The sequence below is a fragment of the Aulonocara stuartgranti genome (assembly GCF_965226115.1).
Source record: "Aulonocara stuartgranti genome assembly, chromosome: 23".
NCBI lineage: Eukaryota > Metazoa > Chordata > Actinopteri > Cichliformes > Cichlidae > Aulonocara > Aulonocara stuartgranti.
This window is the reverse complement of record NC_138958.1, coordinates 30,679,480-30,804,395: the sequence shown is the minus strand read 5'-3', so window position 1 is coordinate 30,804,395 and position 124,916 is coordinate 30,679,480. Positions and strand designations below refer to the sequence as shown.

Below are 124,916 nucleotides of genomic sequence, written 5' to 3'. Positions count from 1 at the left end.
GTCCACATTTAAAAATAAATCTTACACTTTTTGTAGCTTTAAAACAGCTGCAAACTGCTTTTTTTGCCAATGTTGGTGTCGATTATATAATCTTTATCAGATAAGCACTGTGGTTAAAGCCACAAATTAGAATTTCAAAGCCTAAACTCAAGCGCTTTCCTTTTAGTGTTATTTATATACATGTGTCATTTACAAGCATGAATGTAATGTTGCTGCAGGCTGGGTATCATCAGTGTCAAAGCATGTGACTAAGAACAACATTTTCTTAATATCCGTGAGATTGCGTTTGCATCGTGGATTCTGCATGACTGAAAAACTTTGTTCTTCTTTTTCAATGCTAATTCTCTGTACTCTTCTGTACTGTGCATGATTTAAATTCTAACACCATTTAACTGGTGAGAAATTGCCCTTTTTTATTGTCTGTGAACGTCAATTTAGAAATGGTTCCTGTTCCAGACTTAAGGTAACGTAAATATGGGAGACTCAAGAGAATTTCTTGGTTCATTTTTTTATAAGCGTCTGTAGCTGGTTTCAGTCTGAAGTGAAAGGTGTCACTTCCTGCATTCAAGGTGTAAGAAAGTACGTCACATCTTTGGATGAGCCAAAGTTAAAAAATAGGGGGGCGAGGTTTCATTGACTGCACCAAGCATGTGATTCTGCACATGCTGTGAGTAATCCAGACAACGGAAAGTGAAAAATATGACATAAAAATCACATGCTCTCAATCCCCACCTTCCAAAGTCCAAACTGTTTATGATTCTCAATTTAGGATTATAACTTGAGAGTATATTTCAGGTTAATTAGCAAGAACCAGCATGTAGCATGCATCGGAAACAAAAACATGTAAGTCAAACTAATAATGGCTTGAAAAGGCTGCTCTGTGGTGCGGTGGTTGGCACTGCTGTCCCACAGAAAGGATGCTATCTGGTCAACTGGGGCATTTCAATGTAGAGTTTAAGTGTGCTCAGTGTGCCTGTGTGGGTTTTCTCTGGAGTATAGCGACGATGTGTTGCACTGCATGAGGCAAATGGTGTTCACACCAGATACTGACCGGTTCTGGGTCCCCAGACCCCCAATAGCACAAAAAACTGCACATTCCAGGGTGGCCTTTTGTTGTGGGCAGTCTGAGGTACACCTGTGCACTACTCATGATGTCAGATCAGCATCCTGATGTGGCACACCTGTGAGGTGGGATGGATTATCTCAATATAGCAGATGTGCCCACTACCACACATTTGGACTGATTTGTGACCACTGTTTGGGAGGGATGGTTATATTGTGTATCTGGAATGAATTTTAGGTCTCTACGTCCATCCCATGGGGAATGGGAGCAGTAACAAAGGTGTTGCGTTTATATTTTTGTTGAGTGTAGTATCTGAAACTAGGCCCAAACATTTAGCCAAGGTTTCTGCTTTTTAAAATAGCCATCTTTCATAAGCTGCACTAACTATCACACATAGCATTCTGTGATAATGGCTTTACTATTAGCCTGCAAATTATACTAGTAACAATTTTTGTTTCCTACAAAGTTTGGTTTGTGCAGACTAGTGATGGGTCGTTCGCGAACGAAATGGCTCTTAGAGCCGACTCTTTGAAGTGAACAACGCCAGCCGGCTGTGAGGTTTTTTTTTCTTTCTCTCACCCTCTCTCTCGCCCTTTTTTCCGCTAAACTCCACACATGCGGCCTGTACTTTGCGCAGGCCAGAGGGGGGAAGGGGCGTTAGTTACACTCGCAGTAGCACAGGAACAGAGCCAGAGAGAAAGAGAGCGAGGGACAACAACGTCACATTAGAAAAGTATAGTAATCATCCACTATTTTCAGTTGCAAATGATAAAGGATTCAGAAATCATGCAGGCCCATATGACAGAGAATGTGCATCTTCTTTTTGTTTTAATATTTAAATTTATATTTAATTGTGTTGTGGTTTGCAGTGTTTTGTGTTGTTTCACATTATTTGTTTAAAAGGAAAAAGCTGAAAATTTAAATAGTTAAAAGTTTAAAATGTAAATAGTTGTTTTTTGTATTATAAGATTTATTTATTACATTTTATGTGGAGTGAATAAATAAATTATATTTATGGTGGCCCTTAGAGACAAAGCACGTACAAACTCCAAAACACGTACAAACTCCAAAACACGTACAAACTCCAAAACGCGTAAAAACTCAGACGCACTTACAAACCTCGAAGCATGTACAAACTCCAAAACACATAAAAACTCACAAGCACGTACAAACTCCAAAACACGTAAAAACTCAGAAGCACGTACAAAAGACAACAGAAGTGCTCCAGGATGCTAGGGCGCAGTGTTGAGCTTTTGTTACCTAGTGGCTACACAAGCCAGGAAGTATCAACAACCGGATTTGGTGTGTGGTAGTAACGGGTAAATGAACTTTTTTTAAAAATTATTTGAATAAATATGAGTGCTTGTCTATAAATACACAAACAATACACACATGCTTTCAATTGTGTAATTTAAGTGATCTGGGTAGCTCTGTTTTGGAAGTTCAGCTAACGCTAGAAATGTGTTTTGGAGTTTGTATATGCTTTAGAGTTTGTACGTGCTTTGTCTCTAGGGGCCATATATAAACATATAAATAAAACCACTTTTTTTACATTAGTAATTCCTTTTCTGCATAATTTTATATTATTGTTAATGATAAATTAATTAAAGCAACAAAACAGCCTGAAGATCCGGTTCGGAGCCGAAAGAACCGGCTCTTTTTAGTGAGCCGAGCCGGATCTCTAAAAAGAGCTGGAAATCCCATCACTAGTGCAGACCTAGGGAAGAAGCATATCTTCCCTTTGATTTCACCTGCACAAGTGCCAAGGTAGGTCTCCCCTGCATAATTGGTTTTCCCTGCATCGGGAGCACGCGCTGGGCTCTTCAAATCACGGGCAAACAGTATCCCACATTCTTGATTTTTAGTTCACAAACACTTCTCATAATGACTAACTACTCCTGACATTTTGGAGATGTTAGCTCTTTATACAGTAAAGTTACAGTGGGATGCAAATTTGTCCCCCGGTTCAAATCATGGACAAACAGTATCCTACAGCTGTTTATGTTTTTAAACCCATTTTGCACAGAGAGGCATTCTTGGAAAAATGTATTGACAGCAATGTTGAATATTATTACACGGGGAAAAAATAACTACACGTAAAATAATTACACCGTGACACCTCTGTCTTTCTAAATGGAGGGACAGTAACTGCGTGTGTGTATGTAAGCGTGTAAAACTTGAAGATAGTCAGATTAACAGTATTTTGTCTCTATCTGCCATTCTGCAATTCATCTCATGTAAACAGTTTTTAAAAAATGTCAATTTTCGTTGATTCAAAACGCTGTTTACATGTGGATGAAACAGCTGCGTTTTCAAAAATACCCGTGTAGGTGCGGACGTAGCGTAAAAGAGTTAGTATTTTATTTTATTACTACCTGTAATTTATTGCAGATTACTTGTATTTGCTTAATTGTTTACTAAATGTTTGAGGTGTGAAATAAACCGCAATGGAGCAAAATAGGGGTGTGTGTGGTTGGAGGATGTGTTTGTGCCCGTGCGGGGGGGGGGCGAACATTTTTCTTGTAAAACAAAGGGGGGCCTAGCAAAAAAAGTTTGGGAACCACTGGGTTGGTGCAACATGGTAGTAACATTCCTTATTCTGATGCTTGATATTCTATGCTCAAAAACACTGGACCTGAGCATTGCTGTATTGTTACAAAAGAATGTTCTAAATATATTTCATCAACTTTTTAAAATGTTTCACAGTTATTATTACACCATTACCCCAACTGTGATAGAAAATTATGGGTGCAATCTGTAAAATACATCGTATTACTGTTTTATTACATTGCTGCAATGTTGCACAAGTGTCTCATTGCGGTTTGGTTAGTTTGTCACAATAGAGCGATGCTGCGACAATATCACCATCTGGTTATAATGGAAACTTTCCAAACTATGAGCTAATGCATTGCAGCCATTGTGCAACGTGTTGTAGTGTGGTTTATTTTAGACACATCAAAGTATTTTGTTATGTTGTTATTTAACAAGTAACTTTTGAAGTAAAATTTAGTTTTCTTAGTGCAATAACAGCTGTGGGATAATGAGTGGAAGGCTAACTTTATGAGTTACATCTTCCTTTTCTTTTTCTGTAAAACCATTGGAGCCGTTGTCTTCACATATGCTCATGTGGTGTGTGGTTCAATTCTACTTCCTGCTCCCAAATGCAAAGACACTCAAATAACAAAGAAGAAAAGCTTCTTTAATCATCAACGACAGAGAGCAGCGATGCAAACACACTAATTCAATCATAAATACAGTCAAAGGTCCTGTTTGCACAGGATGTGTGCAAAACTGTTACCTGTACAGGAAGCAAAACTATTACCTTTCCAATGTGTCATACACCACACACACGCACGTACACACATGCACACTTACGCACACACACACATGCACCCGCAGTCTTTGCAGACTAAACAATAGTGGTTTCTCAAGTAGGAAATTTCACTTCTACAGTTTGATTTGATTTACAGGAATTCAAAAAATGCTAAACTGGGTACACGGTAACACACACCAGTGAGACGCCAGTAGATTTAAATAAGAAATTGTAGCAAGGCTTAGCTCACACATCAGTAAAATATGCTGATTATAATAAATTGAGCTTTACAGACTGATTTTAGAGCATTTCAGACATGAGGATCGTCATCATACATCGTTGTCATAGATATGAGTGTAGAGCTCCTGACTTGGTTTTGTTGTCTTCCTCGGTTTTCCTGGATAACACAGATGAAAGGAAGTCAGTTCATCTTCTCAGGATCATGATAGTGAATGTGCATAGCATGACATAAGTATTAACTTTATGTGCAATTTTAATTAATTAATTAATTAATTAATTGGGGGGGTTTTTGTTTTGGTTTTTTTTTACTATTTTTCGGTTTAAACTTTATCCTTTCAGCAACACAACCAGTTCCTCTATGTACAAACCCAAACATCTCACCTTTGCAACCTTGCTTCGATGTAACACATATTAATATTACTACGGTGACAAATACCACACTCCCAACAACACGGTATATGACTGGCCAGAAAGTGTCAGCAGAAGTTGTATTCACTGCAAGAAATCAGAGGACGATTGATGTAGCATCAAAGAAGCAGTGATATAAAAATTAGTGTGGGAAACATAATGTTCGCAAAACAAGGCAAACAAAACGGTAAACGGAAGTCTCTTACCTGGGCCCTATTTCAGGAAGCCGGTTTAGTGCAAACTCTGAGTAAGTATACCTTGAGTTAACGAAAACTCTGGGTTTTCGGTTTCACAAAGCGAGTTTAGATTAATTCTGAGTGAGTTATGACGACACACTCCGTGAAGCTAACCTGCCCCCTAGCAGGTTTACTTCAACTAACCCTGACGTTCTCCGCCTCTTTGTCGGAAACCTGACTGTAGGAAGTGTCAGACATGGCGTGTCCCTTCCTTGAAGAGCCAGTAGATGTTGAAGCCCAAATTCTCCGCAGAGCTCTCCGCCGGGAGAGAGTGATCAGAGCGCGTTTGGACATTTTATCATTTCCTGATGATTTCCTGTGTGAACGTTACCGTTTTTCAGCACAATCTACAATTTATTTGAATAACATCCTCAGGCCTAATATTGCTCATGTGACACATCGTGGACATCCTCTCAGTTCTGTACATATTATTTGTATTGCACTTCGTTTTTTTGCAAACGGGAGCTTTCTGTATAATATTGGTGACGCTGAGCACGTTTCCAAGGCTACCGTCTGTCGGGCAGTCAGGAATGTTACAGTTGCACTGAAACGTCTCCTGTACTCGTTTGTGGTGTTCCCCGGTCATAGACCCACAAGATTTATCAAAGAGGGATGCCACAAAATTGCAGGTAGCAGGATGAACAAAACTTAATTCATGATGTGGTGATACTTGAACTACTACTTAAATTTTACATTTATTTTCACGGTTCCCAGGCGTGATTGGCTGTATAGATGGCACTCACATTCCAATCATTGCTCCTTCAGTAAATGAAGGAGACTATGTGAACAGGAAGTCTTTCCACAGCATTAATGTACAGGTACATAGTTCCCTGTAGCATTTCAAACTAACAAATTATTTCATTATTAGTAATGGATGCTAATTTATGTTCTCTGCACTGTGAAGATCATATGTGATGCTGCCAACATTATCACAAATGTGGAAGCCAAGTGGCCAGGCTCTGTGAGTGGTGGTGGTGGAGGACCCCCACCTGTTTTTCGGGCCTCCGCTTTTTTTCTAGTGGCCATAATGGGTCACATTTGAGCATACAGAGTAAGCAAATATGTACTTGTAATGCTCAGATAATTTCAATAAGTGCTTACAGAGGGGAAATTAATGTAGCCTCTAACTGCAATTGATTTACATCGGACAAACAGACCAAGCACTATGGCTCATAATACAATTACACCATACCTGTTTGGACTATATTTTTATATTTAATTTTTACTTGCTGCCAGGAACGTTTGGGGCCTGTTGGGTTGCACCTGCGCTCACATCACATCACAAAATAAAATGTATGAAATAAAAAATAAAATATAATAAAATAACGTGTTAAATGGGTGGAAATCCCTAGATCAATGTTTAAATTAACACTCACGCATTGACTCTGTCGGCTATGTTTTGCCATGCATGCTCCCTTTCTTTTGCAGCTGAGGCTGTGTTACTTTTTTTCTATATACTGCCATCAGAATTTCAGCCTCAAGCGCTGTAAAATACATTGACCGCGCCTTCTTTCCCTCCGTCTCCATGGTGACTCGCTTAATCTGTGCTCCACTAATCAGGGCTTTATGTATCCTCGTGCGTGCGCTTAATTTGGGGTTAAAGCAACTCCGCGTTGATTGAACTAATTGTTATCAGCCTTTCTGAAACCGAATATTCCGAGTTGGACAGTTCGGGGTTACTCAACCCTGAGTATCGTTTTTCACTCTGAGTTTTCTAAACCGGCTTCCTGAAATAGGGCCCTGGTGCCAAAGTTGTCCACAAAGCTGTGGTGAGCTTCACATTATCTGAAAAAGATTTGAGCTGTTTGTTTTTCAGAAATCATATCATAAATCAGATTATCTGAGAATTAATGAGGGATGTTGGATGAATTATTCTGTAGCAGGAAAAAATAAAATCATGTAGTCATCATTTATTCTTGATATGTATAAAGGATCACTCACCGTGGACATTGACAGTGATTGCATGACTCATACTCCCTCCACCATGACACTGATACTGACCAGAGTCACTTCTGAGAATGTTTTGGAAGATCAAATAGAAGATCCTTGCTGACTTGTTTAAAGGTTTCCACTCTGTTTTAATGTGATTGTCACTGCTGACATTGACGGGGACATCTGTTTTCTCAAGTTTATACCAGGTTACTGTTGGTAGTGAATCACTGCAAAAAATAACTGTGCAATTAATCCTAAGTTGATGTCCAAGTGAGGCATTATGAACTGTGTTGTGACGTACTCTAATTTCTGTAGAACAGTCAGAGTCATCACCTGCAGAAACAAGAACAACAAAATATAGATTAGGAAAGACTGAGCATATATTTACCTAAATTAAGTTTTTCTAAATATCTGAATTAGATCACAGAAAAAGCTTTATAGGTTTCCATGCTGCACCTGTGTCACTAAACAGTACAATCAGGTTAGAAAGTCAGTCTGTGGTGTATTTGTGGTTTGAGCACGTTGCTGCTCTGAATTGACTGAAACAAATTCTTTAAAAAAAAAAAAAAAAGAAACAAACAGATTTAAGCCTTTTAAACTTTGGAATATTAGAGTCTGACTGTTTTTAGGATTTGGAACTAAATGTTCACAAAGTGGTTAAATATAAGTTTCCTTTAATGAGTCCAGTCCTTCAGTACAGATTTGTTAAAAGAATCATCATCATTTTCAAAAAAGTTTTTTTTTTTAAATTCAGATTTATATTGATTCAAGATTGGCACAGTATTGTGGTATTGTTGTTGCTACTATTAACATATCTGGAAAAAGTCTAAAAATCATTCACATGTTGAGCTAAAATCTACATCATAGCATCAAAGACCATTTCACAGCGTTTTGTCCTTCGTGTTGAGGCTTTTGGTAGACAGAGGGTGTGAGCGCTGCACGGTCAAGCCTTTTGGTGCACCTTAAGAATACTATAAAAAAAATACTAGTCGCGTGCACTGAATTAACATTTAAGGTAAACAGTAAAGGATATTTACAATTTTGTAGCTGTTTTCTGCATTTTGCACCTGTAACAGTGCAAATATTAAACTCAGTAGGGTTCAGACTGAAATAGAGCCATTTAAAGTTAGTAAGAATCACTTACTCTGAGCATCCGGAGTGATAATGAGGACTGGGAAGATCAGCAAATAGAGGATGGTCCAGCACAAGTAATGTTTCATGGCAGACATTTAAGGAACCAGCTGTGTACTTGTGTAAAACCTGTATGTGCTCTGTATGTGACAGTACATTGTATGTGGTTGACTTCACTTCCTGTTTCTGATTACAGGGGTCTTCGGATGCGTAATAGTGTTACACCCAGTATGTACCTACCACAGCACCAACACACCTTGGTGTATTTTTCAGGTTTTTTTTTTTTTTTACTTTAGTGCTTTACACAAACACAGTATGAGAATAATTCATTATCATGATCTAGAAAAATCAGTATTATTTAATTGCACAAAATGACTAATATTACATCCTAAACTTCCAAATGAATCACTAAAACTACAGGAGCTCATCAGTCAACATGTTAGGTATGGCTGTGTGCAGGCAGGAATAGGACCCAAGGTGCAGACTCTGGAGACAGACGTGAACTCAAAAAGGCTTTAATTAAAGACTCAAAATATAACATGACTGAAAAACTCAAAAACAAACTTAAACTAGAAAAATGACAAAACACACAGCTTGGTAAACGGTAGATCGCGACACGGACACAGAGAAACACAGGGCTTAAATACACAGAGGGAGCAATCAGGGAATGAATAACAGGAGGGAAACACAGCTGGGGCAAATCAGAACTGACGAGACAAAAGGAAGCATAAACTGAACACACTGAGATAAGACAGAGACCTTCAAAGTAAAACAGGAAACACATAACACAGACTGAACAAAGACACAGCCTCACATGTAGGCACTACAGAGGGAACAGAGACGTGGGACCAGGGCAGACACAAACACTGACTGGACACGGGGATATAGGAACTAAGGATACGCATAGACGCGAACTAGACAAGGGGATGCAGGTGATAGGGGAGACAGAGCAACTAAAGAAGACAGAGACATAAACCATAAGACAGAACTCAAATAAACCAAAAACTAGAAAATATAAATAATATCATAAACTCAAAAACCCTGGGTCAACGATCCAGGCATCCTAACAGTACCCCCCCCTTAAGGGCTGGCTTCCAGACAGCCCAAACCAGAACACCAAAAACAAAAAAACAACCCAACCAGGGTGGGCGGTGGGGGAACCAGGACGGAGGGCACGAAACAAATGAAACACATTGAGCCAGAAACAAAAAAAAGTGCAAACACTGGAGCCCGGAAAGCAACAGAACAAAAAACAGGCTCATGACAGGCGCAGGCAGCCAGGAAAAACTGTTCACAAAAAGTTCAGGGGGCCGGCCCGGAGGCTGACGGCCCAAGAGCCCAGAAAACAGTTCAGGAGGCCGGCCAGGCGGAAGGCACCGACGGCGACCGAGCAGGTCAGGAGGCCGGCCGGGCGGGAGGCACTGGTGGCGGAGCAGTACAGGGGGCCGTCCATAACGGCAATGACGTCCAGTCATCGGCCGGACAGGACGTGCAGGACGAGCAGGACGCGCAGACCCGGAGGCCGGACCAGGCGGAGCTGCAGACTCGGAGGCCGGACCAGGCGGAGCTGCAGACTCGGAGGCCGGACCAGGCGGAGCTGCAGACTCGGAGGCCGGACCAGGCGGTGGAGCCGGTGGTGGCTGAACGGCCTCGCCAGAACCATCAGCAGGCACTGGGACGTGCTGGCTGGGTCCTCCCGGACCCCCAGCTGACGAGGCAAGAGGCTGAACGGGCCCCTCGGACCCTCCAGCGGAGACAGGTGGCTGAACGGGCCCCTCGGATCCTCCAGCAGGAAGAGACGGCTGAAGCGATTCCTCGGACCCTCCAGCGGAGACAGGTGGCTGAACGGGCCCCTCGGACCCTCCAGCGGAGACAGGTGGCTGAACGGGCCCCTCGGACCCTCCAGCGGAGACAGGTGGCTGAACGGGCCCCTCGGACCCTCCAGCGGAAACAGGAGGCTGAACGGGCCCCTCGGATCCTCCAGCAGGAAGAGACGGCTGAAGCGATTCCTCGGACCCTCCAGCGGAGACAGGTGGCTGAAGCGATTCCTCGGACCCTCCAGCGGAGACAGGAGGCTGAGCAAACAACTGAGGCAGAAACTGAGCAGGTGACTGAGCTGATAGGTGAGCTAATGTCTGAGCTATGGAGAGAAGTCTAATATGTATCGACTGTTGTAAAGATGGTAGTAATGGCAGGTGAGGTGGTGGATGAGCACTAAGCTGAGCAATGGCTTCAGAGCCTACGGAAAACTGCTGGACGGGCTCACCCGAGCCTCCAGCGAGGACAAAAACCGGTGCAGTGACCTGCTGGGCAGTAGCCGCTCCCACCCGCAGAATAGACATGGGCGCAGAGACTAGCGGAGCCTCAGCTGGCCTGGAAACTGGAGCAGGCACAAACTGGGCCCTAGCCCCCCTCACCTGAGGAACTGATACAGGTGCAGGAGATGGCTGGACCGCAGTTGCCCTGGGCGAAGGAGCACCGGAAGGCAAAGGAGCAGGCTCACTGAAAACTGGCTCATGTGGAGTTTGGAAAGTATAGTCCGTTTGACTCACCACCGGAGGTTGCTCAAACGTGTCCATATGACGGCGACGTGAGCGCCGTTTCCTTCGGGCAGAGGTAGCTGGTGGCGTGAGCAACTGAGCCTCTGGTGCACAGAATGGTGACGCTGAGGCCGGAGCGTGAGTGCCTGAAGCCACCCGGAGGACTCCCAACTGAAACGGCCGCATCTTGCGTGCTAGCGGAGCAACAAGTGGAGACTTCTGGCAGCTCCGGGGACCGCCGAGAGCCAGCCGAGTGCCATGGAAAATGCACCCGACGTCAGGGGTGAGCCATGGCTTCCAGCGGAGTTCCTCCTCCAGCTGGGCAAAGGCTGCTCGGCGTCGCTCCTGGAGGTCAAAGTCTGCTGGGTCCATAGTATGGTCGCAATCTTCTGTTAGGTATGGCTGTGTGCAGGCAGGAATAGGACCCAAGGTGCAGACTCTGGAGACAGACGTGAACTCAAAAAGGCTTTAATTAAAGACTCAAAATATAACATGACTAAAAAACTCAAAACAAACTTAAACTAGAAAAATGACAAAACACACAGCTTGGTAAACGGTAGATCGCGACACGGACACAGAGAAACACAGGGCTTAAATACACAGAGGGAGCAATCAGGGAATGAATAACAGGAGGGAAACACAGCTGGGGCAAATCAGAACTGACGAGACAAAAGGAAGCGTAAACTGAACACACTGAGATAAGACAGAGACCTTCAAAGTAAAACAGGAAACACATAACACAGACTGAACAAAGACACAGCCTCACATGTAGGCACTACAGAGGGAACAGAGACGTGGGACCAGGGCAGACACAAACACTGACTGGACACGGGGATATAGGAACTAAGGATACGCATAGACGCGAACTAGACAAGGGGATGCAGGTGATAGGGGAGACAGAGCAACTAAAGAAGACAGAGACATAAACCATAAGACAGAACTCAAATAAACCAAAAACTAGAAAATATAAATAATATCATAAACTCAAAAACCCTGGGTCAACGATCCAGGCATCCTAACACAACAATGTAGTTCTTTCTTCTTTCTTTTGTCCCTAGCCGGCGGTTGACAGGAGAGGTTGTCCACAAAGCCAATACATTGCTGTGTGTACCGTAGGGTTTCCATCTTGGTCAACAATGCATTTCCAGGCCAGGTGATCTCTGGCCTTGACCTTTGCAACTACATTAATGTAGTTGGAAAGTGAGTGGATAGCTGATATGGTACAGACAGTGTGTAAGACATTAAACGATAACTGTTATCAGAGGTGTGGTTTCACAACAGTACGGATGTCATGGATGTGCACTGACACCACTGAGACTAATTTTAGTAGCAGGTTAATAAACATTTGATAAACCAGTGAGCATTAATGGCAGGATGATTGTGTGCATAGCATTGGCTGAAAATAACAGCACCCACATTCTTGGTAATGAACTAACATGCCAACAGAACAATTGTGCAGCTGTTTAACATCATTTTGTAGCAACACTGGAGCTCTGCAGCACACAGGAATAAGGCCGATACAAAATTTTGGAAATAACAACAATTTGCAAAAGAAAAAACACAAGCATTTTAGCAAATCAACAATTCAACAGAATGTCTTCTATTAGCGTGGATAATATTTTTTAACCTCCTGCAAAACCTATTTATTAATGCATTTTAGAAGTCCTTCATGCAGGTGGCGCATCTATGTAAATACATCTGTCAACTGAACTAGGGCGTAGAGCACAGGTGTCAAAGTCAGGTCCTCGGGGGCCGGTGTCCTGAAACTTTTCCATGGGTCCCTGCTGCCACACACCTGAATAAAATTAGTAGTTCATTAGCAAGTTTTTAAAGAACTTGAGTGTATGTTGAGGTGCCAATTCAGCCACTTGTTTCATGTTACAGCAGCTCATGACTAAATGAACATAGGCTATGAAATGTTAGCTATGTCCACACTAGCCTGGATAGATTTGAAAACGGCGTTTTCATCTGAAAATGCTCCGCGTCCACATTCAGTCGTTTTCACAGAGTTGTGCGTCCACATTGAAAGGGCCCAAAACGCTTACGTTCAAGTCCTACACATGAGCAAAAGCGAGTGAGAATTAAAGAATTTGAAGAAAAGCTATCTGGAGCATGTACAAACTGATATTAATCTTTTTGTAGGGCTGTCAGAATTGAGAGCAATCAAAACAACTGCTGTACAATGCCCTCTTTGTTTAATTGGTCACATGACTGCATCACATGACTAAAATGTGTCAACATTTTAGAAAGTCTGCCTTTTTGATTGTCCACACTGCGACGGGACAGCTCCGTTTTGAAATCTATGTGTTTTTGAAAGCATTTTCAAAACGCTGTGTTTTTCCTTGGGGAAAACGCCATCGCAGTGTGGACGGGAGGCCAAACCGAAGAGAGAAAACAAAGCGTTTTCAGAGGAAAACGCATTAGACGTAGCCGTTATCCAGTGACCGTAAAAGTACTAAAGAAATTTTGTCTGCTATTGCCAGTGTACTTGGTGCAAATATTGTGGCAAGGAGAATGTCTGCAATGTCTGCAGATGCATTATAACAGCTGGAATTGGACATGCATAGGTGCAAATCATTTTTAATTCAGTGTGCGGAGTCAGCTGGCTGTTGTCAATCAGATGGTGTTTGGTGACTTTTTTACTTCAACTGAAAACTACAGGCAGAGCAGCAGATATTTACAATTACTGAAAGACTACTTTGCAAAACAAAGAAAAAATGCCTGTTGAAAAGCTTGTGTCTGTGACAACTGCTGTGGCAGGTTGTTACTCAGGAGTTTAGTTTCTAAACTGTCATTGCATCACTTACCAACAGGCTATACCCATATGGAAAAGATATATATAAATCTTATAAAGTTTGTATCTGTCTTGGGTGAAACTTGTATGAAAAGCATATAAGTATGAAAACAGATATAAAATCCCTTGAAAAATTATATAATGAAACTTGTATGTTTTGGATACTTACTAAAACAATATATGAAAGTAAAGTACTTTCATGAGTGATTTACTCATGAAAGTACTTTACTTTCATGAGTAAATCATGTAAGCCTTATATGATTTACTCATGAAAGTGGCCACTTTAATGAGTAATCACATATAAGTTTTTACTATTTCTTTTCCATATGGGTATGCCCAAAAGTTATGGAATTTGACCATGTCGTGCTGCCTGTTGTTAATAATGTTAATGTCATCAGCTCCATTCGGGCAAAGGCAAAGCAACACCGAAGCTTCAGGTTGTTACTGGAGGAACGCTCTGCCGAGTATGGGGATGTCCTCCTCTATACTGAAGTCAGATGGTTAAGTCGAGGTAAGATACCAAAGTGCTTTCTTTCGTTCATCTGGAAAATGAGGGAGGAGGATACCACACTATAATCTGATGAAGGGTTGCTTCTTGATCTTGCTTCCCTGACAGTTGTAACCTACAGTTACAAGTAGGGCTGCTCAATTAATCGAATTTTAATCACGATTACGATCTGGGCTTTCAACGATCATTAAAAATGACTGAGCCGATTATTAGCCCCTCCCTCATTTATCCGCGACACCTTAAAGGCCGGTCCGTGAAAATATTGTCGGGCGCAAAAAAGGTTGGAGACCGCTGATTAAGAGGACCCGAGGGAAGCCCGGAAAGCTAAACAGAAGTTATTTGGAGAGGAGAGTGACTGCCGCTGGTTGAAAAGAGAGGTAAAAAAAAACTTCAGTGGTGTTGCACACTATTTTATATTATTTTTTAAAGTCATTGTTAACCCTTTAAAGCCGGTCAGAGCAGCACGCTCCGTGTTGTGTAACTATTTTTAAATCCCTGTAGAACCGGAACTGTGTAAGCTAGCGCAATAATTTGTTTTGCATATGAAACCGGAGGAGTTGTACTTACATCTGATGCCATCAGCTTGTCTTCGGTCACAGTTTCCTTCCACATAAAGCTTTGCAAAAACTGCATAAAAAGCTCTTGCAGGAACAAAAACACAATATTCCAGAAACACGCTTTGCCATTCCTATCAGCTGTTCGTAACACTTCCCACAGTGAAACAGACGTCAGCGGGAACTGTCGCATGTCCGCCATTTCCTGGCCGAAACCGGAAGTGACGTCATTTTCGCGGAAATTGTAGTTTTTTACTTGTAGGCCTTAAAAGCCTATACTGGTCATGTTTGACCTTTCTGAATAGTTGCTGGGATGCTTAGAACTCAAATTGCACTGCTGAAAATAGTTTATTTTGATGCACCTGCTGTTTTCTTTGCAAATTTGCATCATAGGATTGTTTTTTCGTTTTTCCTGCAGTATATAAAAATTGGTGTATCTCCAAAATAAAACTATGAAGACACTCAAAATAAATTTCCTGTTGTTGTAAACTTTTTTTTGCAACTTTTTTGTATTTAAAGTTTTGAGGGATAAACCTCTTAAATTTCTCCAAGTAGAAATACATGTAAAAAACAAAAACGATTTTCAATTTTTTTGTAGTTTATTGCACTTTTTTGCAATTAATGTAGTTACTATGGACTTAATGCATACATATTATTAAAATATGGGCTATAACAGTTGCATAGCAAATTGAAATGCTCCCACAAACGGCACTACAACATGTAAAAAAAATAATATAAGCTCTGGCGGACTTGGTTCTATAGTAGGTCTTAAAGGGTTAAATAAATATCGTCAAATAATCGCGATCTCAATTTCAGTGAAAATAATCGTGATTATCATTTTTGCCATAATCGAGCAGCCCTAGTTACAAGGCAGAGATTAAAAAAAAAACTCTTGAGAAGTGAAACAGGGATATGAATGAATAAGTAATATCTTTGTATCTGCACTGTTTTAATTTAGTGTGAGATACATGTCTTTGCAGTGTATACAGACATACAACATGCACTTGGTGCAGTGTCCCTGTGTCTACCCAGCTGACTCAGTGAGGCTACATGTTTTTTTGTTTTGATTTTGTTCCTGCTCTCACTCTTCCTCCCTATTCCTCTGTCTCCTGACTGCCTGGGCACAGCTCATCTCAGGCTCCCGCCATTGGCCTACGCACCTGGCTGTAATCACACACCTGAGGCTCATTACCTGGCAGTCTACGGTCTCATCACTGGACCGTTACTGACTCTCATTAGCAACAGGGCTACTAGCACTAGGTTAAAAGTAGTCAAAAAAGGCCAATTATATTTTGGACCTCAGAGGGGTAACCCAACAAATCATGAAAAACTAGGTTTAACCTTTTGTTCACGACAGTGTAAATTTAAGCATGTAACAATTAGATTTTTTTCTAACAAAAAACAGTTCAACTTAAATTAGACTTGTGTTTGTAAATGAACCACCCCGTGGTTTGTAGCTTTCTGGATTTTATAGTTACTGGGCTACATATTTATTTATTATACAGGCTATACAGTAGATTAAATCAGCATTCAAATGTGTTATTTAACTAAAGTGTTTAATTATGTGGGCTACAGAAATAATTAAGTTATAGACTATATTTATATGAAACGTGTATATTTACTGGATTATAGTCATTTGAACCATATGTAACACCTGCATATGTGTTTTTAAAAAGGCTTTGATTTTGCCACCCCATTTGATTTCCATGCCATTCTCATGCCACCCTAAGAAAATTTCTTTAGATTCGCCCCTGGTTAGTGAAACCCAGCTTAGTGAGTTCCCTGGTGTTCTTAGCGGTAATTCTCTCATTTCCCTGGACCTGCTCCTGTGTTTCCTGAATGACTGCGCTTGTGTCTTTGGAGTGAAGCCAGTTTGCGTGAGGAGATTCGGAGTGCGGAAATGGAGCGACTGAGCGAGGAAGTGGAGCGTGTGGAGTGAATGGAGTGAGGATCAAAGAGCAAGTGTGGAGAGTGTGTTTCTTCCCTCCATCTGCTGGGGATCCCTGGAGCCCTGTCTGTCCCCTCACGTTGTATATAGTTCACATGGTGCTTTGTGTAGATAAAGACTGTTTTCTGCTTTGATTCCAAGTCTTCGTAGGAGTCCATTCAGTCAGCCCTGACACTTGCAAGTGAACTAAATATTTTTTTGATGTGTTAATGCAAAATGTAAGTTGTGGACAACATCATTTTGTAAATATTCAGGACAAACAAGCTTTTTGGGTTGTTTGAGTTGAAATTAGGTATGAAATATTAGAAAGCATGAGTAGCTCTCGGGGGGGTTGGGGATCCCTGCCTTAGAGTATCTGTTGGTAAAGCTAAAAGCTAACCATTAAAACCAGCACACATGTTAACCCTTAATAAGATTTAAAAGAAACTTATCCAGCTGTTTCAAGGTGTTTAATATGAGGAGTGAATCAGATGCACACTTAATGTAACGGCTGCTGTTATTGTGTATATATATATTTATATTCCTTCATACATTCTTATATATTTCTATACTGTGTATTGTGTATTTTGTTGTACAGTTATTTTATTGTCAACTTTAATTTATATTTTTTATCTTATTCTTTCCCAGTTAAATTTACCCTTCATTCTAATTTGTGTTGTACAGTTATTTCATTTTTAACTTTTGTTTTCATATTTTACTTTATTCCTTCCGAGTTAAATTTACCCTTTTTAATTTTCATATTTATTTCCTATCTTATTCATAGCCTTTTCTTTTTTTCTTTAGGTCACGAGCAGTTGTCTAAGCATTTCACTGCATATCGTACTGTGTATGACTGTGTATGTGACAAATCAAATTTGAATTTGAATTTGAATGCAAGCCATTTATTGTGGACTGAAAGCAGGTTGTACAAAACTTAAAACAAGTACAAAATAATAAAAATGGACAATGAACCAAAAACTAGAAAACATACTAAGGCTAACAATAGTAGGATAGAACAGACACTGACAAAGGACAAGGAGAGAGAGCAACTTTATGTGCAAAGAAGGGCAATTAGGGGAAGTGGACAGATGGGGGGAGATGGGGAGGATGAGACAGTTGAACAAAGTCAAAAGCAAAACTGAACACAACACATGCAAGACTAGCAAAATAAAACAGGAAGTAGGTAATTAAAGGAACATCTAACAATATGATGGAGAATAAACAAGATATGGACAAACATGGGGACGAAAAAAACTAAAATAAGGAACAGAAGACAGAAACTTCAAGAAAAAAAGCCTTAGGCTATATAACAAAATCAACAAGAAATAACTAATAGAGATTTTAAAAAAAATTGTTTAATTATATGACTAGAAGTCAGACAGAAAAAATAAAAATGACAGAAATTGAAAGTAGAAAAACTGAAAAGGCTGGATCGAAAACTCCAGGATTCTGACAAGCTAATGAAATAAACTGGGAAATTAGCCACAGAGACCAAAACCATTTTCTTGTACCATCCTGTAACCATGTTTATTTCTGCTGTAAACTTTGAGACCGCCTCAAGTGGACATTTAAAGAATTGCAGGCTTTGGCACTTGGACATCATTTTTCAGCCCTGGAGATGACTGCTTATGGTTTACAGGTTGTATTTTACACTTCAAGTAAATCTTTGCATCACCTGCTAATTGTACAGCTTGTGGTTGGGAGCAGCAAACACAACATAGCTGCTCTCCTCCTCGAGCAGGCATATTGCCCTCCTTGGTCAATATGCCTGTTCATCATATCTTGATAATGTCAGCTCATTGAGTTACGATGATGGTGTCCTTGTTACATCTCCAAGATCGCAGAGCAGAGGGTCTTCCTCTTTCCTCTTTCCAAGTGCTTGAAGATGACTTTTGAAAAGAATTGATCCACCATGGGGATCTCCATCTGCTTTAAACATTCAGAAATGTTTGTGGGTGAACATTATTGATGGAAAAATGTGATAAGCTTGAAATATTTTATATCTTACCTGATTTTCAACTTTTTGTGTTGGATTACGCTACTTTAGAGAATATTGAGGTCTTTCTTTGGCTTCCCTGCAGGATGGACAGTTTACATGTTCAGTACGTCTGGTGATGTTTTATTTTGAAGAGGAGAGAGAACAGCTCACCTTTACAGCCTCGCATTGATATGACAGATATGATTATGACTATGATGACGAATGTGGTGATCCCAGCAGCAGAGTACACGTACGGCAACAAGGTTTCTGTATTGTCAGGAACAGAAGTCGTGCTGACTGCAAGAAAAACAGGTTTCAGTCAGTTTGGATTTAATAAAGCTACAACAACACAAATTATATAAAACCTTTCTTACCTCTGACATTATTCTGTGTAACAGTGGTAATTTCACCATGATCTGTAAAAACAAAACAGGGAAGCTGTCTGAGATCTGAACAACAGAAAAATATCATGAGATTCAGAAAAAGTCCACTGTTCAGGGGAAAAGTAATTTGCATGAACTCCAGCAGTTCAGCAAACTGTGAGTGAACCCGTCCTAACACAAAGGGAAACCTAAAGCCACGTGTATTAATTTCATGTCTCCCTTTTACTGTCAGATATTCCACTGCTCTTAAATACTGAGCTCACACTTTCTCCTGTAAAAAGAAAACCTTTAAGAGATGATTTTGCTTTTCACCCAGAAGCAGTTTAAAAAATAGCTGTCAGATGTTTGCTGTGAGAATATCAATGTAGTTCGGTCCACCACTGGCGCCCTCTGTTTTTCACCAGTGAGAGCAGTTTCACCCTGAGCACATGTGACAGATGTAAATGAGAGTCTGTGGAGATTATTCTGCCATTGTGGGGGGTCACACACACTGCTGAGCACTATTTTGAGTTGCTACAGTAACAGTTTTCCAAAATGGACTAGCCTGAAGTCATAATTTTTGTCTGACTTTGAATTCGGTCTTTGTAGTGCATGCTGCACTGGTGTCCGCCAAGCAGTAAATTCACGTAAGTAAGTCATCTGTGGTGTGATGGCTGCAGTTACAGCCACACATATTGGGTAATATCCACCAAACATCACAGTGCTACAATCAGTGATGGGAATAATGGTGTTAAAAGTATTGGCATTACTAACACCATTACTTTTTTCAGTAACAAGTAATCTAACTAATTATTATTTCTATCGTTACAAGGCCATTATCATTACTAGCAGAAAATGCAGTCTGGATTTTTTTCAACACACGGATGGGTGAAGCTATCTTTGTCTTACCAGGAGCTAGAGGGGCGAAACAATTGTACAAGTGCTACTGCCTGGCTGAGGAAGAATAAAGTAGTCTGTAAACTGTAAACCAATCACATGACCAATTTAAGATGACATAGCAAGAAGATGCCATGTCAACCCAAGACAACCCCGAGTCTCTATTTTTATGTTAAAAGTGGAAACTTCAAACTATGTACCAGTTTTTAAATGTTCGGTAACAGTAAAAATATTAAACTCAGCCATGAATAGAGAAACAACAGCCTGTTCAGACTGCAATGGAGACATTTAAAGACAATAAGGATCACTTACTCTGAGCATCCAGAGTGAGGATGAGGATTGTGAAGATCAGCAAATAGAGAATGGTCCTGCATGAGTAATGTTTCATAGCAGACACTTACAGTGGGGCAAAAAAGTATTTAGTCAGCCACCGATTGTGCAAGTTCCCCCACCTAAAATGATGACAGAGGTCAGTAATTTGCACCAGAGGTACACTTCAACTGTGAGAGACAGAATGTGAAAAAAAAAAATCCATGAATCCACATGGTAGGATTTGTAAAGAATTTATTCGTAAATCAGGGTGGAAAATAAGTATTTGGTCAATAACAAAAATACAACTCAATACTTTGTAACATAACCTTTGTTGGCAATAACAGAGGTCAAACGTTTACTATAGGTCTTTACCAGGTTTGCACACACAGTAGCTGGTATTTTGGCCCATTCCTCCATGCAGATCTTCTCGAGAGCAGTGATGTTTTGGGGCTGTCGCCGAGCAACACGGACTTTCAACTCCCGCCACAGATTTTCTATGGGGTTGAGGTCTGGAGACTGGCTAGGCCACTCCAGGACTTTCAAATGCTTCTTATGGAGCCACTCCTTTGTTGCCCGGGCGGTGTGTTTTGGATCATTGTCATGTTGGAAGACCCAGCCTCGTTTCATCTTCAAAGTTCTCACTGATGGAAGGAGGTTTTGGCTCAAAATCTCACGATACATGGCCCCATTCATTCTGTCCTTAACACGGATCAGTCGTCCTGTCCCCTTGGCAGAAAAACAGCCCCATAGCATGATGTTTCCACCCCCATGCTTCACAGTAGGTATGGTGTTCTTGGGATGCAACTCAGTATTCTTCTTCCTCCAAACACGACGAGTTGAGTTTATACCAAAAAGTTCTACTTTGGTTTCATCTGACCACATGACATTCTCCCAATCCTCTGCTGTATCATCCATGTGCTCTCTGGCAAACTTCAGACGGGCCTGGACATGCACTGGCTTCAGCAGCAGAACACGTCTGGCACTGCGGGATTTGATTTCGAGTTTCGAGGGCATTGATTAGAGGGGTTGACTCAATTTGTTTTAACATGTTTCAATTTATTGTATCTATTTATTTTATTGTATCTCATTTTAATTTTCTTTACGTATGCTATTAACATGTACAGCACTTTGTGAAACTCTGGTTTTATGTTAAAGTGCTTTAGAAATAAAGTTGGTATGGTATGGTATGATTCCCTGCCATTGTAGTGTGTTACTGATGGTGACCTTTGTTACTTTGGTCCCAGCTCTCTGCAGGTTATTCACCAGGTCCCCCCGTGTGGTTCTGGGATCTTTGCTCACCGTTCTCATGATCATTTTGACCCCACGGGATGAGATCTTGCGTGGAGCCCCAGATCGAGGGAGATTATCAGTGGTCTTGTATGTCTTCCATTTTCTGATGATTGCTCCCACAGTTGATTTTTTCACACCAAGCTGCTTGCCTATTGTAGATTCACTCTTCCCAGTCTGGTGCAGGTCTACAATACTTTTCCTGGTGTCCTTCGAAAGCTCTTTGGTCTTGGCCATGGCGGAGTTTGGAGTCTGACTGTTTGAGGCTGTGGACAGGTGTCTTTTATACAGATGATGAGTTCAAACAGGTGCCATTCATACAGGTAACGAGTGGGGGACAGAAAAGCTTCTTACAGAAGACGTTACAGGTCTGTGAGAGCCAGAGATTTTCCTTGTTTGAGGTGACCAAATACTTATTTTCCACCCTAATTTACGAATAAATTCTTTACAAATCCTACCATGTGGATTCATGGATATTTTTTTCACATTCTGTCTCTCACAGTTGAAGTGTACCTCTGGTGCAAATTACTGACCTCTGTCATCATTTTAAGTGGGGGAACTTGCACAATCGGTGGCTGACTAAATACTTTTTTGCCCCACTGTAGTAAACCAGCTGCCTACATGTGTAAAGCCTGTATGTGCTCTGTAGAGACAGTGCATGGTATCTGGCTGACTTCATCACTTCCTGTTTCTGATTTCAGGCGTCTTTGTTAATAGTGTTAGAGTTTGTGTTTTGGAGGCTGATACACTCAGTATATATCTACCACTTGAAACTTTGGGCATTGATGAGATTAAAACAAAAGTTGTTGTTTTTTTTTTTTCATTGCTTTAGAAGAAACACAGAATGAGAATAATTTGTTATAATATTTTAAACCTAACAGATATGGAGAATATTTAATGTTTTTTTAATCGCAAAAACAATTAATTTTACATTTTGCATTTCCAAATGAACCACAAAAATTTCAAGAGCTCATTAGTCATTCATGTAATCGGAAAGTGAGTGGATAGCTTGTTGCTGTACGTGATATGTACACATAGAGCAACAAGCCTTCTGTGTTGTCAGGAGCAGAAGTTGTGCTGACTGAAAGAAAAACAGTTTTCAGTCAGTTTGGATTTAATACAGCTACAACAACACACACTTAACGTAAAACCTTTCTTACCTCTGACATTATTCTGTGTAACAGTAATTTCAGCATGATTTGTAAAAACAAAACAGAGTCGCTGTCTGAGGTCCGAACAGCACAAAAAATATCATGAGACTGAAAAAGACCACTGTGCAGTGTGAGTGAAGGTTTCTTAGAGAAGAATCCACACTCACCGTAGACATTGACAGTGATGGCATGACCCATACTCCCTCCACCTTGACACTGATACTGACCAGAGTCATGTCTGAGAATGTTTTGGAAGATCAAATAGAAGATCATTGTTGAGCCTTTAAAATGTTTCCATGCTGTTATAATGTGACTGTCACCGCTGACATCGACGGGGACAATAGCTTCCTCAACTTTATACCAGGTGACTGTTGGTGGTGAATCATTGCAAAAAAATACTGGGCAATTAATCCAAAGTTGTTGTCCAGCTGATGCATTATAAACGGTGTTGCGACGTACTCTAATTTCTGTAGAACAGTCAGAGTCACCTGCAGAAGAGAAATTATACCAAACACATGAAGAAGAACAATTAGAAATTAAGAAACGTTTGATGTTAATTTTAATTTAATTAAGAACATAAAACAATATATTACACAAGAGACTGATCAAAGGTGTTTAGACAATACATTTATATAAAGACTGTTTAATTGGACAAAACAAATAAATATATAAACAGAAATAAAAATTGTGCACATTCCTATAACCTTTCTAGAAAGATATTAAAAGTATAATGAATACTCACTGTACAAAAGAAAGAAAAAGTATAATTTGCAACAATAAGATCAAAAGAGAAGTAAACATGAGGTATGACAGACATCAAAAATGGAAAAAAAGAAATCTAGAATAAAAAGTGTCACTGGGTGACATTTATTTGATGATGTCATGACAGGCTGTGTGGCAGGCAGGCAGCAGGAGTGGTGGACCGAAAATGCAGGACTCTTGGAGACGGGACTTAAATTCAAAACCCAGCTTTTTTGCTGGAAAAAACTCTCAATCAATTAAACTCACCAAAACAAAAACAAAATCCAAAACTCTACGGACTGAATTGGAACAGAGAACCTAAACAGGAGCCAATCACACAGCAGCTAGAGGGTAGCAACATTGATGACATGACAAAGAGTAAAGGAAAACACAGGGCTTATATACCCAGGGGAGTAATCAGGGAATGGGAAACAGGAGGGAGACACAGCTGGGAGGAATTAGGGCAAACGAGACAAAGAGAAGTAAAAGTGAATTCACTGACATAAGTCATGGACTTTCAATGTAAAACAAGAAACAAGTAACAATGATGCAGACTGAACTAAATCTAGAATAATGATAGTGAACACAGCACAACTAAAGAATCAGAACATAAATCCTAGTACAGAAAAAAACACCAAAATATAAGAAAAAGAAAATGTTGGGTCAAAATGACCCAGAACTGTGACAGGAAAAGTAATTTGCATGAACTCCAGCAGTTCAGCAAACTGTGAGTGAACCCATCCTAACACAAAGGGAAACCTAAAGCCATGTGTATTAATTTAATGTCACTGCTCTTAAAAACTGAGCTCACACTCTCACTACAAGATCCACCAGCAGGTGTCACGGAGCCGTTTATCATATGACAGAAAAACTGGAAGTTTAAACTTCTGTGACAGCACGTATCATTACTGTCCTCTAGAAAACCTTTAAGAAATCATTTGCTTTTCATTTTGTACCAAATAATTTTATGTTGAGAAGAATAAGATAAACCCTGAGGATTCACAGTAGTTTAAAAAAGAGCTGTGAGATTTTTCCTGTGAGAATATCAGTATAGGCAGGTCCACCACTGATGTCCTGTGTTTTTCACAGATGGTTTGGTGGAGGGTCAGTGGTGGAAGGAACGATGACTAAATCTGGGAGTTAAATTCTTGCACCCACTATCAGATTCTACACTGGTGCAGTGGGTCCTGGGTTCCTCCTAGTCAACAACAGTACCCGGCCTTATGTGGCGAGAGTTTGCACATGAGAGGATGAAAGAATTTGCACCACTGACTGGCCTCCACACCAACCTGACATAAATCCAACAGAACACCTGTGTAACATTATGTTTCAGTCCATCTTACACCACCAGGTTGCACCTAAGACTGTCCAGGGACTCAGTGATGGCCTGGTCCAGATCTGGGTGCAGATCCCCAGGACACCATTCCTTCCTCAGGAGCATGCCCCGATGGTGTCTGGCATACATTCAAACATGTGGGGGGTGGGGGTCACACAAACCGCTAAGCACTATTTTGAGTTGCTACAGTAACAGTTTGCCAAAATGGACTAGCCTGAAGTCATAATTTTTGTCTGACTTTGAATTCAGCCTTTGTAGGTCGATAATTTTCATCTCCAGTACAAAATGTGGCATCCTTGTTATTCCTAACACACTACCCAGTCCATAGTTTTCCCCATTGAGATTTGTTGCATTTTCAAAGTTTTCCTTTAATTTGTTTTTAGCTGTATAGTTTAGAAATGACTATGCACTCCAATCTTAACTAGTGCACAGAAAATGTTTCACAGGTTTGTGTCCACCACACAGTAAATTCAGGGAAGCAAGTCATCTGTGGCGCATCTGTGGTTTGACACTTTGCTGCTCTGGGGTCTGAGTTGGAACCAATTCTTTCTTTTAAAACAAGTTTCATGTTCAAATTTCTGAACGTTAAAGGCTGGGTATTTTTATGATTCGCTCAAAATGTACAAAAAGAGGCTAAATATGAGGTGAAACAGCTGCATTGTGACGTTTAATGAGTTTCTGTTATGTCAGAAAAGTTGAGGAAAAAATATTCAGATTTTATATTGATTCAAGATTGGTACAGTAAGTGGATGGTATTGTTTTAGTAATTAAAAATGTATTTTATCAAAAGCGGGTGTGAATGTGAATGCAAATTGTTGCCTGTGTCTGTGTTAGCCCTGCGGCAGTCTGGCAACCTGTCCAGGGTGCACCCTGCCTCTCGCCCCAGGTCGGCAGGGTTCCAGCCCCCGCAACCCTGAAAAGGGATAAGCAGAAGCGAATAGATGGATGGATGAATATTAAAACATCCAGAAAACCTCTAAAGATCGTCCACATGTGTGAACTCAACTAAAATCTCCAGCATAGCATCAAAGACCATTTTACAGTGTCTTGTTTTGTCCTTCATGTTGAGGCTTTCTTTGAAGGCGGAAGGTTTGAAGGCTGCGCGGTCAAGCCTTTCAACGTGTCCTTTTCAATTACTATAAAAACTACTAGATGCCTGCTTTGGGTTTTTGTGTATAGCAAAAGATAAAGGATATTTTAAACCTTTTACAGCTGATTTCCACAATTTTCGATCTGTAACAGTAAAATTTTTAAACTCAGCCGTGAACAGAGAAGCAGACGTGTTCAGACTGAAATGGAGCTATTTAAAATGAATAAGAATCACTTACTCTCAGCATCCGGAGTGAGGATGAGGACTGTGAAGATCAGCAAATAAAGGATGGTCCTGCACAAGTAATGTTTCATGGCAGACATTTAAGTAACCAGCTGTCTACGTGGTTAAAACCTGTTTGTGCTCTGTATGTGACAGTACATTGTATGTGGTTGACTTCACTTCCTGCTTCTGATTACAGGGGTCTTTAGATGCATACTGGTGTTAAAGTTTGTGCTTTTGAGGCTGGTGCACCCAGTATATACCTAACACTGGCAACATTGGAGCAGCACACAGGAAAAACACACTGAGATAAAACCTTTAGTAAGAAAGTCCATTTGCAAGAGAAAAACACAAATCAAGAGACTGTCTTTTTCTGTCAGAGTGTTATTATTTTTGCTAATTTCTGGCTAACTCTATACTTATGCATTTTAAAAGTCCTTCATGCAGGTGGTGCATCTATATAAATACTTCTTTCACGTCTCAGTCTTTTGCATTTGTTGGCAACAATCACCTTACATCTTCATCTCTAGCTACACTGGCCATTGTGATCTCACCCACAGGTTTGAGGTCTGTTGTTTTGAATTCTTGACTTTTTGAAAGGTGCCGTTTTGTTGTTTGTTTGTTTATTTATGTATTTTTAACAGAGTGTGACCATATTCAGTTCACAGGATTAGGCAGACTAGCTCATTTAGTTAGGCTAGCTTGATTAGTAAAATGCTTATCCCTGTGACACTAGATAGCATGGTACCTTTAGCTAACTTAAAAAAACATTCTTAAAATAAAAGGAACTTTCTGGAAAATCTGGACAGCATACTTCTTAGAGCAGGAGCCTCCAACATGTTGTTCCTTTTCAAATACATTTCAAAACTTGTGTAGTCAAATTTGATTGGTCAATCATCAAACCAACTTATATGTACGAGGAATCAAATTCATAGTTTTTCTATCAAATGATTATTTGACAATTAGGTGTCAAACAGTTGCAATGCTGTCAAACTTGATGAGTCAGTTTTGATGGGCAGTACGAAGAAGGTCAATGCCGCGACAGAGGCCTTGTTGAAAGTGGCAAATCACTCAATGAAGCACTAGAAGCCCTTCACTGATGGCAGGATTGTAAAGGAAACTATGACTGCATGGCTGAAACGTTATTAGGTGACTGGCAAGGAGTATGTCTGCACTGTCTGCAGATGCATTAAAACTGCCGGAATTGGACGTGCAGAGGCGCAAATCATTTTAAATTCAGTGTGCTGAGTCTGTCGACTCCAGTGATACAGCCCAGCTGGCTGTTTTCATTCAGATGATGTTTGGTGACTTTTTTACTTCCACTGAAAACTACAAGTAGAGGAGCAGATATTTACAACCACTGAAGGACTACTTTGTAGGAAAAAAAAGATCCCTGTTGAAAACCTGGTGTCTGTGAAAACTGATGGAGCACCTGCTGTGACTCAGGATTTAATTGGACCCGGACTTTCTTAAGTTTCTAAACTATCATTGCATCACTTACCAACAGGCTCTATGCCCATAAATGATGGAATTTGACCATGTCATGCTGCCTGTTGTTAATAATGTTAATGTCATCAGCTCCATTCGAGCAAAGGCAAAGCAACACCAAAGCTTCAAGTTGTTCCTGGAGGAACGCTCTGCCAAGTATAGGGATCTCCTCCTCCACACAGAATTAGACGGTTAAGTCGGGTTAGATACTGAAATGCTTTCTTTCATTGATCGGTGAAACCGAGGCTTTTATGGAAGTGAGGAAGGAGGATACCACACTATTATCTGATATTACCTGAGTTGCTGCTTGATCTTGGTTTCCTGACAGATGTGACTGAGAGAGAAAATTAACCGCCTGAACCTACAGATACAAGGCAAAGATAAAAACATATTTAGTGTGAATGCTTTTGAGAAATGAAACAAGCACATGTAACGAAATCATAATTGAATAAATAATATCTGTGTATTTGTAATTGCATTGTTTTGTTTTGACAGCATTGTTTTAATTTAGTAGTGCGAGATACATTTCTTTGTAGTGTATACAGACATAAAACATGCACTTGCAAGTGAACTAAATATTTTTGTGATGTTAATGCAACTTTTAAGTTGTGGATACCAACATTTTTGTAAATGTTCAGGAAAAACAAGCTTATTCGGTTGGTTTGTGTTGAAATGAAACATTTGAAAGGATGAGTAGCTCTCAGAGGGGAAAAAGGTTGGAGACCCCTACCTTAGAGTGTCTGCTGCTGAAGCTGAAAGCTAAACATTAAAAAACAGCACACACGTTAACCCTTAATAAGATTTAAAAGAAACTTATCCAAAAGCTGTTTCAAGGAGTTTAATGTTAGGAGTGAAGAGGCAGACTGAATGGAACTGAAAGCAAGTCATTTATTGTGAGCTGTACAAAACTTAAAACAAGTACAAAATAATAAAAATGAAAACAATAAACTTAATGAAACCAGAACCTAGAAAACATACTAAGGCTAGCAATACCAGGATAGAACAGACACTGACAAAGGACAAGAGAAGACAGCAGCTTTATATACAAAGAAGGGCAATTAGGGGAAGTGGAGACAGTTGAACAGAGTCAAAAGCAAAACTGAACACAACACATGCAAGACCAGCAAATTAAAGGAACATCTAACACTGTAAAGGAGAATAAACAAGATACGGGCAAACATGGGGACGAACAAAACCTGAAATATGCAAGAGAATACAAACAAGCTAAAACCATGGACAGAAGACAGAAACTACAAGTAAAAAGACCTGAGGCTACTGATTTAAAAAAAACTACAACAAAGAATAACTAATACATCTGCACAGCAGTGCTGATTTTCTAACACTGGAAAATAACTCAAAATGTTAGAAATATTCCAGTGTTAGAAAATCAGCACTGATCAGTGTTAGCCATTGTTAATCTTCAAAACTGACTAGGTTACTTTTAAACATATAACACTGTCAAAAGTGTTAATTTAACACTCAACAGTGTTTAACACTCAGAGGTGTGGGCCCATATAGACACTCTCCAGTGTTAATTTAACACTGGAGATTTTGCTGTGTGTGAAGGTTCTCAGTCATCCAGGTCATCGTAGTCAAAGGAGCTTGCAAAGAAAAGCGTCTGGACTTCTTTAAGTTACTTGAAGACGTTTCACCTCTCATCCGAGAAGCTTCTTCAGAACTAACCCTAACCCTAACCCTTCTTCAGAACTGACTGTGCACCCCATTTACCAAAATTACTAAAGTAATCTTAACTAGTGTTCAAATTTTTAAATATTAGAGGCTGGGTGTCTTTATGATTGGATCACAATGTTCAAAAAAAGAAGCTAAATATGAGGTGAAACAGCTACACTGTGACATTTCGTGAGATTCTGTAATGACAGAAAAGTTATAGAAAAAAATTATATTGATTCAAGATTAGCATAGTAAGTGGATGGTATTGTTTTAGTAATACTAACATATCCAGAAAACCTCTAAAGATCGTCCACATGTATGAACTCAACGAAAATCTCCAGCATAGCATCAAAGACCATTTCACTGCGTCTTGTTTTGTCCTTCATGTTGAGGCTTTCTTTGAAGGCGGAAGGTTTGAAGGCTGCGCGGTCAAGCCTTTCAGCATAACCTGTAAATTACTATGAAAAAATATTAGTTGCCTGCTTTGGATTATTGTGTATAGCAAAAGGTAAAGGATATTTTAAACCTTTTACAGCTGATTTCCACAATGTTTGAACTGTAACAGCAAAAATATTTAAACTCAGCCGTGAACAGAGAAACAAAGACGTGTTCAGACTGAAATAGAGCATTTAAAATGAATAAGAATCACTTAATCTCAGCATCTGAAGTGAGGATGAGGACTGTGAAGATCAGCGAATAAAGGATGGTCCTGCACGAGTATGTTAGGAGGTGGTGGGTAGGTGTACTGTTGTTGTTTGGGTTTTGTTTTCCTTTTGGTTATAGGTAGGCGAGGCGGGGCTTGATGGCATTCCAACACACCTGCGACGCATCGGACGTCATCAGTGAGCGCTTTTAGGGAGCAGAGTCACGGACGTCTGGTGTCGGAGTATTATCGCTGTCACAAGTGGTAACGAGTTAGCACAGGCTGCATCTGTTGATTTTACGCTGTGGAGCTGTATGTTTTAAAGGATCCACGTTTCGCCTACTTTTCTTTGTCTTAGCCTGTTCCATCGCCTGCCCGCCTACCTAGGATTTTGTGTTGGCTATTCTGGATCCGCGACGGAGTGCTACGTACCATCAGTCGGCGATCACCGCAGCGGCTGTGGTTTGGGGTGGTCAAGTAAGCTCTCCAACTCTCTCCGTCCACTTGTGTTTAACGTTCGGCTATCAACGGTATGCCATAAACCCTGTTTTGTTCCCTGTTGTCAGGTAGCTCCGGTGCGTCTGCTACCTACCTGTATGCTTCGGCTCCATCTCATCGCCTCGGTGTCTTCCTGCTGGCACATTTTTATTTATCACTGTATATAGCCCTTTCCCTTGTAAATATTCCCCCTTACTCGTGTATATAAAAACTTGCATCACAAACTATTCTGCGTCCGTGTGTGTTTCTGCCACGTAATCCATCTGTGTAATCCAGCTAACCTAACAGAATACTCCGACCATTTTTGATGGATTCGGCAGAACACACAGGTCCCGCGTCCGGCGATTTACTCCAGAAACACGAGGAGTCTTTGTCTAGTTTGTCTCGGCAGTTGGCGGCGTCCGAGCAATGGGCAGGCCGAGTTAATGAGACCCTGTCGGCCATTCAAGAGACTTTGGCTCGGCTAGTTCCTCCTACTGCTCCTGTTGTTCCTGCTCCCCCGCCCGTACCGTCTGCCTCACTGAGTGTGGGCTCTGTTCGTGACCCCGCTCCCCCGGCTCTGGTGCCTTTTACGGGAGAGTTGGGCCGTTGCGGGGGTTTTTTGATTCAGGTTTCTCTGCTTTTTCAGCGTTATCCCCAAGCGTTTTCCAATGATGCTGTTAAGATTTCTCATGTTATCGGTGCCCTGCGTGATCGTGCTTTGGACTGGGCCGAGGCTTATCTCGCTTTGCATCCCGTGGAGACTGTCACGTATGAGCAGTTTGTTCAGGATTTTAAGGCGGTTTTTCACCACCCCCTGCGCTCGGACGAGGCCGCGCGGCAACTGCACGGGCTCCGCCAAGGGGGCCGGTCGGTGGCGGAGTTTTCTATTGATTTCCGGGTTAAAGCCGCGGAGACGGGGTGGGGTGAGGACGCGTTGCGCGGGGCTTTCGTCATTGGATTGGACGATCGCATGAAGGATGAGCTCGCCACTCGTGACGAACCGGAGAGTTTCGAGGCTCTAGTTAATCTGGCTATTCCGGCGTCTGCCGCTGAGGAGCCTATGCAGTTGGGTCGTACACGGCTGACGCTGGAGGAGCGTCGGAGGCGGTTTGAGGGACGGTTGTGTTTGTATTGTGGCCAGTCGGGCCATTTTGTGTCCACCTGCCCGTTGCGGTCAAAAGGCGGTGCCCACCAGTAACTGTGGGGGTACTGGTGGGTGGCACTTCCTCTCTTTCCCAAATTCCCCGCATGCAACTTCCTGCTGTCGTTAATGCCGCGTCTGGCGCTTTCTCTACTAACGCGCTTTTGGATTCTGGCGCTGAGCAGAATTTTATTGACGGCGGTCTCACGAGGCGCCTCGGGATTAAGACTATACCCTTGCGGGTTCCCGTCTCTGTTGTGGCTCTCACCGGTCAGTTGCTGCCCTCCGTCACTCATGAGACTGAACTGGTTTCGTTGATTCTTTCTGGTAATCATCGTGAGGTTCTTCGTTTTTTTGTTTTTTCCTCCCCGGAGTCTCCCATCGTTTTAGGTTATCCGTGGTTCGAGCGTCATAATCCTCATATCAATTGGTCCTCCCGTCGCATTGAGAGTTGGAGTAGCCACTGCTTGTCTCACTGTTTACAGTCTGCTCTTCCGCCTTCGCCTTTCTGCTCGTCTAAGCTGGCGCCCGAGGAGGTGGATCTTTCGTCTGTACCCGAACAATATCATGATCTGGGGGCGGTTTTCAGTAAACGCTGTGCGCTCTCGCTTCCCCCCCATCGCCCTTATGATTGTGGCATTGAACTGTTACCTGGAGCTCCTTTGCCCACCAGCCGGCTGTATAACCTCTCTGGTCCAGAGAAGGCAGCCATGGAGAGGTATATTACGGAGTCACTGGAGGCGGGCCTGATTCGTCCATCGTCTTCGCCGTTGGCGGCGGGTTTTTTCTTTGTGGATAAGAAGGATGGATCTCTCCGACCCTGCATTGATTTTCGGGGTCTTAATGACATTACTGTGAAGAACTAATATCCTCTTCCCCTGATCTCTTCTGCTTTTGAACCTTTACAGGACGCGGTCATTTTTACGAAGCTGGACCTTCGCAATGCGTACCATCTGGTGCGCATGCGCCAGGGAGATGAGTGGAAGTCGGCCTTTAACACTCACCGTGGTCATTACGAATACTTGGTAATGCCTTTTGGTCTGACGAATGCGCCGGCAGTGTTTCAGGCGTTGATTAATGATGTGCTTCGGGACTTTTTGAATCGGTGTGTGTTCGTTTATTTGGATGACATCCTTGTTTTTTTTCGCGGTCGTTTGAGGACCATGTTCAGCAGGTGCGCAGCGTTTTGCAGCGCCTCCTGGAAAACAAACTTTTTGTGAAAGCGGAGAAGTGTGAGTTTCATGCTCATTCTGTGTCGTTCCTGGGCTACGTCTTTGCTAAGGGGCGGGTGGGGCCGGATCCTGGCAAAATCAGGGCGATTGCTGATTGGCCGACTCCTTCCTCGCGCAAACACCTGCAGAGGTTTTTGGGGTTTGCTAATTTTTATCGCAGATTTATTAAGAACTTCAGTCAGATCACCCTTCCGCTCACCCGGCTTACGTCCTCGGCTCGAGTTTTCTGTTGGTCTCCTGAGGCCGAGCAGGCGTTTGCTCGGTTGAAGGAGTTGTTTTGTTCCGCGCCCGTTCTCGCCCACCCGGATGGTGCCAGACAGTTTGTGGTGGAGGTGGATGCTTCTGATGTGGGTGCGGGGGCGGTGTTGTCGCAGCGCTCGTCCGATGATGGCCGTCTCCATCCGTGCGCATTTTTTTCGCGGCGGTTTTCTCCGGCTGAGCGGAACTATGACGTGGGTAATCGTGAGCTGCTGGTGGTTAAGCTGGCTTTGGAGGAGTGGCGTCACTGGTTGGAGGGGGCGGAACAGCCGTTTGTGGTTTGGACGGACCATAGGAATCTCTCTTATATTCGGAGGGCGAAGCGGCTTAACTCCAGGCAGGCCAGGTGGCAGCTGGTTTTTTTTTTTTTTTTTTTTTTTTTTTTTTTTAGCCGGTTCCATTTTACGATCTCGTTTCGCCCAGGTTCTCGCAATGTTAAGCCGGACGCTTTGTCCCGTCAGTTTTCCCCCGCATCTGAGTCTACGGGGGTGGTTCCGATCATCCCCTCGTCTTGCGTGGTGGGGGCCGTGACATGGGAGATCGAGAGCTTGGTGCCCCAGGCACAGCGGCAGGATCCGGACCCGGGTTCGGGCCCGCAGGGTAAACTGTTTGTTCCGGCGGCCGTGCGCGCGTGTCTTGCACTGGGCGCACGCGTCTCGTTTTGCTTGTCATCCTGGCGTGCGTCGTACGGTTTCCCTGCTACGGCGCTCCTTTTGGTGGCCCGCTTTGGCGAGGGATGCCCGCGAGTATGTGCTGGCCTGTGACACTTGTGCGCGCAATAAGAGCCGTCACCTGGCCCCTCCCGGGTTGCTGCATCCCCTGCCTGTCCCTGGTCGACCTTGGTCGCATATTGCAGTTGACTTTGTTACCGGGTTGCCGCGTTCCGCTGGTCACTCGGTGATCCTCACCATTGTGGACAGGTTCTCCAAGGCGGCGCATTTTGTCCCTCTGTCTAAACTTCCTTCCGCCCTGGAGACTGCTCGCGTGCTCGTGGATCATGTTTTTCGGTTACATGGACTTCCTTTGGACATTGTGTCGGACCGGGGGCCTCAGTTTGTTTCTCGGGTGTGGAAGGCTTTTTGTACCGCGTTAGGAGTGGGGGTGAGCCTTTCCTCGGGCTATCACCCACAGTCTAATGGACAGACTGAAAGGGCCAATCAGCAGCTGGAGTCCGCCTTGCGCTGTGTGGCCTCCTCTGACCCCGCTTCCTGGAGTGGTCATCTTGCTTGGCTTGAGTATGCTTATAACTCGCTCACCTCGGCAGCTACGGGGTTTTCTCTGTTTGAGGTCTGTCTGGGATATCAGCCGCCGTTGTTTCCTTTTCAGGAGGCGGAGATTGCGGTTCCGGCCGTGCGGGATCATCTACGTCGCAGTCGGAGGATTTGGCGCCGGACCAAGGCGGCGCTGCTCCGGACCGTGTCTCAGACTCGCCGGGCTGCTGATCGGAGGAGAACGCCTGCGCCTCAATACACCGTGGGCCAACAGGTTTGGCTGTCCTCTGCGAATGTTCCTTTGAAGTGCGTGGCCAGGAAGCTTGCCCCTCGCTTCCTGGGTCCTTTCACCATCCAACGCATCATCAATCCTGTTTCTGTGAGGCTGCAATTACCGGCTTCTATGAGGATTCATCCTACGTTCCATGTTTCTCAACTGCAGCCAGTCTCTCACAGCCCGCTGTGCCCACCCGTGGAACCTCCTCCGCCCGCCCGGGTGGTGGACGGGGGTCCTGTCTATTCAGTCCGGCGGCTGCTGGATGTGCGCCGTCGTGGCCGAGGTTTCCAGTTTCTGGTGGACTGGGAAGGGTATGGCCCGGAGGAGCGCTCCTGGGTCTCGAGGGCCTTCATTGTGGACCCAGCGCTCCAACTCTCATCGTCCACTTGTGTTTAACGTTCGGCTATCAACGGTATGCCATAAACCCTGTTTTGTTCCCTGTTGTCAGGTAGCTCCGGTGCGTCTGCTACCTACCTGTATGCTTCGGCTCCATCTCATCGCCTCGGTGTTTTCCTGCTGGCACATTTTTATTTATCACTGTATATAGCCCTTTCCCTTGTAAATATTCCCCCTTACTCGTGTATATAAAAACTTGCATCACAAACTATTCTGCGTCCGTGTGTGTTTCTGCCACGTAATCCATCTGTGTAATTCAGCTAACCTAACAGAGTAATGTTTCATGGCAGACATTTAAGGAACCAGCTGTGAACTTGTGTAAAAACTGTATGTGCTCTGCATGTGACAGTGCATGATATGTGGTTGACTTTACTTCCTGCTTCTGATTAGGAGTGTCTTCGGATGCATACCAGAGTTACCAGAGTACCAGAGTTTATGGTTTGAAGGCAGAAACACTCAGTCTATATATACCACTTGAAACTTTGGGTATTAATCAGATTAAAACAAAAGCGTAGATTTTTTAAATTCATTTCTTTACAGGAAAAACAGGATGAGAATGAATCATTATAATCTTTTTTTTTTAAATCTAACAGATATGGAGAAAATATTATAGTTTTTACTTGCACAAAATGATTAATATTACATTTCTATTCCCAAAAGAATCACAATAAGTACAATAGCTCATTAGTCATTCATGTAGTCAGAAAGTCAGTGGATAGCTGATATGATACAGACAGATAACCATTACTGTTATCATAGGTAAGTTTCTCAAGAGTTAATTCAAGTCATGGATGTGCAACAGAAGAACATCACAGTGAGTGCATGACAAAAAACAAACAAACATTCAAATCAATACACACAATCATAAAAATCTCCAAAAATTTGTTTTGTACTACGACTTAACCTGACTACAGCTTCTGTGACACCTCTGTCTTAGAGGACAGTTTACTCATGTGTCATGCACACAAATACAGTGACAATAATCCTCAGAACAATGATCATCTCTCTCTCCCTGAGTTTGCTATACCTGTATGGCTCTTAACCCACATCCCTGCAGAAGTTGTACATCTTTACAGATCTGGTCACAAATCTACATTTTTAGTATTTTAAAATGATGCATTAATATCCCAGCGCAGATATATTTTCAACAATTTTTACTGTAACACAAAAACAGTGGGAACCTAATTTTAGTAGCATGTTAATAAATATTTGGTAAACTAATGAGGAATAATGGCAGGATGATCGTGTATATAGAATTGAACTAAAATTCACTACAATGTGCACATTCCTGCTAATGAACTGACATGCTAACAGGAACAGTGCTGTTGTTTTACATCATTCTGACACAGCACTGGAGCTGCAGCACACAGGAGCAGTGTTGGTCAAGTTACTTGAAAAATGTAATCAGTAACTAATTACGGATTACTTCCCCAAAAAAGTAATCCCATTACTTTACTGATTACTTATTTTCAAAAGTAATTAATTACTTAGTTACTTAGTTACTTTTAAAAAACACGATTTACAACCTGAATAGGTGATAAAGTATGGAAAGCAATAGATCTTTCAGTCCAATTATACTTTTTCTGCATAATCCATCATACAAAATGTAATCAAATGGAAAAGTCTCTTTTTAAAAACTTGGTTTATTAGTTTTAACCTTTTAACTTTATGCATCAAGCAAAATTTTAATTATATGCAACATTCTCTGACTGGAAGAAATTTGTTTAACATTTAAACCTATTTTCTACACATTCCAGCACATAAAATAAAATATATTTTTGTTTACACTCACTCCTTCAAATAGATGCAAGTAAAACACGGCAGAAAATAAATAAAATCAAAGACTTGCGGTCCTGTTGCTATATTTTCACCTGTATAGCAGGAGTGGCGTAGGCGGAGGTTTGCCCTGGTGCAGGTGTGCCGCAGGCGGTCAGTTGAAGAATCCGTGAGTTTCTCTGTGAGTTTCCCATTATGTCGTAGCGCACTCGGTGCTTGCTTAGAAGTTTGGGGGGGGGGGTGTTTCGCTGTAAAAAGAAGTTTTGTTCCCACACACAACGGACACTAATATTTTTGTCACTTTTTATGGAATCAAACTCAAAATAAGGTCAGTACTTCCACGCTTTAAACGCTGCACGCTCATACTCTCTCCTGCACTCAATATATTATCCATTGTTGATCTGCACACAGCTGTTTTCACGAATGTTGCACTCGCTTACGTCACTGTCATGAGACATTCTTGCAAAAAAATCACGGTTTTAGTAACGCAGTAACGCAGCGTTCCTACGGGAAAGTAACGGTGATCTAATTACCGTTTTTGCAATTGTAATCCCTTACGTAAAGTAAGGGATTACTATTGCAAAAAAGTACCTGAAAAAAGTAATCGATTACAGTAACGCGTTACAAGTAACAAGTAACGCGTTACTGCCCATCTCTGCACAGGAGTAACCTACAGAAATAAGTAATGCTGACTGATATTACCAGCTAGTTTGGTATTATTTTCAAGCCTTTACTTTTTGACATGCTGCTATGTTATTCCTGGTGTAAACTTGGACATTTTAACTACAAGGATTGACTTTTGTAGTCAACCTCAAGTGGACATTTGAGGAACTGCAGTTTTTGGCACCTCTGTCATTTTTCAGCCCTGGAGATGACTGCTTATGATGCCACATGACACAAAATGCTTCTATTAAGCACCATTTGAGGCAACAGCTTTGGTGTTAGAATCCCTAACAGCTTTAAATCTAAACACAATGTGATGTGTGTGCTCAGACCATACTCTTTGCAGTTTGCTTGGCACAGGTTGTATTTTATGGTTGATTGACGTTGTAGGTGTAATTTGCTAGGTACACTGGGTGGTATTGTCTGTGCTGAGACATTGTGCCCATATATATCAAACATGCTCTAACACAGCTCTTGTTAGTGTACCCATTGTAAGTGACATGACATCTGGTGAAGAATCTCAGCATAACTCTGCTAAATCCCAAACTGAGCAGAGGCATAATCAGCGAGAGTAAAAACACTTATGAAAGCTTGTAGGCTTTTAAATATTGACCAAAATGTGAGGGTGCTGATTCTGCTATTTAAATTATTAACAAGTCTTCAGGATCTCAGGTAAACAAGGTGTGATGGTATAACTCAAAGATCAAAGAGCAGTTTTTACAGAAGTGATGAGTTGTGTTTTTGGTATCCACACTCTTTACTTCGAGTCTCTGCATTCCCTTCTAACTGTCCTTCAGGTCTCCTCTGGTGGAGTTACACCAGCTTCAGATATTCATCAGTTGTCCTCTAGTGTGATTTAGTCAAGCAGTTCTTAGTCTTTATGCCAAACGGATGGCTGCGTACTCTGAGGTCTCTTCCACCTCCATCCGTGGCCGATTAACCCGCTGAGGCAGCTCGTGGTTAAGAGCAGCATACACAACAGAGCCGCTCTCCTCCTCCACGGTGTTCCTCTGTCTCTCTCTGCCCACATGACTCGGCCCATAAGCCTGCTCATTATCTCTTGATAATCTAAACTCACTGGGCTGCCTTGGTGGAGTTTTCCTCTTGGTAGATCTCCGAGATGGTGCAGCATAGGGGCTTCCTCTCTGTGAGGGCTCCAAGCTGGGTTGAGGAAGAGGTCGCTCCACCATGGGGATCTGCATGTACTGGAAACATCCAAAAATGTTCGAGTTAAAATTATTGATGGAAAAAATGTGATAAGCTTGAAATATTTTATATCTTACCTGATTTTCAGCTTGACTGTCTTTCTTTGGCTTCCCTGCAGGATGGACAGTTTACATGTTTAGTATTCAGTACATCTGGTGATGTTTTATTTTGAAAAGGCGAGAGAACAGCTCACCTTTACAGCCTCGCATTGATATGACAGATATGATTATGACTATGATGACGAATGTGGCGATCCCAGCAGCAGAGTACACGTACGGCAACAAGGTTTCTGTATTGTCAGGAGCAGTCGTGCTGACTGCAAGAAAAACAGGTTTCAGTCAGTTTGGATTCAATAAAGCTACAACAACACACATTATATAAAACCTTTCTTACCTGTGAGATTATTCTGTGTAATAGTGGTAATTTCAGCATGATCTGTAAAAAAAAAAAACAACAGAGAAGCTGTCTGAGGTCTGAACAACACAAAAATATCATGAGATTCAGAAAAAGTCCACTGTTCAGTGTGAGTGAAGGTTTCTTAGAGAATTATAATTGGTGAAAAATCCACACTCACCATAGACATTGACAGTGATGGCATGACCCATACTCCCTCCACCTTGACACTGATACTGACCAGAGTCATGTCTGAGAATGTTCTGGAAGATCAAATAGAAGATCCATACTGATTTCTTTAAAGGTTTCAAATCTGTTTTAATGTGACTGTCTCCGCTGACATTGACGGGGACAATAGCTTCCTCAACTTTATACCAGGTGACTGTTGTTGGTGAATCATTGCAAAAAAATACTGGGCAATTAATCCAAAGTTGTTGTCCAGCTGATGCATTATAAACTGTGTTGCGACGTACTCTAATTTCTGTAGAACAGTCAGAGTCACCTGCAGAAGAGAAATTATACCAAACACATAAAGAAGAACAATTAGAAATTAAGAAATGTTTGATGTTAATTTTAATTTAATTGAGAACATAAAGCAATATATTACACAAGAGACTGATCAAAGGTGTTTAGACAATACATTTATATAAAGACTGTTTAATTGAAGACTAATAAATATATAAACATATCCATCATATTGCAACAATAAGATCAAAGAAGTAAACATGAGGTATGACAAACAGTAGGAATGAAAAAAAAAAGATTAAAAAGAAAAATCACTCAGTGACATTTATTTGATAATGAGTGGAAAAGTAATTTGCATGAACTCCAGCAGTTCAGCAAACTGTGAGTGAACCCGTCCTAACACAAAGGGAAACCTAAAGCCACGTGTATTAATTTAATGTATACCTTTTACTGTCAGATATTCCACTGCTCTTAAATACTGAGCTCAAAGTCTCACTACAAGATCCACCAGCATGTGTCCCGGAGCTGTTTATCATATGACAGAAAAACTGGAAGTTTAAACTTCTGTGTTTTCAGGACAGCACCTATCATAACTGTCCTGTAGAAAACCTTTAAGAGATGATTTTGCTTTTCAAGTTTTACCAAAGAATATTATGTTAAGAGGGAGAATTTGAACCCAGAAGCTTCAGAGCAGTTTAAGAATGCCTGTGAATTTTTTTGAATTAATTATTAGACATTTTTACCGAGACAAGAATTTGATAATAATAGTTATGCTTTAAGTGAAGTCCATATAAACCTGTAATTGCAATTTATAAAAACATTACTTTTAGCTGCTGCTGTCCCACAGTGTTTCTGTCGTTTAACATTCACCATAAAAAAATCTTTTAGCAGGCGTGTGTTTAGGCAGAGTCCAGCATTATGGCAGACAAATATTTAGGTCCCACCTTCATGATTACTATTAATATTAGCACTGACAACTGTATCACCTTTAGACCACATTTAAAGACACCTTGTAGTAGACCAGAGTGACTATAGCAAGTAATCTGTAGAAAAAGGTGTTTTAATAAGCATTACTGTGAGGGGATATTTAGATTGTCAATTTTTTTAAATATGTGATTAAGACCATTGATACTTTTTAAACATTTTTTGAAACAGAAATTTTACAGGGATGTGAGGCTTCATTGGGCCCAGACGAGTATTGCATCATCGCAACAGGTGACCATGTCTGTGTTATCATTGTTTCTCCTCTTGTGTATTTACTACAGTATGTTTGTGATCATTGTCATGAGGGAAAATCCCTCTCTGAGCAATATTCTTGTGAACAGGAGTCTCTTAGTATTTTTATAAGAAATACTGCCACGTAAACAAATGTATTTAATTATCTACACCACACCCTTTATTCTTACGAAGCCTGATATCTGCCCATTCTGACGCCTCACACTGTGCGGTGTCTGTAGCGGGCCTGACCAGATCCACGTAAAACACAACAGATTTAATCTGAGCCACAGAAATATTTTGATTTCATTTAACTAAAGATTTTGAAGCCATTCATCAGCATTCTTTTTATCAGCGTTGGGCGAAGCTATTTTGTGTTTTATGAGCAGTTTATTTGTCACTTCATGTCTCGCCCACTCCAGTCTTTTTGTTGTGTGTCTTTCTGTTTGTCTAGACCATTGTTGACCTTTGGTTTTGGACAACATTGCTCTTCCTACTCCATTAAAACCACTGCTGTACATCTTGTGTCCTCTCTAGGAAGTTGCACAGTTTCATTTCTTACTTGTGTGGTCAATTCCTTTTGACACAGACCCACAAACACAGCCTCTCCCAGTCCACACAGTCTTTTTAACCTTATTCATAACTAAAAATTACAGCAGCTCTATTATGTCTGATTCACTGATGTTATACTTTTTGCTTCCTAATTTTCAACTGTGTTTCTTTTTAATGACGGCACACACAAGATTAAATACCTGACACTTCACTTTTAATATTTTAGTTATATTAAAGGAGTGCGCTCATTTGCGTATGTCACTATACTGGCTGTGAATAAAGTCACGTGCATCTTACGTTTCCCATGAGAAATTAAAAATAGGAAATTACACGGAGCTAGTATCTCCCCTGATCCAAACCATCACACACATAAAAAAGCACAAGGAACATAAAGTAGGCGATTAATTGAGCTCTGAGAATTTCTTTTTAATATATATGATCTTTTCCTCCTGTGCAAATTATTTCCATCAAGCTCCCACACGTAAGAAACCCTGCTGCTCTGGGAGAACAGAAGCAAAAGTTTTAGCATCTGAAACAGAAAGCTCTGCAGATGTTTAAAGGCAGGCTGTGCCATTTATGGCAGAATCTGCCTTCGATATCTGATACCACTGATAGTTTGAGTTTGAGATTTTGAGATCTAACTGAATTCTGCCTCTGATCTTTTTTTAAAGCTGCACGACTGGCAGCCACTTTTCACTCAAAAGTTACATCATATGTGGATGTGGCACTTTCCGGGTCACAACCTTTAAAAATATCAGGCCAACAGCTTTTATCAGATCATTTCCAGTACGATCGCAAACACTTTACTTCTCAGCCTGACTGCCTGAGAAGAGAAGAAAGCAAATATTCCACAAATACTGAGACGGCACAACACGATCTGTACAAAAACATCAACTTACTCTGAGCATTTAAGGTGAGGAGCAGCCCAACCAAGATGGACACATGGAGGATGGTCCAGCATCGATTAGCCCTCATGATGCTGAGAAAAGCTCCCGTCATTGTCCAGTAACAGCCAGCCCAAGGCAGTAATGTTCCTCCAAGCGCATTATTATGTGATAAACCCAAAAGAGAAACACTGATATGAAACTTGCTCCTTCCTCTTTCTGCTCACTCCTTTCCCCTTATCTCTGTCTCTCTCCCACCCTCTGTGTGATTGAAGCTGGGGTGTGTACACCAGTGGGTGGTCTTGCTTCTGCAAATCTTGCAAGTCAAATTCAGTGAAATATCTCAAAAACAGGGGGTTCCCACATGAGCCCTCTCTCGCGCACACTTTTCATTTCAGAGTCTTGTTTCGCTCTGTGAACCTGTGCACCTTCATCATCACTTCTGGGTAGAGTGTGTGGTTTACCTTCTTTAAGCTGACTTCCTTTCCCCTCTCCTTTCCTTTTAAGTTGCCGTCTGCCTCTCCTGCAAACTTGTGCGACCTTGTGCAGAGCACTGTGGTTTGAGCGGAGGGTGTACATTGCTCTGAAGAGGAGATGGGGACTTTGTGGCCTGTTAGGCTTTAATGCCCACTCTGTTGACATGTGTGTGTGGTTGCTGTTTTGGTAAGACCATCAACCCGTGGACCCCTTATCTGTCAGTCAATCACCTTCAGTTGGGTTTTAATGGAGTCCTCTGGGAGGTTTCTGAAGATATAAATCACCCCAAAGATGTCAGGGTTGCTTTTTTATCTTTTGAATAGAAATATACTGTGGTTGGGAGCTTCACCTATACTTAAAAGTACACTGAGCTTTTTTTCTTTTGCCCATATCTCTCAGCTTTGGCCACCAGCATGTGGAAAAGTAGCTATCCACTTAAAAAAAATAATCTGGCTGTTTTATAAGTAAAAGTATAATTCTAATAGCCTACTTTGTAATGCTGCGTCCCAACTGGAAATAAATTTGCTTAATTTTTTCCAATTCTATATCTGGAAACTAGTCCTCATTTTGGTGGGGAATAACGTAAAACTACTTAATCAAAGGGGAATTTTCATGCTATTCGAGAAAATTAAAAAAATGGCACAGCGCTGTTCACCCGAGGAGGGAACTAATTTCTGAAACAACAGCGCTGTCAGCCGGCGGTACGGCTAAGTACAGGATGAAAACCATACGCAAGCGCCCACTCTTTACGTAATGACGTAACGAGGACGTTTCCGACGACCCGAAAATGGCGGAGTACCTGGCATCCATTTTCGGTACAGAGAAAGACAAGTAAGTTTTGAACAGTTTTCAGTCAGTTTTAAATATTATTCGTTCTTAAATTCGTATAAGATATCGCTTTTATGTAAAGTGTGCTTGCAGTGGTTCTATTTTGCCGGCGGTGGGGCTTATTTTGTACCCACAGCTCAGCTGCATGTCCCAGTCAAGCTAACCTTAGCAGGAGGAAGCTAACGTTAAGCTAACGCTTTGAATGAAACTCATGCCCTGGCTAACTTGCAGCCTTTGCGTGCTGTTAGTTTGCGCCAAAACATTCAGTTGTTTTAAATGTTTCCAGTTTGTGCGTGCACAACTGGAGTGTATGTTAAAGAAATTTTCAAAAAGAAGAAGAAACCGCTAACGCGTGGCCCGCTCAGTTAAGAAGCTGATTAGCAGAGTACCTGTCTGGCTTGTATTGTTCCGCCCCACCGGTGGAGTGCAGCAGAAAGCATCTTCCACTATGTGCCTGCTGAAGTCTTAAAAGTAGCTTTAAGTTAGCTATACGTTTATGTACTGATGTGATGATTTCCACAAGTAGGATCTTTGGTTTCGTACGGGTGAAACACAACAGTGGTTGAGATACCCAAGCAGAGCCAGAAACGTACATCCATTTGTACTGTGCGTATTAAGAGGCTAGAATCAATGTAATTTAATTCCCGGACAAACTTTGATCAAGTATCGCGTTAATGAAAGATCAGTAAGTAGGCCAGCCGTAGCTGTAATGTTCACACGGTCTACTATGCGACTGATGTCTTTCAGTACTAGTAGTGAGCCCCGCAGTGCTTCATTGCTTCAGTCTTATATGAAAAAGACGTGACTTGGTGGTAATGATGGTGAAAAAAAGTTGTTCCTATACACCAAACAAATGAGTAACATGTATTTATTGTTCTTCTTACACATTCATTGTATAAGACAAAGTAATCCGTTACAGGTACTATTAGTGTTGCTGTTTGATGATCTCTTATTTACAGGAATGCGTGACTTGTCCCAAATAATTAAAAAACAACAACTGAAAATTGTTTAGAAAACTGTATTTACAAACAACAATGTACACATATTGTAGATGCTGGTTTTGACATAAGCTGCTACACATAATATATATATAATTTCAACAGATTTATGGGTCATAAAGTATAATTCCCAAATTCATTATAGTTGTTGATAACCCTGGTAACCTAAGCAGTTTATATAGTAAGTTTAGTCCATATTGCATCATTATATTAAGATTATCATTTGTATACAATCAACCAATTTCACAGAGAGCTATGAGTTGATTAAAATGCTTTTAATAGTTAAAAGAAATGCAAAATATATGTTTTGGAAGTTTTTTGGTACCTTTTTTTTCTTCCCACATCTTTTCGAGTATGTATTAAATGTAAAACGCATAACACCTCTGCACCTGGTGTCTGCACTACTCTGACATTTCACATGTCCTAAATGAAGCAGACACAGACTTTCGTTTCCTGACTGGGTTTTGCCCTGACTTCCTCTGGGAGTGGATGAAGTTCCAACTTCTTGTATAACTATGACTCCCAAGGACCTGACGGTCATGGCCCTGATACTTTTGGATTTCATTCTGTAATGCACCCCTCCCTCCCATTTTAGACAGGCTATGTAAATCTGGTCTTTCTGTTTTGCAAGGAAGCGTCTGTGTTTTGTGGACTTAGCCAGACGTCAGGCCTGGTCTGGCAGCGACAGCACCTGCAGGACTAGAGCATCTACAACAAGTTATCGGGTTGTGAAGCGTAGTTAGTCTCATTTTCTAACTTTGTTGGCTTTATGGTCTTTAAAACCAGCCTCAGATGTTAACAAACCTTCAACCAAACCTTTGTATTTATCACAGTCATTTCATTCGTTATCTTACCAGTCGGAGTGTGCAGCATTGTGCTGTTTCTGTGCAGTGTTATGGGTGTGGTTGTGTTACTGTAGTGCAGCTACTGTTATTGTATGTTGCATCTGTAATAAAACAGTTATTGTCTATTGCTTATAAAGGTTATATCTCTACGCTCCGTATTAGGTTTTGTCTATAAACGGTTTAAGACCCATCACTGATGGTTCAGAACAAACAGGGTAGTTGCATTCTGCTTTTTCATTAGTTCTGTTAATATGTCAACATTCGTACACCTTAGCAACACCCAAGGTCAGATTCTAAATATGTGTGATAATGATTTTTCTTCTTTTTTCAGGGTCAATTGTTCCTTCTACTTTAAAATTGGAGCTTGCAGACATGGAGACCGCTGTTCGAGATTGCACAACAAACCAACCTTCAGCCAGGTGGGTATCCCAGCAAAGTACCTTTTTAAATTGATGACTTTATTGCATGAGGTCGACCACGAACCCTCAGCCCTGCAGTACACTGATAACCCAGTGTACCTCCTGACCCACTTAGGCTATGTTCACACTGCAGGCGAAAGCGCATCAAATCTGACTTTTTTGACCCTATGCGACCCATATCCGATCATGGTGTGACAGTGTTAACAGCACAAATCCGATATTTTCAAATCCGATCTGGGTCACTTTTGTATGTAGTACTGAATCCGATACATATCTGATGTTTTAGAAAGCGACTGCTGTTTGAATGGTCATGTCGCATTAAATCCGTCTTTTACGTCACTGACACAAGACAGACACCAATTATCAGTGCCCGAGAAGACATCGTGAACGCTTCCTGGCCATCCAGTGAAACTGCTGGGAAGACAACGTTGGAGAAACGTGAACATTTTATTTGTACTGTATAATCTGCAGATTCTGACAGACAACTATACTTTGAAGCACTGCTCCTCTCTAAAACAGCAATAAGGATAATTATCAGGCCATATGTAAATAACAAAATAACTTTATAACTTAAAGCAAAACTGGGAAACGTAAAGTCTGAAACAAGTGTTTATATTAAGGGCCATCAGTCGAACAACACTGTTTGGTCTGGGTCTAAACAGAGCGTGTTGTGTGTGACGTCTTCTTTTGCGCATGTAGGCCGCTTTGAGTGTTCACACTAGAGCGCGTTTGCTGTCACATTTTATTTGTAGTGTGAATAGCAGACAAAAAAAACGGATTTGATCAAAAAATCGGAATTGAACATTAAGACCTGCAGTTTGCCCTCTTGACTTAATGAGTTGCATGCCGTGGCCCTGAAGGATTTAGACACAAGAGCATAAAATTGCTCATATGCACTCAAAGTCTTTGTGGTTTTAAAGTTATGTTAGGTTTGCATGGTGTGTGTAAAAAGTGAGGGTTTTTCTTGGCTCAAAATGAGCCTTTAGAAGTGGCTACGCTCATAAGCACAATTGGTCTGCATGCATAAAGCAATGAGTCTGTTACCCTAAAAAGTGTCTGTGAATTTTCCTGTTAAATGTATCCCATGCGTGAGTATATTTGATCTCTTTTACAAGAGAACTTGTCCTGGTTCTAGTGATTTTCATTCTGTGGGTGGGTGTAAATGTGAGAAAAGTGTTCTGGTCATTGTCCTGTTCATGTTATTCCAAACTCATGTGCTTTGTTTGTCTTTGCCTTAATGTGTCACTGACTTCTTGTTGATCATTTTCAGTGTGGGGTTTTTTTTTTCATTTGTTTTTTTTTTTTGTGTGTGTGGTATTCAGTAACCTGTGTTTTGAAATTGGGAAAAAGTTGGTGCTTTATGTTATGTGAAGTATGTGAAGTTGCGTGAGGTAGGTTAACTGAGGTTACTGTGAGTGTGGGCTAAAATGTAGAGAGTGGGGAAGACATGGCAAACTTGCCGCAAACACACGGCCAGCCTACATTCCAGTGTAGTTTTACATTGACCCTAATATGTCACACTTATCACATTTCTTTTTCTTTTAAATGTGCTAAAGCATGATATTACTGACAGGCTCAAACTGAAGTCTTTGTTACCAGAAAAGGTTGAAAACCTGACACTCCTGGCTCACCAGATGCACTTTTTCTTGTTTTCTCCACAGACCATCTTGATTCAGAACATCTACCGCAATCCTCAGAACAGTGCGCAGACAGCCGACGCTTCTCGCTGTAAGTGAAACTTTCATCAGCAACGTTTTCTTGCTCTGTTTCCTAAAAGCACTGGTCCAATATAAAAGCACATCCAAGGGACTGCTTCAGCCTTCTTCACTGGAGAACTTGTTCGGACCCCATTATCTCCCACGAACCCCAACACAGTTGATGTGTAATATCTAACCCTGTGGTTCCCAAACTAGGAAGGCACAGTTATGAGAGTAATGGTCCAGCAGTGCTGAATAAAATGACACATGGGTCTCTGAAGCAAAGCGTGGACAGTACAACTGCCAAAAAGACCACAAAATATACTGAGGCATATCTCAGTCTCTGCTTCACCACAGTGTGTAATGAAAATGGACCACTGTGTCGTATAATGCTATGCCTCTTTTCCACTAGCACCTGCTGAACTTGGTTTCAGCTGTTTTACATTAAAACTGAGGACCACCTTAACATAGACATAGACATCGACATCGTTTTAGTAACGCGGCTCGAAACTCCCATGACGTTGTTTGCACGTGACACAAAGCAAACCTCGAGCTCCCTACGGATTCTGTCATCAGCCATCTCAAACACAACAACGTCTGCCACTTAAAAAAAAAGAAAAAAAAGTACCTCCTAACAGGCACTACCACCTAATGGAAAACCATAAAAATATAGTCGAGTAAATTATTCCACATTAAAAAATAAATAAACATGGTTATACTCAAAATAATGTGCAGTATATTAAAATGGGTTTCAACAGGGAGAATAACAAAAGTCTGCACTTTGTTGTTCAGTCAAAACAAGTTCAAACTTTTTAAATTACGTAGGCAGTTTTTAAATTGCTGCCTTGGTGGAGGTTTGTGCTTCCTGAGTACTTGTTGCTTCTTATTTGTTATTTTTCTTTAGGTTCACATGCTTAAATTGTATTTCTGTATTGATCACTAAAAAGCTGTTTGGAGTTTGTGAGAAAAAAGTGTGTATAAGATTGCATGTGAGGGGTGGCCTTGAAAAATGTTTTTATCTACTGATGGAGGCCCTGCAGAAAAAGTTTGGGAACCACTCGCCTAATACAAACAAACAAAAAAGCATGAACACCTGCTTCTGATGCCTCTGCTTTCACGTAACTCAGAATGCAGTAAGCAACCGTCTGACCAGTGACACTAAAGCAAACAGTGCTTACAAACTGTGCTGATTATGGAAGAAATGAGATCAGTAAATATGTCGAGCCCAGTCTGGCAGAGCTGAAGCAGACCCTCTCATGCAGGTAGGTTGGTAATGGAGTCATAGGCTGCCTGTGGATTGAGAATTAGCTTGTCTATTTGTCTTTGGGCTCTGTGTTCAAACTACACATCCAGCTAGCTTTGACAGGCCTGTATTTGGTTTAATGTTGATAGACTGTCTTTTAATACACAGCTACTCTGTACTTGATAAATTAAAAAAACAAATAGAAATTTGTAGTACTTGAAGTGGAGCTATTATGCTTTTTCTTATAGTCTGTTATATATGTACTTTTAAATGTTGTCCAAAGTTTCAGATAATGTGAACGTGTGAGCATATGGACAAGTAGTGCCTGTGTGCCTTCAGACTACTCTGAATGCTCAGATTCGGAGAGTTTTTTTATACTCTTGGTTCTGTATGATGTCATAGAGAGATGGGTATAGAAACGCCTCCCACCTGCTGCTCTCGTTATGAGAGGAAGCTGATCAGAACAGTTTGCTTAAAGAGAGGGCAACAGGAGCCAAATCAGATAGATGTAGAAAGATGGTGAAATGGGCTTTTGTGCCAAGGCATGAATCACGCAGAACTACCCTAGTAGGAACCAAAAATTAAAAATTTGGAGCTTCAAGTGAGCATAATGGGTACTTGTGGTTAGAGCTGGGCGATAGAACGATAACGATATGTATCGCGATATAACTTTTACTCGATAGAGAAATTAAGCTATCGCGATAGACCTCGCCGCTCTTGTCCTCTTAAAAAAATAAAAATAAAAAAAAAAGGTCAGCCAATCTAAATTAAGTAGCGCAGAGCCGAACCAATCACAGCCGCAGCGTCACGTCGCGTGACTTGTTACGTACAGCACAAGTGCCAAGCCGCACGTGTGTTTGTTTGGGAAGCAGCCAGCGGGTAATGGAGCCAGCGCGTAATGGAGGAAGTGGAGAGTGTGCCGACTAGAAAAATCAACCGAGCGTGACCGAAGAGAAAACAGATGATGGTTCCAACGCCAGAGAGATTGTCGAACGGAAGAGCCATAGAAGTTCCGTAGTGTGAAGGTACTTCGGCTATTTCAAGTCTGACAAAAAACAGAGTAGCGTGCACTGTAAATTGTGCCGAAAGCAAGTCTGGAAATACAATAAACTGGTGCATGCATCACACTGTGCGCCACGTTATTGTTTCGGTGAAATGAATTTCTACAATACTGTTAATTCTACTCTCTGCAGTGTTTAAATGCTTACATATACACACAGTTACTGTCCGTCCACACATACGACTCGGTTCTGCTTCTATGCCCCAGCTTTGTTTACTTTTTCCCACCGAGGCTTCTAGACTTCTGATTGGCCAACATTTCTGCACGGTTAGGAATCTAGCGCCACCTGCTGCTTTGGCATGTTCATAGCAGCGTTTTCCTTCATTTCTGCCTTTATGTGTGGACGGGATTATTTTTTAAAACGAAAACGGAAAATCTCCGTTTTCAAAAATACCCGTGTACGTGTGGACGTAGCCTCAGTCTCTGACTGGAAGCGCTAATTCGTCATTCGGCTTTTGTCAGACTAAAGTAACTGTTAAAACTGTTTGAAAAGCTAAGCTATACAACAAGGAGAGATTGACAATTTCCTTTTAGTTCTCAGTTTATTTGATATTGACAAAAGTTAGTCAGTTTTGTCTGTTCTTCTGTAAAACAAACTAAGATTTATTTTTAGAATTAATATTTTGTTTCTAAGTGGAATTGACAATTTAGTAGTCTGTTTCGTTTGTTCTGTTTTGAAACTTAAACGCTTTAGCGGCTGCCTTTTGTGTAGTTTGCAATATTTGCCTTTATTTATCTGAAAAAGTCTCATGTTCCTTAAGTACATCTACCCTGTTGAACTTATTATGGGAAATAAATATTTAAATAAAAACAAGCTGCTGATTATTTCACATTTTACTTGTGAGCAACAGCACATTTAAATCTTACAAATATAGTTATTTGGCTTATATCGTGATAGATATCGTTATCGCCTGAAATGAAAAAAACATATCGTGATATGAAAAAATCTCATATCGCCCAGCTCTACTTGTGGTGGATTTAGAAGTAGAATGGGAGGCAGAGCCTTCAGCTTCCAGTTTGGAATCGTGTGACAGACAGTATCTCTACTTTCCTTTTTGATAAGTCATTTGGTTAGGGCTGGATCAGGTGACCCTGAATCCTTCCTGAGTTATACTGCAATAGGTCTAGGCTGCTGGGGGATTCCCATGATGCATTGAGTATTTCTTCTTCTTCTTTTTTCACTCCCTATGTGTTTATACACCTCTGCATTTAATTATTAGTTATTATTAATCTCTGGCTCTCTTCCACAGCGTGTCTTTGTCCCGTCTTCACTCGCTCATCCCCAACCGGTTGCAGCAGATTGCCGCCCCTCCCTGAGCCTGGTTCTGCCGGAGGTTTCTTCCTGTTAAAAGGGAGTTTTTCCTTCCCACTGTCGCCAAAGTGCTTGCTCATAGGGGGTCGTATGATTGTTGGGGTTATTTTCTGTTTTTTTTATTGTAGGGTCATCACCTTACAATATAAAGCACTTTGAAGCAATCTGTTGTAATGATTGGGGGCTATATAAATAAAATGTAATTTTAATAATAGATCCACTTCAAAGAAAAATCCAAGTGAGGCTATAAATGTTTTAAAGAACAAGTTCAGATTATCCATTATTTTGAGGTGAATCTTTAATGAATGAATGAATCTTTAAGCAGAGTTTTCATCTAATGAATCAACTCAGAAACACTTTAAGAGACTAAACAGGTGTGATTGATGATCTGTTACCTCCAAAATTAAACTTTGAGTCAAGCAGTGTTCTTTTAGACCTTTATTAATATTACAGCCTTTTCATGATGAGCTAAAATATTCAAAAGCTACATTATACAGCGTGATTGTGCAGTCTTGCCTTCTTGTACCACAGATCTGCTATATTAAGGGGAAAAACAGCGGAGTGGTCTATTTTTTATTTTTTTGAGATTGTGCAAACGGGTGTAACCATCACATGATCAGCAGGAGCAATTTCACAACAGAAATTATCTAATAACATTGTTTTCCTCCCCAGCTCTGTATTCGGTTGGATTTATATCACAGCAGTTTACGTTTTGTATTTCAGACCATTTCCCTCTTGAACATTTACCTTCATAACCTTGAAAACTGCCCAGTCTGCTGATGCTTACACTGTAAGTTCTCCCTTCATCCGCAGGACCCTCCAGCACTGACTGCACTTAATTCATTATACCACACCTCCCCACATCAAATTTGGTCAAGTATAGAATTGTGTCCTCTGTACACACACACACACACAGAGTTTTTGGGCCTCATGCTGTTTTGCATGTTTTCCAGGCCTAAACTCCAATTAGCCCAGTCAGTGTCATGCACTGATGTGCAAAGAGCAGCTTTTCTTTCACTTCCTTCATTTTCAAGATGTGATTAAACCAAAAAGCTATAATTAAAGTACTGTTTCTGGGTTTTCTACACTTAATGTTTTCATACTGAGTGCACAGTGATTGCTTCTGCATTACTGAAGCTGGCTTCTACTAGTGATGCCCCCGACTTAGTCAGGGGTTTGTCATTAAAATGCATATTTAATGTTAGGATCCCTGTGTACTCAGTGAACAGTTCTGTAAAGGTGGCAAAACACTGCAAGAAAAGTCATTTTAAAGTAAATCCACCAACCTGGAGAAGACTAAAGGGTTTTCTTGTTAAAGACAGTTTGTGTAGCATCTCCTTCAGAATCTTTACTTTATATTATTAACAGGGTTTAGCAAGATTTGATGTTGCTTAACATGGTCTGAGTTTTTAACCACCAGTGTCTGTCTAGCTTTGACATGACTGTCCCTTTTTGGGCGTTTTTTAGGTGCCGTCAGCGATGTGGAAATGCAGGAGCACTACGATGAGTTCTTTGAGGTGAGTGAACTTTTGTTTCTCCTTTGTGTCCCACGTGTGGCACTGTTGGACGTCATGAATGTGTTATCTGCATATTTCAGCCAAAAAGAGCAACTGGGGCAAGGTGTTATTGACAGTGTATTCATGAAGCAAGGATCTTTTATTGGTTTAGAGGGGCTGGTATTTGGCTAACTAATAACCCAATAAAAACTGATTGTGAGTTTATCATGTTCATAGGTTTTGAATATGAGATTTAAAAACAGTTTTTATAATATGTGTTGTAGAGATGATTGTTTGTAAAGGTTAATAATCCTTCTTAGTTGTTATATAACTTATTACTCACTGATTAAAAGCCACTCAGCATGACTCCACAATAATAGCATTACTTACTACTACATATTATTTACTACACAGTTTTTACATTACCGCCGCTTTGTACTTTGGTTAGTTTGTGTGGTAGGTTTTCCTGGTTATAAGAGGTGCAATATAAGAATAGAACTGGTTTGACAGGTTTCGATTGTGCCCCCCCCCCCCCCCCCCCCCCCCAAATATCCAACACAGGAGGTGTTCACAGAGATGGAGGAGAAGTATGGAGAAGTGGAGGAGATGAACGTCTGTGATAACTTAGGCGACCACCTCGTCGGCAATGTCTATGTTAAGGTCTGTTTTAGGATCTTGGTTTATTTAAACGGGGTTGAATTGTTATGATGAGCTTAAACCAGTAATTTCCTAAGTATGTGTGTGTCTTTTGGGTGTAGTTTCGTCACGAGGAGGATGCAGAGAAAGCCGTTATGGACCTTAACAACCGCTGGTTCAATGGCCAGCCCATCCACGCAGAACTCTCCCCAGTCACTGACTTCAGGGAAGCCTGCTGCCGTCAGTATGAAATGGGGTGAGTATTGTGAGAAAACGTGTTAGTGTTTAATGAAAGCATTTTACTGTATTTAATTAACCAGCTGACTAATAGACTATAGCAGCGGTCTCCAACCTTTTTAGCGCCTTTTTATGCCCGACAATATTTTCACGGACTGGCCTTTACAACAAAATAAAATTAGTACCGGTACCGAAAGAAAGAAAATGTATTCATAACACATGTGAAAAGACCCAGGAAAACCAAGTAAACGATAACAAAATAACGCTCAAAACCGATAAAAACCCTGAACATTTCACACCTGAGCCTCAACTCTCGCGGCCCGGTACCAAACGACTCACGGACCGGTACCGGTCCGAGGCCCCGGGGTTGGGGACCGCTGGACTATAGGAAGGGGAAAAAAAGTTTTTTATCTAGAGCCAAACCACAACAACAGTTGCCCCAAGATGCTTCATATTGTAAGATAAAAACCCTATGATAATACAAGAAAACCTCTACAATTGGACAACCTCTATGAGTAAGCATTTGGTGAACGTGGGAGGGAAAACTCCCTTTTAACAGGAAGAAACCTCTGGCAGAACTGGAGGGGCGGGGCTGTAGTGAGTAAAAAAAGGAGTAGAGGTTAAACTTTCTTAAAACAAATACTGCATGTGCATTTAAGAGAATTTTGTCACTTTGTACTATGTGTAACATCGTATGCTCACAGTGTCACATTAGTTTGCTGTTAATGCTGGCACTATCGGCCTCTTTAATGCTTGAAAGGTTATATACAGGGGTGCACATAAGTGGTCTGCAGGTGCGCTGTCAAAATAAAAAACGCGCACTAGATAAGAAGTTGTCCACTAGAGTGGGATTTTCACGGCATATTCTGCACCACATCGCTGTGCGTTCATCATTTGTTTGAAGCCAGCTCACCTCCTGCAACCACTTTTCCAAGAATACGCACTCCTTTTGCGCTTTGGACTCCTGACATTTCTTTGGAGGTGGAGGAACACCAAAGTAATTGCTTAAAGGAGCCTGCTTCTTTGACTTCTTTAAGAGTTCTAAACAAATCTGTCCTCCTCCAGAAAATCTTATGTACGCAAACGCGTGTTGCAACTTCTTAGCTGGTGTGCGTCTTGTTTTATTTTGAAGGCGCATATACAAATACAGGCCAGGCCATTTACTTAGACAGTCTACAAGATAATGTAGACAGTGTCATCCTGCCGCTGATGGATAGATGACAGAGCCTCACTGTTCACCCTGGAGCCAATGCTTGTCTACCAATCAAGGATGCTAGCCTCAGGATGCAGCACTCGAAGCAACTGTAATGGGCCTGTCTCCCTGAGTGTAAAACAATCACATTTAACTAAAAGGACAGCATCAGCTGACACGATGATGGCACAGAGCAAAGGAGAAGCGTGCACATGTAGTTACACTCTGTCCTTGGTCAGTGATAGGGTCTTTGCGATCTTTTCCTTTACAAGTCCCTCTGTGATTTTTTTTTTTTTTTTCCATTGGATCAACGGGGTTGTTTGCTCTCCCTCAACTCTGGAGGCAGATAAAGATTAGGTGTTCTGCTTGGTGGGTTGGCAGGGCTCCTCAGAATGTGCGACTATGAGCCAACTTTTCCTCGTGGCACAGATCTACAAAATGCAAGGCCAGCAACGTTAACCCTTCACATCCTGTTTTCCTGTGTTACATACTGCCAAGCTAAGTCACATTGTTTCACACTCTAAACCGGTGACTGTTATTCATGCATTTATTACATCACATCTGGCTTTATCGTTCACTTGTTTATGCAGAAACTCTAGAATGGCGTACTCTCACATCACACAGTTGCTGATCCAGCTCCCTGATGAATCCAGGGTCCATTTTAAGATTCTGGGTTTGACTTCTAGAGCTTTTCATAGGCAAACATCAGCTTACATGAGCAAACTTTTAGATCCCTGAGTTCATGTGATCAGAGCCTGCTGGCTGAGTGTCTTGGGAACTCATCTTCTTTACGAAAACTAAAGGAGACAGTTTTGGGCTTCTGGAACACTCTCCTTCTGAGAGATCTGTGACTGGAACTTGATAATTTATATTCTGGTGTTTTGTTTGAAGCACTTTGTGATGTTTATGTAGAAAGGTGCAATAGAAATCAAACTTCACACACTTGCTTACTTACAGAGAGTGCACCCGAGGTGGCTTCTGCAACTTCATGCATCTGAAACCAATATCAAGGGAACTGAGGAGGGAGCTGTACGGCCGCCGCAGGAAAAGGTCCTGTAAAGCCCGAGAGCAAGACAACTGCTTTTGTGTATGGCTTTTAAATTTGAAAATAAATATCTTTTGCTCTCTTCTTTACCAGACACCGCTCACGCTCGCGCTCCCGGGAACGACGTTCCCGCTCCAGGGATCGACGGCGGGACCGCGAGAGGCGGAGGTCGAGGGATCGAGAACGCTCCGGAAGATTCTGAAAGTAGACGAGATGGACCCACCAAAATTCTCCCCCTAAAGCCCAACAGTGATGACAGTTATTTTGTTTTTTGTTTTTTTGTGAATTGTTGGAAGTGTTCTTTCTCTTATTCCCTTTTTTTTAAGACAAGCTTGTGCCGCTTTCTCAATAAAAAACAGATTTGTAACTGCATCTGCACCGCTTTTCTTCAAGACTCAATCCTATTCTAGGAAGGATTTTATTATGATTTATTATTACTCTGCTATATTTTTATACCAAAGCTGCTAACCAGAGACTAATTTTAAAGCTCCTTCGTAGTCTGTCAGACTGTAAACTTTCCTTCACACAGTCACTAACAGCGGACAACTGTTGCTGCATTTTTTTTCTGGTAAATGGCTGATGCAATGCTAACTAATCAGGCTGTTCTTTTACTAGTTCCCTTTTTTGACACTTCGCTTAAATTTGATGTGATAAATATTCTGGTAGTTTAAGAAGGGGAAAAAAAACCCTCTAAATTAAGTAAGAAAAAATTACCTCCAGATAGATCTCAAATCTAAACTTATTTTGTCATAGTATTGATTGAGCAATTAAGATGGTGGGTTAAGATCCACTTAAGATGGTTTAAGTTTAATGTGCATAGTCTGGAGTTATAAAGATACAAATACTACAATAAAGTACAAATACATCAAACTTCTATGCAAATACAGTACATGTGTTGTACTTTTAAATGCTGCTTGGGAGTTGAAAAGTATTTTATTTGTATTTTTTTAAGAGAATTTATAAGTCTAGTTACGTTGTCAAAAAAATAGATTATTAAACCCTTGCTTACTTGAATTCAAATGTTAGCGAAAAAAAGACGTTCATGAGAAGCTTTCAAGTTGTTACACGCGGTGTCTACGTGCGCGGGGGTGTGTTTGGTCAGTAAAAAGTAAACAGGTGCCACGGACTACTTTACCTCAGCGTTTTTTTCCCCCTCAACCCCTTTTAAAGAAATCTCCGTACAGCCCACAAACAGACGCCCCCACCGCAGCCAATAAGAGCGTCTCCCTAAAAATTCTGCGCTCCATATAGTTTAGTCCACGTGCGTCGGCACGTTAAAGGCTTGCTTTGTCGGAAGTTGATCCCTAGGCTGTGCAGTCGTCTGCTCGTCGTACCGGAGTACAGTTTTCTCGCAGATTTCAAGATAAATCTCCAGGTGAGTGAAAATAAAGCCGCCTGACACAGAGAATGGAAACGAGGAGAAGCCGACGTATTTAAACACACTTTTTTTTCGAATTAAATTAATTTATATTTTCCCATGGGCTGATAGAAAGCTGCCTCCAGCTCCTCAGTTCTGATGCAACATTGTAGCTGCGCAGTTCAGGCTTTTGTTGGACCTTTTCCAGCCGATGTGTTATAATTCAGGTGTTCGCATACACACTGCGGTGTCCTATATTTATTATATTAAATTATGTAAGCATTACTGGGGGGTTTTGTTTTTATTTTTTTTACAATTAATCGCTTTTTTGCTTTCCCCCCCTTTTGGTTACCTTTTGTAGTTTGTCTCCTTTGTATCCCGCCACATCATCTATTATTTTCAAATGACGCAGCGTTTATTTCTATCATGCTGTTTCCGTGCTCTGGTTCGTTTTGAGCAATGCAGCCAAGTGAGATTTTTCCCCTTTTTTTGTCTTAAATCTTTTTTTCCCAGAAAATTGTGACAACCTTTTTCCTTTTTTTCTTTTTTTTTTACTTCGATAGCCTTCAGTGTTATCGTTAAATTGTTTTATTAAAAGAGGCTAAAACAACTATTTTCCTGCGACCTACACTGTCCTATTAAAGGTTATGCATGTGGGTGAACCTTTATACGGCCTTTCTATGGCCATCATTACTGCTATTCGCATTGGCACATCATTTGTGATGGCTCAGTGGATATCTATAGTGTGCTGTTGTATTGCCAACAAGCAGATACTTCGGTTGTGTTTGTTGCTGCCAGAGCAATTAAATGCTGCAAACCATAAAGGGATGCTGCAAGTCATAGTCACCACTGGACTCCCAAGAGTGGTGAACATACCATTGGTGCTTTCCTTTTTCTTTTCTTTTTTTCCTTTTTAAAGCAGATAAACGTATGAGGGGGGATTTTTCATTAGAGTGGACCGATGTTGCCAAACTCTGATTTTTTGTGTTATGTTTCTTTAGCCTGGGACCTTTAATTAGGGATTGGACTCTTGGCTGAAGTATGGTGTATTAAACCAAACTTAAGTTTAAGCTGGGCAAATCCTCTTTCAAGTCTTTCTTGCCCTGCAAGCCTGGCTCAGACTTGTTTTGTGTGTGTGTGTCCTCCACCAGGAGGATCATATTTCCCTGTTAAACCCTGTAAGGCCGACACATACCACACACATTTGCCAGCATCGATGTTGCAAGTGTTACTGTAATTAGCAGTGTGCCTAGCAGTGGTTGTAAGGAAAAGGTAGGGTAGGTGGTTTGTGCTTCTGTTTAAATTTTGATAGCAGATCAAATGCATGTATCATCGTAACGGCAACATTCCACAAAAGCGCGTGAAAGCCAGCTCCACTCCGTGTAGAGCAGGGAGCTGCAGGCTTAAGAAAATGTGTTTAGTCCACTCCTGTGGACATTGTCTGAACTCATTCTGCAGTCAAAGACAGGGGCCCTGTTGTAACAGCTGGCCCTGTCGGTGTGTGCTCTGTGTGTTAGTGAAGCCTCATGTGCTACCATTGCAGCTGGGGGATGGGAGGGAAACAACAGGATGTAGTAAGAGGAAAAAGTTGGGCTTGTAAATCTGTGGCAGTCTTAGCAACTGGTACTTATCTTACTTTATTCTGTTCTGTAGTTTTGTTGTTTAACTCATTGACTGATTGATTTAAAGTCTTAAAAAGTTATCACAGTGACAGAAAGTAGTAAGATTAAAATGTACTGAAAGTTTGAGAAGCTCTTGTTGTACTGCTCTCGTGTTTGGAGTCATATAACCATCACATGAAATGGCAAATTATCATGTTGCAGAGGCTGTGACTGTGACTGAGGTTTGTCTTGTATTTACAAGTGAAATTTTAAAATTGTAACTTGTTTTCCAGCTAATCTTTCTTTTGTTCCTGCCAGTTTAGCCAAACTGCCACTCAGTGGTTTAGCTCTCTTCCTGGAAAGTTATTGCTGAAGTTCATGTCAGGTATTTCACCTCGTGCTTAATTACCCAGCTTATTTGTCAAATTAATGATCAAAGACTGGATTTAAAGCTTCCCTTTGATCTCATCAGACTCTTAAACACCCGACTCAGATTTAAGGTAATGCTTAACATTTGGTTAGCCATTAGTAGCATTTATAACCAGTTATAACTGATTACAAAATCTTTTTATGGTTTAGATTAACTACATTTACAAACAATGAGAAAAGCAGTAATTTTCTTTTCTGTAGATCCTCAAAACGGATGCGTGCCTGTCGGTGTTGTGTGTCTAAATCTTGATATGTGGGAACAGCAATCAGTCTTATGATTTATAAAAACAATACTGCTTACCAACCCCCTAAAAAGAAGCTTTTGTTTTTTCCTGTGGAGAAGAAATGATGAAATATTAACTGAAGTTTTATCAGCCCCACCCCCCCTTGCTTACTCCCACTTTTGCTTTCTCACGTAGCTTTGATAAGGGCAGAATTTGGCCACTCGTCATGACTAGGCTAAACTAGACTAGACTGAAAAGCGGTGGTAGATGGAGATGAGCTGTGGATTTGTTTTAGCAGTGCAGATGTCACTCAGCATTAATAAAAGAAAGGAGTGGTTCAGTGTTTGCTTTGCACTGTGTTTGCTGATTGGTGAAGTTGAATGTAAGCTTTAACAGATTGTCCTTTAGCTCACATTTGTCATCTCTTGGAATTTTTTTCAGGTTATCTTATTTACAATAAAAATAGCCCTTTTATATTGTACGGTAAAGATGCTACAATAATAGAGAGAAACCCTAACAGTCAGACACACCCCGTGATCACGTAATTTGTGACAGTGGTGAAGAAAAACTCCTTCCTTAACAGGAAGAAAGCTCTGGCAGAATTTAAAATTAGAGAGGGTCCTTCCCAAAGCTGGTTCCACAGCTGTGGATAATCAGTCCAGCACTTGTGACTGAAGTATCTCAACTTTAAGTTGGGTTGCCATAAAATCGTGCATCAAACTTGTCCAAATATCCAACAAGAAACCCATCCAAATTTTAGCATTACCATGCATTCATGCGGTTCTTGGATGGTCGGATTTCCTTCATTTGGAAATTGTTCCACTTACAAACATGACACATTGGATTTTATTGCTCAGAGGGTTTAAACTGCACTTTAATAGTTATTTCTGTAAGATACACCTCAGTTGTCGAAACTATTGGTGATAACTTTTCTAAAAAGTAATCGAGGTCACACAAAGAAAGTGATTGAAGGATTGAGCCCATCTCCTTGGTATAAACTCACAGGGTTGAATATTTTGAGCCCAAATGAGCAGTAGAAACTGGAGCTATTTAGTTAATAATAGAGAAATGCATCATGCCTTTGATGCAGGTTGCAGAGAAGGAGACTACTGCTTGTGTCAGTCAAAAACAACATTATGAAAGTATTTAATTTCCTGGCTGTCAGCCAAGTCACTGATGATGCAGGAAAACTTATCAGAACATGCTGTAAGAACAGTGTGTTACATAATTGGATAACTTTACAGTTGGTTTTTTTTTTGTTTTTTTTCCCCTTAAGTTAAGCAATGCCATCAGTTCCCTCATCCAAAGAGACCACAGTCAACAGCCCTGTGTGCCCACACGCTGGCAAGCTGCACGGCTTCAGCAACGGAGAGAACCTGAAGACGGAGGAGGAGTCGCAGGAGGCAGCCAGAAACATTCAGATCAAAACAAAGAACTCTTCTCCCGAAAGGAAATGGATCCGGCCCGACCTTCCCAGCCGCTGCACGTGGAGCCTAGAAGCCTCAAAATCCGACTCCCCCCACACTCAAGTTTCAAGGTCAGCGTGCCAGTCAGATATCCACTGCTTCTTGCATCTCAGCACTGTTGTATTGATCTGCTGTTACAAATAAAAAAACTGTCGTAAAGGCGTTACACTATTTGTTTAAAGCTCTGAAAAAGAGGCTGTTATTTTTGTTGTTGTTTAGACTTCTCAGACCAGTGAAGTGAGTGGAAATGGGTGCTATTATCTCACACTAGTGATAGCAATAAAAGACAGTCTTAGCCTGATAAAGAAGTGATTACCGTCCAGTCTATCTGCACAGCCAGACGTGGTGCTTCTGTTTATCATCTCGCTGAGGTTTCTTCTTCTTTTTTTCCCCTTCTCCTCTCAGGACTGTTGCACCAGCCATTCTCCCCAACATCCTGAACAAAATCGGTGACACTCCCATGGTACGCATCAACAACATCCCCAAAGCCTTTGGACTCAAATGTGAAATATGTGAGTCACACCACATTCAAGCCGAGACACATTCAGAAGTTGGTTACGTCTGCCTGGTTACTGTGCAAACTTGTGAGCGCTGGTTGGGGTGTGAGCGTTTCTTCAGATCACAATTGTATCTTAATTGTTTCATTTGGCTCCTGTGATTTTTAATATGTTATTGTGACACTTTTTTTGGTGTAGTGGCCAAGTGCGAGTTCTTCAATGCGGGCGGCAGTGTCAAGGACAGAATCAGTCTGCGGATGGTGGAGGACGCTGAGAGAGCCGGGATCCTCAAGCCAGGAGACACCATCATAGAGCCCACCTCTGGAAACACTGGTAATCCCCTGCATGCGCCTGTGCTGGTGTGAAAAAATACACGAAAGCCTGTGCTGATAATGCCACTCAAATCTGCTTCTTTCTTTTGTTCCTTAAGGTATCGGACTCGCTCTGGCTGCTGCAGTGAAAGGCTACCGTTGCATCATTGTCATGCCAGAGAAGATGAGCATGGAGAAGGTGAATTTCCTGTCATATAGAAACCACAACTCACAGAAACATGGCAGGTTTTTTTTTCTGTCAGAGTAAAACATGTCTAGACTGCTACAGCTAAATTGAAGGGTATGATTTCCTGATAGAAAAGTGCGGTTTCTGTTCAGAGGGGCTTTTCCTGAAAATGTTGCGACTAAGTATGCAAATCGCAGCCTGTTATAGAGGCAGAGGTCACGCTTTAGCATTGCTGTTGCATCATATGATGCAATCTTTAAAAGCTGTGCAAAAATATAAATCTAGTGTACATTTGTACAAAATGTTCAAAGTTTTTGTTTGAGGTCTATATTATATCTTATCTTGTTTTTTTTTTTGTTTTTTTTTTTTTTTTAAATAATCATATATCTTATGTTTTGTTTCTAAAGGGATTTTAATAATATTTTCTGATTATTTGTTCCTGTTTTTTGTTCAATTTTTTGAACATTACAACAAGCTCAGTATTCCTTTTTAATTTCTTTTTTTAATGAATTTATTTTATTAATTTATTCTTTTTTTTCAAGCTGTTTTTCCACAGTAGCTTTCATTAAATTACATTAAAATAAAAACATTAGTACCCTTTTAAAAAGACTACTGTTCTTCAAGCTTACTGCATATCTATTAATTCTAATGAATCTTGAATGTTTTAAAGAACAAATTCCTGTCGGTGTTTCTCACTGCAGTCAGGCCATCGTGTACAAGTGTTAATATTTGTCAGATGTTCTCGACAGGTGGATGTCTTGAGAGCACTCGGAGCAGAGATCGTACGTACGCCCACCAGCGCCCGTTTTGATTCGCCAGAGTCTCACGTGGGCGTGGCCTGGCGCCTTAAGAACGAGATCCCCAACTCGCACATCCTGGACCAGTACCGCAACCCGAGCAATCCCCTGGCTCACTACGACACCACAGCCGAGGAGATCCTGGAGCAGTGTGAAGGTACGAGCATCCTGAGCTGTAAAATTTACAGAAACTTCTTCAACGGCATTATTGCTTTTTCCTTAAAACTCACTTTAGAAGTTCACTGGAAATCAAGTCAACAAGGTTCTGTGTTTCTGCTGACAGGTAAGGTGGACATGCTGGTGGCTGGTGCAGGCACAGGAGGGACGATCACAGGCATCGCCCGCAAGCTGAAGGAAAGATGCCCAAATATCAAAGTAAGCTCTTTCTTGAGATTATGTTTCTCCTCTTTTTTCAGATAAATATCTGCTGAGCTACTTGTGGCTTATGAATGGTGTGTTTTGTGCGCAGATTGTTGGTGTTGATCCTGAAGGTTCAATCCTGGCTGAGCCAGAGGAGCTTAACAAGACCGATAAGACCCAGTACGAGGTGGAGGGCATCGGGTACGACTTCATCCCCACCGTCCTCGACAGATCGGTTGGTTCAAGCGGCGTCTATAATCCCATCTCCTTTTCATGAATGCTCCTAAGTGAGCATGGTAATGTCGTATGTTTAATATTACTTTTTTTTTTCTTCCCCCGTCAACATTTCCAGGTGGTCGATACGTGGTACAAGTCCAACGATGAGGAGTCCTTCAACATGTCTCGTTTGCTGATCAGAGAGGAAGGCCTGCTGTGCGGTAAGTCTTTGTGGTTCCTGATTTAGGTAGGCTCTTCTACCCTGGGACTTATTAGTTTTTTATTTTTTTAGTGGCCAACACACAGCACTTATTTCAGGGCCTGTTCTGAGGTAGTGACTTGTGATTGGCCTTGAAAAACAATATGGAGCTTTATGCTGATTGGTTCGATTCATTCATTTTTTGATTTATCCTACCACTGATGGTCACAAGAGACTTTGCTTCAACCAGGACAGGCAGGAGGTGGAACTAAAATGTTTTTCATAGTTTCACTCTGGTTAGTTTCTAAAGCTCTGAAACTCCTCCAGAGCCCAGTAGATCACCACAGGAAGGTGCTCCTTATAAACAAACGGCAGAATTCATCCTATTCGAGGGGACGTGGGTGTGAATGGTTACTGACTGGCATACAAGACAACAGAAGAAGCACAAAGCCTCCAGGAATACTTTTGCTCCCAGGGAAAAGCTTCATGAGGAAGATGTTGTGGGTACCTGGGTGCCACTTAAGGCAAACTAACCTACCGGCGATCGTGGCTCAAGACTTGGAAGTTCTCCTTGTGATAGGAAGGTTGCCAGTTCGAGCCCCGGCTTGGATAGTCTTGGCTGTTGTGTCCTTGGGCAAGACGCTTGACCCTGCTGGTGGTGGTCAGAGGGCCCGGTGGCGCCAGTGTCCAGCAGCCTCGCCTCTGTCAGTGTGCTCCAGGGTGGTTGTGGCTACAATGTAAAGCGCTTTGGGGTCCTTATGGACTAGTAAAGCGCTATACAAATACAGGCCATTTACCATTTTGCTTTTTCCTGTAACAGGAGGCAGCTCGGGGACGGCCATGGCAGCAGCTGTGCATGCCGCCAAGGAGCTGAAAGAGGGCCAGCGCTGTGTGGTGATCCTGCCGGACTCCATCCGCAACTACATGTGAGTTTCCATATATATTTGTGCTAGAGGTCCTTCAGATATATGCAGACAATTTGTTTGCTTTCTTTGTGTAAACACAGATCAGTCTTTTCTTTATCTTTTCTTCTTTACCCCCCTCAAGGTCAAAGTTCCTGAGTGATAAGTGGATGGTCCAGAAGGGCTTTTTGAGGGAGGAGGACCTCATGGTGAAGAAACCATGGTGCGTGTCATTTAAAAAGACCAAATCTCCAGTTTTTAAGTCTCTCTCTATGTACGCTCATTAAACATGCCGTGTTCTCACAGGTGGTGGAACTTGAAGCTGCAGTGCCTGAACATGTCTGCCCCGCTCACTGTCCTGCCTACCGTTAGCTGCCAAAAGACCATCCAGATCCTCAAGCATAATGGCTTCGACCAGGCGCCGGTGGTCGATGACACAGGGTGGGTGTGCTATAGGTAGAAAGATTAGCTTTACAACAGAAAAGCACAGAATATTAGATCTTCACACATTCCTGGAAGCTGTGTTTTAGACCCTGAAAACCTTATCCTTGACTAACCTTTAACTTCACTTCTTGTTTATGTTTTTGTGTGTAGATTGATCCTGGGCATGGTGACTCTAGGCAACATGCTATCTTCGATCCTTGCAGGGAAGATCAACTTGTCAGATCCTGTCAGCAAAGTGCTTTACAAGCAGTTCAAACAGGTTAGTTTGGTTGGAAATTTAATGGATTTTAAAGACTACTCTTTTGATTCTGATTGGCTGAGGATGATCTCCAGGTAGGGAGAAAAAAAAAGATTGTAAACTTGCTGAACTAGAAAATTGGGGTTTGAAATAAGACTTGTTTTTAGTGCTAAAAAGACAAATTTGTGTTATGTTCTGTTCCATTTCTTTGTGTATACAGAAAGTTTTACTGTGACAGATGTTGTGACAGCTGTGTATATATCTATATATTTCTATGTATCTTTATATCTTCAGCACATCCTCTTATTTTAATTCAGATCACACTGACTGACAACTTGGGAAAGTTGTCCTCGATTTTGGAGATTGACCACTTCGCACTGGTGGTACACGAACAGATCCAATGTGAGTACAGCAATGCACACACACTGCCAGAAGTTTGTGCTGTGGCTGGTTGAGCTGCTGTTGTCTGTGGATATAAGTCTTGACAATCTGTGCGTTTAAACTATGACCAGGGGTTAGTGATTCAATGTGTAAAAACATTGAGTTTGTGTATTTGCAAGAACCACATTTTTAACAGCTCTGTGAGCTCAGTATATCCGCTTCCTGCTGCTCCTTGCTTGAGTATAGATGCACAAGCTCAGTGTGAGAATCTGGGGGCAGGCTTTAGATGACCTTGACCGTCCAAGTAGAGACAATTTAGCAAACAGCAAGCTTTGTCAAGGTTACATTTAAGCAGGCTTTTTTTTTTCTTCAGTATTGAAATCCAAAATGTGCAGGCTGAGAAGGAATCTTCAATCTTTATCTTTTTCCTTTGGCTGCACCCATTAAAAGTGGCCCTACACCTAACATCCTCCTTTGTCACACCAACCCTTTGAAGGGTGTAGTGAAATAGGATAAGCAATCTTTTCTGTGGTCTTCCTCTTTTCCTCCTGCACAGCAGCTTCATAATAAAACCAATTCTGCATCTTTAAATTGATCAAAGATGGACAAACAGACCTATCAATCAAACTTGCACTGTGCAACTTTTATCATCCCCATATGGCTGTCGGAGTGGTTACACAGACCAAGTAGGCATTAATTTAAAAAGGTTGAACTGTAAAATACAGTATACCTGCCACTGATCGTAATCAGCTTTAGATGGCGAGTAAGGCGCACAATGTGGTGTGATCAGCTACATTTATTTATTCTCCTCCCCCCCCCCCCCCCCCCCCCCCCCCCCACCCCATACTGCACATTCTGGCATGAGCACTCCCTGTTGCTGGTAAAATGGAGCTCTGACAGCAATAAATAAACTCCAGAAAGGTGGCAGCTACTGTTACGTGTCAGCTGATACACATGTGTAAGTGTAATATTGCTGATGTTGAACCTAACTGACATATCACGTGCATATTTAGAATACTGCATGTGTCTCATTTACATTCGTATACTGACAATAGTATGTGACCATGCTGCATACTGGATCCTCAGCATCAAATGGCTAAGGGACATGACTGTCCATTTGGCAGCTAAAGAGACAACTCCAACAGAATATTGAAAAGTTAAAAGAGCCCACTTGGCTTGTTCCACTGCCCCCTAGTGGCCAGAGTCCTACATTACAGTTGTAGGAATTATTATTATTATTATTATTATTATTATTATTATTATTATTATTATTATTGTTATTGGGTTTTTTTTTTAAAGTTTTTAGTGGAAGCACTGCAACACTTTGATAGTTGAGTTAAAACCTTTAGACTAATAATTGCTCTGATACTATCTTTTCTACTCCTTGTCCTCCACCAGACTTGACTGATGGCTCTCATAGCAAAAAGCAGATGGTTTTCGGGGTGGTGACAGCTGTCGACCTGCTCAACTTCGTCACAGCCCGGAAGAGGCAGGAGCGCTCCATGTCAGAATCCACCGATGAGCTGAATTAAAAGCAAAGACACTACAAGCCTTTACATTTCTTACTTTAGAATCAGAATCAGAATCAGAATCAGAATGGGTTTATTGCCAGATGTTGAGGTTTACAACATTAGGAAATTGCTGCGGTGCTTCAGTGCAGACAATAAGAATTAAAGTGCTATGTAGAAAGAAAGATATGTGCATGAGATATATACATGAGAATAAGAATTATGAGTGCTACGTAGAAAGATATATACATGAGTGCAGGTGGTGATCATGACAAACACATTGATATTTAGTTTAGTGTCTTAAAGATGGCAGAAAGTTTTTTAGAAGTTTTGGTTTGAGTTTGGCTCTTATTTCTCTCTTTTTGAATCATTTTTGTATGTTTGACCTTGAGTCTTGAAGTGTAATAAGCAGAATACTTTGTTCTACTGTCAGCTTATGATGGGGGTTGTTATTATTGCTCAAGCCTGTAGTGCTCGAATCTTTTATAAGTTTTGTTACAGTGTGTAGACTTTTATTGTTTTGTATCGGACTTGAAGAGAGGCTGCGAGGAAAGTAAATGATTACATCATCACTTTGGCTTTGTATACCAGACAGGAATACAAAAGTCACATTCAATTCATTTATTATGGGAGTTGCTGTGTGTATGTGTAAAATATGCATATTATATTTTCATTATTGCTCGCTGTATGCTGATTTCATGATTGTGTGTACACAGAATAATCCATGTCAGGTAATGTGAAATCTGAATATAATCATGGTGTTATTCAAGTGTAAAGTAGTCTGGACTACTTAATCTTTGCAGTGTCTAGGAGAAAATATTTTTCTATGACATCATTTTTCCTTAATGGATGTATAAGGCTAAATAAAAATTACACTCTGTAGCAGTGTGGCTTCTTTTTTCCCTTTGTCACAATTTGAGGAAAAAAATATTCAGAAACAAAAAGATGCTTAGGGAAACTTAGGAATGAGGTTAGGTAGGTTGTACCTACTTTGCCTTCAGAACTGCCTTAATTCTTCACAGCATAGATTCAGCAAGGTGTTGGAAACTTTCCTCAGAGATTTTGGTTCATGTTGACATGATGACACCACACAGTTGCTACAGATTTTTCACCTGTACATCCATGACTGGACTCTCTTGTTCCACCACATCCCAAAGTTCAGAATCGTGTTTATTGGCCAAGTATATGTGCAGACACATACAGGGAATTTGGTTCCGGTAGATGGTGGCTCTCAAGCACAGCAATGTAAATCACACACACACACACACACACACACACACACACACACACACACACACACACACACACACACACACACACACACGTGTCTATATATACACATTACACATACATACACAAAGCTGTGTAAACCAACTATAAATAACAAATCTAAACTTGTATACATAAAATACAGAAATGAATGAGGTGGAATGAATACTACAAAATGTACATAAGGTGCAGCTGCAGTCTGGCAGTGGGAGCAGTGTGACAGGTCAACTGTTAAGAAGGGAGATGGCGAGGGGAAAGAAACTGTTCCTGTGTCGGGTGGTCCTGGTCTGCAGGCTTCTGTACCGTCTGCCAGAGGGCAGCAGATCAAAAAGTCTGTGTCCAGGGTGTGAGGGGTCTGTGATGATTTTCCCTGCCCGTTTCCTGGTTCTTGAGAGGTACAGATCCTGGATGGAGGGCAGGGGCATGCCGATGATCCTTTCTGCTGCCCGTACAGTCCGCTGCAATCTGCTCCTGTCCTGTTTAGTGGCTGCTCCATACCAGACTGTGATGGAGGAGCACAGGACAGACTTAATGACCGCAGTGTAGAACTGGATCAGCAGCTCCTGTGGAAGACTGTACTTCCCCAGTTGTCTCAGGAAGTACATCCTCTGCTGGGTCTTTTTGAGGATGGAGTTGATGTTGGTCTCCCACTTCAGGTCCTGGGAGATGGTTGTACCCAGGAACTTGAAGGTCTTCAGAGTTGACACAGGGCTGTCTGATATGGTGAGGGGGAGCAGAGTTGAGGGATGTCTCCTGAAGTCCACTGTCATCTCTACAGTCTTAAGAGTGTTCAGCTCCAGATTGTGCTGACTGCACCAGAGTACCAGCCGCTCAACTTCCTGCCGGTATGCAGACTCATCACCATCTTGAATGAGGCCAATGACAGTGGTGTCATCTGCAAACTTTAGGAGTTTGACAGCCGAGTTCTTGGAGGTGCAGTCGTTAGTGTAGAGGGAGAACAGTAGTGGTGAGAGGACACATCCTTGAGGGGCACCAATCCTGAGGGACCGGGTTTCAGAGGTGATCTCCCCCAGCCTCACTTGTTGCATTCTGTCTGTCAGGAAGCTGGTGATCCACTGACAGGTAGCTGGTGACACGCTGAGCTGGGAGAGTTTGGAGGAAAGAAGTTCAGGCACAATGGTGTTAAAAGCCGAACTAAAGTCCACAAACAGGACCCTGGCATAAGTTCCCGGGCGGTCAAGGTGTTGCAGGATGTAATGCAGCCCCATGTTCACTGCATCATCCACCGACCTGTTTGCCCGGTAGGCAAACTGCAGAGGGTCCAGCTGGTGGCCTGTAATGTCTTTCAGATGGGCTAACACCAGTCGTTCGAAGGATTTCATGACCACAGACGTCAAGGCGACAGGTCTGTAGTCATTCAGTCCTGTGATGGTGGGTTTCTTGGGAACAGGGATGATGGTGGAGCGTTTGAAGCAGGAGGGAGGTCGTTGAGTCTGGGTTGGAGAGGGTGGTGGTGGTCGTTGAGTCTGGATTGGGGAGGGTGGGGTGGTCGTTGAGTCTTGATTGGGGAGGGGCAGGGTGAAGGGGGGAGAGGTGGAAGGTGTGTTGGGGGTCAATGTCTGAAGCAATGTCCCTGGGGAGGGGAGGGTGGGGCGTGGGAGTCTGTCCGTCTCAAACCTGCAATAGAAAGTGTTTAACTCGTTGGCCAGGTTTTTTTTTTGCTTCAATAGTGGGTGGGGGGGCGTCTGCAGTGTTGGGGAGTAACGGAATACATGTACCGCCGTTACGTATTTAGAATACAAAATATGAGTAACTGTATTCCGTTACAGTTACCGTTTAAAAAGGTGGTATTCAGAATACAGTTACTTTGTTGAAATAAACACTGCGGTACTTTCCTGTTTCATTTTGTCGCGGGTCAGGACTGTTTGGGTTTTGTTTGACAGCTACGTTCTTTCGTTCCAGGCGGCAGCGTTACGGTTGCCATGGTTACAGGGCGACGCTCTCTCTCTCTTTCTGCGACTGTGTGTTTCCTGGGTGAGAGAGCGCCTTTTCGTTGTTGTTGTTGTGCTAAGCTAACAGGCAGAATGCTACAAGCATAGCTCTAAAGAATGTAGCATCAAAGGCAGTACAGACGCCGCGTCTGTAGCTGGTGATTTCCTGCAGGCCCCTCCACACTGACGCAGGGTCGGTGGCTGAGAGCCGTTCTTCCAGTTTCTGGGAGTAGATGCTTTTAGCTGCTTTGATCTCCTTGGTCAGTGTGTTCCTGGCTTGCTTGTACAGGGCCCTGTCACCACTTCTGTAGGCATCCTCCTTGGCCTTACAAAGAAGTTGCTCTATTGGATGGAGATCTGGATCACTGTGGAGGCAGTTTGAGTACAATGAACTCATTTTCATATTCAAGAAAGTAGTTTTAGATGACTTCAGCTTTGTGACGATGTTTGAACAGTGGTCTGTTGGTACCAAGGAACCAAAAGTGCACTAAAAGCATCACACCCTGACATTATACCACTTAACAGCAGGTTGAACCATTCACACAAAGTAGGATGGATCTGTTTTTGTTATTTACACCAAATTCTGATACTTTCATCTGAATTTCACAAATTTGAGACTGCCAAGAACAGTCAATGTTTTTACAATCTTCCATTGTCCAGATCTAGAGAGCCTGTGTGACATGTAGCCTCAGTGTGGTCTTCTGCTGCTTCAGAGATGGTCTTCTGCATATAACAAGTGGTTATTTGAGTTACTGTTGCTTTCGTATCAGCTGGAAGCTGTCTGGCTGTTCTCCTATAATTGTTGATATCAACAAGGCACGTTTACTCATGCAGAAACATGTTGAGTTGCTGCCATTTGATTGGCCGAATAGATATTTGGATTATCAAGCAGTTAAACAAGTGTACCTATTGAAGTGGCCATAAGTGTGATTTTTTTCAGTAGTGTTAGGTGGTCTTTACATACACTGTCAAAACCAACCAATGACAATATTCACAATCATATGCATTGCATTACTAGATTCTAATTATTAATTAATTGACGTGTGTATATATCTATTTAATGTTGCAGCCATTGTTGACTTTAAATATTTACATAATGCTCAGCAGGGTGATAATAATGCAACTGATGTGCAAAACCAAAGCTTCAAAATAAATAGTATGGAATTTAAAGTACAGTAATTGCATCTGAAAAATCTGGAGTGTGTAGAAATACTGAAATAATCATATTTCGGGTGGGGGGGGGGGGGGGGGGGGGTTGTGCCACCTCACGCCCCCCTTCTACACACGCCTCTGACTAATCTTTAAAAAATGTCAAATTGTATCATTGTATATTGAAATTATAATTATTTTACTTTGTATATTTTACATTTTTTCTATTGTTGTATAGTAGTAATGGGACTAATAAATGCTATCTTATCTTATGACGTGTAAAAAATTGTATATGAGCAAAACTTAAGTTAGACCAGTTCAAATGCACAATAATTTTTTCCAAGCTTATAAATGGGACGTGAACGCAAATGTTAAGTCATGTTTGTGTTCGCCATGTGGTTTGTGGCGCATGTAATGGTGTTCTGGTAGCACCGTAATTACCGGGAAGATAGCGTAACTGGGCATCTATAAGTTGTCATAGGCATCCCGCCCTCCCATCGGCGCGTGCTGGTCTAGTAAATGAGCGCGTCACTTCACGCTCCCGGTATCCAATCAGCGCTGTCAATGCAAGTCGTTGACTGTGGCGATGTATGTGTTGTGTGCTGGCTGCTACGAGCGAGGCTAGACAGGCAGTATGGCGGAGGAGAGCAGTGTGTACGAGTTAGAGGGTCTAGAAAAACAATTGCAGACTTTGTTTAGCCGCTACTCAAGCGATGAACTCCGAGGCGACAGCGAAGCGTTCTGCTTTGACTTTTGCAAGGTATGGAGCCGTAGCTGAAGTTAGCGGCGTGCTTGTTGTCAAAGATAAGCATATATGTTAGCCGACTCCCCTCCCCCAGAACTACTAGTTACACACGGCTAGCATTAGCGGCTAAGCCCGTTATCATTTAGCTAACTAGCAGTAGTCGCTTTAAAAACAAGCATATTTGCGTGACAAACAGCGTGTCAAGTAATCCGAGCCCGCATACACACGATTTTAGCAAAACATGCGAGCCACTTAAGCAGTGATTTAGTGACAGTGCATGATTTCAGGCTGACTTTGCTAATCGTATGAGCCAGCTAGCCCAGAATTTTCTTGCAAGTTAGCATGGTTGTACGCTGAATGTTTACTAACTACCCGCTGGTCAGGATTTTGCACGATTACACTACGTTTTGGCAGCGATTACGCTGAAATTGGGTTAATATTTGTTATCCTGTGCTGTCGGGCGTTTGTTTTACAGCCCACCTTTCACAGCAGTGGGAAAATAATTCCTGCCATCACTAAATGGTCTCACAGTGGTTGCATCTTATGCAAAAGCGCATTGGAATGGCAGTAACTAATAACCCTGCACTGTTAACAACAGAGAGATAAAATCATGTTTGCCCAATTACTGACACTAGAAATAGCCAGGCGTACTACTTCCTGTTGACAAATCCCAGCTGTAAGCCATCCAAACTTTAAAAGTAAGCATTAAACGCGTGACGCATAGGCATATGTAATTTGACTTGATTTCTTTGGAGCTGAAGTTGGGGTGCTAGAGCTAGGGAGTATAACAAAATGAGAAGTAATTATTGCACCACATATTTTAAAATGATATCACACATGGTATTGAGTTTGTTGTTCATAAAGAAGGTGCCAGACTCGGGCTGTCATGCTTTGCTAACATGGTTACATTTAGCTTAGTAGGGAACTAATTGTTGCAGTTGGATGAGGGCCTAAACCAGGGGTGTCAAACTCCAGGCCTCGAGGGCCGGTGTCCTGCAGGTTGTAGATATCACCCTAGGTCAACACACCTGAATCAAGTGATCAGTTCATTACCAGGCCTCTGGAGAACTTCAAGACATATTGAGGAGGCAATTTAGCCATTTATATCAGCTGTGTTGGATGAAGGAAACATCTAAAACCTGCAGGACACTGGCCCTCGAGGTCTGGAGTTTGACACCTGTGGCCAAACTAAACACTGGCTGAGGGTTAACACTTCACTGCGTTCCACTGGAGATGAGCTGGATTTCCACCATTAGAGGGCAACATAAGGATTAGGATGTCATAGGTCAACTGTAAACAGATATTGTTTCGTGATGGGCCTGTAGTACATGTTCAAGTAAAAATAATCTAGGTAGCTGTCCAAAACACACAGATCTAAAGTATAACATGATATAAACAGATCTTTGTAATCGAGTGCGATTAGAAGCATCAGCAGTGTACTTGCGTTTGCACTCAAAACCTTTAAAAATGCCATATCCATAGAGATGCTGTGCAATTGCACTTTGTATTGTACTTTTGTTTAGATGTTGTTTTTGTCTTTGCAGCTGGTGGAGGAGTATGCCTCTCGCTGGCAGGTGCTCCTGCCTCAGCTCAGGATCCTTGAGATTGCTCTCTGCTATTTTGCGCAAGCCTCATCCTTCTTCACGTCAAACTGTGATCACGTGCTCCGCACACTCAGTAGCCTGGCTTTGTAAGTACCCAGTCCTACCTAAAAAGGTTGCTTTCAGTCTTTGCTGATCTAAATACCTCTCACAGATTTGCTGTGATTTTTGGTTGTTTCCAGGCTGAAGTTTTCTTATCTTATAAGTAGTCTGGATTATTTATAAGTGCTGTTGTAGCTCGTACTTACACTATATAAGTCAGAGGAAAGCAGCACCTTTGTTTCCCAAACATCCCTCTTTTCTGGATAGTTTTGCTTGTAATGTAGACAAAGCCAGACACACATAGTTGGACACAAAGTTGAATTGTTTATTAACGACACAGCTGCCTCTGTAGCATGGGCATGGTGCGGTTATGAAAAGTCTGACACGGAGCAGAAAACCCGTCCCTACCACAGAAACAATCCCCTTCTACCACCTATGCAACAATCATGTAAAAGAGTACGGAGAATTTACAAATGAGAAGAAAAAAAGATCTGCCAGGTGCTCAAAATAAACCTCATACGCAAACTCTAGAACAGGCTTTTCTCTGCAGTACGCCATATAATAAAGACTCATAAATATACTAGCGGCCAAATATATGTTTTCACACATTGGTCAGAGTACTCGACTCCAGGGACACTACGCCCAGCTGAAAACACTTCTCACAAGTAGAGTTGCCTCGTTTATATTACGCGTCAGACCAAAGTATTGGAGGAAATTTGCAACGTAGCATACCACGTTGCGCCAACAGATATGTGGATGAACCGAACAGCACATCCTTGTATGAGCTTAATGGAGCGCGTCATTTAAGACTGCACACTCTTCAGTCGATGTTCGTAGACAGGCTAGTTTCCTGACGATCATACAAGACCAGTAATGATAGCCGGGGGGCCTCAGGAGGCTTTTGCGTGACTGCGTGGGGTCATTTAGTTTGTGTCACTAAGGGATAGCACCTTGTAATTTATTACATTTTTGATTATTTAATTTGAATGTAAAAAAATAAAGAAATAGTACTTTCAATTTGGTGATTAAATAAACCAGTGACTTGATTTACGGAAAATACACTATGTTGTGATATACACTGTTATGGGGATAAGAACGACGTGATTTTGGTCTTATCAGTACAACCAAGATGGAAAGTAAGAAAGCTAACAGCAGCTTGTGCTAATGCAGCTCTGCATGACTTGTATCTAGAAATTTGTCATTGGATCTCAGCTGTATTGGCTTAAACTGACATAATAAGCACTTGACCTGAGCAGTGTGTGACCACATTTTGCACAGGCGTGTGGTCTGCTGGTGCAGTGTTTGCTGCACTTGACAGACTAATTTCACTTTGTGTGTGGGCAGTGTTTCACACAGTGCGAATTGTCACACATGATCATGAGTCATTAAAAATATAATCTAATCACTTCCTTTCATACTCAAAGGTTTGAAATGGCTCTAAAATACACAATAAATATTAGCCTCATCTTTTGATTGTTTCCTCTGGGTTTTTAATTAATTCTTTTTAGTTTTGGAGTAGTCAGTCCTTCTGATTATATTTTCTTCTCCTGCTTAAATAGCTTATAAATTAACTCAGTGCCATCTTCAAATGAAGGAAAAGAGACAAAATTAAGAGGCATAGTTGTTTTTAAATAATGATTAGAAGAGCACTGGTTTGTGCACATGTAGCTGGAGCCCTGCTCATTTCCTATTCTCCTAGTGATCAAATATTGATGGTGGACCGCTGCCATTTCTGTCTGGCTGCTATAGACTTTTCTCAGTTTCTAGTTTAAGAGAAACATTTTTAGACATAAATAATTGTTATCTCGTTAAACAACCACTGTTAATGTTAAAGATGGGAAGTGCTGATAGCATTAATATTACTGTTTTATTATTAGCCATAAGCCAGTTCCTTAATGATAGCTTGGCAGACAAATAATATGGGTAATTGCTAATAGTTAAAAATCAAAGGTTAATGTGTGTACAGGCCAAATTAACATTTAGGATAACTGTTTAATACTTCAGTATTGTTGAAATAGGAGCCTTACTGACCTCACAAAGTTCCTATTAAGACCAGGGTATCAGTTTGCTGTTCCAAGTGTTCAGCTGCTAGTGAGGGGAAGGGGCTGTGTGCCTGTCTGTCTAGTAAGGGTGTGAAACAGAGCCTCAAATGTTATCGTGGTATTTCATAGGGCACTTTGATATAATGATATACATTAAGTGACGATATGAAAACGTCTATCGTTTCATATTACGCTATCGTTTGCTTCGTGGTGTCGTGGTGCCGTAAATATTGCTGTTTACGGCAATATTTTTTCCTCTTTTTGATGGTCACTGTAGTGGCTCTATTAATTTCTTAAAGTTCTCTCTTTCTCTTATATTGAAAATAACCACACTACAGACGGATAAACGACTGTTTTTACGCATTGTTGTTAGCAACAACAACGGTAAAGCCAGCGTGTAGCTCCGCCGTCTGCTTGTTTATTTTCCACATAAACCTTTCACAATAAAGCTGAAGGTCCTTTTGAGATTTTTCAAAATAAACTGAAATAATGAGAAACAAAAGGACCAATCAAAACAAATCGAAGACCTTATTTCTAAATGAGGGGCTACCACTGTAGCATGGACATGGTTTGGTTATGAAAAGTGTGACACAGAGCAGAAAACTGTACTATGCGAATTATGCAGGAAACCGGTCCGCACCTCAGACTCAAACACGACAAACCTCGTCTACCACCTATGCAAGAATCATGTGAAAAGGTATGGAGAGAGTTTATGGATGAGAAGCAAAAAAAGAGCCGTCAGGTGCTCAAAATAAACCTTAGACTCAAACGTTAAAACAGGCTTTCCCCCACGTTGTTGGGAGGATAAATATCTTATATCGGGATATGAGGTTTTGGTCATATCGCACAGCTCTAGTATTTCAAGAAAATTATTAGAATAATTATATTTCTTGAAATATAGAAAAAAAAAGGTGATATATAAAAATTGTTTTATTGCTACTCTCAGCTTGCAGGCGGTGGCATTTTTAAGTGTAAGTAAATGAAGGGCCATTTCCATCCTTCTCTTCCAATGAGCTTGCCATTGTTGACACACTGCCTAATTTGAAGTGTGACTCTATTGCCACTTGGTGACAGCAGCAGTATTACAGCTCAGTAGCACAAGTCAAATGTAAGCTACAACGTAGCCTGGGTAGTGTTTTTAAGTAAAAGCATAAAAATAACTCCTTAACACTTACACTCAGCTGCTTAGAGCCCTGCTTTTCCACCATGTAGTGGCATCAGTAACTTCCATTTTCCATTTGCTCTTCCTGTCATATGTAGTGCAACTAGCATGTGCTCAAGTGATGCTCTGGAGTCAGCTGTTTACATTGGGTCATACCTTCTGCTAGTATCTTCTCCTTTGTAGTCTGATTGTAGTCGATAGTGTGTCTATTGATTTTTGCTTCAAGTGGCAAAATACTAGGGGTGCAACGATACACAAAATTCACGGTTCGGTTTGATACTTTGGTGTCACGGTTCGATATTTTTTCGATACAAAAAAAGTTCATGCCTTTTTAATTTGTCATTTATTAAAATTACAAATGTATATTTTAACTCAAAAGTACAGTTTTTAAATTTAATGTTGCTGAAACAACAAAATAATAAAAAAAAAAATCTATCTGATCAAGAAATCACTCATCTTTGGAAAAGAGAGTTTATTACAGAGAAGTGGCTCTTTCCAAAATAAAAGCTATACTAGACGCTTCTTCTGGGCTATATTTCTCAGCAGCATATTAAACATATCAGGTCCCCATAAGGAGAATCATGTCCTAACGGCTGTTTAAATGACTCGGGTAAAGTTTGTAGCATGCGTGCTTGTTGTTTTTGTCTGCTTCCACTTGTCTTTGGGCGATCGTGGCTCAAGAGTTGGGAGGTCACCTTGTAATCGGAAGATTGCTGGTTCGAGCCCCGGCTTGGACAGTCTCGGTCGTTTTGTCCTTGGGCAAGACACTTCACCCGTTGCCTACTGGTGGTGGTCAGAGGGCCTGGTGGCGCCAGTGTCCGGCAGCCTCGCCTCTGTCAGTGCGCCCCAGGGTGGCTGTGGCTACAATGTAGCTTGCCATCACCAGTGTGTGAATGTGTGGGTGGATGACTGGATGTGTAAAGCGCTTTGGGGTCCTTAGGGACTAGTAAAGCACTATACAAATACAGGCCATTTAGGATGATGTCGGCGTAAATGTGCCGTCATATTCGTTGTGTTCCCTCTAGTGCTGTCAGCGTTTACCTCATTAAAATGACATTAACACCATAACGCCGCAAATCTCTCTTAACAAGTTACCGCGGATCGCCCCATGTGTGGTGCTGGACTGCGTCAACACGTTAATGAGCAAACTGTACTAACACTCTAGTTCCCACCATTTGAGTATTGCGTGGCACTTCCGACATACTGTTTTACTTTTGTCCATAACGCGGCTTATCTTGGTTTTCAAGCTTCACATGAAAACCAAGATAGTTCCTAACGCCAGATCTGAATGAGGGTGGGGAAGGTTCTATTTCGGGTAGCGTTGAGGCAGTTGCCATGTTGCAACGAGCTTAGCTTCTAGGGGTGGGTTTTTATAATCGATTTATCGATTAAAATCGATTCTGGCTTCTGGAATCGATTTTTTTAATATGAATTTATTTTGCCCGAAATGCCAGAACCTCAGGTGAAACCCCACAAAATGTCAACAACCACCAAACAGCTAAAACAGTGAATGAGAGCAGGAACACGGATTCTACACAAAGACGTAAACACAAAGCGCGGACCGCAGATCAGAATCAGTGAGATGTCGCCTTTCTCACCCGACGGGACGGACACGGTCGGGGCTGAAAGAGCCGACAGGTCGCTGATTCTGATCTGTCGGCGGGTCCGCGCTTTGTGTTTACGCCCTTTTTGTGCTTATTCTAAAGCTGTTAGTTTTTATCTCTCTCCAAACATTATTGACTGAACCAGCAGCAAAAGAAGATCCAAACTACGCTTCACATAAACACCGTCATGAATTCACTCTGACTTTTACTGTTTTGCTTCCACCACAATAAAAATCACACTTCATGCAGCGCTTTCTCTCTCTCTGTACTTCAAGAACAGTTTCCCGTCTAAAATCTTTTTTCTGCATTATTCACTTGCTTGTTACGCACAAGTCTACAGGTGTTTACAGGCTGTCGGCCACTGTTTTTTTTCCTTTTACATACTTCCGAAAAGAAAACCTAATTTCTGCTGTTCAATACTGAAAAAATTTAAACTTTTTAAAATTATGCAAAACGCTTAGCCATAAAACCGCTGTAACATCAGAGGTAATGTTCATAAGTTGATTAATGATTTTCTCTCGTTTTTGATGTACTGCAGAATATTTTTATAAAATCCCAGGCCAGGAAAATCACCTTCATGTTTTTCTGTGTTTTATCTTCAGCTACTTTGACACAAAGGCATCTGCTATGATGCTTACACATTTGATAAAGTCTTGTGTGTGTCAGCTTCCTTTTTATAGATACAAAAATATGCAAATGTATTGATCTGAATTATAATATTTCTGACTGTCAAAATTTCCCAGATTCAAATCGAATGAAATTGAATCAAATCGAATTGAATCGAATCGTGGATCGAATTGATTCTAGAAATCAGTGACGATACCCAGCCCTATTAGCTTCTGTCTTGCTAGCTTGCGCTGCGCTCAGTGGATCTGCACTCGACAGTGCAGGCTAGGCGGAGTAGTCGAACGCAGATCCACTGAGCGCTCAACACAGACAGCATCATCAGAAGAAAAGTTGATAAAGTAAACAAAAATTTGTATTGTTTGATACATATGCGTACAGAACCCAAAGCACTTTATCGAATGGTTCAATATCAGTAAGAGTATTGTTGCACCCCTACAAAATACATATGTTGTTTTCACAGAAACAGTTTTCTTGCATATTTTGCGAACTTGTGCTTTGTTGGAGGTTGTTGAAGAAACTCAATTTTCAGGTACGGAATTATGATCGGAGATTGACATGCAGCTCTTGCTCTCAAACGTGCCTGGGCTAGTGTTGTTGTTATGCATAACGGAGACGATAAATTCATGATATTGCTATAGCAATATACGATATGGCATTCCTAGGTGTTATTAGGGATGATGTGAAATGGCACAGCACTGAAGTTTGCAGCAATCCTGTGTGAAGTTGTCATTTGGAAGAGGCAAAGATGGCACTGTTGGTATAAATAGTGTTGTAAATAAATGACTCTAATCTGACAACCCTACGTGATATCTATACTGTTTGTGGTACTTACGGTACATAAATACTAGGGGTGCAACGATACACAAAATTCACGGTTCGGTTCGGTTCGATACTTTGGTGTCACAGTTCGATATTTTTTCGATACAAAAAAAATGTTCATGCATTTTTAATTTGTCATTTATTAAAATTATAAATATATATTTTAACTCAAAAGTACAGTTTTTAAATTTAACCCTAACCCTTGTGCGTGTTTTTTATTTTGACAGCGAATGCGCACCTGCGGACCACTTATGTGCAGCCCTGGTTATTTAGCTTGTCATATTGCAGCCACAGAAATTCTTTTGTCCATGAAACCATAAAGCTGCACTTTCTTTTTGCCTTATAGTCTGATTTGTCATAACTTCTCCGTTTTGTGGTAAGCTTTTCTTTGGCTGTCACTTCTTCACCCTGACCTGTCTTATTTGGCTCAGCAGAACTAAATTATATATCTGTCTGTGAAGGTCATCGTAGTCAAATATATATCCTGCTGCTTTTACACACGCACTCACATAAGCTCAGCGATTCTCTGCGCGATCAACCTCTCACATGTTTAAGCTGCGTGAGATTTCACTTGTCATGTTTGCATAGTAAGCTAACAATTAATAAGACGATGTCAGAGGAATTGGTGCGCAAATTATCATCACTCACAGATCAGTGCTGTCGCTCTCTATACACAGTTCGCGCGATTGCAAAGTGAAAGCAAAAAAACAAGCGCAAATTCAAACGCGATTTCAATATGTCACATATTGACAGTGGCTCACCGATGCCAATGACATAATTACCCAGCTACATTTCCGAAAGAATGCAAAAGCATTGACATATATTTTTCCTTCCTACAATCCGGTTGTTCAGTGATGACGCGACGAATCCTACTTCCGGGTCTAAAGTAGTCTGCATTTAATATGGCTTTTGTGTTGTTAACATGTTTAATGTTATGTATTTTCTTCTATTTAATCTCAAAAAGCTCCTAAAACAGTCAGTGATCCCTGTTGACCTCCCTCGGCTTTTATTACCACTAATCATTTATTTAAGCTCAGTTTTTAAAACCTTAGGATGTAACTGCAGCCCAGCCCATGCAGCAGTATATGAATGACTAACCTCGTATTGTGGATGGATTATCTCAGTTGTTCTCCTGGCTAAAGTTTGGTCCTTTTACAGCATCCTGCCATGCGATTACATTTGTTCCTGACCACCGAGAACACTCACGTTAACTTTTATCGAGTGGAAAAAAAGTTAGCTTGTTTATATTATGCTAACATAGCTGTGTCGCTAGCGGTCACGTAGCACATCATTATATACCAGCTAGCCCAACTTCAGTAACCCTACAAACGTCACTGCTGTCTTCATTTATGCTGGAAGTGATAGCAGAGCTGTACGTTTTAATTTGTTTCCAAAACCCCGCAGTCAGGACATGCTATATTGTATTTAGATAGAAGCTAGCGAGCTAACTCCCTGGTAACTTCTAACTCCGTTAAATGTCATAAATTCCGTTTTCATGGATGCCTGGATGTTAAACTCAATTGTTACACCTGGTAGAGCAGAACGCTGATCATTTTATTAAAGATGAAAGACTTTAGACAGTTTTTCAACTCTCAGTAATGCCATAGTGATCGTTTGATATATGGACCTGCAGCGGAGTTTAGACCCAGACACGGCTAGTGACGTCAGACTGAACAACCGGGCAGGGCAGAGATAGATTTTGGTACCCTGACTGGGAAAAAATCGCTAGCCCCGGGACGTTGGGCTAGCGATATTGCGAGCCCTGTATCTGATTGAGGAATCACTCATCTTTGGAAAAGAGAGTTTATTACAGAGAAATGTCTCTTTCCAAAATAAAAGCTATACTATCCGCTTCTTCTGAGCTATATTCTCAGCAGCATATTAAACAGCTGTCTAAATGACTCGGCTAAAGTTAGTAGCATGCTTGCTTGTTTTTTTTCTGCTTCCACTTGTCTTTGCACTAGGATGATGTCGGCGTAAATGTGCAGTCATATTCGTTGTGTTCCCACTAGTGCTTTCAGGTTAATCTCGTTGAAATGACCTTAACGCCACAACACGGCAAATCTCCGTTAACGAGCTACCGCCGATCGCCCCGTGCATGGGGCTAGACGGCCAACACGTTAACGAGCTAACTGCGCTAACACACTAGTTCCCACCCATGTAATTGAGCATTGCATGGCACATCCAACATACTGTTTTACTTTAGTCCATGACTCGCTTACCTTCAGGGTCATATGTCACATGAAAACCAAAATAATTCCAAACGCCAGATCTGAATGAGGGTGGGGGAGGTCCATGTTGCAAGGAGAGCTTAACTTCTGTCTCGCTAGCTTGCCCTGCGCTCTTCCTTCTGACGATGCTGTCTGTGTTGAGCGCTCAGTGAATCTGCGTTCGACTACTCCGCCTAGGCTGCACTGTCGACCCTAGGCGGAGTAGTCGAACGCAGATTCACTGAGCGCTCAACACAGACAGCATCGTCAGAAGGAAAGTTGATAAAATAAATTACAAATTTTGTATTGTTCGATACATATGCGTACCGAACCGAAAGCACTGTATCGAACGGTTCAATATCGATACGAATATCGTTGCACCCCTAATAAATACAGTTACCACTGAGTTTTCAACATTTGGTATTGAAACTTATCTGCTCTGGTGGCATCTCTATGCTCAACAAAGTCAAAATTAAATATATTGACACTAGGGATGTACCAATTTGATAACTCAGCCGGATATGTTCCAAAAGCTAAATTGGTGACAACAGGCTGATCTTTTCAGTTAACTGTTCAGTGTTTTACTACATCACACATCAGCAGCAGTGCACCAGCTGCTAGCTTGGGAGCAAATGTGGCATGGAGAGAGCTAACAGCAAAGGGTCGGCAGTTTGGCGTTTTCTGCACGTTTGTAGTTTTTGAGGTATCCGTAACTGGTGAAGTAGGTTGACACGACTAAAAAGCTCTCACAAAGATGATTTCCCTTTTGGCGTTTTCACACATTTTTTTTTCCACACTTATTCCCAACTAGTCTAACACTTGTTGGGAAGCTTTTATCACCCTTGCAGTACCAAAGCATTGTAAGAATATAGGCTTATTACTGATCTAATTGACAGTTAAAAAGTACCGCCAGACATCCATCTTAAATTGCTGAAAAAGCTTTAATGTTTGCATAATACTCGCAATTCCTCCTTTTGAGTTGTTCATCATTTCAGAAGCGGGCCTTGTTTAAAAGGCTCTTGAAAATGCACATACATAACGTGACACGTTACACACTATTGATAAAAACCATTAATTAAAAATTAGCCACATATGAAGTTAAAATACAGAAAATCCTTTGTAGTTCCTTAGTTTCAGTGTAGATGTCAGCATCTTAATTGTGGGTGTTTGGTGGCAGCTTTTATGGAAGTGAAGTAAAAATTGTTTTCATTGCTTATTTTTGCTCATAAGCAAATTTGCAAGCCAAAGAAAGCATTAACATGCTGCCAGGTCACTGACCTAAATATTAGGGGTGCAACGATATTCGTATCGATATTGAACCGTTCGATACAGTGCTTTCGGTTCGGTACGCATATGTATCGAACAATACAACATTTGTAATTTATTTTATCAACTTTCCTTCTGACGATGCTGTCTGTGTTGAGCGCTCAGTGAATCTGCGTTCGACTACTCCGCCTAGGCTGCACTGTCGAGCGCAGATCCACTGAGCGCTCAACACAGACAGCATAGTCAGAAGGAAGAGCGCAGGGCAAGCTAGCAAGACAGAAGTTAAGCTCTCCTTGCAACATGGACCTCCCCCACCCTCATTCAGATCTGGCGTTTGGAATTATTTTGGTTTTCATGTGACGTATGACCCTGAAGGTAAGCGAGTCATGGACTAAAGTAAAACAGTATGTTGGATGTGCCATGCAATGCTCAATTACATGGGTGGGAACTAGTGTGTTAGTGCAGTTAGCTCGTTAAAGTGTTGGCCGTCTAGCCCCATGCACGGGGCGATCGGCGGTAGCTCGTTAACGGAGATTTGCCGTGTTGTGGCGTTAAGGTCATTTCAACGAGATTAACCTGAAAGCACTAGTGGGAACACAACGAATATGACTGCACATTTACGCCGACATCATCCTAGTGCAAAGACAAAAACAACTAACTAACTTTAGCCGAGTCATTTAGACAGCTGTTAGCACATGATTCTCCTTATGCTGCTGAGAATATAGCCCAGAAGAAGCAGATAGTATAGCTTTTATTTTGGAAAGAGACATTTCTCTGTAATAAACTCTCTTTTCCAAAGATGAGTGATTCCTCAATCAGATACAGGGCTTGCAATATCGCTAGCCCGACGTCCTGGAGCTAGCGATTTTTTCTTTCAGTCGGGCTACCAAAATCTATCTCTTCCCTGCCCGTCGGGCTATTGTAGGAAGGAAAAATATATGTCAATGCTTTTGCATTCTTTCAGAAATGTAGCTGGGTAATTATGTCATTGGCATCGATGAGCCACTGTCAATATGTGACATATTGAAATCGCGTTTGAATTTGCGCTTGTTTTTTTGCTTTCACTTTGCAATCGTGCCATTCTTGTATTTTGCTCGTTTGTGTTGTTGTGTTTGCACATCTCTGTTGCTTGTGGGGCTCGCACACAAGAATTTCACTCGCATGTGCTGTGCCAGTGTGCCTGCACATGTGATGTGACAATAAAAGTGATTTGATTTGATTAGAGAGCGACAGCACTGATCTGTGAGTGATGATAATTTGCGCACCAATTCCTCTGACATCGTCTTATTAATCGTTAGCTTACTACGCAAACATGACAAGTGAAATCTCCCGCAGCAAGCTTAAACATGTAAGAGGTTGATCGCGCAGAGAATCGCTGAGCTTATGTGAGTGTGTGTGTAAAAGCAGCAGGATTTATATTTCAGTTCTGCTGAGCCAAATAAGACAGGTCAGGGTGAAGAAGTGACAGCCAAAGAAAAGCTTACCACAAAACGGAGAAGTTATGACAAATCAGACTATAAGGCAAAAAGAAAGTGCAGCTTTATGGTTTCATGGACAAAAGAATTTCTGTGGCTGCAATATGACGAGCTAAATAACCAGGGCTGCACATAAGTGGTCCGCAGGTGCGCATTCGCTGTCAAAATAAAAAACACGCACAAGGGTTAGGGTTAAATTTAAAAACTGTACTTTTGAGTTAAAATATATATTTATAATTTTAATAAATGACAAATTAAAAAGGCATGAACATTTTTTTTGTATCGAAAAAATATCGAACCGTGACACCAAAGTATCGAACCGAACCGAACCGTGAATTTTGTGTATCGTTGCACCCCTACTAAATATATCCATCAACCCTTTATAGTTCATCACGTCCCTCAATAACAGAGTTCCTTAGAGCCACACAGATAGCTAGTTTACTCGGAATATCCAGATTTAAGTTTTAAAGTAGCTTGGAAATGAGCATTTATTCCTTTGATTTCTCCACAGGAGTGTTTTTGAGTTGCTGCTTTTCTTTGACCAGAACGACTTCTATCAGGAGCCACTGAAACACTTTACTGATACATTCCAGGTGAGAATAAAGAGCTTATTATCTTCCCAATAGAACAGTGAATGCATGTTTGTCAAATCTGATTATGTTCATTATCATTCATTTCACTGCATATTTTGTTGTCAGGGCACTCCATCATTTGGGCTAGACCTTTGCTGCTGTACCTAAAAAGTTATTTTGTGGTCCCATCTTTTATGTACTCTGTGGCACGATAGCGCAATTAAGACACTTTTGTGTTTTTTCTTTATTCTCCTCCAGGAATGTTATTTGGCTCTTGCAAAGCACCAGAATGTTCACTTACTTCAGGTGGAGCGTTTGGTTCAGGGCGGCGGGCCTTGGGCCAACCCGACCGTACAGGCAATCCTCAGCGAGTCCAGTTTACCTCAGAATGACGGTCAGTGATGTAGTTATTATTTGTAGAAATGCTAATACTGGAGTAACTGTAACACACCAGCTACCTTTAAATTTTAATCAGCTGTCTTTTAAAAATTAAAAGAAAAATTTATAATACCATACTTTGTTTTTTTTTTCTTAATTAATAATAATTTCTCATGTTCTGTCAGAAATCAACCATTTCATTTGCTGAATGGAGGAAAGTTAGGCTTCTGCTCCTCCAGAGGCCATTGTAAATTCTTAATGCTGTCTGCAGGTTATCTAACATAAAACTGTGTTATCACTGGTTGTTCTCATACAAAGTAAAACTCTGTTCTGACTTGGCTTTCCTTCAGTGGATGGATACATCAGCTCTCAGCTGCCGGTGTTCTTTGAGCTTCGCGTGCGCTACCTTTTATCCTGTGAGCGTATTGCTGAGGCTATGGCCCTGGCTAAGTGTTGTGCTCGGCATCCCAACACAGGACAACACTTGTTCTTCCTCCAGGTCTACCTCACGTGGCTTTACAAAACTTCACAGCATGACTGTCTACATAAAGAGGTGGGTAGAGTGCAGTAATAAAATACTTTTTCCTTCCGTGTAAACTTACTCTGTGGACATGCTTGTATTATATACGTCTTTACTAAGACTTGCCTGAACTAGAAGTCATTTTCCAATGTTTTTTAGGTTGCGGATCTTAATGGTAAAAATGCAGTGCACATCATCTGTAACTTGGAGTTTGAAGAAACGGATGAGTTACTGTTAGCTCTCATCACAGCCTTTCTGTCCCAGCAGCTCTGGAGGGGAGATATGTACTATTTGTGGTAAGTAAACAGTATTATAAACAAATAACTTTTTCAAATTTATTCTAAGTGAGGGCTGTTCTACAAATATTACAGCAGGCGAGTTATTTTTAATGCAATGTTTACATCCCTACATCTTATTATCAAGAACAGATTTTACTTCTTTCTCCCCCCTTTGCAGTGATCTTGTGTTCTTGTGGACTAAACTTCATACTCGGTTGAACACATCCAAGCAAGTTCTTCTAGAGGAGACTCGCCAGCTGATGCTGTCTGCCACTAATGTCAACTCGATCTTCCCGTTCATCAGATCCATACTGCAAGAAGTTAGACCATATAATAACACGTTAACTATAATAATATTATATATATATTCATGGAGATGAATATTTAACTCCTTTGTTTATATCTCATTAGGTTGGAGACGATGGTATCCAGCTTTGTGTGGAGCTCTGTGCTAATGCACTGAAGTCTTGTCTTCCCTGTGATACCCTCACGAAATCACTAATCTACAAAACCATTGCCGGCCTGCTACACAATGATCTGGAGGTATGCCGGGCGTGTGCTCTTCTCGTCTTCTTCTTGGAGCGCACTGTTGAGTCCTACAAGATGGTCTACCTTCTTTACATGCATCCTGATCAAGAGTACGACGCAGAGTACAGCTCTATTGGAAATAATGTTCGCTTTGAAACGCTACAGGTTGGGCATCTTTTTTTTGTGTGTATATATTAACAGACTGAAGTTTATTTTAAGAAAAGTAAAGTCTTAGTAGTATAGACATTTCACTTGTGGAAATAAATATATTCCTGTATCTGATAAATTTGCACTATTCTGTTTCTTCTTCCTACTTCTATTTATTGTCATAAAAGCTAGCTATAAGAAGAAATCCTTGTCTTCCAGTAGTTGAATGGCTTGCAAATAGCTAAGTGGTTAAAATACAAGTCTACAAAGTTCTAAATCACAGTGTCAGATGTAGTAATTAGAAAATTATCCATGTGTGTAGAAATGGTGCTAAAAGACTTCATTCTTTTGTTCTCTTCTCAGGTCTTGAAGAAGGATCTGTATTTTGATCCAGAGTTTTGGAACCTCATTGCTTTGAGGACCAACTGTTTGAAGCTGATGAATGAGAAAGTGGTTAGTGCTGCTCTTGAAGAAATCATGGAGGACAAATGGATTTCAAACTACTGCACCAAAGACTCTGCTTTCCGATCAAGTGTGTTGGCATGTCAGAAAGGAAGTAAAAGTGTACTTCAGGCAGAAGCTAAAAAGCAGCATCATAAAGAGGATACGAATGCTGCATCAAAAAGACTAAGGATGGGCACAGGAAAAACACCAGTAAATGTTGATCACAGTGCAAAGAAGAAGGGCAACCAGGGGTCAAGACCATTGAAAGAAAGATCTGCTGAACCTTTGAGGCGCTCATTTTGGCAGCTAGACAGAATACGGGACAGTGTAGGCCAAGCTTACGAACAACATAGACGCATTACACGGTTGTCTGAAAAGAATCTCCCAAAACGGAGAATTAGAAAACCAAAGTGGCTCCTAGAAGACTCGGGAACTCTTGAAGAGAACGTTCCCCTGAAGGTCAAAAGACATGGGTTAAAACATGACAAGCACCATCGATCATCTCTCAGATCAGAAACGGGTCGTATCAGGAACCATGCCAAACACAAATCTTCAGTGAACCTTCAGTTAAATGAAAGTGAAGACATTAAATACCAGAAAGGGTTTTCTTTGGATTGTTCTAAACCAGATTCTCCTCCACAAGTAATTCTGGAACTTTCGCTACCAGACAATGAACTTGTGGGTGCGTTTAATGAAGATGTTTGCAACCGAAAGAGAGGGTTCCCACAAGTGCTTCTTTACAAACCTACTGTGAAGCTTCCTGCAACATCACCACTCGTCAAGACTGTGCATCGTAACAAGGTGATTCTCAGAGCACGGGATCCATCCATATTTGTCCAGCAGTTGCATTGTTATGCAAGGCGGCAAAAAGGAAAAGGAAATGGGCTGAATATTCACAGCTCAGTATCCACAATCACACGGTCATCTGTGCACGGTAGCCCTCCAAAAGATCCGCTTTGTGGAGAACCTGCCACTGAGACAAAGGATACAATTGGCTTTCCAGCAGCAGCAGTTAAACATAGAGGGTCCTCAGTTGGAGAAATTCAGACTTCTGTCTCAGGAAAGATATCTTCAGTAAGAGAGCTCTCTGAGAAGTCAGCTTCTGAAATGGGAGATACCACAGCGTCTTCAGCATCAACAGAAATTCCACGTTTAGATGAAATCCGCGAAGTTTCCACCATTGCTTCAGCAGAAGAGGCCTGTGAAGAGCCCACTGTTGAAATGAAAGTTACTATTGCCTCGAAATCCACGGTTTTAGGCAAAGCTCCAACAGCAAAAGATGTCTCAAAAACTGAAGTTTCTCAGACTTTAATATCAGGGAAAAAGAAAGTTACTGACAAAGTCCACCCAGTTTCCAATAAAGGGATTGCTTCCAAGTCTAGGAATGCTGATCGTGCACAGTCACAGTGTCAAGATAGAGAACAAGAACTTAACTCTTTCCAGACCGAGAGTGAAGAAGGCAAAAGCGATGTTTCTGTGATAGATCTCACAACGGTTTCACCTAAAGATTCAAGAGGACATGTGCCTTGTAAAAGTGACTCAAGTTGGGGAAGAAATGAAGCCGCTCTAAGGAAGTTAACCAAAATTGAGGCTTCATGTACAGACCATGACAGTATAAGTGACATATCTTCGCTAACACTAGTAACAGAGATGGTGACTGATCTTCCCCCTGGGCACCTTACTCAAGACCTGGAGAATGAAAAAGAGCGAACTCCAACCAATAGTGCCTCCAAAGACTCTAGAGTTGGAAGTAAACCTAAAAATCCTCAAAATATACGGACTACCTCCAGCTGCTCTTTACAAGAACAGGAGGCCTTGGAAGTTGATGGGACAGTGCAAACTCAGGATGGCAGTTTAGATACATGGGAGAACAGCGAACTTATGGAAACGCCACAAGAATCGGAGGAATCCAAGTTGGAGTACTGTTGTACCTTCTGCAAAAAGGATTTCAAGGGAACTCGTGTTGTGGCACATGCAATGTTCCATTATCGTAAAGATGAGTGCATGTTCTGTGGAAAAGTATTCACGGATGACCTCCAGGCCATGATGCACCTGTCTGATCATATAGAGAAGCTAAAGAGGATTAAAGCTGAAGAAAATGGGGTGCCTGACACCAAAGATGTCTCAACACTTAAACCCAAAGCTAAGATGGCAAACACATCTTCTGGGAGTCAGAGTAAGGGGAGACCAAGGAAATCAACTGCCTGTCCTACATCAGTAAGCCCACCACCTGAAAGCAGAAAATTAAGATCCAATGACAAGCCTGTGGATGGTTCATCTTCACAAGAGAAACATAACACGTCTAAGCACCTTAATAGTAAAAGTCCTGTTCACAAAGTAAATGGGCATATCGACAAAAAGAAGGAATTTAACAGACAGAAAAAGGATGTGGAAGCTATGCAGATACTTGAACAAGATGCAAATATAGGCTCTTCTGCAGCAAACAAAAAGTTGGCCTGTTCCACAGAAGATAAATTAAAGGTGAAAGCTACAAAACAAATTTGGAAAGTTGTTACAGAAAAAAATACAGAGCCCCAAGAGAAAATTAGCTGTCCCGCAGATGGATGCTCTTTTTTTACTGACATTTCAAAGAACCGTGTTGCACTTCTATACCATGCACTCGATGATCACTACGGTGAGCTGAAACCTTTAGAACTGGCGTTCCATGTCGGAAACAATAAATGTAGTATTTGCATGAGGGTTTTATGGAGTTTCGAACATTTTCAACATCATGTTGAAAGACACAGATGGAGTCCAAGGCATCCTTGCCTTCATCAGGGTTGTACTGCCAGGTTCAAAAGCGGAATGGAAATGAGACGCCATGCCAGGAAGCACAGTCCACTGCAGGCAGTGTGCTGCCTCCCTGGATGCTCTCATTTATTTATTTGTCTTTGGGCACTGAACCTTCATGAAAGAGAACACTATGCTTCAAAATCTACTAATTCAGACAAAAACACAAATGCACAAACAGGCGACAAACTTGATGATGCATCAGCTGGGAGGCAGCAGCAGAGTTTGCCAGATAGTCTCACCGCTGCAAAGAAGACAGAGAGTGTGAAGACTGCACTAAAGTTACCAGAACAGGCAAGTCAAGAGTTGTTGGTAAGAATACAAGATAAAGCTGCTCCTCTCTCCATCAGCAGATCATCTTTGATAAAACAGAAGTTGAAAAAGAAAAACGAGAGCAAGAATTCAAATGTATTGAAGAGTCTTTCCAACAAGGAAACCTCTGCACAGCCTACTGATTCAAGTAATAGATTAAGGCATAATTTGAGAAAAGGGCAAGTAACAAGTACAGCCCTGATGGCTCCCAAAATTCACAAAGTTATCTCATCATCATTGTTAAAACACAGCAGCAAAGTGAGGCATAACCCGAAGCAGAAAAAACAAATCAAAGTAAACACAAAAGGTCCTAAAAAAAGAGGTCGACCACCCAAGTTAAATAATGCAATGGATGATGAAAAGATTAACGCTGGTCAAAAGGGTGAAATGGTGAAAGAAAAAACTGCAATGGCCAAGGCTCAGAAGAGCCCTGCCCAGCTTCAAGAGAAAGCTGTCAGTGCAATGGAGAGTAACAAGCTAAACAAAGAGAAAAGTCAGCAGGTCCAAGATGGAGGCGAACGTAGAGCCATGTCAACCAGCAAATTGAAGAAATTGGTGGGCAAGGAGATCAGAAGGAATTATGTCCAACTAAAGTCTTCATCATTTAACAGTTCAAAACCATCAGGCATCACCAACTCTGGAATTAAAAAATACAGGTCACTAAGAAGATGGGTTAAAATTAAAAATCATTCTGCACCTTCAGATCTCAAGAAGACAAAGAAGATTGCAAACAGTAACAACAATGAGACTTTGAAGAAAAACCCAAAACCTGCCTTAAAAAGCCATGCCACATCCAAATCTGCTGTCCCACAAGTCGAGGCCAAAGGAGCCGCAGTAAAAGGTTTTGCTGATGATGAAGTAAAAGTAAAGGTGGAAAACAAAGACTTGACTAAAAAGGTTACTAGTGACTCAGAGCTTTCTGTCCCAGCTCCCTGCTTAAACGTACCTCCCACCACTGAGAAGGCACGCAAGTTAAAAACAGAGGAAAAATCAAAGAAATCACTTGTTATAAAAGAAGACAAAAAAACAAGGACTGCTTCCTCAGACTCGAACAAGGAAAAGAAGCACAAGATGGTAAATGATGAAGTCAACACGGAGACTGTCAGGAGGGATTCCCAGACTAGAGAACCAGCCTTAATACAAACTGTTGAGTCTAAATCGGAAGTCCCACACGTTGAGGCCAGAGCAGCAGAAAGTTCTGCTGATGAGGGAAAGGTGAAGGTGAAAAACACAGATGCGACACACAATGGCTCCTGTGACTCTGTGCCAGCTAACGGCTCAGGTGTTCAACCCACACCACAGAAAGTGCAGAAACTAAAAAGGGAGAAAAGGTCAAAGAAATCAATAGCAACAAAAGAAGGGAAGACTACTCGAACTGCTTCTTCACACTCAGGCAATGTAAATAAGAAGCACAAAAATATTAACAAAAGAGGGAACAAAAAGTCTGTCAAAGCAGATCGCAGCAAAATGTCTAAAGAGAAAAAGACGGCAAAGTCAAAATGCATTCAGCAAAAGGGTGACTCGGCAGAATCTGCTCCTGTTGACGAGGAGGGAAAAGGAAAGCAAGAAGACTCAGTTGCACCATTAGACAGCTCAGTTTCCTCCACACCTGCTGCTACTTGTGACATCCTACATGAAAAGACTTGTCTACCTGCTGCGCCTGAAGGAAGCAAGCCGAAGGTAACAAATAAGGAAAAATCCCAGAGAAAGAAAGCCCTAGACCCCAGTAAAGCAGATAAGAAGCGAAAGCGTGTTCAGAAAGATGACGCAAAGACAGTGAAGAAACATCGCAAAGACAATGCGGCTCAGTCAGCATCTAAGAAGCCTGCAAAGTCTAAATCTGAAGTGCAACCGCTTGCTGAGGCCAAAGCGATGACTGATGGGAGCCCAGTGGGTGATGGAGAGAAACCTTCTGCAGAAACGGCACAGGCTACAAATAATGGACCTGGATACTCTGTGATAACAAATGGACAGATGTCAGGTGACGCTGAAGACACAAAGGCCTCTGTGTGCAAGAACACTCTTGCAGAGTACAGCAAAAAGCCGTACATGCGTCTGCCGCCTACAGCATACCTGGATGAGAAGTACATCACCATGCCAAAACGAAGGAAGGATGCGTTGTCTGTCCTGGTGTCTCAGATGAGCAACGATTTAGAGCAGGCCTGTTTGACATCAGCCGTGCAGAGACAACGATGTGCCAACTGTTTTGCCACGTTCAACAGTGTCGAGGAACTGCAGAGTCATCGCCAGCTGCAGAAATGCTCAGACCTCTTTGGATTTGACTCCGATGACGAGGGTGAGTAAGCTGTCTTGGCTACTGATGGAAATCATACTCTTAAGTTTTTATGCAATACATAGTGGTCCAAATCAGTAAAAAATGGTGAAAGAGAAACATGCTTTTCAGTGCAGAAGTTTATAAACAGTCTGTGCATAGTCATAACAGTCTGCTGCACATACAGACAAGTGTTTAAAGAGTAGAACAAATGAGTTTGTCTATCTAAATGGTATAATTGAAAAGAGGTGCTGTGGGTGTGAGGTGTGTTCTAATAATGTTTCTTGTGTTTTATTGATGCCAAAGTTCAAATATGTGAATTTATTTATATATATTAGAGTGACAGAGCCGTAAGACTTTTCTTGCGTTCAGCTGACACTATCACTCACTTTTAGTAAACTGACTTAAAGAAAAATGACCTGGGTAAACTTTATTTTTATTTTTTAACAGCCCTCTGTATGTTTAGTATTATTAAAATTCACGGTTCGGTTCGATATTTTTTTTGATACAAAAAAATATTCATGCCTTTTTAATTTGTCATTTATTAAAATTATAAATATATATTTTAACTCAGTAGTACAGTTTTTAAATTTAATGTTGCTGAAACAACAAAATAATTTTAAAAAATCTTTGGAAAAGAGAGTTTATTACAGAGAAATGGCTCTTTCCAAAATAAAAGCTATACTATACGCTTTTTCTGGGGTATACTCTCAGCAGCATATTAAACATATCAGGTCCCCATAACGGCTGTTTAAATGACTCGGGGTAAAGCGTGTAGCATGCGTGCTTGTTGTTTTTGTCTGCTTCCATTTGTCTTTGCACTAGGATGATGTCGGCGTAAATGTGCAGTCATATTCGTTGTGTTCCCACAAGTGCTGTCAGTGTTAATCTCGTTAAAATGACATTAATGCCATAACGCGGCAAATCTCCGTTAACGAGTTACCACGGATCGCCCCCGTGCGTGGGGCTGGACGGCGTCAACACGTGCGTGGCACATCCGACATACTGTTTTAGTTTTGTCCATGACGCCATTACCTTCAGGGTAATGCGTCACATGAAAACTAAGATGGTTCCAAACGCCAGATCTGAATGAGGGTGGGAGAGGTTCGGGTAGCGTTGAGGCAGTTGCCAACCGAAAGCACTGTATCGAACGGTTCAATATCGATACGAGTATTGTTGCAGCCCTAATATGTATGTATGTATGTATTTATTTAAGTGGCTTTTTTCCCAAGGCTGATTTAAGTTTGTGAGGGGTTTTTTTTGTTTGTTTTTTATAAAGAGCTGCATGGTGCTTTATGTAGTTATTGTAAGGCCAGGATGTTGTAGGATAACATTATTTTATGATTCTAACATAATTTTCTCTCTCCTGTTCTTTCCTCCTCTTTGTAACTTTAAGGCATCGTGTTTAATTGAAGTGAAAAGAACTGAGGCTTGGGATACAACACCTGTGGACCTACATGGAGCCCAAGGATGGATTGTACCTCAGCAGATTAGTGCACTCTGAATGGCTTGCTTGTTACTCTGTGCAAAGACTCGTGCATCTGGAGATGCACAGCAAGAACTGAAAGGCTTACCGGATTTCTGCTGTGGGGTGTTTCTAAAGAGTAAGGCCCGAGAGCAGCCTGATCTAATAGCCAATCAGTGCAAACAGCTACTGAACTGAATCCCAGTCAGTTTGTGAGAAGGAGAGATACTGAAGTGCCTGCTCTGGAATTGCCATGCTGTTTTCCAGCTGTTATACCTGGTTTGGACGCTAAGCATTGTGGGTTAAAGACAATGAAAGCTGTTGAAAGCTGTGAAAAAACAAATAAACTGACAAGGCTGTTGCTGTAATAAGGATACATATTTTTCACAGTAAGCCATAAAATATTATTTGCTTTTTGCACTCTTCTCATAAAATTTCTCAGTTAATTTGTCCCACCCTTGACTGGTAATGGTGGGAATATACAGTGAAAGAATCCTTTGCAAGTTCATGCTGATTTAACATGCTAATTTAGACAGAGTCTAATCTCTAAAGTTGTAAGATTGTGGTATCAAAGTCCTCTTTGAGAAGTTTTTATTGAATATTTCTTGTTTAAATACTAATTGTATTTCTTATTAAAAAATGTGGTTGATTAGGTCTAAGCTGCTTGACCTTACCATGAGCAACCAGTAGGAGTCAGTGCTCACCAATCTCTTAATCAGTTAAAAGTTTTATGTTTTGGTTTTCTTTTGGCAGTGAATTCAATATTCTTTGCTCTTTTTGCAACATAAAAAGCTGCTCGTGTTCTTTAACACTGTATGATATAAAGAAATTGCTTCATTTTCAATCATATCTGGAAAACTGAACCAAGCAATAACTGAGACCCACCAAAATTTGCCAGTATCCCACTAATTTATTGTTGGATTTGGTTCTTTATCATAGTTTGTTTGTAATTCCCTGACAGTTCAGGAACTGACCCTCTGGCTTCTATTTAATCATGTAATCGTATTTTTTTTTTTTTTTAAACCACAGAGACATTTTTGATTTCTTTATTAGGATGAATCTTCTCCTTCAGAGAGAAACAGAAGCGGCAGGAATAAACAGTTTAAAGTGTTACTGGGAGGCCAAACCAGTCTTTTCTCAAGCAGCAGCAGGTTATATTTATTTGTTTTATTTTCTATCTTTTGTAAATATTTGAAGAGTTTCAATGGCTAATTATATAAGGGGATATTGGAGCTGGGTTTATATTTTGTTCTTGAAGAAAAAAAATAAAACTTATTTCAAATCGTGTTGATTCTGCTGGTCTAATATATGCGAGACATATTGCCTTTAAATTAGAGGAAAGAACTGCTTCCTCCATAATTATGAAATGAAATACTTTACTGCTCTGGATAAAAATATGACACAGACGGTAAAGAAAATATTACATTATGTCCTGAATGGAATTATAGTATCATTTTTACCTTTTTGCATGCCTTTAAGCCCATGTTAATATTAAAGTTTCAAATATTTTCATGTGTTTCAAAGGTGTGTTTCTACAGAGTGGTACGTAACATGGCTATGCAATAAATCATATTGCAGACTGTCATGGTCAGAACAGCCTAGTAAGATATTGGCTTATAGTGATATGACCCTCATCTACAATAATTATATACATCCATTCGCTTCCGCTTATCCTTTTCAGGGTTGCGGGGGGCGCTGGAGTCTATCCCAGCTGTCATAGGGCGAGAGGCGGGGTACACCCTGGACAGGTCGCCAGTCTGTCGCAGGGCCAACAACCTTCTAGTAGTGGGTTGAACTTCTGCCTTCGGATTTGTCCTAATTCTTCATGGCACATATTCAACAAGCTGGAAACATTCCTCAAAGGTTTTGGTCCATATTGACATGATGGAGTTACACAATACATCCATGATGTAAATCACCTGTTCTACTACTCCTCAGAGGTGCTCTGTTGGTAACTACTAACTGTAGGGATACAGTGAACTCAATGTCATGTTCACGAAACCAGTTTGAGATGATAATGACAACATGATGTGTTATCCTTTTATAAGCAGCCATCAGAAGATGGGTACACTGTGGTCATAAAGGAACGGACATGGTCAGCAGCAATAATCAGGGTCTCAAAGTGTATCAAGACAATATTGCCTATAACCGTTACATCAACAACAGCCTGGCACCAACAACAGTGCCACATTGTCCTTTAAATCACCTTTCATCTTTCAGCAGGCATCTTGACCATCGACATGGCTTTCAGTTGTTGTGACTGGCCACTTAGAGGTTTGTGTTAACAAGTAGTTGGATAGTTGCTCCTAATAAAGTGGCAATTTGCCAATTAAGGAGTCAAACATCTCAAGAAGACTCCCAGCGTTGGAATTTGGATTCAAAAGGACTCTCAATGCAAAACCAAAAATCTATCTGCGAGATTATGGGACCATTAAGGGTATGTTGTGTGTGTAAGTCGGGGGGGGGGTGTTCTATTCCACTGCGGGTCAGTGGGCAATAAAGCCTTGATTAAGGGTATATATGTTACCAGTAAAGACTATGGCAGTGATGATCAAAGAAAAAATGCATTAAGGAGGTAGGCATGTTATCATCCAACCCAGCTCTGAAGAGAAGAGTTCATAAGAGTCAAAGCATTCATAAACTTTGATAACAGATGGACAAAAGAAAAATGAAGCTGCATCAGGTGACCCTGAATAGTCTCTTAGTTGTGCTGTAGTAGGTCTAGACTGCTGGGAGCTTCACATGATGCACTAAGTGTTTCTTCCTCACTCACTTTTTTCTTTTCGTTCACTATGTGTTTATACACCACTCTGCAATTAGTCATTAGTTATTAATCTCTGGCTGTCTTCCACAGCATGTCTTTGTCCTGTCTTTCCCCAACTCATTGCTGATGGCCGCCCTCCCTGAGTCTGGTTCCGCCAGAGGTTCCTTCATGTTACAAGGGAGTTTTTCCTTCCCACTGTCGCCAAAGCAGTCCTCATAAGAGGTCATATGACTGTTGAGGGTTGTTTTTCTTTGTATTATTGTGGGGTCTTTACCTTATAGTACAAAGTGCCTTTAGACCACTGATGTTGTGATTTGCCATTAAATAAACTGAATTGAATTCAAATGAAGTGAAATGTATTGAATTGAATTGGTCATGTCAGAGATATCTAGACGGACTAGATAGTGATGTCCATGGTTTCCAGTTTTCAAAATTGTGAAAACTGTACAAATTCCTGCGTTTATGTAGCTGAGGCTTTCTGTGTTTAATGTTAGTAACTACTGTTAATCACCGCAATCAGATAATAATGTAGACAGATGGAGAAATCAGACACACAAGTCCTGAGCCCATTTAAGAGGCTGACGGTCACGAAGGCCAGACAGAAAGCCGATATCTTTGTTTTCCATGACTTAATACTGTTTGTTGTCTTTAACCCAGACATAGTAAGAGTGAGAAGGCTGAAGAGGAGGGAGAAGAAGAAATGAGAGACCACATAAATAGTCAAATTTCCCCCACAGGTGTCTGTGTAACTAAATAATGCATTTTTCATGCATTATGGCTTTTAAAGGCACCAGTAACAATCTTCCAACTCATTTTGTCAATTATTATAGTATATATGTATTATATTTATGTATATTTAGATGCAGAAAATGGAAAGCAATGTAGCAGAACATTGTGCAATAAAATACATATTATACCTACTGTATTTCCTTGGCTTTAGAAAAATTTGTTTTAATTTAAAAGCAAACCAAAAAAATGATTAAATTAGCACATCTACAGCACAGACATATTAGACAGACAGGGCTTTAAATCTCTACTTCAGAACTACTTTTAAATATTAAAGCATGATAAAGTTCTCTATATCTATATAGCTCAAAACTGCAATAATTACCACAATGCAATAAATATATGTTGTTTTTAAAAGAGCATTCTATGTGTCAAAATAACCTATTAGAAAGAATATTTTGCAGGGTAGAAAAAAGTAAAAAGACATGTAAATTGTTTTGTTCTACAACAATATTTAGTTATGAGTGACTTAAATACAGAATGTTACAAATCACTTTTTTAAATATGACAAAATTTAAATATGTACAAATAACATTATTTGGAGCATGTGAAGTTAAATTAGTAGAACACCCAGAACTGTACCCAAATGTTAACTTCAGTCACGACTGGATTCAACCATGCATGAGAGAAATCTTCAAAAAGCAGCGCTGCAGTAGAGGCAAGTATTAACTGGTAAATATAATAACAGTTGGGAGTGTTTCAGTTATCATTTGATTTAACAGGGTCTGGTATGTAACCTCTACTGAAACAGCACTAGAGCTTTTTTTCATATAAAATACAGTTTTATCATCAGTCTAATTAAAAAAAACAAAACCCTTTCTTCAAAGTAAAGTATGACTATAAGGCCCCAGGGACCGTTCAGTCGCATCCCAAGTATTTCCCTCAGCCCCTCAAGTATCTCGTCTCTCAGGGATGCCAAAGTTTGAAGTTGGCTGAAGCTTTTTTTATTTTTTCAAAAAGCACAGAGTCTACTCTGTTATTATCTTATTCCACTTTCCATTTCACGCAAGTGTGAGCGGTGCCTCTACTGCAGGTTGGTGGCTGGATTTCTTGCTCGAACATGTCGCAAGGATGAATGCTGGCTCAGTCTGATTGGTCCATGTTCACTGTTGTACTTTTAGCTAGTCTCTGGGTTTAATCGGTTGTTTCCAGCTGGGATCATGTTCTAAACAATGTTAAGAAGACAACAGTCCCAGAGAGTCAGATGCCTCTCCACATTGGGCTCCTTTCGACTGCTTTTCACTCTGTGTGGCCGGCTGCTTTGGTCTTTTTGATCAGGGAAGCGCTCTAATCCTCCTTTTGTTGATAGAGAAGCAACACTGCTTCTTGCAGTGGTACTTGCAGTCTGTTGTAAGTCATCACATGTAAATATGTAGGTCCACTTCCTGCCCTTTTGACTAGAGACATTCTCACCTTTCTGACCTTTTGTTTCCAGACTAAACAGCCCAATAAATGGGAGGTATGCAGTCCTGCTCCTGCCTTTGGTTTCTTAATTCCACTCAGACCTCAGGTGGTTGGGGATACATTGACACACTAGGCGGCTGTAGTAAAATCCATCCTGGCACATGCGTCTGGGGTTTCTGCATGGCAACCTGTAACAACTAGAGACAGGAAGGGACAGATCAAGAGAAACAGAGGGGATCAAGAGGTAGTGTAAAAAATAATAGAAAAGGAAAATAAGATAAAGAAAAGAAATGAAAGCAGGAAAAGAAGACAAAGGGGGAAATGAAATGAGAACATCCAGAAAAAGATTTTTGAGAAGGGTGAGGTTGAGAGTGGGAAGATAGGAACAGAAGAGAAATACAAAGGAGATTATTTTTGTCTTGGCATGCTTACTATTGATTATTCAGATCATCATATCCCTTTTGGGCAAACCTTCATCCAAGTTTTGTTTGCATCAAAGGACTCTGTGTGTGAGGAAAAAAAGAGGGAGTACTTTTCCGGGGGGAAGGGGGGGGGGGGGGGGATTGAAAACTCTCACTTCAAAATCACAGTAGGTGTACGGTCCTTTGTGAGCCACCTCCTGCGACCAGATGTTAAATCAGACTTAACCTTTTAAAGCCCAAACTATGAAGAAATTACCAGAAAATTATTTTTTTCTTTTTGGTAAATGGAGGGTCTGTTGGACCTTATAGCAAATGTTTTAAATAAAATATTTATGTATGTATGTTTAAGTTTTAATTTCTGTTATATTTACATCTGACATGTTTTTCCTGCAAGTTATTGCTTAAGATGTGCCACATACTAGGATGAAAAATGATGTAAAGTCTCAAAATCCCATATGTGAAATAGGATAAACTAGGCATTAAAGGTTAAGTAAAAAAGTAAGTAAGAAAGTGAGAAAGTGAGCAAGAAAAGAAAAACTACAAAAAAAAAGTGGAATTAGTTTGCTATTTGTGAACTATGCCTGTAAAGTCCGTTCTAAATGACTACTTATCCTTTGTCAAACATAAAAAATGCAAATGTCAGCAAAATAAATTCCAAAACTTAAATGCAGCTTAACGATTGGTTAATTTAACTTCTAGTTTTTATTTGCGCATCTGAATTAATTTGACTTGTGTGCAAACACTTTAGAGATTCTGCAGGAGACATTTACTGTGTACTTAACTAGGAAGAGACAATTTTTTAAATTTAATTTTAAGTTCCTAGGCAACTCCTAAATGAGGTATTCAGGGCATGGCCCCCTGAGAGGAGGCCCTGGGGCAGAACCAGGATACACTGGGGAGATTACATCTCTTGGCTGACTTGGGAATGCCTTGGTGTCCTCCCCGGAAAAGCTGGAGGCTGAGGGAGGTCATGGGTGTCTCTGCTTATGCTGCCCCCATGTTCCGGACCCAGATAAACAGGATGGATGAATAGATATTTTATGCTTTCATATCATTTTAGATTAAAAAAATGAGTAATAATGACTGAATAGACAAAAGGTGGCTAAAATGGAGGCTACAATTTTCCACAAAGAGTGAATTTATTTCAGCCCCCCTAAGCTCAGAAAATGTAGAAAACTGGCATTAAAGGTCACTTGCACGTAAATCCGTGAACTTTACCACATGGAAGGCCACTAATGTAAAAGCCGAGGTCTGCGGTTGTGTTTTCTTTGTGCCTGTCACTCCATCTGTCTCTGAGCTGGTCTCTGTCTGCTCTGATGGTTGCTCTGCTCACTGTCATCAAGTTCACCCAGTCTCCTTCTCTGTCTCTCTGCAGGCCTCTCGGGTCAGGGGAAGGTTGATCCCTTGCATGCTAACTGTGGGAACCGAGGCATGCACGCAAAACACACGCAAATATTTAGAATGCCTCAAGTCCATAAAAGGTCACATGGAAACATGTGAGCAAAAGAAAATGGAGGGAGATGCTTGTGTGGAATGTTTGACGTCTCCATCGAGAGTTGTTTCTCTTAATGCTCTCACTCTTTCCATGGGTGATGGCACCCCAGTGGGTCACCAGCCATTGGAAGCATCACGTGCAGGAGTAGCTCCCGCAGTGTAAGCCACTGTTTGAGGGAGCAAGTATGGAAGTGGCTGTGTACATATTGTACTCAGATTGCAGCACAACAGTGAAAATCTACACCGTGTGCAAACTCTTTCCAAAATAAAACTCCCATATCCGCAATTCTAAAACACTGAGCCAGTTTACCAGTCGTTAGTGCCAAGTTGTATGTTTTCAGTGATTGTTGTAATCACTCTCCAAGAGATCACCTCCTGCTGTGGTTTGAATAAATGATAAATGATTTCCATTGGCACAAACATATTGTCATGGTCTCCATTTCCTGGTTAAATTTGATTTCTGATCCCTGCTTGGATTTAGCTGATACTGTTCACTTTGTTACTGTCCCCTTTGTCCTCACTTCTTTGTCCTTCTCTGTTTTGTCTGTGTGTTGGCTTCTTTGTGTGTTTCAAGTATTTGTTTTCCCTCCTTTTATTATTGTCACCTGTGTTCAGCTGTTTTCACCTGTAACTAATCAACCCTGTGTGTGTGGTCTGTCTGATATCCTCGTGTTGGTTATGTACCAGCCATGTTATAGTTTTGCAACTTGGAAAAAAGTCCACAGGGTTAGGTTAGGGTTATGGGGTTAGGATTACGATTTGGTGTGCGGTGTTACAGCGTTTCCACGTTTAAAAACTACAACATAACTATATTGTGACTGGTCACTTTTGATGTTGATCCTGGACCAGCATCCAGGAACAACTTTGACACAACAATCAGATTGATTAAACCAGTTTACTGAACTTTGTGTATTTCTGTTTTTTTGGAGCAGGCATTAAAGGCTCAGATTGGTTTATTTAACCCACCTCATTGTTTTATGTTTGTGTCCTTTAAATCTCTTTCAGAGATTTGTGTTCTTAGCCACATGTGTCAGTCAGTGCATTTACATAATACAGAGGAAGTGTTTAGTTGGGGATTTTTCTTTTTACATTGGAACTAAGAAGAGGAATTACTAATTCCAGTGAATTGTTTGGATGACACATGCATAGCAACCAGACTTGGATACTGCTTTTAGTGTGCGTAAGTACACTTTATTGGTGGTTGCATGTTGGATTGTGATTTTAAACCAAGAGGAGGGTATTTTATGTCACATAGAGACAGTGACAGAACAGAAAGTAGTCTGATGCCAGTGGAGGTGTAAGACATCTGTGATTAGTGGTGGATTCAGGTTTTTTAAATACAACAATCAACTATTAACAGATATAATTAAAAACCTAATTAATGTCTTTAATTAAATTTGTCTGTGGTTAAATATTTTCTTTGATCAGATAAGGTTCTCTTGAGTTTACTTGGCAGACGCCCACAGTGTGGATACCTGAGATGAACAAACCAAACAGTCACTTTGGCTCAAAGCCAGTAGCAGGAGTGGACTTCTGACTGCTTTTTACACCTACCTGCAGGTGTTTGGGTTGAACTTCTTGCCCTGCCGCATGCACGACTCATGACTCTCTCTGCACTGACACAGACAAGTATCTGGGTTCAGAGGCTGGTGTCCGGGACATTCTGCAGCGCACACACAGCCGCAGAGATCATCATCCCACCTCTGGCCAGCAGGGCATGACTTCCCCTCGCCCTGACCTTCGCACTGGCATTCACCTGAGAGAAGATCACCGAGAAAACCGAAGAGGGAGAGGGATTTTATGAATCAAAATGAAACTTTATCATATATTGTGTCACACATGCCTGACAGCACTGTCGGGCTAAGTATTTGATGGTCGTGTTTCTACTTGTAAGACATTTGCATGAAGCTATCTTCCCCAAACTTCCCTGTATCTGTGTATTTTTGTCTCTCGAGCTTGCTCATTTACTGTCAGAGTGATGGCTTCATGGCGCATTTATTGTAAACTGCTCACAGTGAATCCAAAGGCTTGAGGAAAACTTAATTCTCAAGAGCTGCACATTACCATTTTGCACAACGCAGCCAAAACATATTTAAATACAATAAATGAAACCCTTGCTCACAAGTGTTGTGGTCCAGTTTCCAGCCTGGATCACAGCTGGCTTCAGTGAGTCCATTTTGACAGATGCATTCACATGTGGACTCTTCCAGAACCCGATTGGGCCCACAGAGAGCCAGAAGGCCAGAGTCCAGCACTTCTGGAAAACATAAAAAAGTGAAAAATTGTATTCTGTCAGGGTTTTTTTTCTTTTTCAGATTTATGAAATATTGTGCAGAGTCATGATCCCCAGAGGATGAAACACTGTAACTGTGAGGTTGGCATTTTCCCAGGAAGAGAAACAGATTCCTTTAATGTTGTTTCAGGAAGGCCATCCGGTGTTTGGCACTGCCCACTGTGGCGATCCCTTACGAATAAGGGAGCAACTAAAACTAGCTCATCTATACAGACATTTGATGGATTGTCATGAAATATGGGTTAGGGTTAGATGTTCAAGTTCCCCAGAGGATGAAATCTAATGCCTTTGATGGCCTCCTGATTACATTCAGGTCAACATTTTAATCTGTCCAGTACAAAAGATTCCCTGCAGCTGTACCTTGAACTAAGATTTGACTTCATGATATGTCAGCTAAACATCAGCCTGTTAGCATGATAGTATTATGTTTGCAGCCTCCCAAAGTTTAGTGCTTTCATGGCTGTCAGTTTGGCAGGCAGCTACAGGAACTGTGGTTAAGTTGCAGAGAGACTGGCATTTTCTTTTCTTAGGACACATACCTGTGGTAAATCCAAAGAAGAGAATAGTTTTTGGTTTACACTTATACTAATGTTGCCTGTGGAAACAATAGTTCAAAGACGGACCTCTCAGTATAGATCAGATGAACAGCTATGAAAATGATAAACAATAATATATGTCAAGAGAGGTTACTTTAATGTAAAAAAGAGTGGTAGGAACTGTAGTTCACTACATGATTGTACAAGTAAAACGGCACAAAAACATTCCTGCTACAAATGAATAGGCAGTACCTCAGGGAAAGATTTGCCACCCAAACGCCATCATCATCACCATCATCATCATCATCTGGGTGTTGTTACTCAGTTTTTTTTTTTTGGTTCACATCCCAAAACGTGCTCAGTGGAAGTTTTTTGTACTATTGTGCATTCCACTTCAGAGCCGTGACCCAATTAAAAGGACATGTCTTGTTTAAAGGACATGCCTGAGTTTAAAAAAACAACACTATTTCTAACACGTTGGAGTGTCCGTGCTGTCCATTACGGAGCCCCACAGGGGACATGGGAGAAAAAAAATTGAGACGGACTTTTGCGAGATCTCGCAAAACTATCTCGGGATCTCGCAAAACTTTTGCGAGATCTCGCAAAAGAAACTCGGGATCTCGCAAAACTTTTGCGAGATCTCGCAAAACTAGCCGCATTCTTCGGACGCCGGCTCGAAGCCGACCGGGAGGTCGAGGCACGATGTGCCGGGAAAGCAGGGTTCCTCCCGGCTGTAGTAGGTCTAGACCTCCCGTTAGCTTCGAGCTAACGGGAAGAATGCGGCTAAAACTTTTGCGAGATCTCACAAAAGTTTTGCGAGATCCCGAGTTTGTTTTGCGAGATCCCGAGTTTGTTTTGCGAGATCTCACAAAAGTTTTGCGAGATCTCGCAAAAGTCCGTCTTAATTTTTTTTCCTCCCATGTCCCCTGCGGGGCTCCGTAGTCCGTACTGCAGAAAGGGTGGGTCAGACAAAAATATCAAACTCTGCAGTGAGATTTTGACCCATGAATTAATCTCTGTTTTTCATGTCATCAAAATGACGCTCAAACTTTGACATCCTCATTTAAAGGCTTTATTTGGAACATAAGTCAGCCTTGTTCACTGGATTTACCACTTTGGTTTCATTTGCCAAAAAGTTTACTCTTCTATGACTCTTTTTCCACCATTGTAGTTCTGGTACCAATGCAGATCCCATTCTGTGTTGGTGCCTTTTGAGTACCAGGGGCTCAAGAGGATTCAGAACCAATTATTATGTTGCGTCATTAGGAGAAGTTGGGGTAGTGGTCTCCTTGGCTCTGGTGCTAGTCTTTTTTCAGTGCAAAAGGGTGGAGCTAGTTCTAGATTGGCCATCTGCGCCACATCAGTGGAAAAACTGTAATTGTCAGTTTTGTCTATAGTGGGTGTCAACCACATGCTTGAGAACCACTGATGGACTAGACTGAATATGCATCAGCATGAGTAGAAAATGACTAATTTGACCAACATGACTCATGCATGCTTACCTGCCTCTCTCTCAGGGTAGTTTATCGTGTCTGCAGAGACGCACACACAGTTTGCTGGATCCCATAAGCCCGAGGCACAGGCACGTTCAGGAGGAGAGCACCTATCAAAACACAGACACGCACTCACGCTATATTATAAATGCATGGATACACAAAAGAGTGAGTCATGAATGGCTGTAAAGGCACCCACACGTCACTCTTCACCTATCACTCCAACTCACAGGCGATCTGTTGCTGCTCGTCTGATGATGGAGCGGAGTGGCCGCTTGGGGAGGCAATCGCATGAAGTGTGGTTGATGAAGGTTACCGTGACAGCAGTGTAATCCAACCTGGACTGGGATCGTTCCATCAGCTAGGAGTGGGAAGAAGAAAGTTAGACGTGCATGTGTGCATAAAAATCTGCATTGTGGAAGGAATTAGTGTTTGTTCTTTTCTTTCCTGTTCTTCTGCTGCAGTACTGCTGATGTTTAGATGCTGATGTAATTGTTGTAAGATTGTGCAACTGTGCGTGACTCAACTGTGTATATTGTCTTAACATCATGTCCATTTGCAGCCAAAGGCTGTCCCACTGGAGTAGGGTGTGTTGTGATACAGACAAGCTGGTTACATAAATGGGCAGATTGGTTTCTGTCCTCTTTCCTGATGCAGTTTGTGGCGCAAGAGCATAAAATCTGGAGCAGAGTGTTAAATAATTCAAGCGCTGAAGAGTGTACAAGATACGGTGGCCCTGAGAGGCCAAACGGCCTGCAACTTAAGAAAACACCAGCAATAAGAAAAACGCTGCAAAAGCACACAAAACACAAAATAGGAAAAATGACAACGGAAATAGGAAAAACTAAAACAGAAATAGGAAAAAAAAGCTGATTTCCAAAAGTACAAAGGAAGTGTTTCTGGGGAGACAATAACCCGACAGACCAGTTGTAGGAACCAAAATATGTTAAGTATTGTGCTGGGAGACACTTAAAAAAGTGGAGGATTTATCGGTTTTGTGAGGAAAGAAAAGATGAGAGGTAAGTGTGTTAACCTAACCATTAACCCAAAAATCTGTCATCAGTATTATATGAATCATGATAAAACACGCCTACCATGTTTTGGGTTCCTGGAACTGGTCCGTCAATGGTTATTGTCCCCCCAGAAACACTTCCCTTATATTTTTTCCTATTTCCCTTGTTGTTTTTCCCTATTTCTGTTTTGTTTTTTCCTATTTTTCTGTTGTCGTTTTTCCTATTTCCATTGTGTTTTGTGTGCTTTTGCAGCATTTTTCTTATTGCTGGTGTTTTCTTAAGTTGCAGTCTGTTTGGCCTCTCAGGGCAACCATAACAAGATGTTAGATACAAGGAGGTAAAATAGAGACTCCGGGTGCATGGCTTACCGTCTTGTTCACAAGAGCGTAACTTGTATTTGTGCAGTAAAAAGCTTCGTTGTTGCAGCATCCACTGCAACGATGCAGTGCCACACAATGAGGGAGGTAGAATTGACTGGTGGATTCTGGGTATTCTTTAGCGACTTCAATGCACACCTCTCTGGGCTGGCACGAGGTTCGTTGGATCTCCTCCAGGATGACTGAAAATACAGCCAACAATGCATGACAACAGGAACTGCACCCCTCTGTGAAGGCCACACCAGACATCTTTGAACCACACCTTCAGTTTAATTCTAAAATTACTTAAACACAATCTGAGATGCTTATAGCTTAAAGATCCACCTTTAGCAACATTCACTTCAAGCAACGGTATTCTGTATGGCTTTATTAGTCGGTTACATCATTATGGAGGAATTTGGACCCACGCTTCTTTACAGTGGTGCTACATTTCATTGAGGTTTGCGGGAATTCAGCTCTCTTAAGTTCCCAGCACAGCATTTCAGTGAAGCTGAGGTCTGGACTTTAACTGGGTCGTTACAACGCCTTGATTATTTTCTTTCTCTGTCATTCTGTTGTTGACTTGCTGCTATGCTTGGGGATCACTGCCCCTTACATCATCTGGTTTGGGCCAAGCTTTAGGTGTGGGACAATGGCTTCACATTTGACTCTAGAACACTTTACAGAGGAGTTGATGGTTGACTCAGTGACTGCAGGGTGCGAGGTCCTTTGGCTGCAAAACAAGCCTAAACCATCACACCTCCACCTCCGTTCTTGACAGTCAGTATGAGGTGTTTGTGCTGATATGCTGGGTTTTCTGTCTATCACTTTGGTCTTGTCTGTCCAAAGCACAGAAGTCTTCTGATTTGTTCAGATGCAACTTTGCAAACCTAAGCCATGCTGCCATGTTTTTTCAGAGAGAAGAGGCCTTCTCCTTAAAACAGTTTCAAACACATCATACATAATTGTACTGTATCTTTAATATTGAACATGCTAACTGAGACCTGTAGAGTCTGAGGTGTGTTTTTTTCACTCTAGGCATTGCATGGTCTGACCTTGAGGCATCAATTCTTTGGATGAGTGGAGGCTGTCTTGAATGTTTTCCACTGGTGAGTAATCTTTCTCACTGTAAATTGTTTGGAAATGGCTTTGCATCCCTTTCCAGACTGATGGGTAGCAACAATTGCCTCTCTAAAGATCATTGCTGATGTCTTTCTTCCCTGGCATTGTGTGAACACACACCTGAATGCGGCAGATAAGCAAACTTCCAAAATTTCAGCTTTTCTCTAGAGGTGGTCACACTTGCTGATGATCAGTTAATCATGTGCACTTGATTAGCAGTGCCTGGCTGCTACTTCCCCTTTTAATTCTTATGGAAGCGGTAAGGGTGTATTCAGGGTTTTACATACTGCTTCTGCATGTGGGTTGTTTTTTTTTTTTGAGATAGTGAAATATTTCACGTGTTGTTGTTCACATATTTTTCCACATGAGTGTATAAACACCCACCTGAGGATTCAGAAACCACATTTGGGATAATTCTCGCCACAATTTGTTTCTGCAGAAGCACATTTTTGACATACAGCTGCTCAGTGAACACAACAGTAATTTCCATTGTATGCTGGTAATTATAGGTAGATTCTGTTTGTTTCCCCCTTTCTTCGTTTTTCTGTTTATTAGAGGTTTTAGGGAGAGGAAATGCTCATTCTCTGCAATACCAGCTACTTTTTCTGTCTCCAGTACAATGAAATCCATCTGTTAGTCCTTAAAAAACACAATTGTGTGGTTATGTCACTGCTACATTTTTTCCACTTTGCCAGTCTGTTCAAGTATTTCAGACTGCTGTGATTGAAAGGCTGACATTAGCAGCAATAACACTGTCTTGACTTCCACAAATCTAATGATTCTGAAGAAATAATAATAAACAGACTACCTCTGTGCAAGCCATCAGTGTTTACCTCGCCAAGTGTCATCAACTTTGTAAAGAGCCTCCTCCCTCATCGGAACCCACATGTCCTGATTGTTAGCGTTGAGTAAAGGGCTCATTGAAGATGTGGATAAAGATGATGAAGAGGGGGATGAAGAGCTGTGCCATGACCTCTTCTTTAGGCACTGCTGAATCACACTGTATTCAGGGTATAGGAACTGTAGAAGGTCATCCACACTTTTTATTGTCTCCAAACTGAGCTGGTCATTTGACTGCAACAGAGCATGGGGGGAAAGAAGAATAGAGAAATTATACTTTTTACATATGTAGTCAGCACAAAGAGTAAAAAGAGTTATGTAGACAGAAAATGAACCTAAAAGATGATAAACAAACGTCACAAATCTTGCAGTTAAGAGGGTGTTTTGGTTGTGTAATAAAATAGAAATTATTTAAAAACACTCTTTTTATAGTTTGGCTTCAGAACGATTTAGTTGTGTATTTTTGGTGAAAAATGGTTTGATACAGTGGAATTTACAGCATGGAGTTTGCTGGTTTGTTCTGGGTAAACAGTGAATACCTCAGCTGCCAATGTGTTGTAACATGTTGTTTTTGGCTACTGTTAGTTAAGAGCATGCATGTCCTCTCTTCACCTGCACACACTGCTATTTTTTAATGACAAAAAAAAAAGAAAAAAAATCCAAAGCAGGAAAACTTAATTTGAGAATACACATAGGGTATACATAAGTCTACAAATAAATACACAGTATATATAGCACTATGTAAAAGTCTTGAGTCACCTTCATTTCTTTGTATTTTGCTAGGAAATTGGGAAATAGGTGCAGCGATTTATTGAAATAACAACAGAGTTTGTGCAATTCTAACAAGCTTGAAAGTCAATATTTAGTATGACCACCTTTATTCTTCAACACAGTCTGAACTTAAGAGAGTTCAGAGTGTGTTGAATAATAAAGGCACACTCTTCTAATTTCTATAAGTAGTCTTCAGGAATAGTTCTCCTGGCTTCTTGAAAGACATCCAAAGCTCTTCTTTGGATGTTTCTGCCTTTTGTTCTGTTCTCTGTCAACATGATCCCACACTGCTTCAACAGTGTTGAGGTCCGGGCTCTGGGGAGGCCAATCCATAACTGATAGTGTTCCACTGTGTGTTTTATGTATCCAGGTATGGTTTTACTGCACTGGGAGTGGGTTTTTCATTGTCTTGCTGAAAAATTAAGGTATTGCATGGTGGATCTAAATCTGATGGCACTTTTTTTGCATACAAGATTCCATCACTTTTGATAGTCCCCAAAACAAGTGGTTGAAATGCAGCAAAACCATGACAGAGGCTCCACCGTGTTTTATAGATGGGCACTCACCGTCCTACCTCTCTCCTAACCTCCAACATATCAGTTATGATTTGAATGAAACCTTTAACATTTGGATTCATCACTCCACCACATGTGTTGCCCCCTGTTTTCACTCCAGTTCTTGTATAATGTGGCATACCTAAGCCTTTCCTCCCTGTTTCTCCACCTTAAGCCTTCTTGACAGCCACCCTTCCACTGAGATTATTTCTGATGAAGCTTCAGTGAACAGAAGATGGATCAACTGAAGGTCCAGATGCATCTCTTAGGTCCTGTGTCAGGTCTTTGATTGCTTTCCTTCATATTTCTTAAGGACATGACTTTCAGATATGGTTCATCTGCTGTAGATAGGTTTTAAGCCTGGCACTTCTTTTTTCCTCCACTTGTATAGTTTCCCCTAGTTGTTTCAAGACATTGCACATCGTGCTAAAGAGCCATTTTATGCCTGTCAAACTGTGTCATCTTTGGCATTTTTCATAGATTTGGCTACAAAAATGAGAACAAGTTTTGTGTTTTTGTGACAGCTGCTGGTAATAAAGTGCCTAAAGATACAATTTAAAAGTGGTTCTTTGCTAAGTTGTCTTTTATGTGCAGACAAAACACTGCTTAATCCCTTCAGTTAGGAGCCTTTTTATGCTTGAATGATTCATAGGTCAGTCTCAACTGGCTTAACAAACAAAAAACATTCATCTGAAAATTAGCAGGTACACAGACAATAAGTGAAAAAGCAGCCAATGTCCAAAGAAAAACTTTGAAAGAACTTCAGAAATCCTGGATAACTATAGCTCAATGGCACTTTAAAAAAACTACAAGAAAGTCTGGCTGCTTAGAAGGAAAATATAAAGAATTGAGGGGTGACTCAATGGTTTTGCGTAGTACTGTATGAATCATCCAGAGTTACTCTACTATAATCTAAAAACAAAAGACAGAGCTGGAAATGAGCATAACAGGTCAGCTTCCATTGAAGCCTCCTATGTAAGAGCTTTTGGAGTTTACTCTAGGACAACACTGGGCCTCCTTAAATAGACAAACGTAATGGAGATTATTCAATGTGGTGGATGAGATCCATACAGTAAATCAGTTTAAAGCAGATATCACTCTATAAACCCTTCCAGCTGTGAGTCATTCCCTTAATGATTTTCCCGCCATCATGATAAACGACTCTCTTCTGTTTTAATAGAGTAGATGAAAGATGAGAGATTAACGGACTAATAGACGCTGCTGTATTATCTGACTAAATGTCAGCAGGGAGTTGGTCTTTGAGTGTCACATTTGAAGTCTTCCTGGGAACATGGGTGGGTTGTTTAATTTCCCAGGCTGAGAGAGAGCAGACTGGCACAGCTGGCACTGCCTAAACAGAAACTGGATCTCTGCAGTGTTATCACTATTTCCATTTATCTCTTTCTGTCTGCCTCCCCCCTCCTTTTTCATTTCCCTCCATCCGTCTTAACAAATATCAACATACTTTACTGTCATTATTAACCTCCCCTTCATAGCAGTTTTTTATGTCCACCTGTTACTATAAATATGGAATTCTGAATTTAGTGTAAAAACAAAACTGCATAAAAATCTGTATACACGAAGCTCCAGCTTGATGATCCATGACAACTTCATGGTGCCACTACTGGAAATAAGAGATGCTGTTTTTAGACCATATCTGCTTTTGAGATACCTAAGTTAAAAGAACCAACACTGGTCTTGTTTCCACCTCAGTGAACCCAGAACCTTTAATCCCAGCAACTTTTTTAATGTTCTTTCAGACAGTTGTTTGTCTGTGTTTCTCCCCAGTCTCTAAAGGCCTGTAGACAGCTGTTTTTACACATGAGACTCCTTTGCACTCCGTCATCCCCTGAGCTGTGCCACACGTGTAACTTTTGTTTTGGATGGAAATAGCTGTCAGGTGATATAAATCTATCTGACAGCCATTTTGCACATTTATAAACTATAAAATAGAGCTGAGTGCATTTCTAAAAATATAGTTGATCAACTTCAGCAGAACAGAAAAGAACATACTTGCCCTGTTTGTACGGAATTAATTCAAGGATCTTTTGATTTCCTATTAATCTTTTGACCAACCTAGGTTGCTATTTAAAACCAGTAGAAAGAAAAGTTTGTGGTATATTTACTGTAGAATTGTTTAGCGCTGTACTTCTCATTACAGAGCAGATGACAGACTTTTCTCTCTCATTTTGCCCTTTTTCTCCTGCTCTTCCTCCTCTCTTGCATTGTTAGTTGATCACATAACATGAGGTAATCGCTAAGGGACCGTGAAGTCATAATTGACTGATCTTGCATCCATTGTGTCTAACATCAGGCATTGCTGGCATATAGACACACACATGTGCACACACCCATTCATTTCTCACTCTTATTATTATTGCTGTTGTTGTTAGTAGCTGTAGTAGTAGTAGTAGTAGTAGTAGTAGTAGTAGTATTACAACCACATTAAGTCTGAAGTTATTGTGACTTAAACAGAGTTTAAAAAAGATACATACACGTATGGAAAAAGTGCTCAGAAGAAAAACAAGTCCTCTATCTTAAGCGTGAAAAGCACTATGACTCATTGTTGTCATAGATGTTTTTGATAAGTCTGAAGTTTTTCACTTATGCACCGAGCAGCTTCCACTAAATGAGGTCTACTTTCCTAGAGCAGGAAACCAAACACCGAACCATTTCCTGGCTGGCTCGTAAACAGCCTTTGTTGTCAGGTAAACTTTCAAAACCATGCTGACTTTTGTTTTTTTCTTTCTTTAGTCATAACTTAATAACATCACAGAAACAAGCAGTTGCTTTACAAAACAAAACAAAAAAGTTGTGTAAAACAAATGCATTATATAAATGCATATCTTCTAATTTTGTGTAATGAAAAGCAAATGATAACCTCTATATTTAGAAATCTACTCCATGTTTCTGTGATCATACTATTTGTATGATTTATTAATAAGTTGCTTTCTAGAGGCTGCAAGGATTCTTCTTATAACTGGTTCTTAAAGTTTCTTATAATTTGTGTTTTAAGCTTTTGAAGGATTTAGGTGTCCCACAGGGATCAATACTTGGCCCCCAGCTGTTAATGTTATACATTAATAAGTTATATTACAATATAACTTATTAATTAAATATAATAGTTATATTGTTATACAATATAAATTATCTGATAATATCACACAATCTAAACATTTTACAAAGGAACATCAAATGTTCACTTCTATGCAGATGATACCATCTTGTGTGCAGCCAGCTCTATGGTGAGGAATCTTCATGTTTTAAGTTTTCACTGAAAGAAAAACTGTTTGCACTTGACTACTGTTAGTTTTGGAGTATGCATTTGCATTCAAGCACCTAAGAAGATGGTGTTTTCTTTAATCTTAAGTGCATTACACTTTTTTTTGTTTACATAGTATACAAAAATGATGCCACTTTCTTTAGGTTCTGATAAATCTACCAAATTTGATTCACATGATACAATCTGGTGGGAAACTAAATATATTCCATGACTCAGTAAAGTAAAGTAAAGTAAAGTGTGCGTGTTAGTCCCCATAGGGAAATAGTTCCTCTGCATTTAACCCATTCACCCAGTGAAGCAGTGGGCAGCCACCAATGCAGCACCCGGGGAGCAGCGTGTAGGGACGGCACCTTGCTCAGGGGTACCTCAGGGTAGCCGTTCAGTGGAGTCGAACCTCAGTAGCTTGTAGAAGAAACTTTGCCAGCAGTAACTGGAAGCAATTGTTTTCTCTATGACTATCAATCACATGCATTTTTGTGGAGGAATTCTCTTTATAGTGCCCCATATATTGAGGTTTGTGGACATTTGTTTTTACGCTACTTGCTTCATCTCCCACACAATTTTTTTTAGGTTGAGGCCTGGACTTTAACTGGACTAAAGCATTTTATTGTTTTTATTTTATTTTAATTTATTTTTAGCCATTTTATTATAGTCACTGCTCTATTTGGGCTCATTGTCCTCTTACATCAATGGTTCCCAAACTTTTTTTGCTTGGCCCCCCTTTGTTTAGTAAACAATTAAGCAAATACGAGTAATCTGCAATAAATTACAGGTAGTAAGGAAATACACTACTAACTCTTTTACGCTACGTCCACACCTACACGGGTGTTTTGGAAAACGCAGCTGTTTCGTCCACACGTAAACGGCGTTCCAAATCACCGAAAACTGAGATTTTTTAAAACTCCCTTTTTGCGTTTACGTGTGGACGAGCAATACAGAGTTTGTCACACAACATCACGCTGTGCCACGTTATTGTTTACATGAGATGAATTGCAGAATGGCAGATAGTCAGAAACAAAATACTGTTAATCTATCTTCAGGTTTTACACATGAAGTTACTGTCCCTCTATTTAGAAAGGCAGAGGCATCACGGTGTAATTATTTTACATGCAGTTGTTTTTTTCCTGTGTAATAATATTCAACATTACTATCAATACATTTTTCAAAAAATGCCTCTCTGTGCAAAATGGGTTTAAAAACATAAACAGCTGTAGGATACTGTTTGTCCGTGATTTAGACAGGGGGAACAAATTGTGGCAGGATCAGCCTCATATTATCTGTATCCCACTGTAACTTTACTGTATAAAGAGCTAACATCTCCAAAATGTCAGGAGTAATTAATCATTACAACAAGTGTTTGTGAGTTAGGGTAAAAGGGAAAACCAATCATGCAGCAGAGACCTACCTTGGCACTTGTGCAGGTGAACCCAAAGGGAAAAATATGCTTCACCATATTTTCTAGTCTTTGGCTTAGAATGAAGTTGGTTTGGAAACATATTCAGCTATGCTTTATCTCCTGCTTTGCGTTTGTGTGGTGCTAGCAGTGTCCGAGCATTGTCCCCCCCCTTGGCATACCACCCCCCCCCCACCCCCCCCTGCAATGGCTCTGCGCCCCCCTTAGGGGGCGGGCCCCACACTTTGGGAAGGTCTGTCTTACATGATTCAGTTTGTTTGACCACTAAAACCAAGCTTTGGCTGTTGGACAGATTCACATTCAACTGCAGAATACTTTGGTATACAGAGGAATACATGGTTGACTAAATGACTGGAAGGTATCCAGGTCCTGTGTCTGCAAAATAAGCACAAATCATAACTCTTCCGCCACCATGCTCAAGTTGAATTTCCTGTGACGTCCCAGGATTGTGACATAGTGACAAACATAACATAATTATTATTAATGGGATGACTGTGGCTCAAGAGGTAGAGTGGGTTTTCATCTCAGAAGGTCAGTGGCTTAATCTCCGGTGGTTCAGGTGTGCATCCTTGCGTGTCAAAGTATCTTTGGGCAAGATATTGAACCCCAAGTGGCCCCACTATATCCTTTTTAGTGTGAATGTTGGGTTTAAAGCACTTATGCACTTTATTTTTCATTTGACTGTATGTATTTTATGCTATTGAAGTATGCCAGTGTACCACAAGAATGAACACTGTGTTTTTCCCCTAAAACATAATTGTATTTATTTTCCAGTTGAACATTTTAATGGCCATTGTTATGCTCATGATGCCATTATTGAAAGCTTATTCCAAACTCCATTTAGACAAAATGTTTGGTTTTCACTGCATTACTTATCTGTAATGTTCCTACTCTGCACAATAACAAAATTCAGGCTAAAGCAAGGCATCACTGAGCTCCTTGCATTTTGTTAAATAGCTTATAGTGTGAAAACACATCATGAAGGAGCAAAACAATTGCTGGAAGATTTAATATTCACAATTTGATGACATATATGAGACAGCTACAACAATAGCTAGTTGAAGTTCTGCAAAAGTTACATGTCCCAAAAAGTCACTGTTGGTTGGAAGGCATCAGGTTAGCTGTGTGTTTTTTTTAATTTTATTTTTTTTATTAAGGACATGCTATCAAGCTTAATCAAGTTTAAAATGAACAACTGGAAGTTGTTAGGTTTATATACCCCATGTGGATTTTATTGATTTTATGATGACTCCATTGTGTAAACCACTGTGATTGTTGGAAATGTTGCTTGTGTAAAAAAGATTACATCTGTGAGATTGCCTAAGTAAATACAGCTTAAATAACGCAATCCTTACAAAACGTATTCTCACATATAATGTTTCAGTGCTGACGGTGCAGAGGACAATCTCAACAGTTGGGCAATCTGCTGTCTGTGTCTACGTATCAAGCACATAGGTTAATGGTTCTTTAATACTATTTCTATAACATCTGTGTGCCATCCATGGAAGCATCTACAATTCTTTGTTCATTCAGCTTTTTCTCAAAAATGTTCATCTGTATGGAATCGATTGTAAGAAAAACTAACATAATTATCATGTTGTGAGGTGTGAAGTGTAAATACTTACCTGTGTGCCCATGTCTCCAGATTGGTAATAGTCTGTATAGTCTTGTCCTGAGCACAAATTGCTGATATTAAGCATCCATAGGAGCACAGCTGGTATCCACATAGTGAGGATATAGAGAGAAGGGGGGGAAGGAGAGGAGATGTCAGGACAGAGGAAGAGGAAGTTGGCGGATTTAAAGCTTGATGTAAAGAGAAAGCCAGGAAGGAGGAGAGGAAGGTGGAGGATAAGGAAAGAGGTTTCCGCAGATTTTATAGGTATCTCTCAGCTCCTCTCTTCATTCTATCCTGGGACGAAGTTGCTCTTCTGGCACAGGTTGGTTAAATTTGGGAAATCAGCTGAATAAATCATGATGAGGAAATCTACTCCTCTTCCTCGTGTCAAACCACAGCTCGTTCTCGTGCACGCTCTCTCTCTCTAGCCTCTCCTGTCGTCTCGCTGCTCTTCCATTCTTGCCGTTGGCCGTGATGTCAGGTGTCTGTTAGTCGCTGTTTGTCTCAGTTTTGTCTTCACTTTGTCTCCTCTTTATATCTTTCTTGGCCTTGGCCTGGACCTACTCCTCGGTCTCTGGCCCTTTTTTGTTTGCTGACTCTCGCATTTATCTCCCTTTTTCCTCTCTCCAGCCTTGGTCGTCCTTGTCAGTCTCCTTTCCTCGCCCTTCACACTTGTGTACCTCCTCGCCTTTTTTATCTGTATTTTTTTCCTCGTCTTTGCACAACAGCTGTGCTCTTCCCTCCCTCCACTCTCTCTCTCTCTCTCTCTCTCTCTCCCTCAGATTATTTCTGACTCTTTATCTGTCTCCTCTTTCTTCCCCAGAAAGCTTCAGGGCACAGCTCTGTCTGTCTGTCTCTCTGGATTTCCCCCCTCCTGCTTTCTGAATCAGTCCCAACTTTTCTGTCAGGGTGTGTGATCCTTAGAAAAGCATCAAAGGGAGTTGAAACAATAGAAAGTGGCTTATTTAAAATCCTGCCCTGAAAAAAAAAATAGAAGAGAAAAAAAAAGAAAGGAAAGAGTCAGTCGTTTTAAGTTCCAGTCCAAACAGAGTGAACATGCGTCCTGTTCACAGGCGTCCTGCTGGAGTGAATGAGACAAACAAGAATGGCTTGTATTTAATGGGCGGGGTAAAGGATTTGAGAGACATGGTTTGTACAGCTGATTATACTGACCCCCGCCACCCAGCCCAGAAATTGCAGGCTATGCAGCGCCTGGGCACTGGCACATTTTCCCTTAGCAGATGCCATCATCTTCTTTATTTTAAGATTTAAATTCACTGGACAGACTGTTTCCCCCCCGCTGCTGTGGGTTCTATAATTTGATTCTCTCAGACACATAACACGCTGAACTGTCACTTTTTAAAATCAGATTATCCTCCCACATTCCCCATCACTCTTCTGTTTCTCACACAGTTGTTATCGTGACATCTTTTGTCATTCTGTCTCTGTAATTCCTGGTAACGGGAGCAGCTGCTGGTGGGGAAGAAAAAAATGCGCATGTTCGCTCACCTGGGAGTGATGAATGTGAGTTTCCTAACTGCAGCTCTAAGTGCCTTTTTATGAGCTCCTAATACCTTTGCTGCCTCTCTCTCTCTGGTTTATCTCAGCTGCCCCCAGTTCCTGTCGATTTCTCTTCACCCCCATGAGCACTATTTCTTTGTCAGGACTAGTCTGTGTGTGTGAGAGGCACATATGAAGCTCTCACACCTGCAGCTCACAGCCTTTTCTGACATTTTTTACCCCTCTCAGGTTCCATCTTTGCCTTTTCTTCACTCTGGCTTTCACTTTTTTTCCTGACCACCTCTGGTTTTGTCCCTTACAGGTCCTAAAAAAAGACAAACTTTACATACCTCCTTAACTATACTGCCCCAAGGCTGTGGGCATGTGTGTCACGGAGCAGCAGGAGGAGGAGGAGGAGAAGAAGGAGAGAGGAACAGCAGAAGGAGCTTTTATCTTTTTCTATATTCTGAAATCTTTTTTTCCACTTTCCCCCTTTACCGACAACTATAAAGTAAATTATGGGGATGTCAGGCAGACAGACGGTATATAGAAGTGGAGAAAAGGCAGGAGGAGGAGGCAAAGAGAGGTGTGTCTGGGAAACGCTCGAATGAGAAAACATCCGATTTTTGGGCCAGTCACTGCCAGCCTTTTGAAGGATTAGATGCGCACGCATGCATGCACGCACATGCTGGCAAGTGCCTGCATGCAGTTTGCTTTATGTGTCGGAATCTGCTCAACCAAACTCCACATTCCAGTCATTGCTTTCCCCTCTTCATCATGTGAGCACAGAATTACTAAATAGAGATCAATATGTGAAGAAGGGCTCTATCAGCATGATTCTGTGGCACCACCCAAGAAATCTTTTATAAAGAGAGCGATAACCTGCTATATAAAATTCACCAAGATGCTTACAATGGTGTCGTCTGTTTTCTTTGGGCTGTGAAGGGAATTTGACCTCACTGAATCATTGTTAATTGATCAGAAGGTCTCCGGTGGCTGACAACAAAACCAAAGATCCCATAAACCTACGCAAAAGTGACGTCAGACATGAATGACATGACATTTGAAGGAAAAATTAATTTGTATAATTTGATGGTGGTGGTGTGCATGGTGTTCTTTCAGAAATATCAGGTGACACAAGCTACTAACCAGTTTAAAACAGTTAGACGGGTATGTGCTGTGGATGAAGCATAAACAAGGCTACACAGTAAGGCTAACAGTAATTTAACAGGCTTTATTCACCGAGCTGTCAAAATGACACCTCAAGCAAATCTTGTTATGAATACAGCCCAGATAGTGGACATATTTGGCCCAATCTGGGCTACTTTTGGTACCTTCGCCTCATCAGAGAGCAATATGGCCGTAGCCAGACTGTCTTGAGTCAATTCCCCTTAGTCATGGCCAAATGTAGCCCAAAGAAATCTGTAGCCCAAAGATTTTCTTAGTACTTCATAAGAGTCACATTTTAAAACTTGATCCATGAAAGGTTAGACCATCAAGAAAATATGTTTCCAGCTCAGACATGTTAAAAATGCATGCAAGAAATTAAATGGCAAAAAGATATAAACCGCAGGGGAATTTTTTTTTGATTAAAGATCTAAAAGACATCTGAGGCCTCAAAGCCATCGAAACTAACATCCTGTTACATTTGGTTTGAAAGAGAGTTAAGCAAATGTCTTGTTGACACTTGGACATTGTTTCAAAAGTCCACATGTTGTAGTGTATGGCACATTTTAAAAATTATATATAGATTATTTTGCCATTTATAACCACTCACTGAACACTTGCTAGGTACCATGTGACTCTCTAATGAGCCAATCACATGGAAACAATTTTAGACACGTAGACATGGTTAAGATGACCTACTGAAGTTCAAACTGAACATCATAATGGAAAAGAAAAGAAAAGTGATTTGTGTGACTTTGAACGTGGCATGGTTGTTGGTGCCAGACAGGGTGGTCTGAATACTTCAGAAACTGCTGATTTACTAGAGTTTTCAAAAACCTTTACCTTTAGGGTTTACAAAGTATGTTTCGAAAAAGAGAAAATATCCAGGGTGCAGCAGTTCCCTGACCTCTGGCGTCCCTTGTTGATGCCAGAGGTCAGAGGAGAAAGGCCAGCATGCCTCAGACTGAGGAAGGCAACAGTAACTCAAATAACCAATTGTTACAAGAAAAGTATGCAGAAGAGCATCTTAGTTTGCAAAAGAGCCCCCAGTATGGTCTTCTGCCACTCCTGTCACCTAAGAACAAGACACTAAGGCCACATTTGACAAATGTTCACCAAAATCTGACAATAGAAGAACATTTCTTCTGATGACTCTGAGAATTTCTGCTGTGAGCATTTAGATTGTAGGGTCAGACATGAAATCCTGCCTTATATCAATAGTTCAGATTAGTAGTGGTGGTATTTTGGGCCCTTAGCATCAAATGAGCGTTGTTTAAGAGTTACAGCGTATGTGACTATTTCTGCTGATCATGTCCATCACTTTAGGACTACATCTTCTGATGGCTTCTTCCAGTAGGATAACACACCATGTCACAAAGCTCTAATAATCTTTTTTCTGTTTTTTGTCTACATGATAAAGAGTACACTGTATTTAGATGACCTCCACAGTCACCAGATCTCAATCCAACAGACCACCTTTGGCTCATGGCGGAACAGGAGACTCTTACGTATGAACATTATGCATTATGAGTGAACAGCCGAGAAATCTGCAGCAACGGTGTGATGCTATCATGTGAGTATAAACCACATTCTTTGATGAATATTTCCAGAAGGTTGTTCAATCTGTGCAGTGAAGAATTAAAGTTGTTCTGAAGCCAAAAGCAGGTCAAATCCAGTACAAGTGGCCAGGGGCTATCTATAAGAAAAGGTTTTTTCTTGGGGGTCATGGCTTATTGTGCGTTGCAAGTTGGCCTTAGGCGGAAATTCAGAACTTATTGTTTCCACTAGCACAGGTGGCACAGTCCTAACCAATGTTACCTGCCAGAAAACTACATGTGAATTTGAATCTCCTGAAAGCAAAAGAAATATCCTCTCTCTTTGTTTTTTGAAGAAAGTTGCTGTTTTATTTGTGAGAGCTACAAAGGCTAGCTGTGACAAATGAGCCTAAAATCAATGTGGCAGGTGACCTGCAGCTGAAATATTAGAGCAGTGATTCTTGAGATAAGGGACAAAACATGTCCGGCAGATAAAACCCAATTATGTGGTTAAAAATATGCATAGAAGTGTTAACCCAACTGCCTAAAAGACAAACCAAGGCAATGTTTATACAACAAAACTATGATTTTGCATTTTTTATAAATATATATTTATTTTAAATGGTACAATACATTACCAGTACCTTAAAAATCCATTGTCCAGAAGCAGGTGTGATAATATTAAAATACAGAAAAAAAATAAAAGTAATGTAAAATTAAACATGTTCTCGTCACTAAGTATATAAGTCAATACCTTATATAATATCAAAATATGCAATTGAAAATTTATTTTTAAATATTTTTTAAGTGATTAAAATCGTGTCCAGAGTTTGTGTCAACACCGTCAGATTTTTTTAAATGTACAAATAAATCAGGAATTATTGTGGGTAGCTTACACTCTGAGGACCCCTTTACCACTTCCTGTTTGATACACATGCCATGAGGTCACTGCTGTGATAATTTGTTTGTTTTTATTTCATTTATTGCACACCTTTCTGATAAAACTCTGTGTCACAACCATAGTGCGTCAACACCAAAGTCGATGTAATCCAAGGTTTAATTATTTTTTCTTGTAAAAAGAGCCTCATTGAGGTAGATTGTTGAGGCCATAAGCAAATGATGAAAAACAAGATGGCTTCTGTCAGAAAAACATGTGTTATGAGAGAAGTAGGGTATTTTGTCAACACCATCAGATGTCAACACCATCAGAATTTTTGTCTGATGGTGTTGACCCTTTTTCTAATGCTGTTTTTACTAATATTTCAGTCATATTACTTCCTGTGTATTTTACTGATATTTCTGCTTCACAGATGTGTCAAATATTATCAAATTTGCCTTATCTTGAATCTAATTGTTTATGTATACATTATTAATCCTGTAGGAAAATGCTTAGTACTCTGCATTTAACCCATTCACTCAGTGATGCAGTGGGCAGCTACCAATCCAGGATAGCCTCCGTTCGTTGGATTTGAACGCCCAACCTTTCGATCATGTGGCATCTACTGAGCTAGCTGTGCCCCGAGAGCTGTTCTTTAAGTGATGATGTATGAATCCTGCTACCGGGCCCAAACTACTCTGTCATTTACTTTTAAATGTGGTATAATTACTTTGAAAACATATGTGCATAAACAATAGAATAGAGAAGCTGCTAATAGTCAAAATAGCTGAAACAACTTAATTTAAAATATATATTTCTGCATTTCTTTGTGTCTGACGGTGTTGACAAAAACCTTGCACTTCTCCAGCAAAAACATAAATTATTAAAAAATGTTACACCTGGGAGATTGTACCAAAACATGGTGAGACAGCCAAAACTTTGTGTAACAATTATATGTAAATATGTTTTTGAAAAATTAAAAAATATAATTTAGAAAATTAAAACCTGTTTTGTCCCTAATCTCAGGAATCACTGAGAGGTAAAATTGTGAATTAGTCCAGTTTTCAAACAGCAGGCAAACCAAATAGTATAAAGGTTTGGGTTAAAATATTCAGCTCATCACATGAGTTGAATTAAAAACCTATTTCTTATCGAGTGTAAGCCCCAAAGTGAACTCTCCTCTCTGAGTTATGTAGTACTTTTAAGAACTTCTTACTATAACCACTTTTGAAATGGTAACAAAACATTTTTAAATCATAAATAACTGAACAAACAGAGAAATGTGGCTGATTTAGAGACACAGTGGCAGAATCACTGCTTGCTAGAGCCTGAACAATTTCACAGCCACACTTGCCATTACTGAAGCAATGGTGTCTTTATTCTGTCAGAACAAAATCCCAGATTACAGAAGGAACGAGTTCAGGTACAGCACCTATCCTACAAAAGTAATCAGAAGTCAGACAGCAGTCTCTCTTTTCCCCCCCAGCTGTCCTTGTGAAGTGCTGATGGTCTCTCTCGACATCCTGTGCTCAGCATTAAAAAGGGCGCCCTTTGCATTAGGCAGTGAGAGAGCCTACACAGCGGTGCCATTGTACTCCCAAATTGTGGAAAAACCACTTCCTCTGTTTTCAGTGTCTGCTGCAGTTCAGAGCAGTACTGCTGTCCTCTGCTACTGAGCTGATGTTGATGAGACTTGAGGCCCTTCAACTGCTTCCTCTGTCTTGGTCTTTGTTCATTAATCTCTAAGCACTAACTTGGACATTGTGCTGTAAATGGTCATAGCATGAGTGCAGAAGTGCAGGATGGAAAGTGCTGCCGATATGCAATGTTCCTTCTAATTTTTCATGTGTCTGAGCGAACACACACTTTTATCATAACTCTGGTTTTACGTGGCCCATCAACACAATTTAAAAACTGGTATAAAGGCCACACTTTTTCTGTCAATTGTTCCGTCTGTCCTGCTCACATCTCCAATGGTTGTACACCATTGGAGGTGGCTTCACTCCACATCAACCACGCCGCTTTGCTAGCGAAAACATTGGTGTCGGCACATAAGGACGCTGTCATTGCCTGTCAACAATGCTGATTAGCTGCGTATATACGAATGTGAATCGCATCATTGGCTGGACTATGGGATGAGGTGGCATCATTCTAATCCCATACTGGAGCAGCCAGTCACTTACTGACTAACACTACAAAATAGAATTGTTAATGTATTTATTTTAATTTCAATTCAGGTTAGATTTTTTTTGTGTGCGCAATGCAGATTTTCTGTGCGCAGAGACCGTGCCAGCAGTGCGCAGCTTAGAGGGAACGTTGCCGATATGTGGTTTTCTTTCCCCAATAAAGCAATAAATTATTATTATTTATTTATTTATTATTGGCAACACGGCAGTTAGCACTGTTGGATCACAGCAAGAAGGTGAGTTCAATTCCACCATCAGGCTAGGTTTGCATGTTCTTTTCGTGTTTGTGTTGGTTCTCCCCGGGTACTCTGGCTTCCTCCCAACATCAAAAGGCATGCACTTTGTGGGGATAGATTAATTGAAAAACCTAATTTCCCTATAGGTGTGAATTGAGTGCGAATGGTCTGTCCCTGTGTGTTAGCCCTGCGACACACTGGCAAACTGTCCAGGGTGTACCCCGCCTCTCGCCCTATGACATCTGGGATAGGCTCCAGCACCCCCTGCGACCCTGAAAAGCGGAAGCGAATGGATCAATGATATATTTATTGATTTTAAAAGTACAGTTTTCCAATAGATGGTCAATTTTTCCCCCTTCAGACATGTGAAAGAGATGCAGATTTCTCTAAAACGTGCTACGCCTCGCTACTTTTTACTCATTTACACCATCAGCTGGTTGTGTGCTGGTTTACCAGCACACAACCAACTTCCACATTGGTTGTGTTACCAATATGCAAATTGGAGAGTGCCCTCTGTTGGACAAACCCTTTATAGATGAAGGGTGTTTGTCCCTGCTTCTGTTTACTTTAAAATTTTCATTTGGGAGGGGGGTCTACAAAACACTAACATTAAAGGCGTTCAAACACTGTACTCACCTTTTCTACATGCATTTGTTCACACCAAACGCATAATTTGCTGGACAAATTTGCTGCATTTATTGTTTGGATCAAGCGGTACTGGATATTCATTGACATTTTAGTAAACTGGTAAAAGAATCCTATTTCACCTCAGACACACAGCTAAATGTTGCTTATGGTCAGTCGGCTCTCTGAAATTATTTCTTTGCCGCCTCAGATTTGGTCCCAACTCTGCCAACAAGAGCTCAAACTGCTCCACTGACGTCTCAAAATATGTACGAATATGTACGAAAGCATCCGTGATACAGCTTTAAACCATGAAATGATGAACCCAGAATCTCTCTTTCTTCCTTTTTAAGATGAATGCTATGCAAAATCCAAACTCTTTAAGCG

The 124,916-nt window shown here is 41.0% G+C and overlaps 7 protein-coding genes and 1 long non-coding RNA gene across 12 annotated transcripts; 4 read left to right on the top strand and 4 right to left on the bottom strand.

Annotated features, from left to right (window-relative positions):
• Window positions 1-4,342: 4,342 nt before the first annotated feature.
• On the bottom strand, window positions 4,343-8,523 carry LOC309701202 (uncharacterized protein). The gene is made up of 5 exons (XM_082525287.1): window positions 8,337-8,523; window positions 7,494-7,525; window positions 7,202-7,419; window positions 4,998-5,111; window positions 4,343-4,773 (listed from the first exon to the last, which is right to left on the bottom strand). Exons 1-5 carry the CDS (start codon window positions 8,343-8,345, stop codon window positions 4,706-4,708), a joined length of 441 nt encoding a protein of 146 aa, XP_082381413.1. The 5' UTR covers window positions 8,346-8,523; the 3' UTR covers window positions 4,343-4,705.
• A 10,222-nt stretch (window positions 8,524-18,745) lies between these two features.
• LOC309701262 (B- and T-lymphocyte attenuator-like) lies at window positions 18,746-29,196 on the bottom strand (the record flags this gene model as incomplete). The annotated part of the gene is made up of 4 exons (XM_082525356.1): window positions 26,039-29,196; window positions 22,801-23,121; window positions 18,999-19,073; window positions 18,746-18,921 (listed from the first exon to the last, which is right to left on the bottom strand). Exons 1-4 carry the CDS (start codon window positions 26,121-26,123, stop codon window positions 18,746-18,748), a joined length of 657 nt encoding a protein of 218 aa, XP_082381482.1. The 5' UTR covers window positions 26,124-29,196.
• Window positions 29,197-35,375: 6,179 nt separating this feature from the next.
• Window positions 35,376-42,737, bottom strand: LOC309701194 (B- and T-lymphocyte attenuator-like). Its single transcript, XM_082525272.1, has 6 exons — window positions 41,989-42,737; window positions 39,039-39,359; window positions 38,858-38,899; window positions 38,658-38,780; window positions 38,542-38,576; window positions 35,376-38,463 (listed from the first exon to the last, which is right to left on the bottom strand). Exons 1-6 carry the CDS (start codon window positions 42,086-42,088, stop codon window positions 38,137-38,139), a joined length of 948 nt encoding a protein of 315 aa, XP_082381398.1. The 5' UTR covers window positions 42,089-42,737; the 3' UTR covers window positions 35,376-38,136.
• A 437-nt stretch (window positions 42,738-43,174) lies between these two features.
• On the top strand, window positions 43,175-55,830 carry LOC309701196 (splicing factor U2AF 35 kDa subunit-like). 2 transcript variants are annotated; one of them, XM_082525274.1, is made up of 8 exons: window positions 43,175-43,281; window positions 45,453-45,540; window positions 47,202-47,268; window positions 52,320-52,369; window positions 52,910-53,008; window positions 53,107-53,240; window positions 55,371-55,463; window positions 55,552-55,830. In XM_082525274.1, the coding sequence occupies exons 1-8, from the start codon at window positions 43,238-43,240 to the stop codon at window positions 55,658-55,660; spliced, it is 684 nt and encodes a 227-aa protein (XP_082381400.1). In that variant the 5' UTR covers window positions 43,175-43,237; the 3' UTR covers window positions 55,661-55,830. The 2 variants fall into 2 exon arrangements, with proteins under 2 accessions (XP_082381400.1, XP_082381401.1); XM_082525275.1 differs by lacking the exons at window positions 43,175-43,281; window positions 45,453-45,540 and adding an exon at window positions 51,576-51,642 and having other exon boundaries at window positions 47,239-47,268.
• A 745-nt stretch (window positions 55,831-56,575) lies between these two features.
• Window positions 56,576-66,677, top strand: LOC309701189 (cystathionine beta-synthase-like). The gene is made up of 15 exons (XM_082525253.1): window positions 56,576-56,833; window positions 60,346-60,606; window positions 60,941-61,047; window positions 61,231-61,365; window positions 61,463-61,542; window positions 62,280-62,484; window positions 62,611-62,702; window positions 62,797-62,922; window positions 63,040-63,124; window positions 63,923-64,028; window positions 64,150-64,227; window positions 64,311-64,445; window positions 64,599-64,707; window positions 65,004-65,088; window positions 66,466-66,677. The coding sequence occupies exons 2-15, from the start codon at window positions 60,353-60,355 to the stop codon at window positions 66,597-66,599; spliced, it is 1,731 nt and encodes a 576-aa protein (XP_082381379.1). The 5' UTR covers window positions 56,576-56,833; window positions 60,346-60,352; the 3' UTR covers window positions 66,600-66,677.
• A 4,732-nt stretch (window positions 66,678-71,409) lies between these two features.
• LOC309701182 (uncharacterized protein) lies at window positions 71,410-95,530 on the top strand. Its single transcript, XM_082525235.1, has 10 exons — window positions 71,410-71,705; window positions 73,235-73,380; window positions 85,050-85,131; window positions 85,369-85,504; window positions 85,839-86,041; window positions 86,168-86,304; window positions 86,465-86,606; window positions 86,698-86,979; window positions 87,325-92,803; window positions 94,176-95,530. Exons 1-10 carry the CDS (start codon window positions 71,580-71,582, stop codon window positions 94,190-94,192), a joined length of 6,750 nt encoding a protein of 2,249 aa, XP_082381361.1. The 5' UTR covers window positions 71,410-71,579; the 3' UTR covers window positions 94,193-95,530.
• Window positions 95,531-97,943: 2,413 nt separating this feature from the next.
• Window positions 97,944-118,362, bottom strand: LOC309701193 (vascular endothelial growth factor C-like). Of its 4 annotated transcripts, XM_082525270.1 has the most exons (9): window positions 118,255-118,362; window positions 116,415-117,382; window positions 108,761-109,001; window positions 106,818-107,008; window positions 105,667-105,797; window positions 105,446-105,546; window positions 103,237-103,371; window positions 102,669-102,870; window positions 97,944-99,395 (listed from the first exon to the last, which is right to left on the bottom strand). In XM_082525270.1, exons 2-9 carry the CDS (start codon window positions 116,514-116,516, stop codon window positions 99,284-99,286), a joined length of 1,215 nt encoding a protein of 404 aa, XP_082381396.1. In that variant the 5' UTR covers window positions 116,517-117,382; window positions 118,255-118,362; the 3' UTR covers window positions 97,944-99,283. The 4 variants fall into 4 exon arrangements, 3 of the variants coding, with proteins under 3 accessions (XP_082381396.1, XP_082381395.1, XP_082381397.1); XM_082525269.1 differs by lacking the exon at window positions 118,255-118,362 and having other exon boundaries at window positions 116,415-117,482; XM_082525271.1 differs by lacking the exon at window positions 118,255-118,362 and having other exon boundaries at window positions 103,237-103,368; window positions 116,415-117,482.
• On the top strand, window positions 107,609-124,107 carry LOC309701210. Its single transcript, XR_014274912.1, has 3 exons — window positions 107,609-107,914; window positions 120,492-120,644; window positions 124,052-124,107. It is a non-coding gene; the product is annotated as an uncharacterized lncRNA (long non-coding RNA).
• The last annotated feature ends 809 nt before the right edge of the window (window positions 124,108-124,916 follow it).

Coding starts and splice junctions, on each gene's coding strand:
- LOC309701196 (XM_082525274.1), top strand. CDS start 43,238: ATGGCGGAGTACCTGGCATCCATTTTCGGTACAGAGAAAGACAA. Junction 43,282..45,452: donor TTCGGTACAGAGAAAGACAA/GTAAGTTTTGAA, acceptor TTCTTTTTTCAG/GGTCAATTGTTCCTTCTACT. Junction 53,009..53,106: donor TCGGCAATGTCTATGTTAAG/GTCTGTTTTAGG, acceptor TTTTGGGTGTAG/TTTCGTCACGAGGAGGATGC.
- LOC309701194 (XM_082525272.1), bottom strand. CDS start 42,088: ATGACGGGAGCTTTTCTCAGCATCATGAGGGCTAATCGATGCTGGACC. Junction 39,360..41,988: donor CCTCACCTTAAATGCTCAGA/GTAAGTTGATGT, acceptor TCTCTTCTGCAG/GTGACTCTGACTGTTCTACA. Junction 38,900..39,038: donor CATCACTGTCAATGTCTATG/GTGAGTGTGGAT, acceptor TTTTTTTTACAG/ATCATGCTGAAATTACCACT.
- LOC309701202 (XM_082525287.1), bottom strand. Junction 5,112..7,201: donor AATCACTGTCAATGTCCACG/GTGAGTGATCCT, acceptor GATTTCTTGCAG/TGAATACAACTTCTGCTGAC. Junction 4,774..4,997: donor ATCGAAGCAAGGTTGCAAAG/GTGAGATGTTTG, acceptor TGTGTTATCCAG/GAAAACCGAGGAAGACAACA.
- LOC309701182 (XM_082525235.1), top strand. CDS start 71,580: ATGGCGGAGGAGAGCAGTGTGTACGAGTTAGAGGGTCTAGAAAAACAA. Junction 85,505..85,838: donor CAGTTTACCTCAGAATGACG/GTCAGTGATGTA, acceptor GCTTTCCTTCAG/TGGATGGATACATCAGCTCT. Junction 86,980..87,324: donor TTCGCTTTGAAACGCTACAG/GTTGGGCATCTT, acceptor TTCTCTTCTCAG/GTCTTGAAGAAGGATCTGTA.
- LOC309701189 (XM_082525253.1), top strand. CDS start 60,353: ATGCCATCAGTTCCCTCATCCAAAGAGACCACAGTCAACAGCCCTGTG. Junction 62,923..63,039: donor CCACCGTCCTCGACAGATCG/GTTGGTTCAAGC, acceptor CAACATTTCCAG/GTGGTCGATACGTGGTACAA. Junction 64,228..64,310: donor CTCATGGTGAAGAAACCATG/GTGCGTGTCATT, acceptor GTGTTCTCACAG/GTGGTGGAACTTGAAGCTGC.
- LOC309701193 (XM_082525270.1), bottom strand. CDS start 116,516: ATGTGGATACCAGCTGTGCTCCTATGGATGCTTAATATCAGCAATTTG. Junction 107,009..108,760: donor AGTTGATGACACTTGGCGAG/GTAAACACTGAT, acceptor CTGTATTTTCAG/TCATCCTGGAGGAGATCCAA. Junction 99,396..102,668: donor TTCAACCCAAACACCTGCAG/GTAGGTGTAAAA, acceptor TCCTGTCTCTAG/TTGTTACAGGTTGCCATGCA.